At 38.5% G+C, this 144,179-nt stretch overlaps 1 protein-coding gene and 1 long non-coding RNA gene across 3 annotated transcripts; one reads left to right on the forward strand and one right to left on the reverse strand.

Annotated features, from left to right (window-relative positions):
- Nucleotides 1-24,982: 24,982 nt before the first annotated feature.
- On the reverse strand, nucleotides 24,983-74,728 carry LOC149805476 (uncharacterized). Its single transcript, XM_089950066.1, has 2 exons — nucleotides 74,471-74,728; nucleotides 24,983-34,547 (listed from the first exon to the last, which is right to left on the reverse strand). The coding sequence occupies exon 2, from the start codon at nucleotides 34,223-34,225 to the stop codon at nucleotides 33,086-33,088; it is 1,140 nt and encodes a 379-aa protein (XP_089806192.1). The 5' UTR covers nucleotides 34,226-34,547; nucleotides 74,471-74,728; the 3' UTR covers nucleotides 24,983-33,085.
- Nucleotides 74,729-90,909: 16,181 nt separating this feature from the next.
- LOC149805477 (uncharacterized) lies at nucleotides 90,910-111,822 on the forward strand. 2 transcript variants are annotated; one of them, XR_016419674.1, is made up of 6 exons: nucleotides 90,910-91,034; nucleotides 97,616-97,657; nucleotides 98,649-98,784; nucleotides 100,030-100,155; nucleotides 108,241-108,309; nucleotides 110,001-111,822. It is a non-coding gene; the product is annotated as an uncharacterized LOC149805477 (long non-coding RNA). The 2 variants fall into 2 exon arrangements; XR_016419675.1 differs by lacking the exon at nucleotides 97,616-97,657.
- The last annotated feature ends 32,357 nt before the right edge of the window (nucleotides 111,823-144,179 follow it).

Consider the following 144,179-nt stretch of genomic DNA (forward strand, 5'->3'; position numbering starts at 1 on the left):
GACAACCACAGATCCTTGTATATGTCTGTTCTGGGGATCTTACCCAGTACCACAGATGTGCAAGTTGGGTGCTTTCCAACATAGTTTTAATATTAATCTCTGTTCAGGCTATGATAACAGTTATTTTGTTGTTGCAGTTTTGATTCTGTTTGAAGCACTTAATTTCCCTTGTTATTTTTCAGGGCATTAATATATATAATTTTTCTTTAGTAAATTAAATTGTGCCAGAAAGATCCTAAAATGATAATATGATCATATTATGCATTTAAAATGGCCAAAAAGTGTAAGCCAAAAGATCCGATATTTTAATGATGTTATTTCTTGCAATAATGGTTATAGATTTCATGTCATGATTTGATTGATGATGATGCATTCTGATCCCGGTCTTGAGAGGATCTTTTGACAGTTATATTAAAGTTAATAAACTGTAATTGGTTATATTGGCTCAGCATGATTTATTCTGACTTAGTAGTTGTTGTTGTTGTAGAGTTTAACGCCATTTTCAGCACAAGATAGGATATACATGTAACCCGACAATTACTGTTACAAGATAGCTGCTATCACCTAACCGGCTTGAAGCAGCTGTTCTGTTTTTAGTGCCGTTTTTCATGATATATGTGCTTGTTGCCTGTCTTCATCTACATTATTGGGGCCCCGAGTGGCCGAGTGGTCTAAAGTGCTCTCCGTTACGGATCACTGCCATCTCAGAGTCTCGGATTCGGCTAATGTGGATATGTGAGAAAGCTTGCCGGTAGCTTCTCGTGGGTTGGTGGTTCTTTCCGGGGTTTTCCGGGTTCTTCCTCCACCATTAATACTGGCCGCCATGTATAGCCTATCATGTGCTGAAAAATGGCGTTAAACCCTATAACAACAACAACAATAACAACATCATCTACGTTATTGTATTCGTGCATTGGCTGTTCAGTTCCTATGTGTTTCTTCATCTCCTTGGTTTGGAAATGAAAACAATTAGACTTTTTCTCAGCTGTCTTGCTCCACTGCTGCAACTTCCTTTGTTGTTGAACAAACCGCCATCATGTGATACTTGCCAGTCAACCTGTTTATGCTATGATGAACCCTCATTAATTGCTTTAAATGACCACTCCTTGGCTCTCCACACTACATTGTGCTCTAGACTAAATGAACTGGGACTACATTCATCATTACTTAAATGTCAACAGAAGCGAAAAAAGAAACGTCGTTTACAAGATGGCCAGCATAGAACAGGACGAAGAATTCCAGTTATCTCCTTTATGCCCTTTCCGGTTCAACAATTTAAAAATTCAACTGTTAATTTAGATCACCTAATTCAAATCCCTATTAAATCATCAACTTTTGTGTCAACTATCCAAGAGATACCTCTGCGTATTGTATTATTAAATGCCCAATCAGTAGGACCACCTGAAAAGTGCACAGAAATAGTCAATTTTATCAATAATCAGAGAACCGCTTTGGTGGCATAGTGGTTAGAGCATCCGCCTCAGATGCGGGAGGTTGTGGGTTCGATCCCCGGCCGAGTCATACCAAAGACTTACAAAAATGGTACTAACAGCTGCCTTGCTTGGTGCTCAGCATTAAGAGGTTAGTGTTAGGACTGGTCAACCTGGTGTCAGGATAATGTGACTGGGTGGGACATCATACTACATGTCTGCAGCATGACGTCCCAGTGCTAGACATCACTTTAAACTGCCACACTGCAGACATCGTAGCGATATGACTGAAAAATTGTTACAGCTACATTAAAAATCCAAATCACACACACACAACAATCAGAATATCAATGTCTTTTCCTGACAGAAACATGGCTAAAAGCATCAGACGATGAGCCCAAGTGCGCGGATCCAACATCCGCCAGTTATTCCATCAAGTCATTCCCCCCGCCACTCTCATGGAGATGGAATTGCTGTCATCACAAAGAACTCCATGATCAAACATCTTAACCACACCACAACTTTCAGTTTCTACCACACATCATTTGAACTACAGTATTACCCCTCTTGAACGGCCCCCCTGACCAGCAGCCACCCACTCCTTATGGTCAGAATATGTTGGTACCGACGAGTTTGTGTTCAAAAGTACCCCTCACGAAAGGCCACCCAGCTAATGCGGCCAGCATTTTAGTGCAATAATATAAAATTTACCCCTCACAAGCAGCCGCATTTTATTTGAATATGTATCCAGAACCAGTATTTTATTCATAACGTGTGTTAAGTAATCCGATTTCTGTTTTCCGATATCAGGTTTTCGTGACTGAAAGAAGTGTTGAGTAAAGTACATGTAACACTAAGGTTAATATTATATCATTTATGCCTCACGAGAAGCCAGATTTATTCCATAAAAACTGAGAAAGACTAATTCTAATCCATACAAAAGGGTAAGTACATGTAATCCAATTAGCCTTACTGCTGTGTTATCAATAGATGTCCGGTTTAGTCACTCTGATAATTGTTAAGATTACAATTATTGAACAGTAGTAACAGCTGAGAAGTGGCAGTATCGATGTACAATACACAAGTCAGCAGGAAAATGGTTTGATAGCCTTTATGGCTTCCCTTAGTAAAATGTTGAGCTTGTTCACTTTGATAATTAGTGGCTATTACTACTGACAATAATTGTCAAAATTACGAATCCTAACAGCCACGAGGTCAAATCTGCATGATGTTAATTGTACATATCGAAGCCGTTTAGGCTTCTCTTACTTGGTGTAAAGAAATGTATAAAAACAATAGGGTACCAGACTGCGACTAACGAATCCCATGACAAGATCACTTCCTTTAAAAACACACGGCAATTTGGTTAGATACATACAAAATTGTTTTAACAGTATTTTAGTTGGCAACATGAATAACTTACTGCAAAAAGATCAACATGTCATCGAGGAAAAGAAAAATTCTCAGTTTAGAAGAGAAAGTGAAAGTAATTCAACTGACGGGGGAGGGGCGGAGGATCCTTGCAGAAAACTAATGTCGGGAAGACTCAGATAAACAATATCGTGAAAGATAATGAAACAATTCTGTAGAAGTGCGAAGGTGAAATGGATGGAGAAAGGAAGATTGTTTGAGCCAGGAGACATTTGTATCCTGATTTGAATGACAAGAAAAAGCAACAATTTTGTCAGTTGAATTGGGATATGATGACTTTACTGCAAGTAACAGATGGTTGCACAGATTTCAAGTGCAACGCAATATTAAGCGTTCTGTCCTTAGTGGAGAATCAGCTGATGTTAATAATGAAGTTGTCGAAGATTGGAACAAAAGACTAAACGATATATGCAGGGGATATGACAGCAAGGGTATTTTTAATTGTGACAAGACTGGTTTGTATTTTAGACTGTTACCAACAAAGTGACAGATGATGTGATCTGTAACATAATTATAAAGACAGTTTTAAAACTATGTCAATGATTATTCATAACATTCTTTTTAAAATGATGAAACAGTTTGTTTTTCATTTATTTCACAACATGCATGTGATTTTTTGATGAAAATATTAAATGTTTTAGAATTAAATGTACATGTGACTTTTTCATATGTATTTACTATTCATATTTGTCTTCCCCCTCTGGGGCCCCGAGTGGCCGAGTGGTCTAAAGCGCTCTCCGTTACGGATCACTGCCATCTCACCTCTGTCTACGTGGGTTCGAGTCTCGGATTCGGACAGTGTGGATATGTGAGAAAGCTTGCCAGTAGCTTCTCGAGGGTCGGTGGTTCTTTTTGGGGTTTTCCCGGGTTCTTCTTCCACCATTAATACTGGCCGCCATGTATAGCCTATCATGTGCTGAAAAATGGCATTAAACCCTACAACAACAACAACAACAACAACAACAACATCCCCCTCTAGATAGGCCATCCTCATTATAAGGCCACTTTCCTGCTGCATTAGGGGTGGCCTTATAAGAGGGGGACTACTGTAGTCCAAACCACACTTACACTGGAACAAAGGTCAGTCCATTTTCTCTGCCTATACTGCCCTCGTCCTAGTAGAAAAAACAAGCTGACTGAATCTCTCTTTTTGGAGCAGTTTCCGAATCTCCTTGGAGTATGGAAATTTGATAGGTGGCAACCTGATTATTCTTGGAGATGTTAACTTTCACTTGGTCTGTCCCAGAAACCCAAACACATCAAAACTCCTAGATTCCATTAATGTTTTCAACCTCAAACAATCAGTTAATCAACCCAATCATAAACATGGTCACATTTTAGACTGGATTCTACATAGACCTGAAGATAATATTCTACGTTCCTCCCTGGTATCCCAGGAACTTGCATCAGATCACCTCTGCATAATATGCCATCTTGACGTATCAGTCCCTAACCCTCCATCTTTATTTGCTACTAAGAGAAACCTCCATATGATAAATAGAACCAAACTAATGCATGACATCCAAGCAAACCTAACAACTTGCCTACCTCTTACAGCAGAACAACTCGATAACTGCCCACATTCATTGCACGACAAACATGCCCCAGCCACCAAGTGCAGAGTATCAATTCAAAAGTTTTGTCCATGCTATAGCTGTGTTAGGGACCAGCTTTGCACTGCTAAAAGAGGCCGCCATAAAGCTGAGGTTTTGGCTTTACAGCAGACTCACTATTCATAAGCAAATCTATGAAGCCGCTAAGAAGAACGTCACAGACATAGTCCATGCAGTGAAATCAGCCCACTACAGTACTAAGATCATGGAAAGTTCCAGTCATGATGAAGAGTGCACCAAAGTCATGTAAACTTGATCAAGTTCTAACATCACTGCAGCTTGAGTGCTTAGATCCAGTATTGCCTTCACTAACTGACTGATGTTATTAATACCTCTCTCACATCCGGGGAATTCCGATCATTTTTCAAAACTGCCATTGTTAAGCTTCTGCTGAAGAAACCAACACTCTACCACAAAGATTTAAAGAACTACTGCCCAGTTTCTAATCTCCCATTCATATCAAAAATCTTAGAAAAGGTTGTTCTATCCCAGCTTGTATCTCATCTGAATTCAAAGTCTTTTTAGCCATGTACAATCTGCATATTCCCCTTGCCACAGTACTGAAACTACTCTTCTAAAAGTAGTTAATGACATTCTCTCTGCATTGGATAGCGGAAAGATTACAGTCCTCACCCTCCTTGATTTTCCTGCAGCATCTGACACAATAGACCATGATATATTACTTCACTGTCTCCAGCATGTATTTGGCACTCATGATACAGCCTTACTGTGGTTCAAGTCCTACTTGGTCAACAGGACAAAAATTGTGTCTGCAAATGGAATACACAGTTAATCTATGTTGTGGTGTTCCACATCTTGGACCTGTTCTCTTCATTCTGTGCACTTAGCTGCTCTCAAGTGTCATAGATCATCAGCCATTGTCTCACCAATTGTACACTGACGACACCCAAATATACAAATTTAGCCACCCAACTGAAGTTGATGCTACCATCCAAGGTGTAGAGAGGTGCAATTCTGATGTGAAATCATGGATGACATGTAACAAGCTGCAGATGAATGATGATAAAACTGAGGCCATTCTGATCACAACACAAAGACTTTCTCAGTCACATCCTTTACCTCAAACAACAAATATCAGTAACACCAACATTAAATTTACACAATCAGTACGAAACCTAGGTGTCACTCTGGACAGTACTCTCATGTTGCACCAACATGTCATGAACATATGCAAGGCTGCATATCTTGAGCTGAGATGCATCAGCTCCATTCACAAATATCTTTCAGTTGATGCCACTAAAACACTTGTATATTCATTAGTACTTTCAAGACTGGACTATTGTAACTCAGTTCTGTCTGGTTCATCTCAATATCTACTTCAAAAAGTTCAAAACACAGCTGCTCGGATCATACTTAGAGTACCACAACAGAGCAGACCTCCCCGCCTACTATTCGATCCAGAATCAAACACAAAATTTATTCTCTGTGCTACCTTTTACTGATGGACTCCAGTCCAACATACATATCCAACCTTGCCCATGTGTACACACCAGCAAGATACTTACACTCCTCTTCTGACAATCGTGTACTCATTATTCCCACTATGAAAACAAAGTCATATGGACAACATTCTTTTGCATACATGGAATGAATTGCCCACTGAACTTATACACAAAGACAGTGATCCCATTCAAGAGTGCTCTTATTTCGACTGCAGGAACATACATACATACATACATACATACATACATACATACATACATACGTACATATATATATACATACATACATACATACATACGTCTACAGTTAAACTCTTAAAATGCATGTACTATGCACCAAATAGCATTAGCCATTAGCATTATTTGAGGTAGCAATATCACTAAAATTATTTTGCATGTATTATTATTAGCAATAGTAGTATGCTATAAAGATTCATGTACATGTATATAAAGTAGCTATTTAGCCACACAGAAAAAGAGCAAAATAATAAAACAAAAAGTTCCACACTGGATTACTGTATCATCACACTAATCCATGTACTATCACTATCACTGATTTGCCAATCATTGTCACATGTGTCAAAGTTTTGATAAATTTTTAGCAGTTCCTTTAATTTGAATCCAAACTTTAACTATGGGAGACACAGGACTGACATTTTGTTAGGCCAGCTGGAGTAATTAGGCATGAAAACAGGTGTTCACACTTCAAAGAATTCATGGAATAATCAGCTGCTCAAGCTCACCAAGATCAAGTAACAGTTGGCTATTATGAGAGACCTTTAAAGATCAGGGAATGAAAAGAAGCTTCCTTTGGCTATCATTCATGTAATATACCTCTTATATACCATGCCTTGGTCATGAAATAAAAAAAAGTTTAATTTCCATAATTAGAGCGGTCACTGCTTATGCACCCCAGTGACCGCAGAAAGCGGGGAAAGCCATTGCTTGGTTAAGAAACACTTGGCCCTGGCTGCAGAAGGCAGGATAAAATCATTGCTTGGTTAAGAAACACTTGGCCACTGGCTGCAGAAGGCAGGATAAAACCATTGCTTGGTTAAGAAACACTTGGCCTTGGCTGCAGAAGGCAGGATAAAACCATTGCTTGGTTAAAAAACACTTGGCCCTGGCTGCAGAAGGCAGGATAAAACCATTGCTTGGTTAAGAAGCACTTGGCCACTGGCTGCAGAAGGCAGGATAAAACCATTGCTTGGTTAAGAAACACTTGGCCACTGGCTGCAGAAGGCAGGATAAAACCACTGTTTGGTTAAGAAGCACAAGGCTGCTGACCTTGGAAGATAGATGACTGCTGATTTACATGACATTTATATAGGAAATTTGCCAGGGTGAAATTAGAATGGCTGTTGTGACCAGGTGACTGCTGAACTAAAATTACCATCTGACAGGTTTGTGTGTATGTGTGTATATGTAAGAGAGAGAGAGAGAGAGATCCTTCAATACATGTATTTTTTTCAAAGCATGTTTGTTTCATCAAAGATGCACATACTCTGAGGAAATGAACATCAGTTATAGGAGATCGGAAATATTTTTATATCAACTTGTCTTGACTTGTTTATCCATTATATTGTCAAAGGATGCCTTAACAAAGTAAGATTTCGTGGTAACTAGGTCTAGTTTACAGCCTGTTTCTTTCTCAGACAATCATTACAGATGTTGAGGCCTAAGCTTAATTGAAACTAAACTTCATGGCTATTTTGCTGGCCAATCAATAGATGTATTGCAGACTAATGTTTTCAGTCATTTTGTTTTCCCAATTGTCAAACCAATCTATGGTCACAGAATACATGGCAAAAGAGGCTTGAAAGCTTATTTCATGGACTTGTAAAATCTCTGTAACTGAATGATTGCCTTGGGGTCTGTACTACCGACATATGTTATGCAAAACCATTATAATTTCAGGTCATATGTATCGTACAATGATATGCCCACTAATGGAAAGTGTCACACATGTTGAAACTTATTTAATCCATCTGAGATCAGAAAATAAAAGATAATACATTTTTATGGTATTTTATAGTCTAATTAATCATCCCCTAAAATGATAATGGTATTGATTGGTAACCAGACTTAGTGCTTTAAAATGATAATGGTTTTAATGTGTTGCTATTGTTGTTGTAGGTTTAACACCATTTTTAGCACAAGATAGACTATACATTGTGGCCAGTATAAATCCGAGCACACCTGCTAACTGTTACGATTTTGCCATAATTCTTATCAAAATTACCCGTAAAATATAGACTTATGGCATACTAGCAAAAACTACGAAATTATTGTCACCACAAAATCCAGATAATTGGTTCATCCGTGTTTTATTTGGATCGGGTTTCATCTTAGAATTAGTAAAAATAAGTCAAGGAACCAGACTAACTTTACAGCAGCACCCCAGACGCTTTAAACCGAACCTATTTGTTCATGCGAAGCATCTGCATGATAAAAATGTTGATTATAGAAGTTTTAAAAATGGTGTCCAGTAAGTAATGCATGTTTAAGATGAAAGGGAAAATAAGCTTCTAGAAAAGTGCCAATAATCAACACAGAAGAATGAAAAGGAGTATTTAGATTCTTGTGAATAAAAGCTGAAAGGACACAATTATGTTTATTGGACATCATGTGCCAGTTTGGATATGTCTTGTGGTAGGAGATATGATTGCCATCGCCATGTGGAATGGAAAAGAATTTCCAAGAATTATGTCAAGTTGAAAGATAGCAGCAAGCCATTGAGCTGCATAAATAGTGGTAAATAAAGTCTACATGTACTTTACAAACGTTTCTGTTGAACATAATGTTTATCGTCAATGCGTCAAACTTTTAATTACATTAAACAGCTTTAGCAGTTATTGATATTTTGTTACACCCTACTGAAAACTGGTCAATCTTACGGAAAAAAGTCAACTGCCTTACTGAGATGGACTCGTCAGGGTTGGCAGGTCTGTTTTAAATCATGGACGAAGAACCTGTGAAAACCCCAGAAAAAACCACCAACCCATTCATACAGATTTGTAATCTCTCTCTCTCTCTCTCTCTCTCTCTCTCTCTCTCTCTCTCTCTCTCACACACACACACAGAGCGGCAGTTGATTAAAAAAATAGCAGTCTTATGTCTCGTGTTTAGGCTAGAATAAACAGTAACACAAGAAAGAGTGAAAACAACAAGCTTTGAAAAAATGCAATAATTTATTTCCCAGGAAAAATTCTGTAAAATGAAAAAAATATTAACTTAGGTTTTAAGAATGAAATCCAAAAATAATCCAAGAATAAAATATTAATTATCCTAATAACAAAATTTTCCACTGATTTCAAGTTCAAATCCCGACGAAGAATCCAGGATGGAAGATGATGACGTATGGTGCAATCTGTAGTGTTGAAGTCTACAGTTCCTTGTAGAAACAAGTATTATCAATCCAGTTTTGGAAATCAAAATAAATTTCTTATAAGAACTGTCTTTGATTAAGAATCTCACATGATCACATGTATTTTCCAGAAAAATAACAGAATTAATCCTTTTGAATCCAAGTAATTTGAAATAACTCCAAACAGTTCAACTTACAACTTCCAGTTTAACAGCCCAGCTTCTACTGAGAATAATTCTCTCAAACATAGGTTATATGTCCTCTAAACGTAAACAAGGGGGTCATGTGATAATGTTCTTGAAGCTCATAGAAACTAAGTACTTGTTAAAGATCACATCTACTCAGTGTGACCCTGACAAAAACCAATCAATTTACTCTAAAAATTTTTTAAAAATTTACATCTTAAGCACGAGGTTCCATCGTGACCATGACAACAACCAATAATTTTAAAATAAAATAGAACTTGTTTACGTGGTTGCCAATAATTTTCAATCAAGGTCAGGATCTAGATCAACGCCTGGTGTTTATAAAACAATCATGGTCAAGCTATTTTCTGAAAAAAGTATCTAGTGAATAAATTTACATTACAGTAGCATGTAATAAAATATATATAAAAAATTAAAACTGACAAAACAATTAAATTGAAATAAGTATATATTAGTTCAGATATAATTAAATCAAATAAAAATCACACTTACCCCCATAAAGACAGAAAGATTTATACCTAAAGCTTTCTTTTTACCACAGACTAATTATACATGAGGTTAAAAAGAACTTGTATAAATTACACAGTGTGTACATGAAATAATACATTATTATACACGGGAAAGTGCATCTGCGATTAAATTATCTTTTCCCTTGATGTGCCTGATGTCAGGATTATATTCCTGTAATAACAAACTCTACCTTAATAGTCTTTGATTTTTATTTTTCATCTTCTTGAATCAAAACTGTCCCAACCCCGACATCACTTGCATCAACATAAAGTTTAAATGATCGGCTGAAATTTGGAGCTATGAGAACTTGCGCACTTTTCAGTATGGCTTTTAACTTGTCAAAAGGGTCCTGACATTTTTCAGTCCAAAGGAACTTGTTTTTCTTACTCAATAAATTTGTCAGGGGTTCAGCAATTATAGAAAAATTGGAACAAAATTTCTGATAGTATCCGGCCATACCCCAAAACTGCATCAGTTGCATTTTATTTACAGGCACAGGGAATTCAGAAATAGCTTTGACCTTAGCATCTATAGGTTTAACTTGTACATGTCCCATGATATGTCCTACAAAAGTTATGCTAGCACGGCAGAACTCACTTTGAATACATTATCAAACTTGCATCTGTGAGTCTGTCAAAGAATTTCCGAATTGTTGCTAAATGTTCTTTCCAGGTGTCGTTGTAAATGATGACATCATCAATGTAAGCATCACAATTGTCTAGACCAGACGTAATCATATTCATGAGAAGTTGAAAAGTACTTGCCGACCCTTTCATCACAAACGACATTACTTTATATCGGTAAAGTCCATCTGGAGCCACAGATGCCGAAATTTCCTTTGCTCTTTCCGTTAGTGGAATTTGCCAAAATCCTTTCAGAATGTAAAATTTGATGACATACATGGCATTCCCAATCTTATCAATATTCTTCGATTCTTGGTAATGGGAATGAATCTGTTTTTGTCACAATATTCACCTTCTTATAATCAGTATACATACGAAAAGTTTTATATGGTTTTGGAACAAGTGTACATGGTGATTTCCAGTCACTTTTTCTGGGTTCTGTAAAATCATTCTCCAGCAAAAACCGTTTGAGAGGGTTCATCCTGTACGGTGTTGTTTTACAGGTTTGGAATTTACAATTTCAACGTCATGGAAAATTGTATTCCTTCTTGTAGGAACATCTGGAAATAAGTGCTCATATCCAACTAATAACTGTTTAAGTTCATTTCTTTCTTGCTCTTGTAAACGTGAAAGTTACTGGTCCAGATCTTTCATAATTTCTGAATTCCGAAGATTTGTCACTCCAATATCAGTGGAATCCGAGGATATTCCTTCACTTAAATCTTCAATGAGTGGAACAGGTACAACTAACTTAATTGCATGTTTAACCTGGATATGACTTCCAATATACTTTTTAAGCATGTTTTAAGCATGTTTATGTGGCAGAGTTGTTTTTGTTTTCGCCTCACAGGAGTATTTATGATGTAATTTAAATCCTTTATTTTCATGTCAACTGTGTAGGTACCATTATACTTGGCCTGGAGGGGATATTGTGGTTTGGGCAAGAGAGCCAGAACTCTATCATCAGGATGAAAACTCCTTTCCTTCGAGTTTTTATCATATCTTGAGTTCATGTTTGATTAAGTAGAATGCAGATTTGCTCTTGCAACATCACATGCCTTTGACAACTTATACTTAAAATTGGAAACATAATCAAGATTGATTTCAGTATCTTCATTAGAAAGAAGTTTCACTTTTAATAACTTAAATGGTCCAAACACAGTGTGTCCAAAAACCAGTTCGAAGGGACTAAAGCCTAGAGATTCTTGAACTGATTCCCTAACAGCCAACAAGAGTAAATGAATGCTTTCATCCCAATCTTTACCAGTATCAAAACTATATGATCGAATCATCAGGGTGATAGGAAGAATATTTTAATTGTTGGATGCCTAATTCGTACATAACTTGCTGGAAAATTCCAGTCATGAAATTTGAGCCTTGATCAGACTGGACAGATTTGGGAATGCCAAACTGAGTAAATAAAAAACTTTATCAAAGCTTTTACTACGGTTTTAGATTTTATATTCCTCAAAGGAACTGACTCTGGAATCCTTGTTGACGCACACATAATGGTCAACAGGTATTGGTTTCCTGACTTGGTCTTAGGTAAGGGACCAACACAATCTACCATAATTTTACTAAATGGTTCGTCAAAGGCAGGAATAGGTGGAAGATGAGCCTTAGGTATCTTCTTATTGGGTTTTCCTACGATTTGACAAGTATGACAAGATCTACAGTATTTACCAACATCACTTTTGATTTTTGGCCAATAGAAGTGAGTCAAGATCTTATGATAAGTCTTATTAATCCCTAAATGACCACCCAAAGGAGTTTCATGGGCCAGACTAAGTATTTCCTGTCTGTAAGGTTTTGGAACTACAATTTGATAGTTCACTGACCACTCATCACCAGCAGGTACCTCAGGAGGTCTCCATTTTCTCATAAGAATTCCATTTTTAATGAAATAACACAGGAATTTCGGTGGCTTCAGTTTCTCTAATGGCCTTTTGAAAGAAACAGAAGATCTCAGGACATTTTTCCTGTTCGACGACAAGTCATTGTCGTTTGTCACCTGATTAGAATAAAGAGAATGTGTAGTTAAAAGAGGATCACTGTGATCTATACCCTTTGTTTGATCCAAATAAGGAGTAAAAGTGACCTCAACAAAAGCCTGACCAATACACGTGTCAGCTAAACGAATACTTTCCTTACCAACATCATTCTCAAGAGCTTTCTTTGCCATAGCTCTGTTAACTGCACAAGCTGGGAATAAATCAGGGAATTATGTTTCAATTGGATCTACTTTCTGATCCAAGCAAGGCTTATCAGTTACAAGTGGATGAACCACAGCCTTGTCTCCAGCTAGGTCGTTGCCTAGTACTAAACGAATGCCCTCAATGGGTAAAACACACACTGTGCCGACTGTCACGGGTCCTGAGACTAAGTCTGATGACCAATTTACACACTGGAGATGATCATTAACAAAGTCGCACTCTACACCCTGCATAAGAATACTCTCATTAGAAGAAGACTTCTCAGAAAAAAGGCAAAGTACCTGACAATAAAAGACTCTGCGAAACTCCTGTGTCCCTTAAAATTTTGATAGGAATAGGATTGATATAGAACCCTTCGATATGAATGTTTTATAATTCTCTTTAATAAAATCAGACTGGGGTTTATTAGACCCAACAAATGTATTACTTTCAATATATGACCGTGACACTGACCTCTTAGAAATAAAAGCATTTGGAATAACTCTGTCTTGATTCTGATGCTTATTTTTCAATTTGTAGCAATCAGAAGTAACGTGTCTTTTTTTCTTCCAATATGTACACGTAGGAAGAAACAAGGATCTTGAATCAAGCTTATCAGAAGCTTAATTTTTAGAAGCTGTGCCAGTTTGAGTTTTAGAAGGGCTTGTATTAGGCTGAACTACTTTTCTGCCAGAATACTGTTGAATAGAAGTCTTATTTACAAAAGGAACCTTATGAGTTAAAGAATACTCATCAGCAGCTCGAGGAGCATTTTCAAAGGTTTCAATCTGATGCTCGTCAAGACAAGTCTTAATGTCACTATGGACACAGTTTTTGAACTCTTCAAGTAATACAAGTTGTTTGAAACTTTCATAATCTTGTTCAACTTTCTTGGCTAAGCACCATCTATCAAATAACTGCTCTCTTTCGATAGCAAATTCGATATGAGTCTGTCCAACTTCTTTTCTATAGTTTCTGAATTTTTGCCGATAAGCTTCAGGGATTAACTCATAAACCTTAAGATGCATTCCTTAACCGTATCATAGTCACCACTTTGTGAACTGACAGTGAACGGTAAATATCACTAGCTTTACCAGTCAGTACACATTGTAATAATTGAGCCCAATGCTCCCTTGGTTATTTCAAATTTTCAGCAACTATTTCAAAATAAGGAAAATATTTGTCTACATCTTTTTCTCTAAAAGGGAGCACTAACCTAATATTCTTTGCAACATCATAATTTAAATTTGTATTTGAAGTGGAAATATGCTTTTCACTTGCCAGCTCCATTTCTTTTATTCTACATTGATATTCCCTCTCTTCCTTCTCTCTTTGCATTTGCATATTTCTCTCTTTCTTCCTTATCTATTTGTTTTCCTTGTAATTTCATTTGCATCTGTTGTTATTGTAACTGCATTTTTTTGTAAATGCATTTGTCTTTCTTTCTCTCCTCTTTCCAATTGTAAATGCATTTATTTGTTTCTCTTCTTTATCTTTCTGAGGGGCCCCAAGTGGCCGAGTGGTCTAAAGCGCTCACCGTTCCGGATCACTGCCATCTCACTTCTGTCTGCGTGTGTTCGAGTCCAAGGCTCGGCTAGCGTGGGTACGTGGGAAAGCCTGCCAGTAGCTTCTCGTGGGTCGGTGGTTCTTCCCTGGGTTTTCCAGGGTTCTTCCTCCACCAGTTATACTGGCCGCCATGTATAGCCTATCTTGTGCTGAAAAATGGCGTTAAACCCTAGAACAACAACAATAACAATTATCTTTCTGAAGTTCCAGCTTCCTCAACCCCAATTCCATCTTGTATTTTAATCTAATTCTTTTACTTTTATGTCAGAGTCTGATGCAGATTTACTGATCGAAACCAAGACACGTTTATCCAAAACATTCTTTTCTACCAAGTAATGGACCACAATATTATTTATTTATTGCTTCGTTAAGGAAGCCTTTACTTCAGAAAGATTGTATTTTCTGGCAAGTTGAATCAATTTTTTTTTAAAAGATCTGATTCTTCCTGGGTATTATTTGAAAGAAAGATTTCCACTTTTGATGATATTTGAGAAAAACCTTGCCGATTTCACTAAAGATTTCAAAAACATGGGAAATTCAAATTTCAAAAAACAAAATTTTCTGAAATATTCTGTCCAAAATTCAAAATTTCCGACGAGCAACCCAAGTCTTATTTTACGTGTTTAGGCTAGAAGAAACAGTAAGCCAAGAAAGAGTGAAAACAACAAGCTTTGAAAAATTTAAGAAATAATTTATTTCCCCGGAAAAACTCTGCAAAAAATAAAATAGGAACTTACGGTTTTAAGAATCAAATCCAAAAATAATCCAAGAATAGTCCACGAATACAATTTTAGAAGTCCTAATAATGAAATGTTCTAATGAATTCACGTTCCAGTGCCGACGAAGAATTCGAGATGGAAGACGATGACGGCTGATGTATCCTGTACAGTGTGGTTGTCTACAGTTACTTGTATAAACACAAGAAATAAATTACGGTGTTGGAAATCCGAATAAAATTTTTAAGAAATGTCCTTGTTCAAGAATTCTATATGAGCACATATATATGTATTTCCAGGAAAAAAAGAATGAATCCTTTTGAATCCAAATAATTTGAATAAACATTAAAATAACTCTAAACTGACACAGCAAAAGAACACATTGACATCAAGTGTTTTAAGCCCAGACTGACATTATTTATCTAAAACAATAGTATAAACAGATGCCCAGATGAGGGTCACGCGATCATGTTTACATCACGTACTCTCAACGTGGCCCTGAGAAAAAGGAATCATTTTCCGCTAAAAATAAAATTAAAAAAAAACGTTGTTTACTCCACTAAAAACTATTTAGTCGAGGTTCACGTATCGAATACAGCCTCGATCTCACCCTTATTATTCCCACAATAAAAATAAATAAACAAAGAACTTGTTCACGTGACTGTTACTAATTTTTAATTTAGGTCGGGAACTATGTCATCTTTAGGTGTTTACAAATGAACAGTCAAGGTCAAACTATTTTCTGGAAAAGTATCGAGTTCCTAGTAAACACAACTACATTATTTTGACATATAATAAAATTAAAAATAACAAGATTTTAAAACTTACAAACAATTCAATCAGATATAAATTAAATCAAATATACATAACAGTTATATATTCGCTGTTGTTGTTTGATTTTTGAACAACTACGTCAGGCACAGCAAAAGACAACAATGGCTTCTTTTTTTAAAAAAAGTAGTTCCTATGGCATGGACACATTGATTAAGACGACCTGTCTGAAACAACCTGACCGAGAAAAGAAAAGTAAGGTTAGCAAAACAGCTAGATTTCTCTGTCGCATCGGTGAGAAATTAATATCACATCACCAGTCACGTTAGACCGACCTGTCCTAACACTTATCTCTCAATGCTGAGCGACAAGCGAGGCTGCTATTAGTACCATTTTACTTTTTACAAACCTTTGAAATGACTCGACCGTGTTTCGAACCCTCGACTTTCCGCATTCGAAGCGGACACTCTAACCGCTTAGGCTGAAGTAAAATAATACAGGTTTTATTTCTTGCTATTTCAATACTTCAGTAGTGTAACAATAGTTTAATTTTTGTAAAAACAAAACAAACCAAGGAAAACGTAAGGCAAAAAATATTTCTGATTACATGTACCTTTTATTTCATTTTACAACATCTGATCCGAATAAAGCGAACCATACAAGTTCACTAACTGAAAGACATTTGAACATTTTTTAAATCCATATGCCGAAAAACACAGAGCGTATACTGTATTTATTGTGTATTCTATATTTCTAAAGTCGAAGAGAGCAGACATAAACGATCCCTTTTTAAAGTTTAGCCCTTTTCGAGTGACACGTTACTGCTTAGTTCTAAATCTTCAGAATTTACCACTGCGTAATGCGTCGGCTGATCAAGCCTTACCATATTCAAAGAAATAAGAAGTATCAAGAACAGGAGAGATTTTGATCTTTTCCCGCCGTTTGCAGTAGAGGGCATTGTGTACATTTTCAAAAGACTCCTTATGAAGTTGATCATATATAGCCTTAATGCTGTCCCTTGACTAGCCATAAAATTCAAATTTCCCCAAAATTTTAATGCCAAGACAATTATGGCCCGACTCATTATTTAAAGTTATACTTTTATATAATTTTTAATTCTTTTCAAAGGCATTTACACTTTTTGTCTTTATTTTAACACATTACAAACAAATAACTTTTGAGTTGTGCCAGTTTCTCAGTGGCATGACCAGCATAAGAACAACATGTGACTGGTTGCCACTGCACAAATTAACTCAGAGCAATAACACGAGAATTTATATTATTATACCAGGCAATCCTTGTTCGGCATGTATTTATATCATATGGAGAATCAACTGAATAATGTATAGAGAACCAGCTGAATAACGCGTGGAGAAATAAACTGAATAACGTGTAGAGAAATCAACTGAATAACGCGTGGAGAATCAGCTGAATAATGTGTGGAGAATCAACTAAAAAACGTGTAGAGAATCACCTAATAATGTGTAGAGTATCAGCTGAATCACTTATGGAGCAGCAGCTGAATAAGTTGTGGAGAAGCAGCTGAACGTCCATACTGAATTGACGCTAGCATTAAACACAGTTTTAAATCTGAATTTTAAAATTGGAAAACGTACAGGCCACAATATGTTCATATAACTGAATTTACGGTAGATACTTTTTAAAACGGGCATGTGCTTTTCACAAGTGTTCAATTCTATGTGCAGTCAAGGGTTGTAAAAACTGACTATGCCGATACTAGCCGACATGTGGAATGCATCAATATTACGTATGCGAAAATGTCCCTCGCTGGCCCAGTAGGTAAGGCGCTCGTCTGCATATCACCGACATCTCACCTTTGTGTCAGTACGAGTCTCAGGGGCTGCATGGATATGTAAGACAGCTTGCCAGTTGCTTCCCATTGGGTCGTAGTCTGATATTCCTCTGACCCTTGCCATCCCATTTTTTTATATTTGGACATTTATGTTGGGGTGTAGGGTCAGAGTCCATTTCCTGTCGAAGAGCTGGAATTCGCCGACACCATCTGGTGTCGGCATGGGATAGCCGCTTACTAGCCGGCCCAGCAAACTTGAACGACCTTTCATCGAGATATACCTGTATGAAATCGATAGGAATATTATTTATTTTCTCAGAAATTGCGATCATAGCGTTCGTTATGTCTTTAATCGGCTGATAGACGAGACTAAAGTACATCGTTGCTGAAATTTGACCTGAATCTTGCCATTTGCATTCCTAGTCGTGACTACCTAATTCTCGAAACCTACTTGTCAATGACATCAGAGGTCATACAATCACGTGCTATCAAGACCAAACCATTTCTAGCGCTGCTGTAGGAAAACAGATCGAACATATAAATGAAATGTTACGTAATTTTTATATAAAAATCAAAAAACAAAAACTTTTCAAAGTATTTATTGTGAAAACAGACCGAAAATCTGTAAAATGTTGCAGCAATTTGAAGAAAAACATATTCACTACGCCGAAAGCACATGTCAATGTGCTAGTCACGTGACACCAACAAAAACGTAGCTGACACGTGCTCGGTAATTCTTTAAAATGGTTTTATCCGCCCTGTTACCGACAGGAGTAGTGAAGTGGGACACTATAGCGACAAGGGGACTTTAATGTTTAAAAGGGGTATATCCACTATAGCGACAAGGGAAATTTAACATGGGGATATATCGTGGGCCTTGATAGAGACGAGAAATTTAACATGGGAATATATCGTGGGCCTCTATAACGACAAGGGAAATTTAACATGGGAATATATCGCGGGTCTCTATAGCGACAAGGGAAATTTAACATGGGAGATGGATATAACACAGACAACAGACAACAGACAAAACACTGATACAACAAATTAAAAATTTTTTGTTGAAGGATTAGGCATGAAAGTCAAATTCTTTTCGAGATATAGAAGGGGCCCTGAAAAGGGCCTTTGGGTTCTTCTTCTTCTTTTATTTTCTCCAGTTCTTCATCCAGTTCCTCACTTTTCCTAATAATCCTTTCTTCTTCTTCTTCTCGTCATTTTCCGGCATCCAATCAGGAAGGCCCAACGCTCTGAACTTGGCCTGTATCTGCATCCAGTTGTTGTTTATCCTTTCAAACTCTTCTTTATTCTTTATTTTTTTCTCTTTCTTTTCTCTCTTCAGTCCAAGTGTCTTTGATCTTCTTGAATTGTTCTCTCATCACTTTCCTCATCATTTCCTCTGCTTTCATCAGTTGGTTTAAACCCCATTTCACATAGGACCACTCAGTCCACTCCAAAATATCTGTTAAAAAAAAAACACCTGACTTCAATAGCATAATCAAGGGCCTCTTTCAATTTACCCACTTTCACATAGTCAAGTTGTATCAAGCCTCTTATCTTTTTAACCTCCTTTTCAAGCATACCCTCAATCAGATCCCTGGCATGTTTTAGACTCGTCACTTGACTTTTGACAAAGTCCTTCGTAACTTTATACATCCACTCCTTCTCTAGCCTTTCCAACACATAGGCTGCATCTGTCATCCAGTACCAACTCTCCTTTAGCTCATTAAATAGTTCGATACTCATTTTCTTGGGTTCTTCCGTAGACTGAAGCTAACGACGATCGCTTTGAGTTTTATCTGGAAAGCACGGACGTGAAGGAAAACATTCCCTACTTTTCTCTTCTCATATTATCAACTATTCACACAAACCTAATGAGACAGTAAAAACATAACCCAAATATACTATCAACACACAGGAATCAGCAAAACAAACTCTTACTTTACTATCCACAAACCCAAATATACCATCCACACACGGGAAGCAGCAAAACAAACCATTACTTTACTATCCACAAACCCAATTATATACTATCCACACATGGGAAGCATGAAAAAATAACCAAAATATACTATCCACGCGATAAGCAACAAAACAAATTACCACAATATACTATCCACACACGCGAAGAAACAAAACAAACTCTCACTTTACTATCCACAAACCCCATTATATACTATCCACACACGCGAAGGAGCCAAAACGAAACACTCATCTATTATCCACACAAGCGGGGAAGCCAAATCAAACCCAAACTATACTATCCACACATGGGAAGCAGTAAAATCAAACCCAAATTATTCTATTCACACACGGGAAGAAGCAAACTTAAACCCAAACTCTACTATCCACACACGCGAAGAAACCAAAACATAACCACCAATATACTATCCACACACGCGAAGAAGCAATACAAACTCTTACTTTACTATCCACAAACCCCATTATGTACTATCCACACACGCGAAGGAGCCAAAACTAAACACTCATCTACTATCCACACATGCGGGGAAGCCAAATCAAACCCAAACTATACTATCCACACACGGGAAGCAGCAAAATCAAACCCAAACTATATTATCCAAACATGGGAAGCAGCAAAGTCAAACCCAAGCTATACTATCCACGCACGCGACAAGGCCAAAACATAACCACCAATATACTATCCACACACGCGAAGAAGCAATACAAATTTACTTTACTATCCACAAACCCCATTATATACTATCCACACACGAGAAGGAGCCAAAACTAAACACTCATCTACTATTCACACACGCGGGGATACCAAATCAGACCCAAACTATACTATCAACACACGGGAAGCAGCAAAATCAAACCCAAACTATACTATCCACACACGGGAAGAAGCAAACTTAAACCAAAACACTACTATCCACACACGGGAACAAGCAAAAAATTAAACACTAATCTACTATCCACAGACGGGAAGAAGCATAAACATAACCACCAATATTCTATCCACACACGTGAAGAAGCAAAACAAACTCTTAGTTTACTATCCACAAACCCCATTATATACTATCCACACACGCGAAGGTGCCAAAACTAAACACTCATCTACTATCCACACACGCGGGGAGGCTAAATCGAACCCATACTTTACTATCTACACACGGGAAAAAGCACAAAAAAAACCAACTAAACATCAATCTACTATTCACACACGCGAAGAAGCCAAAACATAACCACCAATATACTATCCACACACGGGAAGGAGAAAAACAAACTCTTACTTTACTATGCACAAACCCCATTATATACTATCCACACACGCGAAGCCAAATCAAACCCAAACTATACTATCCATAAACTGGAAGCAGAAAAATCAAACCCAAACTATATTGTCCACACGCGCCAAGAAGCTAAATCAAACCCAAAATCAACCTTCCACACAGAAGTTAAGGTTAAATAACTACATACTCTACTATACATACATATGTATGTGAGCGCTTACAAAACCCAATAATCTTCTATCTACACACGCGGAGAAGCCAAATCCTAACCATAATATACTATCCATACGCGCGAAGAAGCCAAACCAAACCCAAAATCTACCATTCACACAGAAGGGAAGATTAAATAACCGCACACTCTACTATCCACACAAACGTACGTGAGCGCTTACAAAACCCAATAATCTACTATTTACACACGCGGAGAAGCCAAATCATAACCATACTATACTATCCACACGCGCGAAGAAGCCAAATCAAACCCAAAATCTACCATTCACACAGAAGGGAAGGTTAAATAACCACACACTATACTATCCACACAAACGTACGTGAGCGCTTACAAAACCCAATAATCTACTATCTACTGTCTCTATTGTTTATTTCCTAAGGTAGTGTGGCAAAATAATGCCAACGCAAGAGCGAAGTTAGCATTGCAGTGCAGACAGCTTCATCGCGCGTGTGGATAGTATAGTTTGGGTTTGATTTTGCTGCTTCCCGTGTGTGGATAGTAAAGTTTGGGTTTGATTTGGCTTCCCCGCGTGTGTGGATAGTAGATGAGTGTTTAGTTTTGGCTCCTTCGCGTGTGTGCATAGTATATAATGCGGTTTGTGGATAGTAAAGTAAGAGTTTGTTTTGCTTCTTCGCGTGTGTGGATAGTATATTGGTGGTTATGTTTTGGTTTCATCGCGTGTGTAGATAGTAGATGAGTGTTTAGTTTTGGCTCCTTCGTGTGTGTGGATAGTATATAATTGGGTTTGAGGATAGTATAATAAGGGTTTCTTTTTCTCCATCCCGTGTGTGGATAGTATATTAGTGGTTATGTTTTTACTATTTCGCGTGTGTGAATAGTAGATTGGTGTTTAGTTTTTTTTGCTTCTTCCCGTCTGTGGATAGTAGTGTTTGGGTTTAAGTTTGCTTCTTCCCGTGTGTGGATAGTATAGTTTGGGTTTGATTTGGGTTCCCCGCGTGTGTGGATATTAGAAGAGTGTTTAGTTTTGGCTGCTTCGGGTGTGTGGACAGTGTATAATGGGGTTTGTGGATAGTAAAGTAAGAGTTTGTTTTGCTTCTTCGCGTGTGTGTATATTATATTGGTGGTTATGTTTTGGCTTTTTCGCGTGTGTGGATATCGGTGAGTGTTTAGTTTTGGCTCCTTCGCGTGTGTGGATAGTATATAATGGGGTTTATGGGTAGTAAAGTAAGAGTTTGTTTTGCTTCTTCGCGTGTGTGGATATTATATTGGTGGTTACGTTTTGGCTTCTTTGCGTGTGTGGATAGTAGATAATGTTTAGTTTTGGCTCCTTCGCGTGTGTGGATAGTATATAATTGGGTTTGTGGATAGTATAATAAGGGCTTGTTTTTCTCCTTCCGTTGTGTGGTTAGTATATTAGTGGTTATGTTTGACTTATTCGCGTGTGTGAATAGTAGATTGTTGTTTAGTTTTTTGCTTTTTCCCGTGTGCGGATATTAGATCTTGGGTTTGATTTGGCTTCCCCGAGTGTGTGAATAGTAGATGAGTGTTTAGTTTGGCTCCTTCACGTGTGTGGATAGTATATAATGGGGTTTGTGGATAGTAAAGTAAGATTTTGTTTTCTTTCTTCGCGTGTGTGGATAGTATATTGGTGGTTATGTTTTGGCTTCTTCGCGTGTGTGGATAATAGATTATAGTAATGTTTTTGCTGCTTCGCGTGTGTGAATAATAGATAATGGTTATGTTTTTTGTTGTTTACCGTGTGTGGATAGTATATTTTAGTTATGTTTTTGCTGCTTCCCATGTGTGGATAGTATATAATTGGGTTTGTGGATAGTAAAGTAAGAGTGGGTTTTTTTGCTGCTTCCCGTGTGTGGGTAGTATATTTGGGTTTGTGGATAGTAAAGTAAGAGTTTGTTTTGCTGATTTCTGTGTGTGGATAGTATATTTGGGTTATGATTTTACTGTCTCATTACGTTTGTGTGAATAGTAGATAATATGAGAAGAGAAAAGTAGGGGATGTTTTCCTTCATGTCCGTGCTTTCCAGATAAAAACTCAAAGCGTTCGTCGTTAGCGCCATTCTACAGAAGAAAAGAAAATGAGTATCGAACTATTTAATGAGCTAAAGGAGAGTTGGTACTGGATGACAGATGCAGCCTATGTGGTGGAAAGGCTAGAGAAGGAGTGGATGTATAAATGTACAAAGGACTTTGTCAAAAGTCAAGTGACGAATCTAAAATTTGCCAAGGATCTGATTGAGTGTATGCTTGAAGAGGAGGTTAAAAAGTTAAGAGGCATGATACAACTTGACTATGTGAAAGTGGGTAAATTGAAAGAGGCCCTTGATTATGCTATTGAAGTCAGGTGTTTTTTAACAGATATTTTGGAGTGGACTGAGTGGTCCTATGTGAAATGGGGTTTAAACCAACTGATGAAAGCAGAGGAAATGATGAGGAAAGTGATGAGAGAACAAGTCGAGAAGATCTAAGACACTTGGACTGAAGAGAGTAAAGAAAGAGAAAAAAGAAAAAAGAAAAGAGTTTGAAAGGATAAACAACAACTGGATGAAGATACAGGCCAAGTTCAGAGCGTTGGGCCATCCTGACTGGATGCCGGAAAATGAGAAGAAGAAGAAGAAGAAGAAGAAGAAGAAGAAGAAAGGATTATTAGGAAAAGTCAGGAACTGGATGAAGAACTGGAGAAAATAAAAGAAGAAGAAGAACCCAAAGGCCCTTTTTAGGGCCCCTCCTATATCTCGAAAAGAAATTGACTTTCATGCCTAACCCCTTCAACAAAATTGTTTTAATTTGTTTTATCAGTGTTTGGTCTGTTGTCTGTGTTATATCCATCTCCCATGTTCAATTTCCCTTGACGCTATACAGTTCCACGATATATTCCCATGTTAAATTTCTCTTGTCGCTATACAGGCCCACAATATATTCCCATGTTAAATTTCCCTTGTAGCTATAGTGGATATCCTGTGCTCCCATGTTAAACTTACATAGTCGCTATAGTGGATATACGCCTTTTTAACATTAAAGTCCCTTTGTCGCTATAATGTCCCACTTCACTACTGACAGGGTTCTGGTCTTTGTTCTCAGAATAAATATGTTGAGAATTAAGTGTGCATTATATTTATTTACAAACATTAAGTGACGTATATAAATTTCCAAATAAATCTACAACAACTTTGGAAATTTGTTTATGGTCGATATCACGTGACTATGACTTCTGCTGTCACTGACATGTAGGTGGCGAGATTTGTATAGTCATGTGACTCGGAATGCAAATGGCCAGATCCAGGTCAAATTTCAGCAACGATGTCCTTTCGCCCCGTCTGTGAGCGGATTAAAGACATAACGAACGCTATGATCGCAATTTCTGAGAAAATAAATTATATTCTTATAGATTTCATGCAGGTATATCTCGATGAAATGTTGTTCACCAACTTTTCTATAGGGAATGGTCTCTTACTCTACAACCCAACATTAATGTCGAAATATCAAAAATGGGGTGACATGGGTCAGAGGAAATTCGGACTAATTAGGTCGGCGGTTCTTCCCGGGATTTTTTCAGGGTTCTTTCTGCACAAAGTATTCTGGCAGCCATGTAGAGCTTTTCTTGTTCTGAAAACTGCATTAAGCCTCAAACAACAACCAAAGGGAAATAGTTAAAGATCTAAAATTGATCTGACCTCTAATGACAATAAGCTACTACGTCCAAGACAGTTGTGACTGTATCGTAAACCACATGCGAATCATTACGTAATCTAAAAAAAAAACTTGTTTCGCTCACAATTTAAAAAAGAAACTGACAGAAGAAACCAGACACTTAGGTGTTATTTACATTTGCCATTTTTAATCCCAAAAATGTGAAAAATAATTGTCCAGTTCATTAAGGCTCTTTTAAAGGCATCGAATAAAATAAATTCTTTAATAAGACAACATTCGTAAAGACTTCAATGTGACATTAATTACAAATTCAGCCGACAACTCAGTTTGTGACCTTAAGAAATTTCAAAATAGAAACACATGAATCATACGTGTGCAAGTGCATCGCTTTAAGAATTGTATGTTTTGTTTGTTTTTTGCTTTTGAAAGATAAGATCATCGATTTCCTCGATGCGCTATCCATCCATTTATGACCAAAACGACAGAAATAAACATATAAAACAGTCTCACTTAACGATAACGATCGGGCAGGTACGTTCAGGTGCAAAGTAACGAACCTGGCAAGGTATTCTCAAATGGATCGCACGTTTTTAAAAAAATGTATCTATCAGGGTTGTCAGAATATTCACCAGGAATTTTCAGCAATTAAAAAAATGTACCAATCAAAATCGAAATGAAAACTCTTATTGTAAGCTGTAGTTTTTACTCTTTGACATAAGTGTACTCTTAAAACGACAAACTCTAGTATTGAATGCAAATGATGTTGGTAAAATTCAATCTTCAAACCCATTTCGGAGTGAAAACGAAAACGTGAACAATTTCTGCCGAAACGGTACGAAATATATGCTTGTGTGCTCGTACGTATTAAAATCATCGTTTATCTATTTTGTACCTTTAAATCCTTGCCAGCCAGGGCACATTCCTATTGCATTCGACTAACCTTTTTATGAACCATATCAAGATGACTTATAGGCGGTAAGTTCTTTTTAAAATTCTAACTCGAACCCGAAACAACAGAGATGGAAAGCAAGAACCTTCACCACAGCACTGTTCTTAATATAAATAAACACTGCACATTCAATATAACAAGGAACAGACAGCTGCTAGGAATATATAACTGCTGTCCCAGCATACTTTGTCTGGTCTACTGCCCAACCCATAAAAATCCGTTTAATGTCACACGACATAGTGAAAACAGGTTTGACAAAAAACATTGATTAAAAAACGTGTAGATGAATGAATATAACAAGTACTAGTTTCGTTAATATACGAGAAAACCGGTAATGCTGGTATGGCCGGATTGTAAAGCACGGTTTTGTCTGAAACAAAACACTACGTGCAAATAATTTAAGTGCAATACAGATTACGGCAACAAGACTATGGTGGAGAAAAGAAAATGAAATGCCCATTAATGATTCTTCAGATCAATGTATATAATTTTATCGTCATTAATGCCTGAGATACTGAGACAGACGTAGAAACTACACGTACATTAATTATCGATCATACTCGGATCTATATAACATGAACGAATAATTCAAATATGCATATACATATCGATATCAGTTTTACTTGGAGTCATCTATCGGAAAAAGTCGGATAGTGAAAACCCTATGTTCATACAACCGTCCATGCTGGAGGAGTAGCAATAACAAGATTTGAACGAGGGGCACTGTGGCGGTTTTATTGAACCTCAGATCGGTACTGTTTTCATTTAGGGCCAACTAGAAGCCATGACAAGTCTTTTACTAAACACCACGTTGATAGTAACAGCAAGATTTAAAAGAATGCCGGTGTGGCGGACACATTGGAAGTCTGAGCAGTACCATTTTCATTTAGGACCAACTAGACATCATATGAAGTGTTCCAGTAAGAAACTCCATGTTGATATGATCATCCATGTGGGAGTTGTAGCAATAAAAAGATTTTCAAAATGGCAGCTATGATGGACATCAAATGGGCACTATAATCATTAAGGACCAACTATACATCGTCAGAAGCTTTCTAATGAAAATAATATGTTGATATGCCCATCAACTCAGGAGCAGAAGCGATAACATGATTTTCAATGGGGTCAAGGTAGCCGCCATGTTCGACGTCACATCGGCACCATTCTCATTTAGGGCCAACTAGCCATATTCGACGTCACATCGGCACCATTCTCATTTACAGCCAACTAGCCATATTCGACGTTACATCGGCACCATTCTCATTTACAGCCAACTAGCCATATTCGACGTCACATCGGCACCATTCTCATTTAGAGCCAACTAGCCATATTCGACGTCACATCGGCACCATTCTCATTTAGGGCCAACTAGACATGATATGAAGCCTTCTAGCTAAACTCCCATTTGATACTGTCATCCGTTCAGAAGGAATAGCGATAACAACAACAGCAGCAGTGCCATTGTCATTTAGGGCCATCTAGACCATGGGTTGAATATGCGTAAACATTTTCATAGCTATCCTCGAAATAGTTTAGGTGAAGTAGCGATAACAAACTTGTGCCAACAGACGGACGGACAACAGACGAAATACCATCCTGTATACTCTTCTGGTTTATGACCAGTAGAGTTAAAAGTCTATAGACAGTTAAATCAATGAATACTTATTTTACCCATACAACAAAAACATCGATCAAAATATACTTTATTTGACATTACTAACGCTCTATAAAAAAAAAATCTCATTGGCTCCTCAGGTTAGTAATTTTATTAAAATAGGCCGCTTGAGATAATAAATAGATTCTACGTAAAATTACCCATAATTCCTTATACTTGGTAGATATAGAAAGCTGTCACATGATAAGAAAACCACAACGATAATTTGTTAATATCACAAATGACTAGCGCGCTTTGAGGTAAGTATATATGTACATGTTCAATAAAATTTTATGGACTAGGATAACAGACGTTGAAGCTGTGTGTGTGTGTGTGTGTGTGTGTGTGTGTGTGAAATCATACAGCAAAGAAAGTCAACATTTTCAGCAACGATATTATTCAGAAAAGCATACATAGGGCTAAAAATATGTTTCCGGTCGGCTAACCGTCCCTGTTTTTCGTTGCCAACCTTAGCACTTTTTCCCCCAGAGGTAAACAAGCATTCCAAAAAATCAACAAAACAACAATTTAAAAAAATCCCAAAACTGATTTATGCATCTGAGTTGCTTTAGCCCAGTACTTTCAAGTGCTTAGTACATTATATATACTAACCATTATATATATATATTAAAAATTAAAAAAAGCCTACCTAACAACCCTAATTTTAAAAACTGCAATAGGAAACACATTTAAAATCATATCCATTCGTAAATTGCACCTGTTACACCCAAGAGTGTGTATTTGCATATATATATATATATATATATATATATATATATATATATATATATATATATATATATATCCCCCACACCCAAGCAAATGTATTTTTGTCACTAACCACTACATGGATGGATATAAATAATTATTGAGAGGTGGTAGTAGATATATGTGGAACTCGTTAATGCGTTAACTGTTGACTGGAAGTGGTAGAAACGCTGAGACTGAATATCATGGCAGGTTAAACCAACGGAAAGACAGCACTAATTTTCTAAAAGTTACCGGAAACGCACACTATCTAATCAAGAAGGTCACGCGCCAAAGGGTGAACTTTTGACATGGCAAATACTAAATAAACGGACAAAGGCAGGTGCTCTCATTCCCGGTTTACTGGAGCGTAAGGAAAAATGGCGTATTTATGAGTCCCTCTTATCCTCTCAATATGCGTTAATAATTACTATTTCCATCACGGGTTTCTGTGATGTAGAACAGGCCCAACAGTGGCTCGGTGGTTAACGTGCGAGACTCGTGACCGAACGATTGCGGTAATTATCCTATCACCGTTTCACCTCGTTTCGACTGCGGTGGTGCGTCTTTGGGCAAGGTGCTTGACGCCAATCGCCTCAACCTATGTCTGTAGGTGCCGTAAAATCACAAACAAATTTTATTCGGTCATGCCTACAAGAATTTTGTACGAGATCACTGAGTAAAGGTTTACTACATGGCCGCTGACTGATGCAGAAATTGCTTAAAAAGGCGTTTTTTATACCCTTCTAATATGGTATCACAATACGGCGAACGGCGATTTACTGAGAAACAATAATGTTTGACGTAAGCATATCAACACTAGCAGGCGACGACATGGGTCTGTTCGAAATGTTCTCATGACTGACTACATAAAGTGATCCCTTTAACTTGCATTTCTACAGATTCTGAAAAACAGAAATGATATTAAAATAAAACTTACAAGCATTATTACTTACTGTGATCTTTGCAGATATGTATTTAGGTCATACATCCGAAGGAATCAACGAAAAAGGACCTCGTTTTCACCTCGTTTTGCACGTATGTAAAAACTATCAAACTGAGTATTATATACTGGGTGTTGCACCAAGATGCACTCGAAAAGTATGGGTAGGTTTGATTGGTCCGCACTCAAAATACACCTGTGTCATGTGAATAATGAATATATTTTTAAGACCATAATGCTATTCCTCCTCGTATTATAAGTGCATTGTTCCTGTATCCTGTATACTCTCGGCCATTTTTTGTTTTGTGTGTGTCTGTTGTTTTATATTGTTACGAAAAGTCTCGACAATCGCCTTTCCTTTTAGATTTAATTTAAGCCCTACCACAAGAAGGTAGATGAAAACATTTGTAGTAATGTTCTTATTTCCATAACTTCTGGCAGCTCGCAAATTTTGCTAATGGACACCCCATGGCAACATTACTTTTTATTCAGGAGAAGCGACAGAAAAGATTTTCAAGATGGCCACTGTGGCGGTTATGCTGAACATCAGATTGACACCAACAAATTTACAATCAACTAGACATCAAAGAATGTCTTCTGCTAAAACCACAAGGCACTATTACTTTTCGTTCAAGATGTGTAGTCCATAAAGAGTTTCATGATGGCCAATGTCACAGATCGGCACCAGTTTCATACAGGATCAACTAGACATCATATTAAAATCCTTCAGTGAAAACTCCATCCATTCAGGAGTAGCGAGAACAAGATTTTTAAAATGGCTGCTGTGGCGGGCATCCAATCAGCACCGTTTTCATGCATGACCAACTAGACATTTGTCTTCTGGTGCAAACCCAATGTCAATATGAGTTTTCATTCAGGAAGAGTAGCGATATAAAAAAGACTTTCAAGACGGTTGTCGTGGCGGCCGTATTGGACATTAGAAAACCAATTTTTATTAATGATCAATAAATATGGAATAAGAAATCTTTGACTGGAAAGAGTATGTTTACATGACCAATCATTCGGGATCATAGGAATAGCAAGATTTTCGAGCTGCACATTGCGGCGGCCATACCGGAGGTCCGATGGACGCCATTTTCATTTAGGACCAACTAGACCATGGCATGAATGTATGTATAAAGTTTCATGGCAATCCTCTATATTGTTTGGGAAGAGTGGCAAAACCAAACATGTGATAACAAAAGGGGACGACGGATGACATACCTTTCCAGAATTATATTACCTATTGAGCTAAAACCACTCAAGAGGTAAAGTTGACACTAATATATAATAATAATAAACAAATAATGTTTTCTTATGATAAAGAAATGACGGTCAATGGTCTGCTTCTGTCCATCAATACAGCATCTGCCTAAGTCACGCCATATTTATAGGACGATACTTTTCCTTATTTCATTTAATAACATTTGGTATTCAACAGCACATATGCATGACTGTGAATACTAGTATACTAGTAGACTACTAGACTAATTCCTTTGACAAATCGTACCTGGAAATTCAGATCTACACTATTTGACAGCTTCCTTTAACAAATCATAAAGCAACAACTGCATATAATTATGAAGAAAATTGACTTTTTTTTAGCTGATGCGAGTTGAAGAATAAGTCAGAAATCTGGAATATACATTTAGAATTGTCCAATGTCGAAATAATTCTTTTTTATAGATTCCTTTTCTTCGTTGTTTTCGTTGCAACTATCTTAAGTTGTTATCCCTATAGAAGGGGCTACATATAATCGGAATTATACACTTTAAGTAATATCGGAAGTTACCGTGATATACCAGGGTGCCCACAGGTTGTCAGAGTTGAACTGCACCATCTTTTTCTGACCACATCGACTGTGTTCGGATCATACATTTTCTGGCTGAAGTGAACGTATACGGGTGGCCGTATTACTCTTAAAATTAACTGCGATACTTTGAACATGAAAGCTTGTGTCCAAATACTCACATAGCAAACTCGAACTAACTTTCATTCAAAATAAAACAATTTCTCTCTCTCTGTGCAAACCAAGTGCCTAGTGGTTATTGACAGTTTCTATAAAAAAAATTGATGATATTCACAAAGTATGAGATGTACGAGTAAAATACATAAGACGGTCAAATAAATAGTTTGTCTTAACAATGCTAAGCAATATATATATATATATATATATATATATATATATATATATATATATATATATATATATATATATATATATATATATATATATATGTATGTATATATATATATATAATACACAAGCTTACATTAATCTCAAATACTAAAATGTAGTACAGACATAATGCAAGTGTCCTTCCTGAAGAAGAAAAAATTCCCTGACTTCAAATTTAAATTTTCCAGACTTTTCCTTCGACTTTAATGAAGGTCAGATTTCCCCGAATTTCAAATTCTCTTACTTTCCCGACTTCTTCAAACTGTTGTTATTTCCCGACTTTTCTGACTGGTGGAATCAGTGCTTTGCTATTGGAGAAGATATTATATATGTGCGTCAAATATTTATACATAAAATATACATTGTCCGTCGAAGAAGGATTTAATGTTCACAAACTCGAAGTATACAAGTGCCGAGTACCAGTCTGATGTACACGGCTGAGTGGAGCATTACATTCTTGACATGACAACGCTACTGCACGAAGATGTAAATTAAAACACATAAAAGATCGATTGCAATTCCCGTCACATGAGGATGCATTATTGATGCTATCGTGGTAACAGGTCATTTCTCTGTTGCATAAATTTCATTCAAGAGTTTTGGGGGGAATAAACATCTCTAAAATGATTCACTCGAGTTAGAGGCCATACATAGACATGCGCTAAAACAGTTGAAACAAAAGTAACCCTATTGCATAAAAAAACAACCCCAAACCATTCTGTTATTCCAAGGACTGAGCAAGTCCAGTACATGACTAGATGATCGATGCAGTTATATCAGTAAATGATGGATTTTTAATCGTTTGCGAAAGTTGCTGAAAACTCTTTTATGAAGCATGATGTCACAATATGCGTATCAGTAAATTTAAAATATGGTGGTGGGCGTACAGGGAACCAAACCATCATAAGTTACACACCATAAACCTTTAATGTCGCCGCTGGAACTTGGTTTCAGATAGTCCTAAAACTATTATGACATTACATTTTGTCAGATTCTTTATTACTCCGACGTCAAAGACAATGCTAGAGTCTCCATCATTCTTCCTTTATGGTAGGATACGCCAAAGATGTTCAATCACATTAAAGTTTCCAATTTGCTCAATTAGACCAAATTAGTGTGCTTTAACTTCAAAAGTGTACAGCAGGTAGGTTTGAGTTCAGAGCCATACGGAATCCCCAGCTATCATTCATCAAGAGGATACGGGGTTTGATGGTTGTTCATTTTGTTTTCTACCTAACAGGTTATGCGAATGGGAATGAAACAGTATTGTACATATCTCTTATTTCCCAACATATTCCAATGAATACTGTATGTCAATCTCGCGTACTAGAGATGAGCTGTTGTAGTACTTAATTCAGCGTAAAACTGTCATATTAATGGTAGTAAAATGCCTATCTAAAGAATCGATTACCTTACGTATGCACCGATAATCAATTTTATCACACATACCAAACTATTAAACGATTATTAGATTAATCGCTCCAGCCCAAGTTAGTTCTCATACTAGGTACTCGTGTTGCTTTCTATATAATGACATCCTGAGACACTTTGATCTTATGATTGACTCCTAACATTACGCTTGATTTGTACACATTATCTTCACTGAAGAAAAAAAAAAAAAAAAAAAAACAGGCAAAGGAAAATGAAGGAAAAAAAAGACCTTTGCTGGCAACCAGCCCAAGAACATTGCATCATTCTTTTCATTTACGCACATAAACATCATTCAAAACATGAGAGCTATATATCCCTTATGAAAAATAGTGTACACTTGAAAGACGTCTGTAGAAAGAATAAAATTACACACAAGTACAGTCTGCCGGCCACGAATCTCTTTTCATAATGACTGTTCTGCCACAAAAATTCCTCAGTGAAGCCATCTGAGCGCAAGATGTAAATCCGTTTTCAAATTTGACCTTTATTTTTAGCTTCTGCAATAAAGCATAATTATGTTTGGACTTTGGGTGCTTGAAACCTTCCCAGTTTCCACCTTCAGGTGTCGTTTGGTGAACAGCCAACAAGGAATCTGTAGTATCCACGATGTCAATATTGAGCTTACAGCGCGTGTGTGCTATCAACCAGTTATCGTAAGCCAGACGACCTACAACCACATCGATTATCCCACTCCACGGGAATACTTTATTTGTGAAGAACAAATCCTCAGCGTTTGTGGCGAAGAGCTCGCCTGTAGATCTAGCAGCGGCACGCAAAGTATCGAAAGATGCAGCTACTTCCTGCGTTATGTTCGGAACATTAGTACGTCTTCCTGTCACCAACACTGGGGTGGAATCATTGTAATATGTTACCACCGCTTCAAGGGTGGAAACAAGGTCCTCGGTGAAGAGAATATCCGAATTAGCATAACCGTATAAAACGCTTCCACTGTACTTTTCTATGACTGTTTTAAACATGGTCTTCAGAACCGGAGCTCCACTCCCTTCGTGCATAATTGGCAGTGTATGCCAGCCATATTCTTTTGCCAGCGCCACTTCTTTGCTATCATTCGTGAATAAAATGGGTTGTACCTTTGGTTTTAAGCTCGCCCAATTTCTGAGCGTATTTTTGTGAATATCTTCCTTAACGGAAACGTTTGTAGAAGCCCATGTTGAGAACAATGCAACTATTGGATAAGTAATAAACACTTTTGGTGTCCTCCTCTCTTTTTCGCATTCCTGGATAATATTTTTGATGGCTGCATCTAAGTTTTCCTTTATCCTCACGTCAATTGGCGGCTTCCGGCAAATATCTGGCAAACTGTCTTCTAAGTTACTTTTGCCATTTTTCTGAATGTAGTCTACAACACTATGGTAAACGTCGTCCGCAGAGCAAACTGGAACCTCATTTCTCCTGTGCATTAACACTCCAAAAAACAAAATATCCAACACTGTAAGCAAGGACAGAATCGCGATACCTTTGAAAATAAGACTAGAACGAGACATAATACTACTGGATATTTCCTTTTCTCGATCAATATTTCGTCATCCAAAACAGCCTTTGGCATAACTTTGCCATATCAAGAGCATAACATGAAATGCATATCGCAGTGGAGGCTACACGAATCATATAATTACCATGTATGAGATATTTTTTCAATAGAAGAATCGTATTGCAAGGATCATATGTCTGGAGCAAGAGTTCTCAAATGTTGATTTTGCAGAATAAGTATCTGTTGATTAATATATACAGACGGAATAAAAGTGTCCCTTCGTCTCGACTGTCAGTTTTCTTTTTTTAACGTTTTCTTCAGTTCAGCTTACTCACCTGAAACAATAGAAAAATATATTGACGCAAGATCGAAATATACTTAAAGGTAAAATATTGGGGTTTCTTTTCACAAAACTATTTTCAAACTATTACCCTCCCAGGGTCGGAAGTGATAACAGATAGCTTAAAGATGAAAATAAAAAGGTAAAAGATAAAAAAAAAAAAAACAAATTGGGACGAACAAGTTAAAAAGAAAGTCTGAACATAAAAATACAACAACAAAAAATGGGATGCCGTCGCTAGTTAGAACCCGAGACCTCTTGTTTGGAAACCATGACACACAGAAAGATAAATCCTCCATACCTAAAAATCCCCTTTTATTCTTTTTCATTAAAAATTTCTTAAGAATCGTTTAAGAATGTCTGTATTAAAGTGATTGTTTTGTACACATAGTAATATGGTACTTAATGAGAGGATGGAGATAACAAATATAACAGAGACTACTCAAGTTGTCCACAAAGCCATTTTAAACCGTCAGAGAATGAAAAATGTCAAAAGAAATATAGGTCAAAGGGGTAAAATATACTTATCCCCAAGTCTATGTATGTATGTATGTACGTATGTATGTATGTATGTATGTATGTATGTATGTATGTATGTATGTATGTATGTATGTATGTATGTACGTACGTACGTACGTACGTACGTACGTACGTACGTATGTATGTATGTATGTATGTATGTATGTATGTATGTATGTATGTATGAAAACCGCAAAATGATGCAAAAGTTTAACACAAACCGCATTCCTTATTTTTGTTCAGTTTGGTTAAGACATTGACTGAAAAATTACGGCAATGTGGCGTAAGCTGATATCCCACTGTAATGAACTATTTTACGTTAGGTAATTACTAACAATACTTGTTAACTGACATTCTAAAAATTCACAGAAATGTTAAAAAAGGTTATCTGAATTAACTTTGTACAACTGATCTTAACATGATTCATGATTACATAGCACACACGAGCAAATGTCCATATAGTTTCGAATAAATGGAATGGGAAATTCACCATCAGGTCACAATATAGGATCTCACTAAACCTATAGCTTATCTGTATCTGACCGTATTTACCTAAACTATCCCAAAATGTTATTTCTTTTTCGTCATGAATATGCTTATGTATGATACTAATGTATTTTAATTCAGCACTTTGACAGAATGCGGTATTTTGTAGCATTAGCTCATATCACATTCACAATTCAACTTAATTGTTGACCGACGCTATTAAAAAAGTAGAAATGTTCAAACAGATCATTTGAATTATGTTTGCACTGTAGATCTTGATAAGTACATGGCAAATGTCCCATATATGCAAATATCCATCCCGTTCTGCAAATTTGGGGATCTGACTTTCACATGTAGTTAATGATGTAGAATTTAGTCTAGGTACATATAGTTGATACGTGAAGAGCACATATCTTGGTATCCACTTGCAATGTCCAATACTGATCTTTCCATCAGGAATAAGTCTTTTTATAATAACATCTTTTAACTGTGTACACTGACATCTAATTTAGGGGCCCCGAGTAGTTGAGTGGTCTAAAGCGCTCTCCGTTACGGATCACTGCCATCTCACCTCTGTCTGCGTGGGTTCGAGTCTCGGATTCAGCCAATGTGGGTATGTGAGAAAGCTTGCCAGTAGCTACTTGTGGGTCGGTGGTTCTTTCCGGGGTTTTCCCGGGTTCTTCCTCCACCATTAATAATGGCCGCCATGTATAGCCTATCGTGTGCTGAAAAATGGCGTTAAACCCCATAACAACAACAACAACAACGACCTCACTATACTGCCTTAAAATTTATGACAGCTAGTGTACCTAACTGGTTATTTAGCTTGTAAATCTCTGAACGTAATCTGATAAGCATACTACTTGAAATCTCATAAATTGTTGGGATGAATATTCATTTCAATATATGGCCATAGCTTCAAATTTCTGAGGGTCGCTATGTTAAAGAGCCTTTTTCCTGTGCTTGCACACTTAATGTCATTTTGAAAACTTAACATCCAGCAAATTTTAAATTTTTGATCTATAGATTAAGTGAAATATGCTATATCTTTCCAGGTCTAGCTTTGTATCTGAAAAAAAGGTAGAAGAGAAGGGTTACTTTAGAAGCTCTCCGGTCGTCAGTTGCTAATAGCAAGGTTTCATTAAGACTTATAATAATGAAACTGCCATTAAGTGCGCTGGATTAGTTCGTATTACCAAACTGATATATAGCATCTACGAGACATGGCTTCGGTCTTCATGAGAGATATCAGCCCCATTGTTCAGTGAAGTAAAGCCTCTTTTGACATTTATTGACATTGAAACGCAATGCATTTGTTTGCCATAAAACATAGTACCGGTTCCATCGAATTGGGAAATTTTAGTGCACGTGTGTGTGTGTGTGTGTGTGTGTGTGTGTGTAATTTGGATTTTTAGCGTAGTTTTCAAAAAAAAGTCAGTCAAATCGCTACGAGGTCTGCGGTGTGGCAGTTGATAGTGATGTCTAGCATTGGAACATCATACCGCAAACATGTAGCATCATGTCCCACCCAGTCACATTATCCTGACACCAGTCCGACTTGTCCTAACACTAACTGCCTAACTCATTAACCCCTGGAGGTGATTGTCGTTTTCGCCTGAAATGCGACCAGGAAACAAATTTTGTGGGCTATTTTTATCCTGATACATCGACTTCCAACTGATTTCCCATTAAAAACAGTGCCTAGTTGTGTTAGAAACATCGTTTTTCATTGGCAGTTGTTAGCACCTTTTTTATAAGTCTTTGGTATGAAAAATATATTTTTAAAAAGCTACGTTCACAACTGAAAGGTTATCGTCTAAACTATAAAATTTGTTCACTCAAGCTCGAATCATACTGATGAATCTCGTCCAACTATTGATCGATTTACCATGTGAAAAATTTCTTACATTTTCTGAACTTGACGCCAACAAATTACAAACAGACGAAAGCGTGATGTACGTGAAACAAGATTCTGGTCATATGACACGTTTTACTTTTCCCGATACAGTTCTGTATTACCTCAAATGTCCTGTGCAACTTACGAGTGTTCTAGTTGTAGCGCTACACAAAAGTCATATTAAAAGTTGTTTGACCTTCGCGTCCTGGATATGAATAATTCACTAGATGGCAGGCAGTTTTCATTAATATATTCAAATGCTAATTATAAACCCGTGCAGCTCCCAATTACATGGAGAGGGATTTCTCTGTCGTGCTATTTATTTTCTGAAATCATCATTTCGCTATTGCTGTATGAATGTTTTGTGAAGGTCAAGACAGCCAACTCGGTACAAATGTCACTTTGTGATTAACGAACCGTACAAGGTCGTTGCTTCTGAGGGCAGTGACGAGGGTCAATTGAGTAAATATATCACCCTTTGCAGCTGTGGTATGGGGAAACTCAATAATTAAGCATAAATATGTCCCTTTTGTGGGGCTTCTAGGTGGGTAGGGAACATAGGTGGAGAACTAATAATCTGACTTATGGGAAAACCAACCAAAACGTCAAACATTATTATGAGACCTGGTCTCAACAGGACAAGGAACATTTTAACCAGGGAAACGGATGAGGAAAACACTCCTGAGTCAGGGAAAGTGGCAAGAAGTTTCATTGTAGAATGTAATGTTAAACCCCAAAACTAACCAAACTACGACATTTTGTTATAGCCAATACTCTTGAAGGCTTGAGTGAAGAACCAAGAAGTGTAAGTGTAATATATATATATATATATATATATATATATATATATATATATATATATATATATATATATATATATATATATATATATATATATATATCGGGCCAGCTATATGTAAGGTGAAGTTGCAAAGCGCACTTTGACAAAATGTGCTTCGCTCAAAATGATTTGTGAAGAATATAAGGTACTTCAACACAAATCTTTGAGCTAGTCATGATCGATCTGGAAATCTGGATGGCTGCAGTGAGGCTGAGATTATCGTAGATCTCAGCTCTTTGAACGTCTTACAAGTGAAACGAATGAATATTTGCCATAATGGCAAGTTGGTTCCCACACACGTATATACTAACGTTTAAATGCGCTACTTTGCCCACATTGATCGAAGCCGGGCTTTTAAATATCGCTGTCTACCATTTCATTCATAATATTTTACAGTGTTTTAACTGCCAAAAATATGGCCACCGAATAGAGGACTGCACTAAAAAATCAGTCGGATAGACTGATACATATGCGGGCAGCTGGATCACGATGGATCGTCCTGTTCTAAAAAAATCTCCTGTGCGAATTGCCAGGCAAACCATTTCTCTTGCCCAAGAGATTTTTCAAAGTGGAAGCCAGAGGAGATCCAACAAGTGAAACAGGAAAGGTATCCGCTTTCCAAAGGCGAGAAAATGTGTTGAAGCCACAACTCTACCTAAAGTAGCTGGAAAATCATACGCCAGGCAACTACAGTAGAGTGAACCTTCCAAAAATGCTGTCTATACGCACAGACATTGCTTGGCCAACAGTCAAACCAAATTCACAGTCTTCACGCTATCAAAACATCGACTAGAATCTACAATTAAAAAAAGATACTATAAAAACTGCGAAACAGAAAATAAAATAATCTGTCACAATCTAGCAATTAGGAAACGAAACACGACCAGTTACATCTAGTGCAACAAACGGAACAGCACCAATTAGGACATCTAATGCTACGAACGAAACACCACAAATTAGGACATATAACGCTACGAACGAAACACCACCAATTGGGACATCTAATGCTACAAACGAAACACCACCAATATGAACATCTAATACAGCAAAGGAAACAACACCAGTTATGACATCTAATGCTGCAAACGAAACACAACCAATAAGGACATCTAATGCTACAAACGAAACACCACCAATCTGGATATATAATGCAGCAAAGGAAACACCACCAATTAGGACATCTAATGCCGCAAACGAAACACCAACAACAAGGACATCAAATGCTACAAACGAAACACCACCGATTTGGACATATAATGCTTGAAACGAAACACCACCAATAAGGACATCTAATACTACAAACGAAACACCATCAGTTTGGACATATAATGCTACAAACGGAACACCACCAATTAAGACATATAATGCAGAAAACGAAACACCTTCAATTTGGACATCTAATTCTACAAACGAAACACCACCAATAAGGACATCTAATGCAACAAAAGAAACACCTCCAATTAGGACATCTAATGCTACAAACGAAACATCACCAATAAGGATATATAATGCTACAAACGAAACACCACATGTAAGGACATCTAATGTAACAAAAGAAACGCCTTCAATTAGTACATCTAACGCTGCAAACGAAACACCACCAATCAGGACATATAATGCTACAAACGAAACACATCCAATCAGGGCATCTAACGCTACAAGCGAAACACTACCAATTAGGACATATAATGCTACAAACGAAACACCACCAAATCCAGCCCAAGGAAAAGATCAGCAAACCACAAGCACCAGTGGATGCAGAATCAGTGTACCACAGGAAAGAATCTACTCTACTTTCCAAAGGATCTGATGATGCTAATTTTAATCTTTAATAAAATCGGAAGTCAAAAGAGTATGGACAATAGAGAGACGCTGATATCGCACTGGAAGAACTTCTGAAATTTCGTACGTCCACCACACTGATAAACATGGACACAATAATACACAGGAACTGCCACTGAATAAAAGCATATTATTATGAAATTACTTTACTACCTAAACAACACGATTCGACGGCATTGTGTCTTCAGGATACCGTTTTGGAAGAAAACGACAGTCAATCTTAAAAAGTTAACCACGTAAAACAGCTCGCCACGAAAGCGGACAAGGTCGCTTGAGGAGTGTCGATCATCATAAATAATAAAACTGATCGTTACATAAAACTATTTTACTTTCTTAAATATGTTTCCCTCCAAGCACTTAACCATATAACTGAACAGTTGCCCGCGCCTTTAGTTTTACTTGGCGACTTTAACTGACATCATATAGTATGACATACTTTGAACTGTAAAGATGTCAATGAAAAAGAGAAGATAGAAGAACGGGGAAAATGTCCTGGAACATTGGCCAATCTAACAACTCAAAATCTGAACAAATACCATATATACCGAACTAAAGCTTGTCGTACAATTAGAGCAAGAGGAATACACGGAGAGCTCTATGATGGACTCTAGCTGCTCCATTAAACCGGTATGGAATATGGCATAACAAAACTCATTGGCAAGGGAAACACAGTTGTATCAGGCTTTTTAAGAAATCTGCAGAATCTTGAATCTGACAACCTGTACATAGCCCAGGAATTGCAGAAATAAGATGTTCTCATACAATCTGGGACAAGTTTTCTGTACTGTCGGCTACTAACTGTATTGGCATAAAAGTGTAACAATTGGCAGTTAAATCAGCCAAAGCTGCCCTGCAGACTCCCGTTGATTGACTTTAAATAATGTAAAAAGCAGCGTGTTCGTCACACATGGCAAAATACTTTGAATGAAAACTCCACAAAATTTTTAGAAAATCAAATTCACTATTGGAGACTGGTATTCCTTGTATAGAACAAATTGACGACGAGGTGGTACTGTACCGGTCGAGAAGCGGACACACTCTCGATTCGTGCATACGTCCTGAAGGGTGAACCATGGCTTGATTGTGTACCATGAGAGTAGAAACATTCTTTTCGATTGTTTCCATTTCCACCTCTGTGACATAAGCATTTTGACAAGAACTGCTGGAAGAAACCGTTGCAGCGGGTGCCACCCGATAAAATTGTGAACTTTCTAAGGGAAAACAACAAATTTTATTAATGTTTCAAGGTTTTTCCTGTGATAACTTGTTATTTTATATTCATCTTACACCATTTTAACACCTTTATGTTTTATAATTTATCTCGTTGTTCTTAAAATATTTTTGGATGGGTGCCACTCCCTAAGATTTTGTGCAATTAATGTTTTACCTTTTTGTTTTCTTATCCTCTCTGTTGGCACAGCATAAACACTTTTCTGAAGAGGTATCGTAAAACACTGCCACCTATGTACACATGTCGCTTCTCCCGCGCCGAATAATTCATCAAGTTGTTAAAAAAACTAAATAAAATTTGTAGAACTGAAACAACGAGAATATGAGTAATATATTACCTTAAACGGTTTGGATTACATTTTAAGGTCTGCGCTATAAATTAAACAACAGCAAATAATGGCATCATCATCTTCGTCCAACAATTTTGCATTTTCATTAAAATCGTTAAGTACATCGCAACGTCTCTGATCAACTGACGGATCTACTAAATACAACTTATCCCACTTGAGCCATCTCATTATCAAATTAAGCAATAATTGTGTTTTACCCAATCAGGATGGACCTATTATTATCATTCTGATGGAATTCGGTAAGGCTGAAATATGTTTTACTGGCTCTTGTTTTCGTGTCGCTGAGAAATCAATGACATCCATGTTGTACAAATATAATAAATAATATGGATTTATACTGTGTTCGATGTAGACCATCCACCCCCACAAATTGATTAACGTTTTCTATCACTTCATCATTGTTAATTCTTTGCAACTAATAAAATGGATATAATACGTTTTTGGTCCACAAATCACACCTACAATTTTTAAGCTATATGAGGGCTGGACATATTTAATGGGGGGGGGGGGGAGAATATTGCAGCCCCCACCCCGTTTCTGAAAATTTTAATGAGCAGTCCCTGAGTTTAATGCAACAAGGAGAAAAATTATTTGAACCCAGCTGAATATGCAAATAAGTCTTAAAAAAATTAATTACTTTTATTTTGCTACTTCCATACATGATCTGTTTCATTAACCCAATAAAATTCACTTAATTTCTTGAAAATAGCAAACAGTTGACATGTTCCAACATTTCCTTCTTTACTTTAATGTTAATAAGCTGGCGGTATATGCATCCGTCCTGAATGTCCATTCTGAAGTCCTATACAGCTTCGTTTATTAACATCAAACTTTTATTATTGCTGAAATTGAATGTATTTTTACAATATAGATAAAACAGACAGAGGGCTAATACTTTTATTGTTTTACGAGGGAGAGAGAGAGAGAGAGAGACAGACAGACAGACAGACAGACAGAGACACAGACAGACAGATGGTTCCCATGCTTTTCTAAATATACATTTCCAGGTCTTTTCTAGGATGAAATTAACAAAATTCAAGGTTAACACATGGCCATTAGTGAATGGAATTATAAAGAACATTTTGTATTAAAAAAACATGCCTTTTCCAAATCTAAAGATGTTTCTCTTTCAAGACTCTCCAAAACATATGTCGGAAAAGATGATCGTGTACAAAACCAAAAAATGAGTCACACAAAATAAATCTGACTATATTTCTATATATTGGCATTTAAAGCCATTTCAATGAACAGAACACAAATTCTAACCTTACTTTGCTGACCTACATTATGTTACTGCATGGAAACAACATAATGAGCATAAATTATTTTTTTCCTTTCAAACTTTTAATTATAAAGAATTCAAGAGCAATATATGTGCATGTTATACAAAGTAAACATTTCCTATCACAGTATGGAAAAAACCAATAAATGCAAAGCATTAGAATCTTGTAACGAGAAAAGTATAACCCTGAATTTATGTGTCAAAAAAATCTCAAACAAGATATTTCAACCAAAATAAACTCCTTAAGACGATTTGGTTAAATAATTCCATCATTTAAAGACATTTACCAAAGCACTGATTTAAATTTTGACAAAAGACAATCAAAATTGTATATTATTGTATAAACAAGGACTGAATTTACTGTAAAATCAAACTGTGTTCTTATAGTTCAATAAACCAGTCCCAAAACCTGTACTGATACATGGTCTCTTATCGCTTCTTCATATATAATAAAAGGGACATTTTCCCATTTCTCCTGCGTTTCTATTTAAGATCTGAAACCAATGCTTCAAGCTACATGTCACTGTGTAATAGTTTCACAACAAAGTTCATGTTTATGATTCGAAATTTTCTAATCTGGGGTTTCTCAGAATCTTCCAACCCCATTTTTCACATATGGGCACTTAGGATGGAGTGTGGGTTCAGAGCAATTATATATATAAAAAATGTGGAATCTGCCGCCACCGTAAGAGGGCTTACCAGCGGGCCTAGCATATTTAAACTATGTTATATCGACTTATAGCTGCATGAAATCGATAGGAAAATTATTTATTTTCTCCAAAAATGTGAAGTATTATAATCGTTATGTCTTTAATCCGCTGAAAGACTAGACGAAACTCGGCATAGATGAAACCTGAACCGGTACTCGCCATTTGCGTTAATAGTCACATGACTTCACAACTCTCACACAACGACATCGGAAGTCTAACAGTCACATGATATCAACAACAAACTCCTTTTTAATGTCGTTGTACAAAATTTCAATTATATTAAATGTAAATATGGTACCTTTTGTAAAAACCAGAAAGAATATATAATTCTCAACATATTTATTTCGAGAACAACTACAAGAAACTTGGCCAGTCTGATTTATCAAACAGAGTAGTCTGGTGCCTTGCTTCGTATGCTCCCTGCGTGAGAGAGCACATGTCATCTTGGTAGTCACGTGATACAACAAAACTCCGAAAGTCGGTCTCTGAATAAATATAGAGAATTTTGTGCTCTTTCGTTGTTGTATTTTTATTACAACCAGTATACGACTTTCATTTAAATTTTTTTTACAATATTTGAAAATGACGGTGTGAGATTACGTGCGCTCGTGCGACTAGTAATCGAAATCGCTAGTACCAGCTAAAATTTCACCATCGCATTAGTTTTATTGTCTTTCAGCAGATTAAAGACATAACGATTTTATGCTCGCAATTTCTGAGAAAATAAATAATTTTCATATCGCTTTCATGCAGATATAACTCGATTTAACAACGTTTAAGTTTGCTAGACCATCCGCAAAGCGGCTTTGCTTTAAAGCCACATTGTTGGCCTCTTGTGATTCTAGACTGGTTTTCATACCTTCCACATAAAAAAATTATACTCATATCGAACTGTTTGTGAAACAAAAGTCTACCAGACGAATCTAATTCACTTAGCATTTGCATTGTCTCAACAAATATATTTATGGCAAGCATCCAAATGATCGATACTACAGCCTCCTAATATTCTCGTTAGAACTCGATAAATTTAACTCACGATCAGTTCAGTTACCACTCAATTGCGGAATTGTTTCGGACGTCAAGTTGTGAAGGAAAATTCCCGTGTTTTTCCCGACATTTGTCAATATTTGCAAAATTCAAAGACTTTTCACGGTCCGGAAAAAAATATCATTTCTCCCGACTTTTTCCCGATTTCCCGTGAGCGTGTGAATGAGAGAGAGAGAGAGAGAGAGAGAGAGAGAGAGAGGGAAAACGAGAGAGAGAGATGTGATAACGTGAACGTTATATAGTAAATACTTTGAGATGACCCCACGATCCCTATTACAAAAGAAATCACTTGCTTTATCCACACTTCCAAATCGGCGTATAAAACTAAAGTCGGGATACATTACTCTGTATACTGTTATTTAATCCCGTGGGTGATAGCACTAGAAGATATTATTTTATCTTCACATAAAGTAATGGTTAAGTTTATAAATGATCATTCATGCTGCTTTTAGAATAACATTTTAAGTTGTCAGGTGACGACATTACACGTTGACAAGCTCTAATTTTAGACTAGGAAAGCCCTAAGGACGTCGAAGTTTGGACTCTCTTTAAGCGCAATATTTAGCCTTCGATCGAGCACAAGCTTAATTTCAACATTTTCGACACTTTCAATACAAAAGAAGAAAGAAAGAAAAAAAAAACGAAAGCAAATTAAACATTTTGAAAATTTATGCTGCAGTGTTCTACACGATTCACGTCGGAAACTATAATCCATATCGTGTCGACTGAGTTGCGTGGCACTTGACACTGCCGCGAGCAATCAGTTCTAATACTACAATAAAGAACGCATTATGTATCACTGCCTGTTTTTATTATTTATGGGCGGCAACCTAATACGTAATAGAAATCGTTGGCAACATGTGTGCTGCCGCTTTTTATCGAAAACAAAAATGCTGAAATAGGGCGAGTGACGATTTCACCATTGTGATATAAAGATAATTAAATTAATTTACCCACAGGTGGCAGGATCCAGTTTTGTAAGTTGCCCCCGGCACATTTTTTAACTTAAGGCTATGGTGTGACTTTCTCAGCTATTATTGTTTACTATATGTATTTAAAGATATGGATATATTTGTGAACTAGGTGTTTCGGGCTCGTGTTGTTCGTGAAATTGATGTCTGGCATGTACACCTTCCATAGTTAATCTGCAGTATGTTGATAGTGAAATACGAATAGTCGGCTAGGAAGAAGAGCTAGCCTCCCATAGCAGTAAACACATGTGATTGGGGAAAGTAAAATATCTCAAAAACGGCTTGGATGACAACTATTTTAAGTTGCACCAGTCTGTTTAGTACACACTGTTTTGCAGAATTGTAATCTAGGAAAAGTGCTTGTGTTTGCACTGCGTGCATCACATGTTGTCAAAAATGACCTTCGGACATGAAAATTGCAGGTAGAAAACTGGGATTGGGGTGCATAAACTTCTTCTGCTATGAACTGCCATTGACTTCTTTGGTCAACTAGATAATATTCTTACGCATTGTTTTAATATAGGTATCCAAAAATATGGGCCTTTCGACCTCACTTGTGTATTTGATTTTTTATGATTTTTTTTATACTAGGTCACCGATTGCCGCATTAAATTGTACATAAAAACTGGCCCCTGTCCCCTTAAGGAAAATTGATAATTTTTTTATGGTGCAGTCAGCAACATCTATTATACCTTTTTGTTTCTTTGTGTATATTTAAATAATTTTTATGCATTAGCTTCATTATATTTCCTTCCTTTTTCCATATATCACTTAGTTTTTATGTAATGCTCTTTGGAGAGAGAGATAATTGTTTTGTACCCCAGTGTGAGAACCGTTTACATCATGACAAAGTAGCATATTTTGGACTTAACTTACTAGATATGGGAACAAAACGGTGACCATAACCCACTGTCTTGCTCTTTCTGTAGTTGTCAAGGTTTGCACCCCTATTTTTATGAACATAATTTACTTTTCAATACAGACACACAGAAACAATTGCATAACATGTCACCATGCATTCTTAAAAGTAATTTAACTCCACAGGAGCACAGAGACTTCAGAGGAATCATACATAAACACACTGTTCTGAATGTTGAATGTCACCAGTGGAACGGTCTTAGAAATAGTGATGCATTTGGCATATTGCTTACTATATTTTAGTGAAAAGAATGAAAGTTTTAGCACACCGACATAATTTCTACCGTCATGACTCCACTGTGAAGTTGACATAAGAGATTCATATCTCACACTTGGGTGATAATAGGAAATGTTTCAGTGTTATGTATATATCTTGAAATTTATAGGTTCAGTTAACAAAGGGGGAAAAGCTCAAAATTAAGTGGCAGTTTCATGCATTTGACAATACACATACAGTTTCTCCTGTGAAATTCTTACGTTTTCACTGAATGTTAAAAGTACATCAATATCACTTGTTTCTTTTCTCTTTCCAGGTCTCAGTTTGCATGGTAAAAGATTAGGATTAATAGCTTCAATCTCATCCAGATACTCATTCTGATCAAAGTGCATAAGAGAGTGACTTTGATGGACAGATTTAGCTTCCGCAGGAGTTGTTTTATGGTACGTGCTTATTAAAGGCAAGCAGGTGAAATGCTTTTTACCCTGAACTGAATTTTCCACTGTAAATATTTTTTCTATGCCTTATCTTATTATTTACTATGATGTTGTAAACTCCAGATATCATTAAAGTCAACTGTAACTGAAATGGTGTCTGAGAAAAAATTTCTTTGTTAATTGTATTGAGTAATTGTATATGTGTGGTCGATTTCAGTGGCTGTATATCAATGAATTTGTTTTATATGTCACTTTATAAGTTTAACAGGGTCCCACGCATCAGTATTTCAATATTCCAGCATGGTCTAATGCTAATTGATTAAAATTTTGATCTCTCCAGATTAGCTAGACTGTTGTTGTGATTACCCCCGCTCCAAACAAACACCCACACAACATAATTGCTGCTATTAGTATCTCCAGAATGATAATGAAATGTTAGGAACTGCGAGTTTTAAGCACATGATTTACTTAAATGTGTGATTTCTTTAAGTTTGCTAGAAGAGTTTATAGAAACTTTTCACTTCTGTCACTGAAAACTAACATAACATTTCTGTCATTCCCTCTTAAAATTTCTAACCTCCAAATCTCTTCTTGACGTTCATGAAACATTGTAAAGGAATTTTGATCCTGTCCTGATGCTATGAGTAGTGAAAGGGGTCACTTTACGGACAATGGGAATTAGCATTACAGGGACCCCTGGGTCACTTTACGGACAATGGAAATTTAACATGGCGAAAAATCGTGGGTCACTTTACGGACAAGGGGAATTTAACATGGGAATAAATCGTGGGTCACTCTACGGACAAGGGGAATTTAACATGGGGAATAGAGTTTGGGCTTGTTTAGGGACAAGGGGAATTTAACATGGGATTTTTTTAAATTTAAAAATTTTTAAAAAAGGGGTAGGCAATTCAAAGGCTATCTCTTTTCGAGAAATATGGGGCCCTGAAAAGGGCCTTTGGGTTTTCTTCTTCTTCTAATTTCTTCTTTTCCTCCACCAAGTTCTTATTTTATCTCCTACACTCTTCTTCTCTTTCTTTTTTTTCTTCTCCTCCTCTTCTTTCTTCTCTTCCTCCTCTTCTTTCTTCCTCTTTTCATTTTCTTCTTCTTTTTCAATTTTTTCGTTCCAATTGCGTATTCTTATTCTTTCCTCTTCATCCTCCTTCTCCTCCTTGATCTCTTTCATTACACCACTAATCTTGTCCTTTGCTTTCCTTAAATTATTAATTTCCATCTTCACACGATGGGGACTACAGGAATAATGGTCTTCAACCAGTCTTAATAGCATCTGTTCCATTATTCCTAAGTTGTCTAAAACGTCTTGCAAGGTTTGTATTTTGTCCATTTGGTTTGACGCCATCTTCTTTTTATTCTTTGCAGAATGGTTTGAACGACGAATACTGTGGGTTATTATAGTGAAAGCGCGGACGTGATGGAAAACATCCCCTAAAAACATAAAATTCATCTTACCTAGATCATGACCCATCAACGCGCGTACGTGAAGGAAAACATCCCCCTACTTTTTCATTTCATATAATATAACCCTAACTATACTCTTCAGACACGCTAAGAAACCCATAATCTACTATTCACACAAACATACCTTAGCTCTTACAAACACAAACACACAAACTCATACCCTCACATTTGTTAAAAAGAGTTAGTGTTTATATACACACTACTCTACCTACACACATTGGCAAATTGATCGTTATTTCTTTTCTAGAGTATTGGGTAGCCCTGAAAAGGGCTGTTTTTTGAACTCCTGATGCACCTATCTAATGGTTGCACCGTCCTGGCCTTGCGCCACACACGCATCTTCTTCCCCAGTCTTCTTTCACCTTTCTTCTGGGGAGCGCAGAGGGAGGATGATTCGCTTCAACACCCCAATCCTCTGTCTCGGGAATATTGAACGACATCCTCTCTTCTCTTTTCTTTTCCTCTTCTTCCCTCTCTCTTCTCTCCTCCTCTTCCTTCTTTACTCTTGCTTCTTCTACTATAGCCTCCGCTGATAGTTCGTTTACTATGCGCCTGGCATATTCCAGGTGCATCTGGAGTTCTAACAGTTTCACTATTCTGCTAGTCATTCTTCTGGCTGTGATGATCAATCAACAAGGGTAGCTGGACTGCCGAACGAGTTTCAATTTATACTGAAAGCGCGGACGTGATGGAAAACATCCCCCTAATAACATAAAATTCATCTTACCTAGATCATGACCAAAAAAAAAACAACAACGCGCGGACCTAAAAGAAACACTCACTCACTTTTTATGCTACCCATCACTATTGTAAAATTTTTATAAATCACTTCAATAGACTATCCACATACTCAAAGCAATTCAATCTAACTCCAAATATACACCTCAAACACCAAAAAAACATCATTTTAATCTACTATCCACACCAACTTACTTGAGCTCTTACAAGCACAAACACACCAACACATACCCTCACATTTTAAAAGGAAGAGTTAGTGTTTATTTTCACACTACTCTACCTACACGCATTGGCAAATGGATGGTTATTTCTTTTCTAGAGTATTGGGTAGCCCTGAAAAGGGCTGTTTTTTTGTTTTGCTATGGCATTCTTTTTTAGTTTCTAAGAATGCGATGTCCTCTGAGGATAGACTTTCTGGCGATAGGTCTGCTTCTTCGGAAAGAGAAGAAGAACTCTTTGGTGTCGATACGACAATCGACAAAGCCTCTGTCAGGTTCAGGTTGCTGCTGCTGCTGTTGTTGTTGTTGTTGCTGCTGTTGCTGCTGTCTCTGAAGTCTGTACTTCTCTGTCCATTCTTCTTTTTCCCTGTTCATTTCTTCTCTGAAGAGCTCTTCTATCAGGTCTTCAGTGACTTTTAACATTCTCACATTCTCTATTTCTTCTGGCTTCGGTATCAGACTGTGTCTGACCCTATGCAAATTCACGTAGGCTTCGTTGAGCTTAGCTAGTTTGGAGCACATCTTCTTAGGAGGATGAGTCGACAATGGATGGTTAGACTGGGAACAAACCGGTTCTTAAAGTTAAAGCGCGGACGTGAAGGAAAACATCCCCCACACGGTTTTTTCGAGCCGCAACGTTCATGAGAGGGATAGTAAGAAATCAAAGAGCATAAATCCAACATTCTTATAGCTAAACAAACCTCAAAAGCATTTTTTCAAAACACAACATTTTTTATTAAAAAATCACTTAACACTAAACAATAACATTTCTAACATTTTTTAACAATAATCCAACACTATAACATCAAACAATTTTTTTTCAAAGCACAAACATTTTTTTCTCAATAGACAATCTACTTTGAACAGGGCTGACAACGTTGTGAATGAAATTGTGATTTCCACTGTTGGAAATCATTAGGCCATTGATGGACACTACGTTTCCTAGCTTGAGACAAAAGATAAGCATAATGGTCACAAAACCATCGATCTACTTTCACATCGTTTCTAGCAGAAGAACGAGGATCGAAATGAGTCACTAAATGTTCTAAGGAATAGCCCAGGCTGCGATGATGCAGAAAATACACACAGTATTGTCCACACACCAAGGAATCTGTGCCTTGTAATTTCACGTTATTGAATCGGGTGGTTTGAGCATTTCTTCTCATAAAGTCGATGATATCGTCTTCCAAAGGGGGCAATCCGTACGAATCGAAATATTCCACACATCCTTCTTGAGGAAAGTAGACGGCTACCCAGTGGGTTCCTGGGAGATGACTGTCGTCCGTGTTGATCACGTAAGCTTGATGGTCTTTAGGTTTGCGATGAGGGAGTTCATCTTTAGCACAGACGACAGGATTCCAAGAAGCCGTATACGAACTGTGGTTCAAAAGGTAATAAAGTTCCCAGGTATCCATTGTTTTGTGTGTTTTTTTTCTTCTTCACAGGTAATAATACGTCGTCAATTCGATCCTGACTTTTTGCTTGAAAATGTCTGACGAATAAATGGTTATTCGTTCTGTTTCCTCACTCTGATTCAGGAGAGCTTCGATACGATGGATCTCTTGAGTGGTTAATGGTGGACAAGAATGTTCACGCAAGTCTTTATACCACTGGTGCAACACGTCTTTGTTCGAGATGAGACTCCAAGCTTCGTCCAGATACTCGTCCAATTTTTCTTCTTGACTTAACATCAGGCATTTCTCGTGTTGAATTTGACTGGGATGATCGTTTTGACATCCATAGCAATTTTTCTTGATCAATTCCGTCATTTTGTCGACCAAGTGTTTGGCAAAACAGGAGACTAAATGGGCTTCTTGTTCTGGCCATCTCGATTTCATCATGATATCTTCTTCGTCTTTGTCTTGAGATTCTTCTCCTTCCACGGTCTCTTCACATTCCATCTCCAAAGTTTCTCCACTAGGTAAAGAGGGATAACAGTCTTCCATAGCTTCTAATAATCTAGAATGACTTCTCTCAAACTGTTGATTTCTATGGTATTATCGAATTCTGCATACAGGATGACGTTCACTGTCTGTTTCAGTTCTTCTGCAAACTGAAGTTCCACACGAATCTGGCCAGATTTTATAGGGTGGAAATGTCCTTCGTCGCTGCCTTGGTCTGGAGTGAAATCGAAAGCCCACAAAGCATAGCCTCCGTCATAATCGTCGTACTCAATGCCGTGACTGGTGTTGGTTCCTAACTGGCCGGTGGCTTCGTACAGGGACAAGTACGATCTCAAGTAATTCTTCTCTTTAAAGTCAGGTTCGAAAGGTCGGGTACACAAGGTCTTGCCATCCCGACTGACTTCGATTTTCTTCACAAAAAAGTGTTGAAAGTTGAAAGGATTTTCTTTGATGGCTCCGTTGAAGGCTGAATTCGAGACCATACCAAGGATTAAACGTTTGGGTAACTGTCCTTGGAACAGATGATCTTCGGTTATGGATTGCAGTCCAGAAGAAATGGTGAACGTTTTCACTTCCACACGTCGTATGGGATACTTGGCGGTCGTTCTGCTCAACGTTTGACTGATTTCGTTACCTACTTTGGGTAACACTTCTACGCGTCGTACGTAGAGTTTGGCTTCTAGGATTTTGCTTTTAGGAGCCTTAGTAGGATCAGCAGCCAGCAAATGGAAAGCGGCACTGCTGCGATTCAGTCTCAAGCGGACATTCACCCCGTTCAGCAAATATTTCTCTTGCAACCACATGTCCAAATGCAAACGATCCATCAGTTCTAAACTTTTCTTGTTTAAGATTTTCTCTTCTCTTGCCTCAAAGCTGGGATTGGTTCCATCTGTTTTGTCGAACTTGTCCGCTTCGTCAGCTACCCACAGCACGCAGGCATTGAGATGACTATCCTTGGCATCTATTCCGTACGTCAAGAGATTTTCCAAGTAGGCACGGTAAGGGTATGTATCCATGCTGCTGCTGACTAGTTTGTTATTCAAGTACAAATCCACTGAGCTGAACAAGGAATGCATGAAATTGTTGACGGGAGCTATATTATCATCTTTTTCTACTGGATCATCATTTTTTTCTAGAACTTGGACTTTCAGGTACAAGTAACTGCTATTCAGATCGATGTAATCTTCGGGCTGTCCTTTGATTTCAAACTCAATGGGAGCAGAATCGGTCAGTGAGGAGATGGGATTAAATTCCACCCATTGGGATTCTTGCATGGTCATCATGGTGGGGGGCATGGCAAACAGATCCAGTTCCGTCTTGGAACAGGCGCAAGACTCTCGGTGCATCATTTTGTTCTGTGTTTCAATAATCGAAAACGTCTAAGTCTCGAACGGTTCTTCTTTTCTTGGCCTTTCTAGCTTGAAGTCTGGTGAAAGGGTGTTTTCTTCGTCGTCTCTTTCTGCCTTGTCCTTGCTGAATGCTTGACTCGGTAGCGTGCAGGGCATTTATAGGTGTGTCTCGTCGGCCTAAAATGTCTTTGCCCGTTTGCAGCAAGACATTTTTGCCAGCCCTCATGAAGGCTTCTTTAGGGTTTTGTTTGTCGATGATCACATTTTGGAGAAATTCTTTGCCTTGCGTCAGTGCCGCATCTTTCAAGGCGTGCAATCCGCGTGTCACCATCGGTTTCAACACCGGGGCCACCGAACGAAAGGCCGATTTTAACATGTCTCCTAAACCGTGTCCTCGCTGTCGAGCAACCCCTCGGTACACTGGATACATGACTTACTTACTTACGAGTCGTGAGAGAACCGTTTTCGAAAATGGAGTTTCACCGTGACTTTTCCTTTGGTGAATGGAATATTTTGTCCCAGATCTCCTTTTATAGCAATGTTGACCGTGTCCAAATAAGACTTGTTGACAGGCAAATAGTGAGGATGGACAAATTCGCGGTGGATGTGGTAAGTGTTTCCACCTTCCTCGTCAGTGACCGTGGCAGAATTTACTTTGAAAGGAATGACACGTAGTAACGGTACGGAGGTGTGTCCCACCACGTTATACTCCACCACATCGGAGTACACGAAGATCAAATTCAGTCCTTGGTTCAGTTCTACCGGGTAACGAAAATACCTTGCAAAATGCCCGTCGTTGTCAATCTCTGCCCTTTTAATCTTTTTGGTGTCCTTATCCGTGACCATTTTGAGGTCTCCACCCAAAATGTCATACAATTCAGGGCAAAATTTAATACGTATACTTCTTTCCTCACTTTCAAATTTGATGAGTAGACGGTGAGACAGTTTGTGGTACTCGATGGTGACACGTTTTTTTTTGTCCGGTCAGAACTTTGTCAAAGGTTGCATAGAATTTGTCAGCGATGGCTTCCACGAGATGTTGACCACTAAAATAATGGCCTGGGTTAATTTTAAAGTGATAAACGAAAAGAGGAGGAGAAGAGTCACTGCTGCGGGGTAATAGCTCCTTTGCAGAATGTAAGTTATGTTGAGGACTGCCCGTCATCTTTTGCTGCAGTGCTGTGTCCAAAATTTCGACGTCAAAAGTGTTTTGACCTTCAATGATGTTTTGGATTTGTGTTGGGTGAATCATTTCTACCAAAGCCATTTCCCAATGGGCTTCGTGATCTAAGGGGATGGCCTGAGGTAATTTGACCGTGTAACAGCACAACGTGTTGTGGGGAAACACCTCCATGGAACTGTCACTGGGTAAAGTTAAGTAAAATTGGTTTTGGTGACTCATAATTCCAGAGTTCTGTGGCTGTCCGAGGGGATATTACTGGACGTCAGAGGCGTGTCTCCACCCAAAATGGGGTTCTGGTTGTGGTTGTTGGAGTGGTGACTGGCACTGGCACTGGACACAAGGTTCCCGTTCGAGGAGAATTTCAGGGAGGGATTAGGAAGCAGGTAACCGATGCAACTGCTCAATAAAATGGTCCACAATTGTTTGTCTCCTTGTTGCAAACTCAAATTGGCAATGGCTGCCCCGATGACACAATACACCACGAAGATTTGGCAGAAAAAGACGATTTGCGTTTTAGGCACACGTTCTCCACACCACACCCACAAGGGTTGTTTTTGTAAATCTTGCACAGAAGAACTAGGTGAAGAAGGAGTGGTCGACGTAGCTGCGTCTGATGTGTGAAAGGGCATGATGGTCACTTCTTCTTTTTATAGTCGATGACTTGCGAAGCGTCGATCCAAGAATCGAAACTGGGTGGATATCCTTTCCAACGTACTCTGACTTCTTTGACACGTCGTTTGCCCACTTTACGGGTTCTGCGTTCGAGAATGCTTTCGATGTCGTACACGTCGTCTTCTTTTTTGGTGACACGTTGTAACTCGGGCAAATAAAACGTTCCTTTGAGTACTTCTCCGTTCATGTCTTCCAATTTATAGACGGCAGGATGACGGCCATGCACTCGTCCAGTGACGCGAAACAATTCGGTCGTCCAGTTAGGTAAGTAACCTTTGTCGAAAGTGCGTTTGGTTTTGCCAATGCGCACCCAATCTCCTACGGTCAACTCTCCACTTTTCTTGGGGACAGCCCTCGTCGGGGACGTACCGAACAGGCGCTCGAACACCAGCACTTCGTTGTCGGGAGTCACGTCTTGCGGGGCACGTCCGATGCTTCGATGGTAAGATTGGTTGTACGCTTGCACCAGGTGCGGTAAGATGTCGATGTACTTCAGAGTGTGGTGATGCGTAAAATATTTCCACATGCGTTCTTTCAAAGTACGTTGAAAACGTTCCACGATGCTGGCTTTGGTTTCGGGATTCTCGGTGGTAAAAAAATGAATGTCACGTTTCTTTAATTCTTTTTGGAAAGCTTGGTTCAGAAATTCGGTGCCTTTGTCCGTTTGCCATCGAAGAGGGCGACGACCACTTTGTTTCAACACCCGTTGCAGGGCTCGCACTAACTCGCTGCTCGATTTGGAAGTCAAGGGCACGACCCAGGCAAATTTGGAAAAGACGTCGATGACACAAAACAAATATTTGTAGCCACGATTGTAGCTGGCCAAATGAGAGACATCGGCTAAATCGGCTTGCCATTGATGATCGATGCCTTCCACTCGGGTGCGACTTCTGGCAAACTTGCGTCGAATGGGTTTGTGTAAAGTGTAGGTAGCTTGTTCTTGTAACCATCGTTGCACTTGAGGTAAACGGAGACTTTTCAGTCGAGTTTTGGCAGCACGATACAATTTTTGAACTCCTGCGTAACCTGCAGGATGGGAGGGATCGTAGTAAATGCTGGCTAAGACTTTTTCCATTTTTTTTGTGTTGGTTGGTGTGTTAATAAGTCACCCACTCTTTGGTGATGCTACTTTGGGTGGGTCGAAAGGGTGGTTTGGAAACGGATTTACGTGTCCGATGGGCTATGGGAGTAGAAGTCGAAGGTAGTGGTGGTGGAGGTGGCAATGGAATGGCTTTGGTTTTCTTTTCTTTTTTCGCTTCTGGTTTCTCTTCTTTCTTTTTCACTTCTGTCGAAGGAGGTGTGGACATCATCTTTTTAACCCAAGCTTTCATTTCTTCTCGTTGGGGTGTGGGGGACGGGGTCAACAAGGATGCTGCAATCTTACTAGAAATGGGAGCTGCTGACGGTGTTTGAAACACTTCGCGCGTCTCTTCTTCCTCAGGTCTTTGTGGGGTAGCATCTCTGGTGACGGTTGGGGATGACAGTAGTGGTGGTGGTGGTGGTAATGATGATGATGGTGCTGGACTTTTCATCAAGGTCTTAAAATCCTTCAGAGTGGGTAAAGCTGTTTCGTCTAAAGCTTTCTGGTGAAAGAGTTGCAGTCTTTGCAAGAGTTGACCGTACTTTTGCGATTTTTCTGTTTCGGACAAATCTTGGCGATCCATCAAGGATTGCAATTCGTGTTGTAACTGGGACATCTCGCTCAAATTGGGATTGGGAGGTAAATGCGGGGTGCGTTGTTCTTGCCACCGATGGTATTCCATCCATCGTTTGTAAGGCACTAAAGCTAGTTTTCGTCCTTCCATGGGGTTGTCAGGGGTCGATTCTGAGATCTTGGGACTTCCGAGGGCCTTTTTATCTTGCTCCCACCAGTCCTCCCAACATGGTTCCCAAGACTCCTTTCAGTATGGGGCCTAACAAGAGAGGTAAAATGCCTCCACGTTGGACCAACATCTTCTTTTTTTGACGAATGGGAATTTTCTTTTGAACCATTTTCCGAAGAACGTGACGATGTTTGCCTAAGCATTGTTTCTGGTGTTTGGACAAAGGGATCGTGCCTTTCAAGACGTTCAAACAACATTCGCACACGGTATCGATGACCTCTTTGGAGGCCGTTTGAATGAGTTTTATTCGTAGGGGTGGAGAAGCTTTGGACAGGACAGATAACATGTCCCCATGTTTGGCTAAACGTGGTGGCAGTCCTTTCCTTTTCTTTCCTTGGGGTTTTCTGGAGGGTGACATCTTTGAGTCTTCAGGAGCACCAAAAAACACTGATATCCTACTCGGTCACAGGCCTTTTTTATACTGGAACGCGTCGCCATTGATTGTCTTTACGTCGTATCAGTTTGAGGACAGGCATGACACGTCGTGCAGGGGTACGTAACGGACTAAATCGAGCCAGTTCTTGCTTGGACAAATCCAGTAAACTTTGTAACATGCCCGATCTTTCATGGACTTTGATTTTGGGAGAAGGTACTTTGTGAGCAGCAGCCACTGCCGCTAAATGGGAAGGTCCTGCCACTGGGGAAGTTCTTTTGGGGGTCATCAACGGAGAAGTTCTTGGTGTAATCAACGTCTCCAAGTACTCTTCAGTTCCTGGTGACATCAACGGAGAAGTGGACAAACGTGAGGCTGTCGGAGACGCTGTGGCAGGTCGTGGTTTGCGAGTGTAAGGCTGCGTCCTGGCCGCAGTGCCTCTCTTGCGACTAGTTTTCTTCTGTGGACTTTTCTTTTTCTGAGGACTTTTTCTCTGTTTCTTTTTCTGGGGGCTTCTTTTCTTTTTTCGGGGTGGTGTCTGGTAAGAGGAGGGTCCCGCCACTGGAGAAGTTCTTCTCTTTGGGGACCTGGTCTTTTTCTTCTTGGGGCTTCGTTGAACTTTTGTCTTAGGGATAACTTTGGGGGCATTAGGATCCCATCTTAAGAGTGAGCGAATGATGACCCCTCCTAGAGTACCGCTCCCTCCAGGTTTCAAAATGATTTGTTTTTTGGTTTGAGTGTCGATGCGGGGATCGGCCAGTTGGACCAAAGCGACTTTGTTTCGATCGAAAAAGCGTTGGGTTTGATGAGGAATCTGAATGATTCCTTGGAGTAATTGACGTGCCGTCACCGTGAACCATCGTAAGACTTCTTTGAGGCTAGCTTCTAAGACACGAGCTCGTGTTTGTGGATCTTTTTCTCGACTGATGCCATACAAGGCACGAATCAATTTGACGGGAAGATGCGACTGAAGGGACGTCATGTTCGCACTGAGTGTGAGACAGACGAAAAAGGGTCTGAGGTTTTTATAGATTTTTTTCATGGGGAGTGAAATGAAGTCGAGGACGGAGACGTGTACAGGACAGGCCCTCCGTCTTGGCACCAGTGGTGAAACAAGTGGGTACGAAATCGCAAATCCTCGGGAGTCGTAGGTTTCAAATCGACGAGTAAATAGGCGTGTGGCGTTTGAGTGGCATCGTCGTACGCCTGAGTCAGTCAAGGCGTTCCTAACTGTTTGGCTAAGACTTGCACTTGCGATTTATCTCGAGGGCTTTTAAACAAGACCACGTAATGCGCATTGAGACTGATGGTGCGATGGGCTTTACTTTGTTGAAACAAATTTTGGGTGATGTAAACGACACTGGCATTACGGTGATGCCCTTTGCGCGTGAACCAAAGTTTAATTTCTTCTTCGTCTTCTCCTAACATGTCGTCGAAAATGACCAAATGGGTTAGACGGGAGTCAGAGACGATGCCGTCGTCTTCTTTAGGAATGCCTTCCACAAACACGATGGAATCGCCTTGACTTTCTCGCAAAAGGCTGTACGCCGATTGCCACTCTTTGTAACACCACACGATCCATTGAGGGGGTCGATCGATCAAATGATGTTTATGCTCGATCAAACGTTTGACGAATTCGGTTTTGCCTGAACCGCTAGGTCCAGCAATGAGCATGTTAAAGGGATGGCGAAGATACAAAGCCTCCCAACTGGCACGATCTAAGTGTTCGTCGATGACTTTGACAGTAGAGGAAGAGGGAGCAGAGACAGCAGAGGTAGCCATGGTGTGAGAAATGTCACTTGTGACACGAAAAACAAACAAGACAAGAGTTTATATACTTTTTTCAGAACACGTTTATTGAATGTTTCAAATATGAACACGAAAGACAAAAATACATACAACCCAAATAGTGATGTACAGGAATATAAAACACAGCAAAGCGATCAAAGTGGAATATAAACAAGTGTCTGTACAACATGTTTTGGTTAACCAAGATGTCCTAGGGACAGTGTGTAATGTTCTTACAGTCTCTACATGAGGTATTGTCACACAAGTGTCCTCCCGGAATGACCTTTCAGGAATGTCCATGACAGTCCTGTCCTGAAGCGAGTGGTTGTTCTCGGTGACGGGTTCTTCTGGCACCGTCACTAACACAGGTTGAAAAGTAACTTTTTTCCTTGAACAACTCTTGTGCATACTGGGCCACTTCTTGGGTCCAAACCTCAAAACCCCCCTTTTTCCAGTCACGAACATCTGTCCAATGAGGGTGTAAGTCACAAGCTACACACACATCGTCATACACGTCTTGGGTAGCTAAAAGTTGACGAATCTTTTTTTCCTGTTGAGGTCGAGAAGTATCCAGATGAAACCGCAAGGCTTTGAGCAAAAGGAGTTTTTCGTGACCATTTAAGGCCATGGAGGTGGTAAGTACTGATCGTAAAGAGTCCACAAAGAATCGGCTGGTAAACGAAATCCCAGAAAACAAGTCACTAAGACACACACCACTTGTCGTCCCAAATTGAATGGATACAGTTCTTGCAATAATCGATGGTAATGATCCACGGTTTGAATATGGTCATTGAGTTCCTTCCACGGAATCTGTTGGATTACATACGACATAAGTCGTGGCATAGCTGCCTGTTTTTATAGTCTCTTTGTTTCGAAAAGAATACACGTACTTTCTAGCCAGTGATGTTCGTTTTCCAGTGGGTAATGTGAATCTTGCATACTGTAACCGAAACGTCAGAGTTCGATTAGAAGTTTCCTCTTCCGCTAAGTAGATTCCACGTAAAATATGTTGGTAATCCTTTACCTCGTCTTCCTCAATGGGTTGCTCAAGGTGAATCTCGAAGTAACCAAAATGATCAACACGTGAATCATCGGGGGCCTGGAAGTATTGAACAAGGTCTGACCACTGAAACAATTTCTGACGAATCAGTTCTCTTATACCCTTCAGGTACCAGTGGTTAAAGATCTGGTGACGTAACGGATGCAATTGTTCTTTACGTTTCACTTGTATTTTGACCAGCTCTCGGTAAATGCGTTCTCTCAACTCCACAGGCAAAGCACGAATGTTCTCTTGTAAAGTATCCATGAATAGGTCATACTAAATCCTCTTTGGTCTGACACAAGAAATGTACTCTTTGCACAAACATGGTTTCACTTCAGTGTCGAATTTAAATCGTTGAGTCACTAATCTACACATTACAATTCGTTCAGAAGTTTCCTCTTTCACTAAGTTGACATTGTGTTCAAGATGTTGGTAATTCGTTAACTCTTCCTCTGGAATTCGATGCAGTACGTTTACAATGATGTAACTACAATCGTCCATACCAAACCAATCCTTTTGAAAACTAGAGGATCGTTGATCAATGTCTGTCCGATGGAACACTTTCAATTGAATCAATCCTTGTATAGCTTTCAGGTACCAGTGGTTCAAACACCGGTGACGTAACGGATGCAATTGTTCTTTGCGTTTCACTTGTATTTTGACCAGTTCTCGATAAATGCGTTCTCTCAACTCCACAGGCAAAGCACAAATGTTCTCTTGTAAAGTATCCATGAACAGATTATTATGGTAAGAAGTTACTTCAATGTCTCGGTCCCACTAAGGGTAAGTAATGACAATTCGGTGACCATCGAGCATGTTCTACGTAGGCCGAATCTTGCGGTTCCCAGTGGTGAAGTGACACACCGCAACTGAAGCACTTGACTTTATCTCCTTCGCCCAAGTAGAAAAATCCGGCTCTGGCTAATTCTTCGGGGGTCGGTCCTCCCAGATACTTAGGCCATTTTCCTTTGAACGATTGAAGACGATTTTCAAAGTCGCAGTATTCCGACAAACGCACAGGGAACGAATATTCGTCTTTCACAGGTTCGTTTCGATGAGGGTTGAGTGACATGGGTAGGAGTTTGCTCAGGGCTGGATGACATCCGTAGGGGGGTAGACGTGAAAGTGAACATTCCCCTTTAAAACGAAACCCAGTAAAATGTCCAAGAGGACGAGCGGCATCACTTTCGCATCCCACAGGTTTGACACGCACAGCATCACTTTCCATGATAGGGGTAGGGGCACTAAAGTTCCCATGATGCTTTACGGCATCGCTCAGGTCACAAGGTACAGCATCGTACCCATCGCAAGGCTCACAATCGCATTCCACTTCCGAAGCCTCACACTTGAATTGTGCCCTTCTAAACAACTTGTTCTGTGTTTCTCTGAAAGTATTCATCTTGTTCGCTCGGTCTTGGTAGTCCCAATGAACTATCGATCTTGCCTAGGGTTCCTTTTTTATATACAGACCAATACCGACGTGACCGTACGGTAAGGTGAAATGATTGGGAAGTCGAACTCGCTTCTGGTATACAATTTGATAGACTTTTTCCAAGGGTCGACTGACGATGTGGTGAGTGGGTAAACGTACAATCTTGTTCGGTTGATAGGTGGTCACTTTAAAGTTTCCATCCTCTCCCGATTGCAAGGCTTCTTTCAATACCCCAAAGTTGACCACTCGACTGGTACGATAATTCAGAGTCAGTCCTTTCACTTTGCACGTCGTGTGCACTTCTCCTTGTTTGTCCCGGTATTCGTAGCCGTAATTTTTGGGACCGCCACTGACGAAACTTAGAATCTTGTCGTCGGGATGCTCGTCTGTCCAGGCTCCTAAACGGTCTCCTTCGATGTTAGGGTGATGTTGAATCGGGTGATGGATGTAAATGCAGCTGTCCGTGTCAAAGTACAGGACGCGTTCCCCTAACAGTTCTAAAGCTTCGTACAATTTTAAGCGAGCATGAGCTGTCACGTAAGCCGCAATGATGACATTTCCAAAAGGGTCGTCTTGTACAAAGTCCAGATCTTCTTCGTAATTGACCAAGATCAAATTCTCTCGAACGACGTCCACGTGTTTCATGTATTTGGTTTTGTCGTGAATCATCTGGAAGTAGCGGGAAGGTTCTGTCAAATATTCCGTCTTGGGTAAACACGGTCGTTGTGCCATTTTACCCCACAAGCAATTTAACATCACTTTGGCAAACGATCGCCTGCCTTCGTTTTTCTCGATGTGGTCTAAAGTGATGCCTTCTTGTTCGTAGTATTTCTCTTTGAATTTTATTTGGTCTTCGGGAGTGTGACACCAGGAAGGATAGCCGCTGGCTTCTTGCTTCAGTTTCAAAAAGGCATCCACGTAGTCGGCGAAAATGCCTTTCTGACTGGGGTCACCCTTGCGGTATTGTTGTGTCTTGGGAAAGTGGCAAATTTCGTACACTTCTAACAGTTGGTATCCCATGTCCAGAGCTTTGAACAATTCTACGCTGACCCACGTTCCCGTCAAGGCCCGTTCTTCTTGGGTGTGCTGACAAGGCTGATCTTGGTTGCACGTTTCGGCACAAGTACGGCACAAGGGAAACATTAGTTTGCCTTGACAATGGTGAGGTAAGACGGGATGGTATAGGTTCGTGGGAGGCAAAACTTTACACTTGATCAAGCCTTCGTATTGTCGAATGTTTTTCAGGTCGATGTGTTCAGTTAACAATTGCGGGTGCCCTACAGGAAAGCGACAATATTTGCACACGTAGGGATACAGCGAACACACGTCCAAGTATTTGATTTCTTCTCCTTTCTCTTCGTCGGCTTGGTACAGCAAACAGGTGGCATTGGTCCTTCCTCCGTACAAACTATCCCTCGGGTTCAGCGGGTCCATGAACTGGTAACTTTCCACGAGGCGTTTAAACTCGGGATCGGTTTTCATACGGTGATCGTACTCGTGTTCCCACATTTCCACCACTTGGTATCCTTGCTGTTCTAACTTTAGGCGTCGCTGACAAGTGTCCTGGTACAAGTCTTCCATGGTTCGTTGTAAAAACTGATTTTTAGTGCCACGGTCAGGGTAACAGACAGGACATCCGTGAAATAAGCAACCGTTAAACTCGTACACGATCTTGGGGTTTTCTAAGTCCCAGCCATCGACCGAATACGTTCCGATGGTCTTTTGGCCCCCCCCCCCCCCCCGTTGCGGGCATGCTGAATCCACTTGTCTTCCTTGTCGCACAAGTAATGTAACCAACGTAGGGCTTTGACCGAGTATTGACGCTTGACAAAGTGGGTCGTTTGAGGGCTGATGACAGCCACGGTGTTTTCAGGCATGAATCGTTGTCGATACACTAGGGAACACGCTTTGGCAATGGTGCAAGCTTCTTTCAAAGGATCCACCCCTCCGTGTTCCATGAACAGTTCTCGAAATTTTCCACAGCAACGCCGTAAAATGTCCACGTCGGAACGACAATACTTTAGCATTTCTTCCTGAAAGTCGAAAGGGTCCGAGGCGTGAATCTGGTACCAAGCGTAGAAAGCTTCTCGTTGTTCGGTACGCATGTTGTCGGGGTCGTAATAGTGAGCCTCAGGCAAATGGGGTAGAACGGCGTGTTGATTGGCTTCCGTATTGAAAAAGTGTGGAAAGTACCCTTTAGCCATTTCTGTCATTCCAAACGTTTTAGGCATTCGGCTCAAAGGCATGGCCAAGTAGCTCATCGAATCTTTAAACTGCACTTGTCCCACTTGCATGAAAATGATTTTGGCTCCGTTTAAAGTCACTTTAGGACGCTCGGTACCTTGTTCCGTATAGTATCTGAGAAGAAACTGTCCATCGTATCCGGAGAAATTGTGAGCCATCACTGTGGCATGGCGATGACAATCTCCGTAACGTTCGATGTCCTCTTGGCTCCACGTCTTGTCGACGGGGTCTAAGACCCATTGGGCAAAATCGGCTAACGTGTTTGGTCCCCGAAAGATTTTTTCACGCCCTCCGGGAATCTTGCTACAGTGAGGGCAATGACTGAAGATAGGTTCTTGAATGCACTTCTCGCACGCTCGATGAGCCACGCAAAAATTAGGAATGTGAATGCCAGTCTCTTGCATGCATTCGAAATCGAAAAAGATGAAATTGCCTTTCTTCTTGTGACCGTCCTCTTTCTCTGGTGGGGATTGGTATTTTTGCACGTAACATTCGTGTTCCAAGTCCACGATGTGGTGACAAATGTGACATTTTTTCTTCCCTGAACATACGTGTGCCTTGGTATTATTGGTACGTATGCCTTGTCCACACGTAGGGCACAATCTCAGGAGTTGACAAGCGCATTTCTTCTGTGAACCTTGCGTCTTCAAATGTTGTTGGTAACAGGTAGGGCTGACAAACGTGCGCAGACAAGTGGAACAAGGCACTGGTTCTTCGCTCAGACAGGGTGGAGAGGCCAAACATCCTGAGCATTTCCATCCACAATGTTTGTGTTGCTCTCGATTATTATAACCATAGTCACATTTCTCACAATAATAAACATATCTCAGGAATCCAGTGATACTGGTAATCGTATCGAAATGGTCATCGTGATGATAAAGGTGAATGTATTTTCCGTCCTTAAAGTTTTGGCCTCGAAACAACAGAGGTCCGCGCACTTCTTGAGGGTGCACTTTCAAGGTGTATCGTGGAGCTAGGGCATCTTGCAATTTTTGCATCTCAGGAATGCCACAGGGTGTGTCTTTGGACAGTCCGGCTTGTTGTAACAGGAGTTCTGCTTCATTTCGTTGTTTGGCTCGGTCGGAACGTTGAATAGTGTCCCAGGTTCTTTTCCATTCTACCGTGTCGTTCTTGTTGGCATAGGTTCGTCCCACCACGATGGCACGGGCTAAACACATCTGGTCATGAGGGTTGTTAATTCGGACGAGACTCTTTTTGGTGTTGCGAAGGTCGTCCACCAATAACATCTTTTTGCGTCCTGTCCCTTGAGGAGGAGAGACGTGGGTCATGTCCAGTGTGGCTTTACCATCGGTGATGTCAAACTGATCATTAGATTGTTGTACGTGTTGAATCTTGTCCATGACTTTGGAAGCAGTCAATTCTGCAGGGGTGCTAAACTCGATCCAAACAGGGGATTTCAAACCGTCGTGTTGTATGGAAAGTCTCAAGCGATCGTCTTCTTTGGGTTGACATTGTCGCTTGAGTGCAGTGAGCAAAGAATCCCACACCTCGGTGATGAACACTTCTGCTTTCTCTAACGGCACTTCAGCCTTGAAATCTTTAAACTTCACCGTGTATTTGTAAGCCGTAGTTCTAAATTTTCTAGAGGAGCGCTTTTCCGTCTCTCGAATGGAATAGTACTTTTCAGGGTTGACTAAGGGTGGTGAATTTGGTTTAGAGGTTTCAAATTCTGGTTCACTCATGTCCTCTTCAAAATCACTAGCATGAATTTGTGCCAAGATTTCAGCCCTGGTACGAGGCGATAGATCACGTTTCTGCCTCTTACTTTCTTCTCGAATGAATGGGATCGTTTCATCTTGAAAGCAAAAAGTCAAATGACTCAAGTTCAAACACCATAAACTACTTTATAGTCATAGCAGACCAGCGTATATAAAAGGGTGTGTGTCTTGTCCTTTCACTATTCATTTCACTCTCAAGCCGAGCACAACGATGGAAGAGACTAACCAGATGGAACGTTTCGTCAGAGCTTTGCGAGGGGTCATTAGAAAATTCTCTTCAGACCAGCCTACGGACTACTCTCCTTCCTTTAGAGATAAAAGTCAAGATACTTGCTATATCTGTCAGAAGAAAGGGCATTGGTCTTCAGAGTGTCCAGACCGTCAAAAAAGAAAAAAAACAGGGGATAAAAAAGACAAAAGTCAAGATACCTGTTATTATTGTCAAGAAAAAGGACATTGGTCTCCAGATTGCCCAAAAAAGAAACAAGAGGAGTCAGAAGAAAAGAGGAATTCTTCAGAAGAAGAGAGGGATTCTTCAGAGGAAGAGAGGGATTCTTCTGAGGAAGAAAGAAGACAGGTGAAGAAAAAGAAACAGGAGAAAAAAAGAAGAAGAGAAGAAAGCGAGGAGGAAGAAGAGGAAAAGAGTGTGAAGGTGAAGAAATTCAAAAAACAGAGAGACTAAACAAGGAGAAAAGAAGAAATCAATGAACTTTTGATTAAAGTGTTGTGTTGTGAATTGTGAATTGGATTGTAAAAAATGGAGAAAAGAATAAATGAATGATATAAGGTAAGAGTCTTTGAGTTTTGATTTTAAAATAAGAAGCTACACTCACGCACTCATACACAGACACGTACTATAAGGGTAAAATGGGTGAGTTATTTTTTTTTTTTGAGTTATTGGCAAATTGAAATTGTATTTCTTTTCGAGAAATGTGGGTGGCCCTGAAAAGGGCCTTTTTTCTTTATGGTGCAGGGGTGAGTTTAAGCAATCAATTTTAACTGCCTTAAGCCTTTCCCACGGCCAAGGCCTACTTCTGGACTGCGTAATGATTGGGTTGAAATCACTAAGGGTGGTACGGTAGGCTTAGTCACAGGGTTGACGTGTTTAGCTCGGGAAGGTCGTATTCTCTTCGGTCGTGATAAAGAAGTCTGATACATTTGTTTCAGACTTCTTAACTCCGCTAAAATGTCCAACAGTACCGTGACCGTTTGATTTTCACCCTCTTGTTTCTTTGCTGCTACTTCTTCTTGCTGTTGCTGCTGTTGTTTTTTTCTTACCTCTTCTTCTTGTTGCTGTTGCTGTAGGAGAAAAGCCTGTTCCGCTTCCTTTTGTCGTTGTATAAATTTCTCCAATTCTTCTTTCTGTCTCTGTCTAAAATTTTCCACTTGCGGTAATGAAGAAGGTAACGAAGGTTCCGGAACAAATTCTTGCGAGGAGAGAAAATCCACAAAATCCCAATTCACCTCTTCTGAAAGTAAGTCCGGGTTTCCTTGGGCGGTCTCCCCTGTTGGTGCACCCCATTGGATCGTTTTCTGAGTTTCCGTCATGTTGAATCACTGTCGCATAGATTGACTGCACACAAGCGCTAGCGAATCTATATAGACTACGTGACGTCACAGACTGCTCTCTTCAGATTGGATGCGGGCTGACTGAATTCTGTAACGCGTGTTCGGATTGGTGAATGAACTCAATCCGTTTCAATCCTTTCTGTCCCTATAAATAAGCGCAGTTCACTGCATTGATTCACCTATTCTCGGAGCCTCAACATGTGGACCGACGTTGAATCTTCAACCCTTGTGTCAACAATGATGTTCAGGACGGACATGCTCATGTATGTCCGATCCAAGTGGACCGTTGTCTACAGGACCAGCAGCAGCCTGTGGATAAGAAGAGTCTATATAGAGAGACAAGGTTGCCTCAAGAGAACTCTGATGTATGGCCCTGCTGTAAGACGAAGTTTGAGGACAAGAAGATGTCGCAAATGCCCTTTATGTTAAGGGCATATTAACATAAACCAAAGGCCCTTTTCAGGGCCAGCCATATTTCTCGAAAAGAGATAGCCTTTGAATTGCCTACCCCTTTTTTAAAAATTTTTAAATTTAAAAAAATCCCATGTTAAATTTCCCTTGTCCCTAAACAAGCCCAAACTCTATTCCCCATGTTAAATTCCCCTTGTCCGTAGAGTGACCCACGATTTATTCCCATGTTAAATTCCCCTTGTCCGTAAAGTGACCCACGATTTTTCGCCATGTTAAATTTCCATTGTCCGTAAAGTGACCCAGGGGTCCCTGTAATGCTAATTCCCATTGTCCGTAAAGTGACCCCTTTCACTACTGCTATGGTTGTAAACGAAGATCAAAAGCACTGTAGGTTGCAAACAATTTGAAATCTTTCAAGAAATGCAGTCAGTCATAGCTCACAATGTAAATAATGCATTGCTTTTTGCCGCAATGTAGTCACTTTTCTAAAAGAGTGATACCATTTTTAGTTTTGTGCACAAAAAGTTTTCCTTTATACCATTTTAATAGATAATGTCAAAATATGTGACGTGTACACAACTTTTGGCATAAACCATTTTCAGCCAAATTCTAAAGGTGGCAGGTTCCAGTTTCGTAAATTGGCCCCTGGCAAATTTCTTAACTTAAGGCTATAGTGTGACTTTTTCAGCTATTATTGTTTACTATTTAAAGATATGGATATATTTGTGAACTAGGTGTTTCGGGCTTGTGTTGTTCTTGAAATTGATGTCAGGCATGTACACCTTCCATAGCTACTCTGCAGTTTGTTGATAGTGAAATACCAATAGTCGGTTAGGAAGAAGAGCTAGCCTCCCATAGCAGTAAACAATTGAGTTTGCGGTAAGTACATTCATTTGTTGTTGTTGTTGTTGTTGTTGTTGTAGGATTTAACGCCATTTTTGAGCACACGATAGGCTGTACACGGCGGCCAGTATTAATGGTGGAGGAAGAACCCGGGAAAACCCCGGAAAGAACCGCCGACCCACGAGAAGCTACTGGCAAGCTTTCTCACATACCCACATTGGCTGAATCCGAGACTCGAACCCACGCAGACATAGATGAGATGGCAATGATCTGTAACGGAGGGCGCTTTAAACCACTCGGCCACTCGGGGCCCCTACATTCATTTGTTGTTTGGTCGTTCGTTTGTTCATTCTTGCATTCATTTTATTCTTACGTCTAGTCTTGTACTTATATGCATCTACTCTGGTTGGTCCGTTTCATTATGAATAGTCAATTTAATTATACGACTAATTATTGAAATCGAAGATTATATGAATTAGATTGTTAATGATGGTCTCAATAATAATTATCTGCAATACAAAATCATGCAAAAAATATTAAGACTCACTGAGGTTCCATATAATAATAATAATGTTAAGCACAAGGGGTCTTTCTACCAAGCGAAACAATCACTTGCGTGAATTTGGCTGGAAGTCCCTTGTTTTTCTTTATTTCCAAGAACTTCAAGACAACAGTCGTTGTCAACTGAAAGTTTCCTTAACACGCAGACACCAAACAATTTCCCTCTAATCAAGCAATGACCACAAATACGCAACAAATAACTTCACAACTGCATGGCTTTTCTTGTTTCAAATACGCATGGCTTCCGCCCGTATCTCATTTGCATGACTTCTCCTCTAAGCGAAAGGCCAAAGATTTATACTTCCTGTTCCATCTCAGCTCAAAAACAGCATTATTCAAACAACCTACATTTACCATTCCGGCACCTGCTTTCACAATCACAATGAAAGTCATCTAAAAAAAAAAGAACCTCTCTCTCTCTCATGGTAGAAATATCGGTCCCTGTCATGAATATTTCACACCGAAAGGTACAACCGAACAACATCTCTTAATTAAGGTCGGAATTAATTAGCACCATGCCCACCGGAAACATTTTATCATGTTCTAACCCCACGTCATGCCGTTAAACGTGCATAGCATTTTAGGAAACTAATCCATTCTAGCATACCGTCTCGTGAATACTGTACATTATGACATATGTTAGTCGAAACTGGCTAATTCAGTGTGTGTGTGTGTGTGTGTGTGTGTGTGTGTGTGTGTGTAACAGTATCAGACAATAACTAACAAGTCTCTATTGCAAATATTCACAGATGTACAGTAGAAATCAACCGCTCCGGTGGCCTAGTGGTTAGAACGTCCGCCTCGGATCTGTCTATCCTTTTCCACTCATTATTCCTTTTCTAGTATGTCTGCAGACCAAGATAGGCATTCATGCAGAGTTAAAGCTGTTTTTTGACGTAAGTGTTTATGTCAACAAACGGTCACAAAACCCTTATCATTCATTAAAAGTGGCGAGTAATTACCCCTTTATCAGATGGTATGGATATGGACACTGATGGGGGGGGGGGGGGGGCTGGGTTTTCTTAATGCTTAAAATCTAGTAATCACTGCATGGCCCACACATTAATTTATGTCTTCATTCAGAAAACTATCAACAAGGACTGGGTCCTCCCCATAGCACAACGGTATTTTTCTGGAATGAATATCACTGACAATACTGTTAATACAAATTAAAAATAACCGTTAGAGCACTGAAATGATGCTGATCTGCCCTGGCATCATGATGATCTCTCATAAAATGATGCTGATCTGTCCTGGCATGATGTTGATCTGAACTGACATGATGCTGATCTCTCATGACATGATGCTAATCTCTCATGACAGGATGCTGATCAGCCCTTGCATAATGTCGATCTGCCCTGGCATGGCGTTTATTACCATGACATGATGCTGATCTGCTCTGACTTGATGCTGATCTGCTCTGACATGATGCTGACCTGAAGTGCAGCTTCTAAACCAAACCAGAGTCCAGTTAGAAAGACCTGTTAACTAATCCAATAATATACCGCCAATTCCATATTGCTTAGTCTATATATCAGGCCCTTTTACTAGACTTTACTGAATGCCATATTTATGTCACTAAATATTACTCTAATTACTATGACTTCATCGACTCTCTCTCTCTCTCTCTTTTAATGCAAAGCTTTACTTGTTTTCTATTTAGAAAAAGAAGTAGAGCAAAGCATTAAAATGAAACCAAGACAGTTTTACTATCTTAAAACTACCCCCCTCCCTTTCGTATTTTCCGAATTCCGAAAATTTCGTAGCTTTGGGAGTTGCATCATTTTGAATTCATGTAATTAGAGTTAAACTGCTTGCTCTTTTTTATTTTGCTCAATTCTTTTTAGAAATACTAAAACTAGACATTGTAGTCACTTTAGCTTCTAAGACTATAAATGTTTATCACACAAACCTCATTCCTTCACTGAAAATGTAAGCTTTCAAGTCAGCACATCTCAAGAGATACTAAGATGCGAACTCACCTAGTAGTTACATACTAGTATTGGTACCTGTTGCGTATATTCACAGATACAGATGTACTTTTCCAGGAACCGGAAAAGGACGGTGAGGAGGCTGGTTGCTTACAAAGAAAATTCCCGTTCGGAATTGAACGCGAAGATGAGTGTTCGTGGTCATAAATTTTAAATGACTTAATAAAATTACTAAGTTGTGTGCATTTGTTTTTATATCCTTGGTGCTTTTCGCATTTAAAACTGCAAGAGCGTATAACAGTTCGAAATGGTGGAGGGAATACCAATTCTATTGGCATTCATAAAAATAATTGGACAGGCTTACTTTATTTCATGTTTACACTGGAATAATTCACTACCATCGCACACAGTGGTGTTGTGTTGACAATAGCTGTAATATTTGTAGTACTAGTTAGCAGTAAGTGTCGCCGTGGTTCAGTTGATGGCGGCATTATATGGTTATAATTTTCTAAAAACCTGAAAATCACGGGTATAACAATGGACATAAGTTAGTCGTGTCATTCATCAAGTTATAATTTTTAAACTTATCGAGGCCATGGAGTCTCCAACACTGTCATCTTATTCGCGTCTTGAATTCAAAGCAAAAGGGATTTTGTTTACAAACACTGCCACCATATTTGCATGAGCAAGTCGATTTATTTCTCAGACAAGCTTGATGTAGTACATTGTCGTCGATAAGATCCGAATAATTAGGTAAATTTCCGTGGCTTTGGGAGTTGCATCTCTTGAATCCCTTTTTCAGGGAAATTAAATAATCAATTCCAATCACTGCCCATGTTGAACATAATGAAAAATTAACTAAGCCATATGTGATATTGGTAAGGGATACAAAATAAAAGCTACTTTCCAAACAACTAAAATATACACCTGCTGTTTTGAAGAATGTGTGTGTGTGTGTGTGTGTGTGTGTGTGTGTGTGTGTGTGTGCGTGTGTGTGTTTGGATTTTTAACGTAGCTTTAACAGTTTTCCTGTCATATCGCTACGATGTCTGCATTGTGGCAGTTGATAGCTATGCCTAGCAATGGAGCATCATGCCGCAAACATGTAGCATCATGTTCCACCCAGTCACATTATCCTGACACCAGGCTGACCAGTCGTAACACTACCCTCTTAATACTGATCGCCAAGCGAGGCAGCTACTAATACCATTTGTATAAGTCTTTAGTATGACGCGGCCGGGGTTCGAACCCGCGACCTCCCGCATCAGAGGCGGACGATCTAACCACTTAGGCCACATGAGAGGTTTGCGAACAATGTAAGTTAGTCTGTTTTCATTTTTACATCTCAAGTCACCATTATTATTACCATCAAATATCGTGCCCAATAATACTGGCTTTCACTGTTGACCTAAACTGCGTCACAACCTTGCTACCGATTCGGCATAAAATGTTAACTATCAAACTGTGATAAAATAGTATTAAATATTATTTCATTCCATGACAGAATCGGAAAATTCCATTGGTTTTATAAAATAAATTAAGCAAAAATAACTCAATTCCATATTGTGTATATGTATTAGAGCCACCATGGATCGGATCCGAAAGACGAGTCATGTGACCATGATTTGTCGTGCATAAAAGCGCTAATCATGCCTGACCACATTTATGGAATATTTTCGCATAACTCACTCCTCTGGCCAATAATGTAGGACCTACGTATTACGATGACATCGAACTGAAGGAATTCTGAGACTTCCAATTTCCACTTCAGACCTATTACCATAGCAAGTGAGCATTTATTAGAACCGGTTGGGGTCTTGCAAACGAACTGATACAGATGCCATCTTTCCTTGCATGAAAAAACACGTTTAAATTTCACCCCGTTTTGAAATTTCCCATTGTTCAAGTGAGATTTTGGATAATGTTGGCCGACTTCCTTGTGAGAATGTTATTTTTTTTTGTTGTTTTTTTGTAGTAACACTAATAGGGACTACCGAGGAATAACAGCCTTTTCTGGTTTTCGGTGGTGGATCTCCGAATATGGGCGGGGCTGGGGCTGGGAGGGGCAACAAGTAGGCAAGGGGCCTGGCTGCAGGAAATATTTTCGTAAAGTGGCCCATCAAATCTGGTAACTTAAGGCTTTGATATGAATTGCAGCTATTACTCTTTAATAATTATATACTATTTGTATATCGAATTGTGATCCGCCTATGGCGCAATAATACGCATATTCTTGAAACTGTACGGCTGACTCTAGATCAATGATGAAATCCCACACATTAATCAGAAATGACGCTGAAAACTATAAAATGTATTAATAACCCCCGTTTTCTAAATGAATTCAATATGGTACACGATTTCATCGCAATCCTTTCTGCTTTCCGTCCCCCCCACCTGTTATGGTCGGTAGTAATGTTAATTAAAGCAGAATAATGACTTTGATCAACTGTAAATATTTTAATTACATTTGTTGGTTCATCATTTCTGTGGCGGAAGTTCCTACATTTTAAGCATTTCTATGACATAGATTTGATAATTTATCTGTAAAGAAAACTTTGTGTAGGAGACATTCCATTAGTTTCGCACTGTATACCTCCCCCCCCCCATATACCCCTGCTTTTAATGATGAAAAATAAGTCACTTTCAGTTTGTCTGCAAAGGTTTACGAACACAATATATATATATATATATATATATATATATATATATATATATATATATATATATATATATATATATATATAAAACTATGAAGGGATAGATAAACTAGATCGATAGATTGGTATAATTCATGGATTGAATCAATGAAATGGTCATGGAATTTTTCATCTGTGCAAGCTTGTTTGTACTCGGCATTAACGTTTGTATTAGACTGCATAATTAATTATAGATCTATAGATTTATAAAGAAATACATCTGGGGTACTGTTCGATATTACTATTCTCAGTAACCATGTCTGGAAATACATTTATTATTAATTAAATTATTAATATTATCATTATTGTCTTTAAATCGAGATTTTGTCGCTTAGGGTGTATTCGTCTGAAATAAAGATAAACTTTGTCCACCACTTTTAATGCTGCTCTTTATCTATAAACAAAAAATAGACATACACACAGAGATGGCATGGGCGCCCGCACATAGGGGTAAGGGCAATTGTATCCACCCAATCCCGATTTCACCTCTAAACATGTTTTGGCCTACATCCGTAAAACTTAATAGCTGATCACTACATATTTGCCTCGCCCCTGAAAATAATTCTGCGGTAGCCCATGTGAGATAAATACATTTGAACGTTTGCTGACATCAGAATTCTTTCCTCCTTTTACCGTCCATTCTTATGACTACCTCAGTCCGTTCCAGGCCCTTCCGGAACAAGTATTGGGTAAGCAGTCAATGAAAAATGAATTAAGCAACTAGAATGATGAATTAACCAGACTTTTGCCAAACGTTCCAGCGACTACCTCCAGTCCGGTGATTTATCCACCGCTAATTAATATACATGAATTTCAATGCGGACAGGGCCTAGCACACGTAAGAAGACCCTGACAATGAGTAAGTATACCAACAAGATGTTCTCAACAAGCCCCCTCCCTCCCGACATGGCACAAAAAAGGGCGGAGAACAACTTGTCGGTCAATACAAAGAGAAGATCGTACATTTTATCGCTGATAATATCAGTGCACGGAATGATAATAAAATTCAAATCTACACTAACAGCTTTTTTAACCTTCAAATGATCCAAAGACCGTAAGATACAGGTAATAGTAAAGTCGAATCACTTAACAAAGACAAATCACGTGAAGACTTACCTCTACAGCCGTACGGAATGTACATGATTTAGTTTCCTGTTGAAAAAGCTAGTCATTGGCTTCTTTTCTAATACAGACCCAGTTCCAACCATAATGAAGGACGAAATCGAAAGGCGGACAACATACTCTGTAATTTACGAAGTAAACAAAAGGTTAAGAAATCCATCTATCTGAATATTCCGCTGAGTAAAGCAACTTCCACATTACGATCCCTACTTGACTGATCCACGAGATGAAAATCGACGGGGGTCGTCTCAAAACGTGTTATTGAAACTATCAATAGAATAGCGGCAACAACTCTTGAGTGAAAATAGGCTGATACATGCACAAGTTTGTCATTCCTTAATCCACTCTAACGGCCGTTTGAAGCAGACATCTGCCCTGTATGTGTCTCCATTCACTTTTTGTGGTTTAGAGATAAGAGCATTTGCAGGGTTGTAGTTTCATTTACCACTATAGCCAGCCATTCAAGGATTAAACTTAATACAGATATACAAGTATCATGATTAGAAATGTTTGTATGTGCGTAAATATATATATATATATCCTTAAGTGTGAACTTTAGAGACTTGTTGTTGAAATAGTTTTCGTATTCTCTCTCTCTCTCTCTCTCTCTCTCTCTCTGTGTGTGTGATGGGTATGCCTGAGAAAAATAGAGAATTAACATTACGTTATAGGTTAACACGGGAGGGGCACTCTGCACAAGAAAAAAAATCCCATGTTAAAATTGCTCTTTAAAAAGTTTCTAGGTACGATGGAAATTTTACCATGAGATGGCGGTGCAGTATGGGGACAAGATTGTTCATTGTCCCCAGACCGACCTAAAAATTTAGGGTCAGACGTGTTAGTCTGGGGACAAGGAAAAGTGTGATGCTATTTTTTTTAATTACAGTCTAACACGCACTCCCGTGATTCTAAAACACGTGCATAGTATGTGGGAGAAGGGGGATTATATATATATATATATATATATATATATATATATATATATATATATATATATATATATATATATATATATATATATCACTTTTTAACTTAATTTACCTACATCTTACTCTTCTTTAACGTTAAGTGAAAAATGTTATATGTTTTCAGGTCTAGTATGGTATCTATGGTATCTGGAACAAGGTGGAAGGGTTGTATTAGTCTGGAAGCTCTCCAGTAGTCAGGTGGTGATAGCAAAGTTTCTTAAAGACATATGCAATGTACCTGCCATAAGTGACCAATATTAGATCACATTACCACACCGATATATAGCACCTCAAAGACACAGGTCTTCATGAGGGAGATCAGCACCATTGTTCAGCAAGGTGGAGCCTCCCTGGAGCTGTATTTTCCTATTACATTTTCGCCTTTATCGACATCAAAATGAAATGCATTTTTACTATAAAACATGATACTGGTCCCATCAAAATTGTAAATCTGAGTGTGCTATTATTTATACTAACAAATGGTTGAGTATCTGACACAAAACAATGTGGAAATAACACCTGTCATTGTTTATTTTGTGTGCCTATCCATTTGATTCATTTTAAAATTTCTGAAAGCTGCATTTCCATTGGCGAACTTAAAGGTCACCAGAACATGACCCCTAAGCGGTCGCTGTAAGATCTTCAACCAGGACAGTATATATCTGATTTTAATCAGATTGTTAGTTCACTAAGAACTGTTTGGATGGATTTGGTAATGATAATAGAAGATGGTTCAATTTAGAGACAGATAAGCTTTTAATCACAGTTATCCATCCAAATGGGGTTAAAATCTTCTTGCTGCGCTGAATTAACAGGTTCTTAGTTTCACATATTTGTGGTGGATAAATCAAACTGTTAATATTTTCCAAGTTAGTTGAAAACTTTATACTTAACACAACAAATTCGGTACAATCCCAGTTGTTTTTATTGTTGAGTTTAATTATATTAGCGTTCGCACAATTGTGCATGTGCCACATTTTTCCGACTGCACCGCAGCCTGCTAGTTGTTCCTGGGGAAGGGGATGGTGCCACCTCCCCCAGGCTTTTATGGATTCAAGGAACCCTGATAGTTTGGCCTCAATCTGTGGGTCCATAAAGGTCCCTACAGTTGAATGGTTGGCTGTCATTAGTGGGAAGGAGAGCTCGGCAACGGTCCTGCTTGCTTTACATCGCTGGTTTCTTGTCGCATTTGCCTGTTGTTGCCTGCTTATGTATATGGTGTGTTCGATGGAATGATCACTGTACATTTTGTTTTGGGGGTTATGTTGTTGTTTTATTTCCTGTTTTGAGTTAACCTTGCAAGTGGGCTTTTTTGGTTTGTTTTGGGGTTTAAGCGGGCCCTTGCCATTACCTAGGTATGTGTTTTGGTTTGTTTGGGGTCTTTGGTTTGCCATATTAGTGATGCTGCTGGGTTGTTTTGTAGTGTCTAATTCATTGGATTTGTTCCCATAGGTTGGTGGTTCCCTTGCTGTTATTATCCCAGATGGTCCAGGAGTTTGGTTTGAGTGTCTAGTTTCTTTCCTAATGTTTTGATTTATTGTTGTTTGCTTGATTTCCTGTTGTTGGTTTGTTTGCATGCTTCTAGAATTGGTTATTTCATTTTTGGTGAATTTTGGTGTGCTGGTTATGGTTATGTGGTCTAATTGTGGTGAGTTTAAGGTATATAGGTTACTGTCAAATTCATTTGTTAGGTTTGGAATAGTGGTGTCTATATCTTCATTTGTGTTTGGTTTTTCCGCTTCCTTGAAGAGGATTGGCGATAGTATTGGCATTGTATTTATATTGTTCCCTCGAGTGTAGTTTTGTATTTCTAGTAGTTTTTGTTGGTGGTGTGGGTGTGTGTTAATTATGTCTGCTGGTTTGTGGTTTGTTTGGTCTGTGTTTGAGACCAGAATTTGGGGTCCCAATGTGATGTTGGTTGAATTCGAGTTTGCTGTGGTTGGTACTACTTGCGTTAATCTTGCTTGTTTTACATGCTTTATTGGTGCTGTTTGGAGTTGTGATACATCCAATATTTTTACTGATTTATTGATAGGATTGTTTGGTGGTTTGTGTGTTTGCGTGTTTGGATTGAATAGAGTCATTTGTTTGGACCTAGTTTGCATTCTTCTACTTAAATTGCGTATATCATTGAATGATGACTTACCTTTTGTTTTTGTCCTAACCCAGTCTGCTCCTCCGCTAGAAGTCTCTCCTTTGTTTTCTGTTACGTGTTAATATCGTTCCTTTGTTTGATAGTTCCTTTGTTCTGTTCAGTTCCTTTGTTCGCGGCTTGGCGGTTTGCTAATCGTTTCCTCTTCTTGGTATTATTTCTTGGCTCTTGTTTTCCTGTTCCTTTATTCTATTTTAATATGTGATGGTGGTGGCCGCACTCAGTAGAACTTTTAAAATTATACACCAAGCCGGTTTTACACAGTAAACAAATCAAGTAAATTGAGAGATAGTTTTCAAACTTGACGTTGATAAGTTAAATCCCAGTTAAACTGACATTCTCAATAGTATTGCTACCTGTTCTATTCAAATTACCGGTGGATTTTTTCTGTGTTATTTTGTGTCAATAGTTATAGTATGACAGACAATTAGGACTATTTATATAAAATATGTTAAGCAGACATTAGAGATTTCTCTAAGTCAGTCAAGAGAAAGTGATATATTGTCAACACAAAGAGAAAGATCAAAGGGTATGTTACTTGGGTTATTCCCCTGATGTTGCCATTTATTCTTTTCATCTGTGTTAAAATCTCCGCACACAGGATACACCTATTTGGGGAGAGTGGATCCCTCTGTCTAGATCCACGTTGGATACCAAAACAATCGAAGACTTGACCGTTAATAATTACATCGAAATCGACAGGTTCAACTTCACGCAAATTATATCAATTCATATAATGCGCCAGCAGATCTTGGACTGTACAATTTGTTAGGAGTAATCAATAGAACAAACACCACAGACCCTGATCTGCAGGCAAATTATGTGGAGGCAGATCAGAATCATTGCTGTTCGCAGTATGAATAAACTTATAAGCGAGTGTAGACGTACCGTATCGAGGCAACTTGCAATAAAATTCAATAAAATGAACAAAACAAGTTATATGGATAATGTCCTCATTTCATATGTGAACCGACAGCATGCGTCCCCATTCAATGAGCAGGTTGTGCAAATATTTGACAAGTACTCCAAAGGACTTACACTGCCACTAATATGTGAGACAGGTGATACAACCACGAAGAGAAAAGGAGGACATCGATGGCAAAGCTCAATACACTTTGTAGTGGACCTTTCAGTGTTACAACTTGAGCCGATTCATGTAAAATCGATAATTGCGGATCGTAAGAGAACGCAAGAGAAGTCACATCTAATCATCGGTGTCTTTGAGAACGTTGGACCTGTGTAATTCGACAAATTCGGGATTATTTTTGTGTTTACCAGGAGACTTGATTAACGCTAAGTTTATTTTATCAAAAATCAGTAAAGTGTGGTTTTAGCACTGTGATGTAATTAGTGTATATACATTAAGCGTAATTAGTACTGTCTTGTTATTAGTGCATAACGCATAGTTACTACTTGTTCAAAGAGCTATATGTTCTGTATTTTACAGCGTTGATGAACATTGGGATTCAAAATGCGTGGATAAAATGGATAAAAGGAGATGTGCTTTTGGGAGAATTTTAATTTTATTAAGAACCTTCCTACCTGATATTAGTAGTAACAATGTTTGCATTTATCTTTAATTTATGTAGATTATTCATTAAAATGTATCACAACCGTGATACAATCTTCAATCACAGAAAACTGAAGAAAAATACACATCAGTTTTTTCATTAAATTTTGTTTTCCACAGTAGCATCACCAAAGTAATGGAACGACGTATATCAGAATTAAATTTTATTTTCCCAATTCATTTCATTTTTTGTTCTCTCAGTTGTTAAAATAGGGAAGATAAAATTTCACAGACTAGACAATACCTACTTACGAAAGTGCAATGAATGAATTACCAAATATATAAAATGTTAAAAATGTTATTGGCTCTTTTTTATACAATTTACCTCTGAAGTTCAGGAAGTGAAAATGACCAAGCGGAGCTAGCAGATGAACTTAGTTTTAGATGATCAATGGGTTTTAAATAACCTTATGTCGGTGATATATTTTGCAGTCGTATTATCTGTGAGGTGAATGAAGTGAAGAAGGAGATGGTTTTTATTCCATGAAGTTGTAGAAGTCCCGCCTCGTGACATATAATTTTGTTATTCTCAAAACAATGCAAATACATGAATGTTACGATCAACTTTGTAAGACCGACAAGGTTGGTAAGAGAGACATGGGTTCCAGTGCTCTGGAATGGTTTCATCGAGCCATTGATGGAAACTACGTTTCTCAGCTAAAGAAAAGAGACAGCCATAATGATCATGGGACTATTTTTACTACTTTTTTTTCATCATTTCTATGGCAGTGGAATACGAAACCAGTCAGTAAATGTTCCGGAGTAATCCAAGACTTCGCGGACGAAGAAGAAAATATTGTCAATTCACCATCGAATCTGATCCTTGAAATCTCATATTATATAACTGGGCAGATACAACAATTTTTTTCACGAAGTCTGTAAAATCGTCGTAGTTTAAACATATTATATTTCATACATTTGTAATTGTAGATCACATGAGCTAAGTAGTAGTAGGGAGCAACATAGGGTCACATGGACTACAATATTTGAAAAAAAACTGGTCCGGCACTATGGGGCAAAATTTATAGGGTCACGTAGACTTCTGTGTTAAAAAAGAGGCGCGGCACTATGGGGTCAAAATGTATAGGGCCTGTATGTGGTCAAATGAAAATATATAGGACCTGTATATGGTCCTCATTTCTTTTTTTCCCACCAACTCCTCATCTTCTACATTACATTTTTCTTCTTCCTCTTTTTCCCTTCTTCTTTCTCCTCCTATTTTTTCTTCTTCTCATTTTCTTTCTACTTCATCTCCTTATTCATCTTCTTTTCCTCTTTTCCGCCTTTTCCTCTTTTTCCTCTTCCATTACATTTTTCAAAATCCCTTTTGCTCTCCTTAAGTTATTCATTTCCATATTTACTCTCCTAGGACTGTGCTAGCCTGCCCCCACATTTTCTTACAAATCTTCTACCATGGCTAGAGCATTTATTACCTCTTGCAGTTTTTCAAGCTTGTTGAAGTTACTGGTGGCCATAATTCTCTGATAGATGATGAATGGCACGATTGACGAATGCACCGCTTTATATTTATCAAACTCGGACGTGAAGGAAAACATTCCCTCAGGTCAACTAGACAAATCACATACCAAATAGCACAAACAGATAGCAGCGCGGACCAGAATGAAACTGTTTCTTTTATTTATTTTTTAACATGTTTTTACAAACTAACACTAATACCAATAAAAAATATACTCCCTACCATCACGTAGTAGAGAAGGAAAATAATTTCTTTTCCAAAACACACCCAAACCGTAACCTACAATCACCAACCATACCAAGCACACACTATCACACAAGAAAAGGGAGTTAGTGTTTATAGACACACTACTCAAATTTCACACAAAAAAAACCACGCATTACAGAAAGGGGTGAGTTCTTTTGTTAGGGGAAAAAGACACACATACAAATACACACAAACACAAACACACACGAGGTGAAGTGTAAGCTCAGATCCATGTGAACGATTTCGAAGACGACATAATTGTGCCCGAATCAATGTTCATTTCTGTCAACAAACCCACAAGAGAGTCATGATTCAGGCCTAAAGAAGTTGGTTCGGTCTCAGATATTATTACCATAAGTAGTTTGTAACAATTTAGTCAAATTAAATTTTGTAATCAAGACGGAACGATTACTTTTCAAAGTAGAAAACAGATACCAAGCGACAATAGCGATCTTTGTCACACACTACTTTTCAAAATGTTTTGGTAGACGTTTGTTCTAGCGATCTTGAAGATAATATAATTATATCATATTCAAAACCATTTGCATCCACTACAGGATGAGATCGAGAGGTTGAGAGAACAACGGTGGTAAATCCAGTAGGATGACAGAACAAACAAGACACAAGACCAGTAAAGAAATAAATTCGTTTGGTACCTCATGAAGATTATTTTTTACCATCTAGTAGCTCCAAATGTGACTTGCAGAAAAATTTAGAACGATGAAAAAATTTGTTTATGTCAAAGGTTGTTATGTCTTTGTATGTAATGATCATTTTTTTTTAAACGCACGTTTCGATTTAGGAATTCAGAGTTAACTATAGGCAGGGTTATACAATACAATGTCACTCGCGTCATTCGTGTAAAAGCCATGTGTTTGTTTCCTTTCTGAAAAACCGTAGAGCTAATGTAAAAAAAAAAAATTACGTGGCAGAGTGCATTGCCAAAATGGGATAAAGCTAAGATACATGAACTATACAAGATTTTATTTCATCCAACGATTTACTGATGGATGAAAAAATAATCCTTCTACAATTCTTAGGGTGTAAGGGAAAAAAACCCCACTCTACTATATCACATTCTCCCAGGTAGATAAATCCAGCTCTAACTAATTCTTCGGCGGTAGGTCCTACCAGATATTTGGACAACGTTCCTTTGAACGTTTGGAATCAACTTTCAAAGTCCCAGTATCCAGACAAGCGCACATGGAACGAATATTTTTCTCGGACAGGTTCATTTCGATGAGGTAACGGTGGAACCCGAAGTAGTTTGCTCAGGCATAGATGACATCAGTAGGGTGGTAGCAGCACGGTAGCATCTAGTTGACGATGAAAAACAGTAATGAATCCACGATAAGGAGTGGCACTGATTCCGCATCCGTGGGCTTTTACACGCACAGCATCACTTTCTATGGTAGATGTAGAAGTCATAGCGAAGTTCCCATGATGTTATGCTGAATCGCAGATGTCACAGCCTACGGCATCGCCACAATCGCAAGGCACAGCATCGCACTCGACTTGATCATCATTGAACTTGAACCACTTGTTGACGTGTATCTGTGAAAAGATTCATCTTTCTAGCTTGGCATTTGTAGTCGCAATGAACTATCGGTCTTGGAAGTTTTCCCCTTTTTATAGTATTCGTAATGAAGTATCGATCTTTTTACTCTTTCCTTTTTTATGCATAGTTTTTTTAATTTTCCTTTTTTCTTTCTGGACAACGGTACAACCTTCTGTAAGGGACCGTCATAAATGTACCGCAGCGTGATGGGTGGAAAGGCCATAGCAAGTTAAGGACAGTGCAGAGACCATCTAGCATGTTCCAAAGTTGCTGAATCTTTATATATATATTGTGCGGTTCGTAGGTGGTAACTTTGCAATTCGAGTGCATATATTTGTATTCGTAGCGGTAATTTTAGGACCGCCGCTAGCAAGACTTAGAATTTTGTCTTCGTAGTGCTCGTTCGTCCAGGCTACTAAACGGTCTGCTTCGATTTTAGAGTAACGGTGATGATTAGGGCGCTGAATGTAGATGCATCTGTCTGCGTCAAAGTACAGGACGTGATCTCCTAATCTGTGTAAGACTTCGTACAATTAGCATAGGCTGTCACGTAGGCTGCAGTGACGACATTTCCAAATTCGTCGGCCTGTACAAACTCAAGTTCTTCTTCGAAATTGACCAGCCTTCACGAACGATGTCCACGTGCTTCATGTAATTGGTTTTGTTGTGAATCACCTGGAAGTAACGTGAAGGTTCAGTCAAATGCTCCGTCTTGGGTAAACACAGTCGTTGTGCCATTCCCCCCTCGCAAACAATTCAAAATCACTTTAGCAAACGATCACCTTCCGTTGTTTTTCTCCTGGTCAAAGTATTCCTCTTTGAATTTCTCTTGGTCTTCGGGAGGCTGGCACCAGGTCTTAACACTGATTCTACAGCTACAAAGGTGATCTGTAGTGAGACCAAAGTACAAGACAGAGAAGAAGGTGCGTTGTGAAGTTTACTGGATTTATCTAACCAACAACTATCACACCCCTATATTCTACTTCTGTTAGTGATAATAGTTTGTGATACTTCACAATTTGTAAAGTCGAAAAGCCTAGAAACCATATAAAGTTATGTGACATAGGTTATTTTATACTTGCACAGACTCAGCACATTACAAGTGTCAAGAGCAAAGTTTCTATTCAATTTATTCGAAGTTCAATAACACGAACACATGTGAGGGGGCAACTTTCTGTCGATCTATGAAGAACACATTAGTTTGAGACCAGAGAACAATTAATTAGGTTTATGGAGACAGGCGCTTGTTAAATCGCTATATTGCAAGAATTTCTAAATGTCTGGTCGGGGACGGTAGTGAGGCTAATTACACTTGTTGATATAGAATCCAGACGGACTATTAGAGACACGGTTAAAATTTCCATAAACCGTTAGTCGCAACGTAGAAGGTCAAACTGACCCCAGATTTGGCGCCTAGTTATTAAAGGCGGTAACTACATTTAATCCTGATTGGTTACGCTAAATAAGGGGCGTGTTTCCCCACACTAAATTTCCTAGTTTTAAATATCTAAGTAGTCTAAGCTTTGCTGCAAGAGTAAACGTACGTGGACTCGTAAAAGACTTATCCAAGGAACCGGAGGTCTGAAGGTTCAACGTTCACAATTTTGGGGTAAGAAGGAGAAAGCACAGGTATGTGCCTCAAACTTTCATGAAATTCGTTTATGCCAATATAATGTTTTGCTTCAATTATTTGATAATATGTGCATGAATTTAGTTGTTTAAATTCGTGAATCAATTCTCTTGATATGAGTATAACGGTGTTGAGTTTATATATATATATATATATATATATATATATATATATATATATATATATATATATATGAATTCGTACAATAATCTTCTTTATAAAAGATTGTCGAATTGTTCGAATTTGTCGTCTTGTTTGTATAGGAACTGGGTTTTCTAAGAATTTATGTATAACCTTTATATAAGTTGACGAATTGTTTGAATTTGTCGTCTTGTTTGTATAGGAATTGGGTATTCTAAGAATTTATGTATAACCTTTATATAAGTTGACGAATTGTTTGAATTTGTCGTCTTGTTTGTATAGGAATTGGGTATTCTAAGAATTTATGTATAACCTTTATATAAGTTGATGAATTGTTCGAATTTGTCGTCTTGTTTGTATAGGAATTGGGTATTCTAAGAATTCATTTATACCCTTTATTGATATGAGTTACGGGAATCCGTTTGAATTCACCGATCTTAAATGGCTTCACGTATGATAAAGACTTGAATGTGTGTATTCGCTGAAATAACGTAATTACGACATGTAATGAATTTCATTCATTCATTTGTGCAATTGAAACGAGAGTGGAACCGTTATAGCCATTAGGAAGTACATTACTTTTTATGAAACTAGGATTGTTTGGTCTGCCATGCTTGGCCCGACTAAATAGCCTTTGGTATCTGTTTGAATGCCGATAGTAAGATCTGATAACGAGAAGGAGAGGAATGATATATTCCCAGTAAGATAGCCGACGGAAAATTTAGGTCGCTTTTTGTTTATTTTAAAAGGGGAAAATAGCTCTTCCGACGTATCACCAGATGTACCTACGCACTGACGCAATCAATTAGCTGTGTAGCTACATGCTTACATATTCACCTACTCACACAAAGAAAGAGGACCGAAGGGAGGCGAAGCAGTAGAAAGGTTGGAGAGGAGAAAGAAAAAGGAAGGAAAGAAGGGGCGAAAGGACAGATAACAGCTACAGTGAAATTAGAGGGAACCAGATCTACGCAGGTGATGCAATTGTACAAGGCAACGACTTCGATTGTTCACTCAATCGTATGCTGATTAATTCTATCAGTAAAACAGATCGGCTATTTTTTATAAATATATATATATATATATATATATATATATATATATATATATATATATATATATATATATATATATATATATATATATATATATATATATATATATATATATATATATATATATATATATATATATATATATATATATATATATATATATATATATATATATATATATATATATATATATATATATATATATATTAAAATTCGGTTGAAAGATTAATTCCAAAGAAATGTATCTTCCTAATGTATTGTATTATCTCCAGTGTTTATGTAATTGATTAAATTTTGATTCTTTTCGTACGGGGGCTCGTGTCATTCTGTTCTAAATACCTGCTCAGATCTCTGTTTATTCCACCTAAAAGTTTACTCGACAAGGGCAATAATACCGAGGGCGATCATCTCCTAGATAACGAGAACCGAATAAAGCAGACATCTCGAAAGAAGGTATAATCCTCCAATCAACCCACACCATTGCAAGCGAGGGGCGTACCATTACAACACACTTGCAGCTTTAATAGAAATATGTACTTGTTTTGTTTATGGATATCCCACAGACCCGTCCCAGCATGTAGAGCTGGTTAGAAACTGCAGGAATATCCCCTCATTTTTTTAAATAGAAATGTCAAGACGTTTATTCTGTATTTCCCATGTAAAACCATTTCTTTTATGTTTAGGTAAGTGCCCCCAAATAAAAAAATTTAAAAAAAAGATTTTTGGAAAAAGAATTTTGAATTGTAGTTCCTCTCTGCTTATTAACTTTTTTTCAAGTTGTTGGTACATGGCAGATTACATCCGCATAATTTCTCAAAGTGAGAGGCATTTCTACACATGTCATTGCTTTTGTTAAATTTGGTTTTGTTGGTTAGTCATCGTTAATTTTTAATTTTATTTTTTTGATGAATTTCTTTTTATAGAAGATCTAAGGCTTTTTATTGCTGCAACGGTATTTATGTTGTTTAGTCCATTGCTGCGGAAGAAAATATATTTAGCAAACTGCTTAAGTTTGTTCAGTTTTCTTATTTCAAGCTCTACAAAAGGATGCCAAGTTTGCCCTGAAAGAGGATTGAACCTCTAAGATATGCGGACGTGAAGGAAAACATACCTTTGTTAGTACAGTTTGCTGTCTTTGCGCTCATTCCAATCATGCTTGCCGTATATCTTTGTTTTCGAGGTTCCTTTAAATGTGCACGAGAGACTCATTCTGTTACAAGCTTTGCGCTCTCATCTAGATATTTCTCAACCTGTACGAGAAGGAAAGATTCGTAAACTTTTAGCGACTTGGGATGCTGATGAAGATGTATGTAGCTTGTGACCTACACCCTCACTGAAAAGATGTAATTTCCGGAAACATCAACGCCGGGACACAAGTTGTAGCTGGCCAAACCAAAAACATTGTGTGTATCGGACAAAGGAGAAATGTAAACTTTGTGCAATTTTAGCGTTTGTTTCTAGTTTGTTTTATCTTTTTCTTAAACACAGACATTGATTATAGCAAGAAAGAGTCGGCATTCTTTTCTGAAATGTAAATACGTTCTATATGAAGTGTTTTTTCCCCTAGGCATGAACGTTAATTTTTAAAAGTACTTTTCTAGCACCAAGAACTGAGTTTAAAGCAAATATGGGATATATATCAGTGTAGGTTTTAGGCTTCTTTTGGGTCATTGCCTGGTTAGCTTCTGGAATTAATATGGACTGGATTGGAGTGAAAGTTCCATTACGTGATAGGAATGTAACTAGGGATATCAAACGATTACCATTGGGATTACAAGATCATACCAACAAGTTTCATTACAAGTCAAGGGGAGAGGAGAAGTCCAAGCTAGTGAACAGATATAATCTTGGCCAAGAGTTGCATAGGAGAAAGGTAGATCAAGTGAACAAGAATAAACGATTCATATTTGTTAGAACTCCTGTTGGAGACTGTACTTGTCAAGAACAGATTTGACAACTCAACAACAACATGATATACTCTCCAGGTATCCTCTTAAATTTACTGGAGAAGTTTCTTGATAAAATTTGTTCTTTGAAAAATTTTGTTAACGTGTGCGGAATGAAAAGAAGCAGAAGGACGTTGACCATTTGTTTTGTGCAAAAGATGAGGAAGTAGAAGTTTGAATTTGCGGTTAATCCAGTAACTAAGTATTATAATTTAACAGTAGAGTTGCTTATGTGAAGCTGAGTTAATCTAATAGGTTTTTAATTGAAAGCGTATTCAGTCCAGTGAAGAAGCATAGAGAGAAAGGATCTACAGACTTTTTGTAGTAAAGACAATGTTTGGTGGTAGATTTCGTGTCAAAGACATCCGAATGAAGAAAGTACTGTTAGACCTTTCATAATGGAAGCTTCTTTATCAGAGAAGATAATGGAACTGGATGATAAGAAGGAGAAGTACACGAAGCATGTTCAAAAAAGTAAAAGGACAAGGTCAATATAGGAGTTCTTGTGGAAGGAAAATAGTGACTCCGCAAACAAGAGTGATGATGTTTTGATAAGAATCAAAAAGCTTCCACTTGAACTGAAAGAATATATTTACGAAATTTACGTTCAAGTGAATTTTGCCAGACTAGACAATACCAGCTTCTGAAAGTGCAATGAATAAATTACCAAATACATAAAATGTAAAAAAGTTATCGGCTCTTTTTTATACAATTTACCTCTGAAGTTCAGAAAGTGAAAATTACCAAGTGGAGCTAGCACTTTTTTGAAGGGTGCACATCTGGAGTAAGGCCAAGCCGTATACTCTGTAACCCGCATTACACTCATCAATCATACACAAAAATAAAAGGAATTAATGGTTCTTTGAAATCTACCTAAGATATACGAGGTCTTTTGTAAATAGCCAGTATAACCAGTGAGGAAAGCCGGGGAAATTATTTTTCTTTACAATTCTAACCCTATGTAAAATGTGAAACTGTAGAGCGCCACCTTATAGAGAATTTATTCAGTCTGGGCTTAAAACACTTGATGTCAAGTTGTTTTCTTCTGTTGTTGCCAGTTTTGGAGTTATATGTTAATTTTTTTTCAGATTATTTAGATTCTAAAAGATTAATTCGTTTCTCTTGAAAGAGTTTGAGTGCTCATACATAATTCTTGAACAAAGACATTTCTTAAAATTTTTATTCGGATTTCCAACATTGGAGTGTTATTTCTGATATTTCTACAAGGAACTGTAGACAACAGCACTGTACAGGTTACATCATAAATCATCACCTTCCACCTTGGATTCTTTGTCGGGACTCGAACTTGGATACATTACATATATGCAATGCCCGACAATACTTTAGTTGGCATATTTTGAAGAATAACATTTCTGCACGGAAAACATATCTAGTTATATATCTAGTTATATCTAGAACTATTTGAATTTAAATATTATATTCATACATTTTTCATTATATATGTAATTCGAGTGTTTTTTCGGACGAAAACGTATGGTTTTGTTTAAAACATTGATCACCTACACACATGTAAAAAAAAGTAAGCTGGCTAATGCTCTGTGGTTAATTAACTAGCTCATGAACATGGACATGTATTATTCAGATTACATCATCACAACATAATATATACATATAGACTGGAACATATTGATCACTCCGGTGGCCTAGTGGTTAGAGGTCCGCCTCGGATGCGGGAGGTCGATGGTTCGAACCCCGGATGAATTATACCAAAGACTTTTAAAAATGGTACTAACAGTTGCGTCGCAAGGCGCTCAGCATTAAGAGGTTAGTAATATGACTGGTCGGTCTGGTGTCGCGATTATGCGACTGGGTAGGACATGATGCTACATGTATGCTGCACGATGCTCAAGTGCTAGACATCACTATAAACTGCCACACTGCAGACATCGTAGCGATATGACTAAACAGTGTCAAAGTTACTGTAAAAATCCAAATCACACACACACTCACACACACACACATATCACCTTTATCCACAGAACATTTACATTTCTGTGCAATACGAAGGGGTGGAGATTTTTTGTTGTTAATTAAATTACAGTGCCACCTGACGTGAAATAACATTACTTTGGAAGACCACTGTTTCGAAGACCACCTATCGTAATAGAGCAGTTTTGGGAGATCACTTTTAATGAAAGACCACTGCTTTTGAAAGGCTACCTGTCATAAAAGATCACTATTTCTAAATATCACATGTTATGAAATACCATTGTTCCGGAAGATCATCTGTCATAAAAGACCACTGATTTGAAGACAACCATTATGAAAGACCACTGATTTGGAAGACAGCCTGTCATGAAAGGCCACTGATTTGGAAGACCACATGTCACGAAAGGACACTGATTTGGAAAACCACGTGTCATGAAAGTCAGTTGATTTGGAAGACCACCTGTCATGAAAGACCTCTGATTTGGAAGACCATCTTTCATGAAAGACCACTGATGACTGATTTTGAAGACCATCTCTCAAGAAGGGCCACTTATTTGAAAGAACGCCTGTCATGAAAGGTCGCTGATTTTGAAAACCACTTGTCATGAAAGACCACTGATTTGGAAGACCACCTGTCATGAAAGGCAACTGATTTAGAAGACCACATGTCATGATAGACCACTGATTTGAAAGTACTTCACATTAGACACCCACTCTATATTTAATAGTCCAAACTGAAATTTTCTGTAGAAATCACTTTTCTTCTTTATGTCATGGTGACCATGATCAATCAAAATCGTTAAGCTCCATCTGTACCCCAAGTGGAAGTCATTCACTAAATTTGGTCAAGGTCTGGGACGTAGAACTTCTGGTATTGCTTGCAAACAAGTTTTCATCTTTGTACAATCACAATAACCTTGATCTTTGTCCTTTTGACAATGAAAATCGACAAGTTCAATTTTTGATAATCGTAGCTGATGGAGAATTAGAATTCTTGTTTGGACACCGTTTTTCATCCATCCTTCAGGCGCAGTTACCCTGACCTTGGATCTTTTGAATCCGAGTAATTCCGAACCAAACTTGAAAGCCAACCATTGTTTTTTTTCTTTTTTTTTTCTTTCTTTATGAAAGTCGATGTTGGAGAACTCAAGTTGTAAAACTGCTTACAGAGAGGCGGACAGACAGACAAACAAACAACATAACAACATCATAACACACTGATGGTTGGCGGGTACAATTGAAAAACGGAAGATGAAAAGATGGAAACTGTTGAAAATCTATTTCGGAAGCAGTTTCTCACACAACCGCCTTCTTTTAGACAAAAATAACTTTATCTTGACCTTTTCAAAATTCGGTTTCTTTTTTACGGTACCTCGTGGATGCTTTTGGGCAGACTTTTGCTAGTAGGAAGCAAATATAACTACTTCTCTTTGTACATCACGTAAATATATGGTAAATTGTTTTAGACTTCAGCATGCGGATGTAATCATATGTATGTTGTGACTTGGAATACATTATATGACTTTATTTCAGGAGATAATATTTACACAATAATAGCCTTATAATTAACATTTAACTTAGGCCAAAATAAAAAAACAGATATGAATCTGCTCGCACGCAAGCGTCCCATTATGTTACTTTTTTTTAATGGGTTGTTGTTGTTTTAGGGTTTAACGTCATTCTTCAACACAAGATAGGCTATACATGGCGGCCAGTATAACTAGTGGATTAAGAACCCTGGAAAACTCCGGGAAGAACCACCAACCCACGAGAAGCTACTGGCAAGCTTTCTCGCGTACCCACGTTAGTCGAGCTTGAGACTCAAACCCACGCAGACAGAGGTGGTATGACAGTGAGCTGAAAAGGTAAGCGCTTTAGACCACTCGGCCATGGGATTTTGGAATATAAGGGTTAACCATTATAACCTTAGAATGAAATGTAATTACATTTCCTTTTGTATTCAACTAAATATCTACATGTTAGGACAAAAATATCAATAGCAAGTTATTTTTTAAACGACCATGTAAGATAATTAGGATTCTATTTCATCAACATGTGTTTCGAATGTGGGTTAAACGATATATATCTCGCTCTTGAAGACGGAACCGTGACTGTTACGGCCCTTATGCCATATTTAGTTTTTATGAGATTCCATTTTAGCGTTATGCTTTGCACAACTTAAATGATAAAAATACTCCCCGCTTCATAGCAATGTGGGAGAGCTAGGAAATATAATCGTCATATAATGACTAGCCATTTCTTTTGCAACAGTTATGTTATTCATAAATGAAAAATAGTTTTGTTTCGCTAGACATGTCATTATTTAAGTTAAAAAGACAACTGCACGCCGACGTCAGATCTATTCGCAGTGAACTCACAGACAGTCATGTTATAAAGCTGTTTGGTATATCGTTTCTGTTCGGGGTGGGCTTTTAGTCAAAGCATTGTGCACATATGTCGTTAATATTAATGTTTAATTAAAATAGATTTTATTTTTATATTAAATATAATACAAAGGTTTCATGTCAGTGGGAACTGAACAATTCGTGTCACGGCACCTGTCATGTTGTTTTCCCTTCCACTTCTTACGCCCAATTTATGTACTACAGCTGCTATATATTATAAATAATAAATCAATTATAGTTCATTATTCATCGAGCAAACTGATACCTCCAAGTGCGTCAGACTGACTTATTTCTGTAACATAATTTCTCAACTGTACGTTAGCGGCGAAAGATCTATAGAGAAATAAAACGGAATGTGATGTTTTAGATAAAAACACTAAAGTTTTACTTTAAATTCATGTCGAAACTGAGCAGACGTCATCAAGGATTGATAATACAGTGTTATAGCTATAAATATAGTTCACCAAATTTTCTGCCACGTTTTGATACAATGGACTTTTCATATATCCTAAAATTCGTGTTTCCTAAGTAAAGTCGACTTTTAATGAAATTATTTCTTTTTTTATAATCTCTTTTTCTCATCTTTTCGCAGTCAGGTTTTGAAATTCTTCCTGATTCCGGAAGCTATTTCTCACATAATCGCTTTCATTTATATAAAATTGTTGTTTTCTTGACTTTGCAACATTTGGTTTTTATTGTTGCACCTTGCTTCAGTGCTGATTTTATCATTCAAAATCATGCGTAGCTTCAGGCAAATATGTCCCAAACTGTGACACATGATATTATGTTTCTCACAAATGTTTAAAATGCATATTGCTTGTGTTATTTACGTCTGTCTGTCAGATGAGAATTAATGTCTTCAAGACACCACAAAAGCTGTTCGACCTATGTTACCTGGTTAGATGTTTTACATTATATTGTCTACGGGGTTCTATTTTAATATATTGTAACAAACTTTCATGCTACAATCTACAGTCATGTTTTTTGTAGAAATATATGTATACAGGTTACAATGGCCTTATTAGATTTTAAACCAAAGTGGACATTTTTCAGAATTTTTTTTAAAAAGAAAAACGTTTGAACATTCTGAACAATTTGTTAAGATGATTTGTTTCTCTTGGCAAAATACCACAAAAAGTTCGTTGTTATATTTTTATTCATATCTAGATTACTATATTTTTAGGTAGTATGTTTTATTCTTCTTTTGAATATAAAGTTTTTAACATTTTGGGTTTACACTTTTAGCTAAAATTACTCAGTAAAGAAACTTGAAATTTGCAAGCCATATTTGCACGAATATATAGATGAAGTGATTATATCTGAAGGAAATTATACAAAAAGTCGATTTCTTTTTTCTTCTTTTGAGTTTTTCAAACTTTGTTGGAGTTGACTTTTGTCCAGTGGAGATATATATAAAGGAAGAAAAAGGGTGCTAAACGGAGGTGTACTTCAAACTGCCCTTTAAATTGTACTTTAATTACGACTTAACACAAACAATATGAAAGATCACCAAAATAGGCAAGAATTCTGAAAAAGGACTGGAAAATCAAAGATACTTGGTTGTGGTGTAAAGTGATCTTCAAAAAAAAAAAAAAAGATGAATGAATTGGTCACTCGAATTACAACTTAAACAGCAATGCTGACATTGATGGACAACTTCAGGCATGCACTACGCATTAGCACGCAATCTACAGAAAACACCCTTGCTGACACAATCACCGGATTCTCAAATCCCTTGCTTCTTAATCTGACGAAGAACAATCCTTAACGACGTTCTAAAATAAAATGCTGCATATTATAGATGTATGTTGTGAACACATCCAGACTTGATAACAGATAAAAGCATAAAAGTAGCAATACGCCAATTACGTAATTCACTTACTCCATTGCTCGACCATGTCTGATATAGACATGATTCTGTAATATCACTTATAATGATTTGTAGTCCATGAGAAAATATCGGCCATGATGACTTCACAGTCACAGGGCGGGATTCTTTTTACGTCATATTTTCTGTTCTCTGTCTTGGAGGTTTATCAACGACACTGTTACGCAATGTTTGTTCATGTTTACGGCATAATTAATTCAAGTTCATGCATCCAAATACCTGCAACAAGCGTGTTGTGATTTACATGTGTGTTTCTACTGAAAAATAACACGCAACTATTTTCGTCTGGGCAAAATTTCGTTAGAATGACAAAAGATTTAAATAATTTATTTAACACAATATTTTGAATCAAAGCGATTTAGTCCTTACTCTTCATTTAGCTTTGTATACTTATATGTATTTATATTTTTCCTTTATAAATGCTTGTACTCTTGTACTAGTATTACGGTTTTATGATCTTATACCTTTTATGTCAATGCTGAGAAGACGTGTTCTAACAAGCTCTTGCTTTCCACAGAATTAGACAAAAGGTTCCAGTTGTCATATATTTGTATGATATAAAAAAGTGATAATATTATACTGCCCAGAAAAATACATAAAAGACATCTATGATGTACTGTCAAAGTAACCGAAAGTTGCAAAACTCATGTTACCGTTATTTTTGTATAACTGAAGGTGACTTGAGAAATCAATGAAAAGATGGCTCCAGTGTCCGTCTTTTGATCTTGTGCCTTTCATCGAAAATAGTAATAACTTCTACCGTTCTTTTATCTTTAAGTTTTCATAATTAAAAAAAAAAAACAGAAAGCTATAACGTATGTTGGTTCTTTCACCGCGCTTGTAGCCAAAACTGGCGTGTACAGATATCGTCAAAAGTTAATTCTTTAGAAATGGCGTTTCGTTAGAAATAACAAACGACTTTTTCGTGCGGGGGAAATCGATAAACTTGTATTATGACACATGATATATCGGAGTGTTTTGCAATTATCGCCACATGTTGTATTCCATTCCACAGCTGGAGCCCGTCTCGTTAAACATCTCAAATATTACAAGTAAACAATCAATATTGGCTTATTATTTTATATGTAAACCGACATGTCCAAATATCTATTGTTAAGTTGGGCCGAATTGTCTTTCGAGTTGGGCCGAATTGTCTTTCGAGTTGGGCCGAATTGTCTTTCGAGTTGGACCGAATTGTCTTTCGAGTTGGGCCGAATTGTCTTTCGAGTTGGGCCGAATTGTCTTTCGAGTTGGGCCGAATTGTCTTTCGAGTTGGACCGAATTGTCTTTCGAGTTGGACCGAATTGTCTTTCGAGTTGGGCCGAATTGTCTTTCGAGTTGGGCCGAATTGTCTTTCGAGTTGGACCGAATTGTCTTTCGAGTTGGACCGAATTGTCTTTCGAGTTGGGCCGAATTGTCTTTCGAGTTGGACCGAATTGTCTTTCGAGTTGGACCGAATTGTCTTTCGAGTTGGGCCGAATTGTCATGGGGCCAAATTGACTATGATGATAAGGTCAAACATTTGTCAGTAACATGTATAGATTTAATATTAATTGTAAGTAAATAGTTGCATATAGTTTCAAATATTTATAAGAGTTTTTCCCTGATATAAATATTAAGCAGATGCCAAATCATGTTTATAGCCGTGAGAAAAATTAAGTATAGAGAATATGAATTATTTGTAAGCATTTGTAAATTTGACATTTATGATTTAATAAGCATTTAATGAATACTAAGATTCGAAATTAAAACTGTATATTACTTGCCGTAAGCGTCAAGCATAGATGTCTTGTAAACTTTTGCATTTGTTGGTTTAAAGATCTATAAATGGTTTAGTGAATATTAAACTTTATGTTCAATGAAATCTTAAGTAGTGAGTTTAATAAATCTTACTTTGGGAATAAATTGTAAAAACCATTGTTAATGCATAAAGTTTCCCTCTTCACAGCACAAATATGTGCTCATGTAAATAATTATTGCTTATGGCTGTGATAAAATCGTTCTAAAGAGAAGAATAATAAATCTGCATTCTTTGGAACGTGTGAAGTTTTATTTAGGTTCTCCCCCTGGCAAAGAAAGAATATTCATTTGGAATGTCTCTAAAGTCACGTAAACATCTGTATGATAGTGTTGAGCTGAATCAGTTATACGCTAGATTGATTGTTCTATGCACATTTGGTTTATTTTCCATATTAACTGCCGTAATCTTATTTAAAATAAGTTTTTGTTTTGTGTACCAAAGAGAATATGTCTGCAATTTCAACTTGCATCGAAAGATTCTAAAGTGGATTAAAGCAGCTTATGATATACTGCTTTCACTTGGAGAATATGAAAGTTTTCCAACACGTCATCATAAACATTAACTGGAGTTGTTCAGATTACATTTATATAGTTATTCATTTGCCACGAACTTCAGCTAACTTAATGCATCTCCATTAAAAATTTGCATAAAATTTTGAAAGTTAAAATATACTCATTCAAAGTCTCGTAAACAGCGAATACATAATACATAACATTACTTTAAAATGTACTTTTTAATTAAGTACCAGCTTTATTTTTTCAGTATATGAAACAGTAGGATCTAAATAAGCTTAAAACATTAGGCTAGGAAAATGTTATCTTCACTGCCGACTTGACCTGTACTTAACCGTTAGTTTTGCATAACACCACTGCTTCAGCTACAGCAGATGGCTGTGTTGCTATGGTGATGTGAGTTGAAAGTCTGTAATAGAATACTTTGATTGGAGGTTTGCAATCTGGTTCTTGAAGTTCCTTCGTTTTCTCCCAGTTCAAGAAAAATTCACTTTAATTAAACTATTCCTTACAACATATAATACTTAATAATCGTAATATTTATCTCCGAACGATGTAGATAATAATTCTGTAGATTTTCACTGAAATGTCTCCATGAAATGGATTCTGTTGATTTAGAATACACTGTCCAGGAACTCTTTAGCTTTACTGCCTATATCGTTCGGTTAAAAATATATTCTATGCTAAAAAAAATTCTGTCACTTTTACTTTTAAAAAAAGTGCCCTTACTTCACTGATACCTAATTGTTTAGATTTGAGAACAATGAGTTAGATATCGTGTTGAAAATTAGTAACAGTTGTAAGAGTATTAGTAGTGGTAAAAATGATAGTGGCAGTAGTAATATTAGTAGTTGTTATCGAGGCTGTCTTTTGATAATACAACAATAACAACAAATAATAATAATAATAATAATAATAATAATAATAATAATAATAATAATATTATTATTATTATTATTATTATTATTATTATTATTATTATTATTATTATTATTTTAGTAAGGGAGACTGCACCATGAATCTTTGACCACATACATTAAATTTGTCCAAAAAAAATAAAGCATAAAAAATAAACGTTTATCCATGGAACGACGGCTTTTTGTTCGCATTAGTATCAGAATATACACTATCATTATATTGTGATATGGCATTCGGACCAACATGCTATTACTTACTTAAGGGCCTGACGATTGCATATTTTTACTTCTCAAAGACCATTTTAACGAGACTGTAATTGTTGTTGTTGTTGTAAGGTTTAACGCCAATTTTCAGCACAGCATTTTTACATGGCGACCCACGAGAAGCTACTGGCAAGGTTTCTCAAGTACCCACGTTAGCCGAGCCTGAGATTCGAACCAACGCAAACAGGTGAGACGGCAATAATCCGGAACAATGAGCTCTTTAGACCATTCGGCCACTCGGGGCCCCAGACTGTCTCGTGCATATCTGATTTCTGTGCCATACTAACCATTAAATAACTTTTTTTTTTTTTTAAAAATGCACTTAATGTACTACACAGTACACTTTTAATCAACTTATAATATACAGTCTTGAGACACATTTTGGCATGATGTGGCCCTGTGACACACGAATTACATGCCTACTTTCTTATTCTAAAGAAAATCCTAAATCAGTTTCCTACCGGATATCCGCAGCGTTATTATCTTTTGGATGGTAAGCATATTTAATTTTGGCTCTTTTGTGCATTTGTTAAAATATTCTCTAAAGACTGGGTTGAGGATTTTAGTTGATTGAACCCGATTTGCTCAACCATTTTATGTCGATGTTCCGCTTTTCGAAGACTTTTAAGTTTTCCTCGCGTTTGACGTTGACGTTACAGGTGGCGATACTCCCTGGCCCAGGCTCCTATTCCCAAATTAAGGTAAGTTTACTTTGATTTCTGGCAGTACATATTGCCTCTAATAATTTAGTAGTTAAGAACCTGATTCATTGTTCGTATTTGTGGACCCAGGAGCAAAGGAAGTGGCGGCGGGGGACTGGCTTATATAATTCAATGTTGTCAAAACGTTGTAAATTTGCAAAACAATATAACAATGACTTGGCTTATATCAGGTAGGTAACATTTCTATGACGTATTGCAACTGGATTGCTCTTACATTTGCCATGCCTTCTACGCATGCAAGTAAATTGTGAATCGTTTTAAATGTTAACATATTTGAGCATAGCTGATCTCCTAATTGAATCTTTTGGTTTCCTAAACCTGCATCCACCTTTCCTAACCAGTACTTAATTTCGTATATATATATATATATATATATATATATATATATATATATATATATATATATATATATATATATATAATTGACTTTGGTAAATTTGTTGTTGTTGAGTTTAATTATAGTGGCGTGCGCACAATTGTGCATGGGCCACTTTTATGACTGCACCGCAGTCTGCTAGTTGTTCCTGGGGAAGGAATGGTGCCACCTCCCCCAGGCTTTCATGGGTTCAAGGAACCCTGATAGTTTGGCCTCAATCTGTGGGTCCATAAAGGTCCCTTACAGTTGAATGGTTGGCTGTCATTAGTGTGAAGGAGAGCTGGTGTCTTGTTGCATTTGCCTGGTGTTTCTTGCGTTTTATTTATTTATTTTTAATTTTTTTTCTTTAAAATATTCTAAAAAAAGTGTGTGTGTGTGTGTGTGTGTGTGTGTGTGTGTTCTATGCTGTTCATAGAGGTTGTTAGTAGAAATCATGTATGAAGAGAGATTTTCAAGATTTTTATTGTATTACTAGTCGAGGTGTTTAGGGTATACTTTCTATGTTATGTTATTTATAAGTTTTTAGATATTGCTCTTTAAGTTATTCATTTATTAATGTTTTTAGAGATCGAATGTTATTTATACTTTATTTAGCAAGAGACCGGAGTCCTAGCCGACTACACGGTTCGTTAAGGACATCTAGGACCGGAGTCCAAGCTGATTACTCGGTTCGTTAAGGACATATAGGACATCTGATTTTGCGGTTTCCTTAGTTTTTGATAGGTGCTTCGTAAGTGAATTATTTATTAATATTTTTATAAAATTGAATGATATGTTATGGGTTTTTATGTGGGGGCTTCTAAATTTATTTAGCTAGTTACTGGGTCTTTTGGTTTTGTGGGGATAGTAATTATATTTTGTTCCTAAGTCCTGCTGAGTCTATGAATTTATTTATATTATTAAATGCTGATTGTTTATTTTGATTAGAGTCCATAAGTAACTCTGGGTATGTGTGTGGTGATCCAATCTCTTTTTGGTTTTGATAAATATTTTCCTAGCGGGTTGATATTTTGGGCATATATTGAATACGTGGTGTAGATCTTCGGTGGTGTGGCAGTTAAAGCAGTTAATGCTTGCTGGTTTGGGTCCTATAAACCTTCCAAAACTGCTTGCTAGTTTAGTTTTTCCAGTTATTATCCTGTTTATGGTCTTCTGTTCTAAATAGGTACCCTTAGGTAGCTGTACGTTCCTATCTACGGTTTTTTGGGGTTCATGGTGCTTTTTACCTTTTGTGGAGGAGTTCCACAAATCTTGCCATTTTTGGTCTATACATGTTTGTGCGAAGCTTTTGGTAGATGCTAACGAATAATTACATTGTACTAATTATATAGTTTCAAGGGACGCAACACAAACATAGTGAGTAGAATATTAATAATATCTTTTACAAACAAATTTTCTCCTAGTGCCATCACACGACGAGTTGATGAGATCTTTAACTAATAATGTTCATAAATTTCACAAATAATGAAAATAGTATGGCATTATCACTTAATTAATTTCAGTACAAATTTAATTAATATCCTAAACAAATAAAATACCAAGTTTAATAGTGTCATAATATAATTATACTTTCTCTGCCGAGTCAACATTATTTCCTTGTGTATCTGCCAACACTTATGCTTACAAATGACCAGTGACATGACCGCATTCCAGAAGCAGTACACTGCATGGTATACTGTTTGAGCATTTTAGGTATCACTGAATTGAGTATGTTTCTTATATATTCCCTTCTTTTGTCCACAAATTTGATGAAATCTCAATGAAAAATTTGAGTAAAAGTACTAGTTACTTTCTTAGGGACTACGACAGAATGCAACATCAGCTCAAATAGTGCTGTGAAACCTTGACTTTACTTATTTACAGTACGTGTCAGTTTCCACAACTTTCATGAAGACTTACTTACAACTATTTTCAAGTTTATTAAAAATAATGGCAAGAACTAGTATTTACAAAATGTATAACACTTCCTTTTCAGGCTCACGAACCACCTATGAAACGAAAGAAAAAAAAAGAGTATCCCCTCAAGAATTTGCCAAAGTTCTTATCAGGAAGCGAATGCAACCCGATTCCTTGAAAATAAAAATAATTAATGACGAAATCGGTGAGTAGTACTTTCATAATAAAAATTAAGAGAGGATTGAAATACAGGAAAGGGTGATAAAGGAAGCACGCCACGCTCACTGTACAGTTATTTAAACATGTTGTATTCATATATGTTTTCAGTCCATATTACAACTACAGCAAAGAGAATACAGACGTTTAAAATAAATACTTCCCCGTATCTTTCAAAATCTGACCAAGAAGGTAGATGCCAAAGAATAATTGACCTAATGGCAACAAATAGCGTCGTAATCAAGTGTTTCTATATTTATATTAAGAAGACCCCCCACATGCTATTTCAGGAGCCACAAATTAGTTTCGTTAGTATATAGATAATATTTTGTCTTCGTTTATATAAATCCAGCGTGGTATTTTTTAAATTCACGAACGTTTAAGAAATAATAATTCCAAAAAGGTATAATAACACTACCTGTGCTCTTTACCATGCTGTTATAATAGTAGACATAACATTAAGTTATTTACAATCCAATTGAGCTGGCTACTAAGAAATCTAAAATGTTGACAAATCATTGTTTTCTCCATAATTTCATTTATAGCCTCTACATATAAATAAAAGTAACATTTGACACGGTGTTTTAGAAACTACCACCTCACCTCGAATCAGAATAATGGACATACAATCCTATCACTAGGAAAAAAGGTAATTCATCTTCTAAGTTAGATGCGAAAGCTCTAATCTGTATTTACATCGAGACTAAAATAATGATCTAAAATTTTAAGTTTTGTCATTTATTAGTAGCTTTTGTTCTAAATTCGGTTTGAATGGTTTCTAATACTTTTTCCCCTCGGGATAATAAGATAAATAAACATTGTTGGGAGCGCCATCTGTTAAAATAAGTTTCTACTGACACCTAATTGCTTATACAGAAAAGTAGTTTATTAATGCACATGGTGTGATTGTAATAAAGCTTTCATTTATAAACTTAAAAGAATAAAAAAACAAATATGAGACCTAGTGAAGGAGGCAGGTATATCCGACTTGTTATCATATACAGGACACTTGACCTGTATTGACATTGCGAGGTCTTACATATTTATATAGTCGCAATCTCCGTTGGAAGTGACAGTTCGTAGTATTGTTAGAACGTCCATCATGACTGCAGTGAAACCTTAAATTATTGAATCGCTACACATATCCGATATTTTATCATACACATTAAACTTGAATTTAACACACACACACAGTACCCTTGATCTATATTTTAACTGAGTGGTCTTACACACTCATATTGCTGCAGTCTCTGGAAGCGACTTTTTGCTGTATAGTTCGAACGTCTATCATGACTATAGTCCAGTTATTGAAGTAATACACATCCGACCCGCAATATGGTACCACTTAAACGTATAGTTCTGCAAATGTTGCTATAACGAATTACACCAACAAATACTATAATTTGTTTGAAAAATCACAAAAAGCCTTTCAAAAGCACTTAAAATGAAGTATTAAAAATGCGAGTTAAAAGGTAAAGATGAAATAATTATGTAAAGCGTTTATTTAAAAAAGTAGTCCTTAAAATAATTTTGTATATAAACCACTTTCCCTCAAAGTCCAAGATGTCTGGTGGTACATGATCATAAAGTTTCTTTATCGAGTCCGTGTATAAACTTTTTAAAAATAATTCTGTCTCACACCGACGAGGTAGACATACTCCGTAGGAATGTACTCCACTATCAGTGGATGGATACTAACAGATTATGCAATATGGTCGAACTTAACTGTTCAGAATGCATGCACGAGTCAGGTATGTGTGTCCTATATGCGATCGGTATAATACCACCTCATCTCTATGGCTTGAATGTCACTCTCCGTTGATAAATTGAATGTTCTGACACTTGTTTGTGGAGTTTCCATTCTCTATTTAGCCAGGAATGAAGAATAATTATATAATATTTGAAATCAGAATATGGAAAGTTCCATTCAGAAATGGGTGGTTGCACGGCAACTTTTCTTTATCTGCCGTATCATTATTTTTAATACTTATGAGAATAGACAACCAATAGTACAGACTATTTTTGTCCAGATTGAATCATGTTTCTGTAAGATTTTGGATATTACAGGCATGCCAAAGTTTAGCTTTTGCAAGGTTTTCTGATTGTAAAGATATACCGAATAGAGGATATTTTTCTCAAAAGATTTCACTGTACATTAAAGATCTAGTATGGCTGGAAAATTAAGGCTTTACACAGTAACACACGCGAGATTCTGCCTGGGGTTTTTGCACTTGTTTCCGGCTTTCGAACTGTCTGTATATAGGGGCACATAGTCACGATTGGATGCTTTGATTTAATTGAACTTATTCTGAAGAACGAGAGGACTGTTGCAAAATATTTGATAAAATCAAATTAAGGAGGCTTTTATAACCACAATGAAAGAAATCAAATTTTCAGTTTTACAAAACTTGTTGGTTTTCACTCTTATGTTTGTTTGTCTTTAAAACCATAGAGTCGTAAAAATTACATTACATGTTTCCACACCTGAATCGTTTCTCGGGGTTGTTGTTGTTGTTGTTGTTGTAGGGTTTAACGCCATTTTTCAGCACACGATAGGCTATACATGGCGGCCAGTATTAATGGTGGAGGAAGAACCCGGGAAAACCCCGGAAAGAACCACCGACCCTCGAGAAGCTACTGGCAAGCTTTCTCACATACCCACATTGGCCGAATCCGAGACTCGAACCTACGAAGACAGAGGTGAGGTGGCAGTGATCCGTAACGGAGAGCGCTTTAGACCACTCGGCCACTCGGGGCCCCTCGGGGGGGGGGGGCTTGCTTGTAATATCTGCACATGACAAGTAGTAGCGTTATTGCAGAAGTACAGTATTGTATCAGAAACAGCATCAGAAGGCCGCTAAGAACAGAACAGACGCAACAGAATTCACCAGCAAAAATTATTCTTTTTTAAACAGGTTAGAACAGAAATAATGGTGACAGGCATGATATTCAGCTGATACAAGCTAAGAGAAAAATAAAATGGTACTCATCTCGGCGTGTATTGATAATAAGAGATCACGCGAACTTATATTGGACAGTGAACCTAGTCTGTAAATATCACTATGTCTGCATTCCAAGACAGGCATGTTTTGGCACAATCGCTATAAAGTCTAGCGTTTGATTTAGCAGTGGTAACTTATTCTTTTGTCCAGGTATATTCTAGCTCTGTTTATTGCTCCAACCGTTGTTTAAATTTTCACTGCATTTCTTATGGGAAGGGGAGTATTTACGACACGGTCGTATAGAAATTGAGATTATCTGTGAGAATGCGAAGAACATGTTACTGAAGAGTGTTAGCGAAAGATGATACTTACATCAACAAATTCAAATACAACAACGTTCACAATATGTGGTGTACATTTCATTGTTATATTTATACCGGTTGTTTTGTATATCCAATATCTGTTGTTATGTATGTCCATACTTTTGGTAACGTTTGTAGCACGACTTTATCTATTTTCCATGTTTCAACTTTTGCACACTGATAGCATAGGGTCTACAAATAGAAGTACGAAGCTATTTATAGCTGTCTAGTTAAAGTCACACTGTTGTGTACCTGAGTAAACATTGTAAAATATTACATTGAGTAGTGGGGTATATTGCGAAATATAGTCGTAATAGACACTTGGAGATGAATATATGGAGATGAATGAGCAATTAATTAATTCCTGATTCAAATTCATTCCTATATCTGATTCTTATTTCATATATTCTTGGATTAATATCAGTCTGCAGATGTGTTTAATGTCGTTTTTAGATATAGTTCGAGAGGAGACATTTGTTGGATTATTCATTGGAATTCACAATGCTCATTGGACTAAATATTATTCTGGGACTATTGTGAATTTATTTAAAGGAGTTCTGGACAATGTCATGGTGACTGTTAGCAGATTAGTACATTCGAGGATCTGGAATTCACTCAGAATATTCGAATTTTAGGACCTGTGATAGAACGTTTGGAATTATTTTGGATTTAATTCATAATACTGTACTTTCCTCTTCATGTTTTATTTTATAGCTTTCAAAATTAAATTATTTGTTCAGGTTTACAAAACTTGTTTGTTTCGCTTTTTTCTGTTACTTAGTTTATGACCATATAGTCGTAACAGTAATTGGGGGCTCCTTCTGGATATGAATTTCAAATAAGTTACATTCTATTTCTGAAATTTAACTTTTTCGTTTCTGAATTTCTTTTCCACTGGTGTTATGATTTCACAGAGTGAAACCAACCAGATTTCACAATGTCGTCTAAGGTGGTGAGTTTTGTACCTGCTGGTGGCTATGACGAGTGGTCAGCACTCTATGTTCCGTATATTTAATTTGTATTCTTTATTAGTTTTCTTAATGATTATATCGTATATACATTTGTATAAGGTACCTGTCGAATATCAAATCCATGTTGTACCTGCCCAGTAACATTTATTTTGCAAACACCATAATACATAGCTAATATTTTTCTATGATTGAGGATTAATTACTCAGATAAATATTAATTAAGCATGTTTTTTCCCTCTGGGTCAATGAAAGTGGAATTTCCCCATTAAAACCTATTCTACCTGATGCTTCCCATGTTCTTTATTATAATTTAGTAATAGGCCTTATCTTGTTGACAACTTAAAAATCTTCTAGAATTGAACTTTTGACCCTCATCCTGGTTCTGTTATGCGTCTTAGATTTTAATATAATCTTGTTTACTTGAGAAATTACTATTTCTTACATTCAACATCTGATGCAGAATAAGTATTGTTGTTATGTTCAGTATTTAATTTGGGCAGAATTATTCATTCAAATTATTATTCACCAGAATTACAAAGTGCTCATCAATAACATTCTTGGACTGGAACAATTATTTGGAATTTTAGGGAATTCAGACAAGAAAACTTTTGGAATATATTATTGTGATACATTAAAACACTGTTAGCACATCGTCACACTACACACCACATGTATATTAGCATTTTTTAGAGTACACGCACAATAACGCATTCAATATTGGAAATTATTTGGAATACCACTGCAATTCAGTTGGAACAGCTGTAAGGTGTGTTTTCTGGTGGGTGTCCCGCTTAATTTGGTTTTCGTTATCTAGAGGTTGACCGCCCTTGATGTTATTGCCCGGTTCGAGTAAATATAAATATAAGTGGTGAAACTTATAGGTGAAATAGATAGAGATCTGAGCAGATATATAGAACAAACCAACACGAGCACCCGTACATGTAAACAAACAATTTAACCAATTACATAAAACAACTGTGAGAATTCATTACATTAGGAATATACTCTGCTTTTAGAAATTAAACTTTCACCGAATTACAAAGAGGCACAAATAGATTTAAATAAAATAGCCGATCTGTTTACTGATAGATTTAGTTCATCATAGGATCGAGTGAACAATCTAAGTCAGCGTCTTGTACGATTGCATAACCTACTCGTCCCCAGTTTGCTCTGCTTCCACTGTAGCTGTTCAGACCCTTAGTTCTCAGGATGATACTTTCCACCATCCGTCTCAGGATACTCTCAGAATACGTTTCAGAAATTAATACGTCGCAGGATTACGTCACAGGATTGTACGTCCCACTGCACTTCTCTCTATACTTCTCAGTATACGTCTCAGGATAACGTCACAGTATACGTCTCAGGATAACGTCACAATATACGTGTTAGGAGCTATTTTCTCCCTTTTAAATAAATATAAATATAGACAACCTAAATTTCCTGTTATGTATGACACAGGGGATTTTGCATTATTCTCCCTTTTTATCAGATTTTACTATCAGTGCTAGACAGATGCTAAGGCTATCAATCGACTCCACATGTCCTATAATGACCATAGTTAGTCAAATGGCTAATTCTTTATGTATTAACATCACACATTAACACACCACACGAGGCCTGGGGTTCTGAGCCAGCCTCAATTTACTCAGCGAATAAATGGGATACATTACATCAATTACTACATCATTTCAGTCAATGCACACTTACCCTTAATCATACGTGAAATCTTCTAAATTCGGTGAATTCACACGGATTCTCGTAATCATATTAACTAATGTAATGCACTAAATTCTTAGAACCTAGTTCTTATGCAAACAAGACGACAAAATTCAAACAATTCGTCAAACTTATCTAAAGAAGTATAATGTACGACTTCCTATGCATAAACTCAACACAGTTATACTTCATAAGACAAATTATTATACGAATGTAGAAAAAAGATTCATGCAAATACAAGTAAATAAATTTAGCAAAACATTATATATGGCATCAACAAATTACATGGAACTGTCACAACCTTTGCTTTCAAGTTCTTCCCTCTAATCGCCAAATTAGTTCGTCGGTTTCTTTCGACAGCAGACTCCTAAGGACAACAGTTCTTTTACAAGGAAATTTCTTGCAAATCCTCTAAGCCTGCTCTTGAGTTTCCTCTTGCAGGAAAAGCTTAGAATGATTAAAATTTTCGATGTGGCGATATTAAAACCTAGGAAATTTTGTGTGGGAAACACGCCCCTTATTTAACGTAACCAATCAGAATCAATTATCTCTGCCGCCTTATCCAGAGGCGATAAAGTTGGGGTCAGCTTGACCTGGTAGTTTGAGTAACAGAGTTTCTGCGATTTTTCAATTGTGACAACTTTACCATGAAAATAAAGTTTACCCTGTCCCTAATATTCCGTCTGGCGGCTGTATAAACAAATGCTTAATTAAGAATAAAATTCTCCCTCTAAAGGACATTACCGAACACGGTAGTATGGCGATTTGATACGCGCCTGTCTCCATAAATCTAATTAATGGTTCTCTGGTCTCAACTAATGTATTCTTCTTAGATCGCCAGAAATTCGCCCCTTTACAATATCATACATTTGAACTTGTGATAACGCTATTAGGACTATTTGGGATTTGATGCGCATTACCATAAGTTACTGCAATCAGACGTTTGTGACTTTGGAGTAACCAGTCTTCGGAATTCCGATATTTGAAATAATCTGGGCCAGACACTTTCGCATCTACATATACAAGAAAAGTATGGATTAAAACAGAACAGAAAAAGAAAGATGCCTCAGTAATGACAAAAAATATATAAGACAAAGCATTATAGTACAAATCTACGTGAAAGTGAAAATTTAAAATTTTTTTATTACACATTCACTTTCATGTAGATTTGTACTATAATGCTTTGTTTTATATATTTTTTGTCATTACTGAGGCATCTTTCTTTTTCGTTATGAGAGGAGGTGTTCTGTATATATACGTTTCTTTTAATAACTTTTGGTGCATGACTGTATCTATTTTTTTTTTTGTCTAAATTCTGTCACGTAGATTGCATATGATCTGTAAATAGTTGTTGTCAAGTTTCTAATAATCAACATATTTACAAGTTTGGAGCTATTTATGGTTGGATAGTTAAAGTCAAGTGGTTGTGTGCATGAGAAAGCATTGTGAATTATTAGATGGAATAGTAAGGTCAGTCAAGTAGGGTATATTGAGAAATATAGTCGTCATAGGTTCATGGAGATGTAAATAAGGACAGAACTGAAACATTAATTCATTCTTTATTCAGATTCATTAATTAAAACAAATTATAAAACGTCAAAGAAGTGAAGTTTAAACTGAAGAAAATGTGAATGGGTAAGTTCAAAATCACAGTAGACCAAATGTGCTTGAAATATTATCTATGCAAGAATACCTCTTTTATATCAGTTTTCATATGCACGACTATCGAGATGTTTATTCTCATGAAATACATTTTTATATCTTAAATATGGTTGTCTTCAAAATAATATTGATTACATAATCGATACTGATAGTGAAATTGCTTTGACTCATTTAATGGAAGAGGATAACAGATTATAAACATTACCTACATTAGGAGGACAACCCCATATTTACACACCAACATTAAAAGGACCTCTGACATTAGGAGGATATCCTCCTAATGTTTCCTCCTAATGTATGTGGAGTAACATGTGAAAATATTTAGATGTTAGAATTTATATAAACTTTTCATCTTTCAAGTAAATCAAAATTTTGACCAAACAGGATTCTTTTTTGTCACTTGCTAATGAAACTTTTTCAGCAAAGGCACTCCAAATGCAATATGCCAGCGTCAGCACAAGTAATGATAGAGACCGGGCACAAACAGCCGGTAAGATCAATCTTTATTTCAGTGAGGTCGAATGAAATTGTTTCAAGATTGTACACATGATACTAATCTGCCATCGAATAAGGCTGCTATTACTAAAAATAGGGAAACTTTAAATGTCATAAAGGATCATTCTGACATAATTTGCCCTGCGAATCACCCCGGCATTTGGCTTTTTTTTTAAAATATAGTTTTTCAGTCAGACAAGACCTCACAGGCCCACCTGGGACTATTGTTAAATAACTGACTTGATCTTGTTTGTAAGGGAGTGGAACATAATGCATGCGCAATGCCTTTTACTGATTTGTAATATGCCGTATATGTGAAATTTCAATTTTACGGAAATAAAAAAAAATAAAAATGCATGTGATATATTCATTTTCATTTGCTGTGCATACAATCGATAGGTACATCATCTGATCTTTCTGAAACCAAATCTGTAATTAAATGTGAATAAAATTTATCTACATTATCAGAGAATTGAAGGCTTAATTTTATTTTAACAAAAGAGTCCAATGAGTTTTCATGAACTCAACAGAAGCTGTCTCCAATGAATGTTTAAACCGAGATATTTCACTGTACCTCGTAGATTTTGAAGCTAATATTCATTTTATTTCTAAAATCAGTTTTACTACCACTATGTATACAACCGTAACATATGTAGCTTATACGTGAATTTATAAGTATTACTGGGCAGGTTAGAATCCTGCCATTATATCAGTACGGGATGGCTGCCATAATGTATCCTCGGGTAACTCCAGTTGCCTTGGTACAAAATAGTCTATTTGTATTGCTGTGATGTAAACCATCAAACCAAAGCAAACGATGCACGTTTGGAGCAAGTCTGTCGAGGAGGAGTTTATTAAGAGATCCAAACCCATGGCAATAAACAAGCAGCATCACGATTCTTATAATAATAATAATAATAATAATAATAATAACAGTAATAATAATAAAGTTGTTAAGTTTTGAATATCAGTCAAGTTCCTCCAACAGTGTATTTTACAACTTCATTATTGACCTAACCACAGATAACATTTGTAAACCATATAAGAAAAAAAATGCCAGGTATAATGTTCTGAAAGGAATTAATATATCATGGAGATGGAATATGCTAAAGGGAAGAAAACAATACTGAGGCCAGTATACGCTATGACGTTAGGACTAAAACGTCTGATTCACAGTTATGGGGAATATGGCACTTGTACTATCGAGTAGCCCTTTATTTAATGACGTTATGAACTCTCATAATGGAGTCTTTATTATCCCCATTAAATTATAATTTAGTTATTGTCATATATATATATATATATATATATATATATATATATATCACCTCTATTTACACCGCTCTGGTTAGAGCGTCCGCCTCGGATGCGGGAGGTCGTGGGTTCGATCCCTGGCCGAGTCATACCAAAGACTTACAAAAATGGTACTAACAGCTGCTTCGCTTGGCGCTCAGCATTAAGAGGTTAGTGTTAGGACTGGTCGGCCCGGTGTCAGGATAATGTGACTGGGTGGGACATCATGCTACATGTCTGCGACATGATGCCCCAGTGCTAGACATCACTATAAACTGCCACATTGCAGACATCGTAGCGATATGACTGAAAAATTGTTAAAGCTACGTTAAAAATCAAAATCACATCACATCACATCACATCACATCACCTCTATTTACTTTCTCTCTCCAGAGGAAAAGAAACCAAGAAAAAATGGACAAAAGAAGAAAAGATGCATCCTTGACAGCATTTGAAATGTTTCCTGGCAGAAGAGTGCCACGAAAGAAAGAGTGTCAGGATGCCATGACTAAATTTGCTATATCGGCAGGCAGAAGCTGGTGATGTCTTATTATTTGTTTCACGTGAAGAACGTGCTTGCAACAAAGGAGCTAAAAAAGAAAGCATTTCTCACAACAATGAATCGAATCTGACAATGAATCCAATGTCATATTGTTTACAGATGATCTCTTTTTAGCACTACATCTAATCCTTTAGATTTGAGCTCATAAAAAAGCATGAACCCACTGCAGACCAAAGGAATATATATCCAATCCATTCATATGTATCCACATTTTAATACAATTTTCATATCATTACATCACAATCTAATCAAGCCATCTTCAAATGACCACAAATAGTAATATTAAAATTCAAAATTTCACTACCTCCAGTAACTATTGCTCAAAAATGCTAAAGTTGTTTATTTGAGGAAGGTCTAAGTCGAAACCGTTCAAGAATGTGTACAACAAAAGGTAAAATTGCTGTATCAGCCTAAAAATATAATCAATTCGTCTACATCTGCATGATAATACACCTGGAAAATGTTATGTCTAACTTGCTTTTTCAACTGTACTAAAAGTTTCTACCAAATAAATGTCTAACCTTTCCTATTCCACTCCACAAATAATAAATATTTGAAAAGAAAATAATGCAAAGAGATGAAAATCTTAGCAGGTCATGAAGATTTACATACATATATGCCTTCAAAATTTCATGTCATCCTTAGCGGGTTTTAGTCCAAAAATGTAAAACCAAAATTTTAAAAATGTGTAATTATACGTTGCTGTAATTGTCTGAAAATGGAAAATGTCATCTATTTATGACTTACAGGTAATAAAGTTGTTGATTTCATGGTTCGCATCAAAACAATATGCTCTCCTTATGATATTTTGGAAGGGGCATAATAACACGATATATTAGTCTATATCCAGGAACTCAAGAATATTTTTTTTTCTTGGTGTGGTGAAAATGCTGTTTATTCAAGAAATGCGAGTAAATATAAAACACTGAGTTTTACAAAACCTTTTATATAATATCAAGGTCATTTCTGACATGATGAAGAATAACTTAAAATATATAGATGCTTCCAAATTCAATACCTTAAAATAATACACCCGATACTAAAATTGGGTAAAATGTGATCTGCACAATTTCTTTTGTAAAACTTACCTATAGTGAAAAATTGCAGTGAGAAATAGTTTTCAGCTAATACATGAGATATTTCCGCAATATGATTTAGGTACTTTTTACTTAATAAGCCGACATATGCCAGGTAAATGTTTGCTTGGCCTTCATTGGCTTCACTGAAAATGGCAATCTGCTTAATTTACATGTAGTCTATACTTTGTTTCTACTGTATAAAATATATCGGTTTGTTTCCATATTGGTATTGATTGTGTATTCCATCGAAATAGATTAATACTGTAGAACCCCTCTTAAACAACCACCTCTGGTAAGTTAAACAAGTAGTCTATGGAAACAATTGTTCGTCTTAAAGAGGTTAATTTCTTCTACATGTTTGATACAAAACTCTTAAACATGTAACTATTGAAGAAAGGTACTTGCATAATGGTAGTGACCTTTAAGGTAGATTCTAGTAATGTTAGGTCTCATTTACAGCACATGTACAATTTCTCACCACGAATGTAGTTGCATATGATTGTATGAACTCCATGTACCTTAAAGTAACTCGTTCATTTATCCTTTTGATACAAAATAAATGCCCATAACCTTGCCAAGGAAATGAAAATGTTTTTATAAAGAGAATGTTTCAGCACTAGGCTTTAAGTGTTTATTTTTACATCTACTTAAAGTGACGTGTAGGCCACTGACGACTGGTGCTACTTTAACATTTAAATGAATTGTGTGTGCGTGTCACTATTATCACAATGATATGTACTTGCTTCTTTTAATACTACTGTCATCGAAACTATCATAAAGCCTAAAACACAAATAATGTGCTTGTTGCTTACATTTAAAAACGAAATTCATGGCAAGATTACATGCTGTTTGGTCAAGCATCGGCTCAAAATATGAACGTATATACAAAAGGACGACATACAATATCATTGCTATTGGCATGAAAGAATATATTTTATCTATGGTTCTAATAAAAACAGATTGCAATTTTGCAGTGAAATACATTCTTCTACGTAATCAGGTTTACTCTGGATATCTGCGAAGACATGCCTGAGTATAATTCTACAAAGTAATGTAATTGCAATAAAAATGAGTAAGAAGGCAGTTATGGTGCATTTAATTGTCCTTAAACAGTCTGTCAGTTTGCATCGGTTTGCGTAGCGGTTTGGTCAGCGTATTGAAGAACGGTTTTCTTTGAAATTCTGTTATTTTGTCAATAATTGTACTGCCACTCTCATTCTAGAAGAAAGTATCCATGCTGTCTGTTAAAAATAACACACACTTACAATGGTTATTTTGTACTTGGTCAGCAAATTTTATTCGTCATCAAAACGCTGAGATTAGCAGGCTGGTCGGCCTATTATCACGAACTCTAATCATATTTAAGGTTAGAGCAGTCCACCTTGCGCAGGTCCATAAGCATTCGAAAAATTTATAAAGACTTTCGAAACATTTTATACACCACCTGCATATCTATGAGCCTGCGAACTCAATCTTGTAACTTGTAACTTTACACTTTATTAAAGGTAGATGACACCCACAGATATTACATACCTGTTGGATTATTAGCACGAATCTTAGAAAATTAATAAATACATATTTATTTGCTGTTTGGGATATCTTTAGTAAGTCTTTCCAGTGACAACTGGTACACATTTCCATCAGGTCATCCCAAGATATGTCAGATAACATAGGGACATATTGTTTTACACACTTTCTTTACCTATTATCATACCCATACAAGATTTCGGCCCAACCAATATGACCAATATTTATTACGATCTAACTTCAAAAATCACACGAATTCCAATATTTAAAAATTTTTCACATGTTACTCCACATACATTAGGAGGAAGCATTAGGAGGATATCCTCCTTAATGTCACACGCTTCCTCCTAATGTCAGACGTCCTCCTAATGTTGGTGTGTAAACATGGGGTTTTCCTCCTCATGTAGGCAATGTGTACACACACACACACACACACACACACACACACACGAGTACATAACTAGCAATATGATGAGATATGTCACTGAGCATCACTAGGGTGACAAAATGACAGACAATATATTGTCAAACTGTAACAAAGTTTTGCATTTAAATATATGAAAATAAAGACGGACAAGACTACCACGGCATCACTTTTTAAACACTTTTCTAGGTCTATAAGAGATGTCATTATGCCACAGGTTGTAGACGAGACTTTGAAAAGCAATCGAATTGCGGAGACAAGTCGGGAAAAATAGGGATCCTTCGTTGTAGTAATTTAACCTGTTCAGATAGAGCATGATCTTTTAAAGTGGTTAAATACAGGCCAAAAAACAGACTGAATAAACTGACAAGCCATGGTATTCATGTGACCCCGTACAGTATAGTTATCCTTGGGTAGTAATTGTATCTGACAAAAATGTCTCCCCTATTTAGAGATCATTTTTCTGAATATTCAACTAGTCTATTATCCTACGTGTAACATGTCTTTTAAATGCTATTATTTTCTAAATAGCATAACACAGTTTCAACAAAAGTAAACTTGGCAAACACATTATGGTGGTACTGTGTAATGTTAGTGGCGAACCTTTACTTGTATTCGTCGTAGATTGAACTCGTAAAGATATAGTTTCAAAACATGATTAAAAATGCTCCTGTTACGTACCGAGCTCTACTTCAGCACAAGGCCAGCTTTGGATGTCCACTTGGGATTTTAACAACAAGAAAGGAGAACTATTTAAGTTGAAACAATTTAATAAACGATCATAATCATCAAAATTAACTGTAAAATGTGCACGAGTGAATCAAGAATAAAATTGTAACATTCCAGTACAATCTCTAATGTTATGAAATAGATCCAAATGAATTGATGTTCTAAATATTCTTTCCCTTTTAAATCACTCAAAGAATTTTTCTTTGTTTACATAAATGTAGATAACATGTGTGGTTCAATATATAGTTAAGAACGCACATAAGAAAATAATCACTGAAAATACGATTAATGTATTTCTTAGGAAAGAATACAAGCAGAAAGAAACTGAATTATAAAACACATGGAAAATGATGACATTAGGATGGTTTTCCCAACGAATATAGTACTGTTATATTCCAGGTCGATTCTAGATAGGAAACAGACACAGAATTTAATGAAATAATAACCAGGATTGAAATATTTGGAGTTTCAGACCCTGCTAAGGTTAACACAGTGTTGCAAAATGTGTCCATTAAACAAGTGATTTCCTTTATAAATAAGCATGTAGAACGCGATTTAATTAAGGCAGCAGGCGCGAGAGAATGTGATATGAATACCAAGGTTACGAGAAAAGCTGACATACTTGTTATGTTAAAACTCTCTCCAGATCAGCCACGGCTAAATATAGGGCATCTTCGTGAATTCAAAATGCAGTAAAATATAAATATTTATATAAGGGCCAAGCAGGCTAAAATGGCACAAGTAGTTGCTGTTAAACAAGAGCGTCGTCACTGTATTTCACATACCATTGATAGTGAGACTGCTGAAGAGCACGACAATTGCAAGTACCTGAATTTAAGTTACAATGACACCGTGGGTATTTACAAGAGTAATTATCCTGGGTGAGCCAGGTACATATGCGGTAAAACATCTTTCAGATATGTTGTCCTGGAATCCTATCAACATTACAACGCACAGACAACTCTGCGGTTCAGTTGGAAATTATTCTCCATGCGTGTTTGTTAATGCAACTTAAGGATGCATCTAACATCATAAATCATTGGATTCATACTGGTGCTCGTGTAATCCTGAATCTTAAAGTCGCTGAGATCTTTAATGATGACATAAACAACGCTCTTGCAAGGCTCATTGAGACGCTGGAAAAAATTCACTAACATAGGATCGGGATGGACTGTATACGGATGCGCCAAATCTCAGCTGCATATTTCCCGTTAAGTCCGATTTGTGCGTCGAATCACATTTTGACGCCATCATATAGTAAATGTAAAAAAATGATGACAGTAGATATTATGAATGGGTTCTTTAGTCTGCATTGTATCCGGCGAGCGATGCGAAAGATCAGCTTCGGGTATATAAGTAACATCTATGTGAGCTTAAGTATGGTAGCCTCAATTCCCCATACAAAGTACTGGTAGCTTACGTTTGAATGACTTTAATCCTGGCATAGCTATTAATACGTTTGGAATAAAGGTCTGCAGATTATTCGGCAATCTATTTATGCATGCAGGCCGTTTAATATTGATTTTGTCGCTACACTATTAAGCATTTGTGGATCGGAAGTTTTCAACCAATAGTGCGCAGGCATATTAAGTATGAGAGTAAGAAATTTCTAAGCAGACGCTGCATGCATCTATGTACTATCCAATGGAAACGATTTATACTGCCATGTAATCAACGCAGGTTCATGCCAAAACCTGGTAAAACGTTCTGAAATTTACAGCAGTGAAACAAAAGTGAAAGTACTAAATATCATCTATGCGGCCACAGAATGCTTTAACATTCCCAATTGATCACCTGTCGTTTAATCAAATACCACTCAAGTAGCTGAAAAAGTCCCATGCTGGTTTTATTACACTGTTGTCAGAAGCGACGGGCAAACTGAGTCACCACTACTGTATCGTGACCAGGACTCAGCTGATGTGTTTCTGAAATCGCTCGAATTTAAAGCAAATTTATCAGATTGCTAAATCTGCTATCACGCTTTGATCTCCACTGATATGAAAGTGTTTACCATTGTCACAATACTGTTACGTAAGAGGGGCAGCACCCAATTCATGTAATATACCATTTCGAACGTATCCAAACAAAATTAAATGCCTTTGATGCTTCATGACATGCGTGGGTATGATGGCAACCTAACAATACAAGGCGTCGCAACAGCATCAAAGACGCCAATAAATGCAGTTCCCAAAACATGGAAATAACATGGACAAATACTAACCTGGTACCAAAAATGAGATGTTTCGTGATACAGTCATACGTGCATATAAGCGTGATATCGTGCACTACTTTTTGTTACCGGGAATGACTTGCTATGGGCTGCAGTCAAAGACAAGAGCCGAGTTAGGGTTTCACACCGTCATAGATTAGCAACCCAAACGTGGACGGATATAACCTTGCTGTTAGAAAGAGTTATCGCATGTATCTCTACACCAAAATATATAAAGATATACCATGATTCAACCCATGCCTATTGGCAGATTTCGGCGGCTCATTCAAGAGAGCGTAAACATTCACATGTACGACAGTGACAGTGATATCGAACAATTTTATGATGTTGACCTGGGGTATACAGACGAGCTTCACAGAAGCCACAATGACTACCCGCTAGCATCGTAAGCGCTGTCAGTACTCTTATCAGTGTGAGATTATAAAACTTTAATGGACACAAGCGTGCAGACTGTACTAACTTGGTACCAAACCTGAGAATAAAAATACAACTATGGTTCACATACGCAATTAGCAATTTTCTCAACCATACGACAGAGAAATCTACCTCTTTTGCTAACCATGTTTTTCTCTTTCTGGTTTTCTTAGCCTGTATATATATATATATATATATATATATATATATATATATATATATATATATATATATATATATGAAATTAATTCATAAAGCAATTTAAGATGTCTCCAACTTTTATAACAAAACATTTTCACACACACACACACACACACACACACACACAGCGAAACTATTTTAATTGCTACTGAAAAACTTGCCAAAAACCAGAAATGTGTTATGTCAAACTAGTTTCTTCTAGTTTTGTCAAGCAACCACAATCCGCTCCAGCTGAATCAAATGTAATAATGCGATTGCAAGTATAAACTCCAGCTTTTGCCAACCAGAGTGGTTTATTCATCCGTCCACATGCTGTTCGACTGCAAGAACAAACTTAAAGACCTGATAATGTTTATTGCCTTTTATTTTTTTATCATGTTTTTTATGTTTTCTAATTCCATGGTGTTTTTTTTGTAGTCGTATCATTATATATGTTTTTTATGTTATAGGTGTTGTCTAATGTTGTAAAGCGCTTAGAGCTTCTAAAGATTAGGCGCTATACAAAGTCCTCATTATTATTATTATTATTATTATTATTATTATTATTATTTATTCCACAAAAAGAACTCCTTGTATTATTCCATTGCACTAGCGATAGCAACACTTGCCATATTTCCAGGACAGAAAATAAAAAATTCCAAGAAAATCGTGTATTTGAAATTTATTTATTGTCGATTTCATATGAAATCCATCGATTAAATGTGATAATACAGTAATACTATCAAATGGGTTTATGTTTCCATTATCTCATGATCAGATCTTGTGTACTTAGGGTCGATAGGTCACTCCATTGCCCTCATTAACATATTTGTCATAATGCGCAGTATTTGGAAACACAAAAGTACGTGGCTCGAGACGCTCAGTGAGCAATACTTCTAACACATGACAATTATAACTTCTTTCATGATTTTTTTTATTATTTTCTAAGAGCGGCATATATAGCAATATTCTACTTAGATAATTATTCAGGTTTTCATACAAGAGTACAAAACCTGATGATCTTTATATGGAGTGAGAAATAATACTATTACCTGATGAATACTGTGTTTTGAATCTGCAAACTAAATTGCAAAGGTGCAAGGGTATTTTAATTTAGTTGGAAAACAAATTGGGTACGAAATTAAACTATAATTGTATCAAGACAAGGAAATCTCAGTTGCGGAGTTATATTATTTGTCGACTTGTCTCGGCCCAAACCCCAACGTAGATTCTATTAGTATTTGCGACTGGGTATGCATGTGTCGTAGATCTAACAGGGTTTAAGTATCGCCACAACACGTGTATGGACCCAAACATTCAAATGATAACGGATCTGCACACAATACCACGAACGAGTTTGAGAAGATCACTTCAAAACTCATGAACAATGCCATATTAGGCAAGACTATAGAGAATCTTTGGAATCGTGTTCGCGTCGACCTTGTCCGTGATAATGAGCAAGACAGGCTTCGAAAGCTTTTTGCCTACCTGATATTCTGGTATAGAAGGATCTCCAATAGCGGACAGCCGTACAGTCGTACACGGTGAAAACAACTGAAACACAATCTGAAAAATTTAATATACTGTCAGTGTTGGACTTATCAAACTGCCTATGTATGAGTTTCATTACAACAAGATGAAACCGAGGTATGGTGACCATGTACAAATATTGAACACGGATATCGATTTGTTGTTTATGCATTTAACCACCAACGATGTGTGCGCAGACATGGGCGAGACATCGCTGGTAAAAGAGCTTGACACCAGCAACTATCCTAAAGATCTTCCAGCTTTTGGTTGGCCAGTACATATATGAGTGCTCGGGCAAGATTTTTGAGGAAAACGTGGAACTGCTCCCAAAAATGTAGGCAAGTAATCAAGGTTGGATCCGGCAAAAACATCAACAAAGCGAAAGATGTCTCACGAGTGATTGTATAAGAGGATCTTCGGCACAATATTTGTGTGGAATTACTTCTCAAGGGACGCGAATTCGCACACACTGAAAATCTAATTACGTCTAAGAATCATTGGATGGATCTGCAGGGGCAGCCGTGAGCAACGTTCGCGTGGTAATATGAACGTGACATGAGGGGTAGATCAGCAAAATATATAAAACAGTTATATTGGATACTACTCATGTTGCAATACCCCCCCCCCCGCAATGTTAATCGTATCAATCCGCGCAAGAAATAAGTTCACGAAAAAAATCTCTACATTTTACAAGAAAACATTCACAGCGTTGACAATGCATATAATTTTAAACTTTATATGTGCAATTTAAATTTGCTATTGTCCAAAAATTTTTGTTGTCCAATAATTATTGTAACATTTTCGAACGTCTTTTAATCGATGTCTTAATGCAGCTGTTAATCACTTTGACACATAATGGAGTGCAAATCCTTTCAAATCGAAAGGTTTTGCCTTAAAATATACAATACAACGATTGTCTGCATTTTATGAGGATACAAGAAATATTTCGCGAGTAAAATGGAAAAATTATATGGCTGTAAGTAGCCACGTTAGTAGTAATAGGGGACGATATACGGACAATGGGAAAATAAATTACAAGACCCTCCTGGAACAATATACGGACAATGGGAATTTAACATTGGAAATACTGGGACTGTATACGGACAAGGGAAAGTGGGGGTTGTTGTAAAGGGACAATAGGAATGGAACAGGTGAGGTGACGTCACGGTACTGAAGATTGGTAACAATGTTGCAAGGGGCTGACCTCAATCGGGACCAAAGAGCGGAAGAAACACAGAACGCTTGGCGGGACATAGACATATATAATACACTCAACATACAGACATAGATTGGCGAGCATTAATCTATCACACAAACAACTATACAACCGACTAAAAAAATTTTAGGCAAATAAGCAAATTTTTTCGAGGCATATGAGTGACCCTGAAAAGGGCCTTTTTTAACATCATTCCGTTATCATAGAGGGCATTACGTAGGTCTTCTTCTCTTCCTAAAACTTCTTCTAACTTCTGGACCGTAGATGAGGGCTATCTTCAAACAGCCTTGTCTCTCCACATACATTCTTCGTTTCCAAACGCTCGTATCGGTAATCCTGATGATTGTCCATGATGATCTGACATACGTGGGTAAGTCCGTACGGAAAAGCATCGAAGATACCAGAGTGATGACTGTCACGGAATGGTGTAAATGTTGTTAATTAAATACATGTACTCGGGTTTCGTTTCTTTTCGCTGTACAACGATACCCGAGGGTGATTATATTAGGGTCTATTGTATTTCGAAATCGTGAGTACGATTCGTCCTAAGCCACACGTGCAAGGTGCCTTCGATAAGGCAAAACGAAAATTCTAAAGGTATAAATACGTTACTGCATGTAAAGGACCTTTACAATACTAATGGTTTTGTCAGCAAGCGGCCTGCTAAAAGGATTCGCACAACTCCAGCTGTAGGGCTGTTTTTGATGGTAGGAATATCCGGGGTGTCCGGTGTTGTCTGAGAGTAGGAATATCCGGGGTGTCCGGTGTTGTCCGAGTGTAGAAACGTCCGTGTGTCCGGAGCGTTTAAGGTGCCGGAGTGTCTAATGTCTAGCGTCCGGAGTGTCCAGAGTGACTAAGGTGACCCAGCTGTAGAGCAGTCAAAGGACCAGGGGGTCCGGAGGGTCTAATATTTCAAGTGTCCGGAGGGTCTAATGTTCAAGTGATCATAGTATTCCGAGGGTCCGGAGTCTATAGCAGTTGTAAAATTGATTCGAAGGAGCTGTGGAGCGGATATGGTGCACGGGTAACGGAGTGCATGTCCACACATGTATTTTATTAGCTGTATGCTAATTTTGGGTTAGTAAGACCCAGTGTATTATTCAGGACTGGAAGGATAGATTGTATATCCGTCCTTGTGTTTAGTGACATAATTTCGCTACCTGAGCGAATACATTTTTTTACTATGTGTAAAGACTTACATCGTTTACTATTTGAGTGAACACTATATTCATCTTTCCATTATTGAATCATTTGTGAAATCATTTATCCTGTGTTTTAGGGTTACTGAACTAATTTATTTGTATATTTTTTCCATCTTTGAAACTGTGCGTTTTTATGTTAAATAGATCCAATATTTGGATTATAAATACGCACACATCTTCATAATCCACCACATTAAACCATATATATCTGTGTCGTCAAAACGTGTTTTGTTAATCCGAAATATCCCATCCGGTTATCTTGTTACAAATGGTGTCAAAAGTGGGATCATTTCGGATATAACAGAGCACTGAAATTGTTTTATTATATTTGTATGCTTTTTGTGTGTTTCAGATGCGCTTGACAAAGCACCAAGGTTAGGTAGATACCTAATATTACTTTATTTTTTGTATTTAATATTTTTGTTGCATTTCGTGAAAGAAAATACGGTTTGTGGTAATTACGTGTTTTGTATAAAACTGCACTTTAAGGTTGGTCACCACCAAACTTTTGAAATGTCTTCTATGAAAGAACTGGTAGAACTGGGGAAACAGTTTGGTTATGAGGGGGAGTCCCTTAGAAATTTCGTTCGTGAAGAACAAGCCCGGGAGAGGGACCAAAGATTAAAGGAGAGGGAATTAGAAAGGGAAAAATTTGAAATGGAACAACAAATAGAAAGGGAAAAATTTGAAAGGGAACAACAAATAGAAAGGGAAAAATTTGAAAGGGGACAACAAATAGAAAGGGAAAAAAGGGAAACCAAAAGGGAAATGATAGAATTAGAGAAGGGTAAGATTGAACTAGAGAAACAGGCTGAGAGGGAAAGGGTAGAATGGGAAAGGGAAGCAGAGAGGGAGAAGTTAGAGGGGGAAGATAGAAATCGGCAGAGGGAACATCTAAGAAATTCTGAGCTATTGCAAGCTAAAAAAGGGGGGGGGGGAACATGATGTTAAACTGAGAGGACCAAAATTGCCCCCATTTGAAGACGATAAAGATAATATGGATAGTTATCTAAATAGGTTTGAGAGGTATGCTACGGTACAAAAATGGGAGAAAGACGATTGGCCGCTCCATCTTAGCGCGTTATTGAAAGGTAAAGCGTTAGACGTGTATTCGCGTTTATCCACGGCCGATTCGCTCAATTACCTCGTGTTGAAAGAGGCACTTCTCAAGAAATATGAACTAACCGAGCAAGGGTTTCGCAAGAAGTTTAAGTATAGTAAACCAGAAAGAGGCGAAACATTCACCCAGTTCGTCAGTAGGACTTGCAATTATTTGCAGCGATGGGTGGAATGTGGTAAAGTCATCAAGACATTTGAGGGTCTTATCGATTTCTTGCTTCGTGACCAATTGTTAACAACTTGTGGCAAGGAGTTATATTTATTCTTGAAGGAAAGGTCCTTCACAAATGTGCATGAAATGGCCACACAGGCGGATTTGTTCGCCGAAGCTCGAGGAGGTTCGCAGAATGTCATCACGCGAGATGTCAAAGGTGGGAATCAGGTCAACGACAGAAAACCCAGGGAACCTGAAAAATCTGGTAGGAGTAACCAGGGGAAGCGGAGTGACATGCAATGTTTCATTTGCAAGGAAGTGGGTCATATCTCCCACTATTGTCCTAAGCGGAAAGGACCAGTCCAGAAAGTAGCGGTAGCCATTAGAGGCAGAAGGTCGGTAAATGGAAAACTTAATGTTTTGCAGCAAGTTAAGCGGAAAGCGGTGCGTGAACCGGTGGTGCGTTCAGAGACCAGTCGCGATGTGATCCAATCAATCGGCACGTGTATTTTTCCAGAGGCACGAGTGCCGACCACAAACGGCACCGTCAACGGACAAGAAGTCACCGTTCTACGAGACACGGGATGCACTATTGTAGTCGTGAAACGGAGCTTAGTCCGCGATAGTAGTTAAGTGGGCCACTTTACCGTCAATGGGAATTAGCATTACAAGACCCCTTGGGCAACTCTAGCGTCAAGGGAAATTTAACATGGAGAAAAATCGTGGGCAACTCTAGGGACAATGGGAATTTAACATAGAGTTTGGGTCTGTCTAGGGACAAGGGAAATTAACATGGGGAATAGAGTTTGGGCTTTTGGGATTTTTTTATTATTTTTTTAAAAAAAGATTTTTTTAAATTTAAATTTAAATTTAAATTTTAAAAAAGGGGTAGGCAATGGAAAGGCTATCTCTTTTCGAGAAATATGGCTGGCCCTGAAAAGGGCCTTTGGGTTTATGTTAATATTAATATTAACATAGATGGCATCTGTCACATCTTCTTCTTCTTCTTAAACTCCTTCTAACTGCCGGTCCATACACAAGTACCCTCTTGAGACATCCTTGTCTTTCTATGTAAACTCTCCTCATCCATTGACTAGTATCTGTCCTATCAACAACAGTCCACTTGGACCTGACATACATGAGCATGTCCGTCCTAAACATCATGGAAGACACAAGGGTGGATGACTCAACTGTGGTCCACATCTTGAAGCGACGAGAATAGGTGAATCAATGCAGTGAACTGCGCTTATTTATAGGTACAGGAAGGATTGAAACGGATTGAATTCATTCACCAATCCGAACACGCGTTACAAAATTCAGTCAACTCGCATTCAATCCGAAGAGAGCAGTCTGTGACGTCACGTGGTCTATATAGATTCGTTAGCGCTTGTGTGCAGTCAGTCTATGCGACAGTGATTCAACATGACGGAAACTCAGAAAACGATCCATTGGGGTGCACCAGCAGGGGAGACTGCCCAAGGGAACCCGGACTTACTTTCAGAAGAGGTACATTGGGATTTTGTGGATTTTCTTACCTCGCAAGAATTTGTTCCGGAACCTTCGTTACCTTCTTCATTACCGCAAGTGGAGAATTTTAGACAGAGACAGAAAGAAGAATTGGAGAAATTTATGCAACGACAAAAGGAAGCGGAACAAGCTTTTCTCCTACAGCAACAGCAACAGCAACAAGAAGAGGTAAGAAAAAAACAACAGCAACAACAGCAAGAAGAAGTAGCAGCAAAGAAACAAGAGGGTGAAAATCAAACGGCTACGGTACTGTTGGACATTTTAGCGGAGTTAAGAAGTCTGAAACAAATGTATCAGACTTCTTTATCACGACCGAAGAGAATACGACCTTCCCGAGCTAAACACGCCAACCCTGTGACTAAGCCTGTCGTACCACCCTTAGTGATTTCAACCCAATCATCAGAAGTAGTCCTTGGCCGTGGCAAAGGCTTAAGGCAGTTAAAGTTGATTGGTTAAACTCACTCCTACACCATAAAGAAAAAGGCCCTTTTCAGGGCCAGCCACATTTCTCGAAAAGAAATACAATTTCAATTTGCCAATAACTCAAAAATAAACCCACCCATTTTACCCTTATAGTACGTGTCTGTGTATGAGTGCGTGAGTGTAGCTTCTTGTTTTAAAATCAAAACTCAAAGACACTTACCTTATATCATTCATGTATTCTTTTATCCATTTTTTACAATCCAATTCACAATTCACCACAGAACACTTTAAAAAGTTCGTACACTTCTTCCTTTTCATTATTTAGTCTCTCTGTTTTTTGAATTTCTTCACCGTTTTTTCCTCATTTTCTTCCCTTCTTCTTTTCTTCTCCTGTTTCTTTGCCTCTTTTAAATAGAATTGTCTTCTTTCTTCCTCTTCTTCCTCTGAAGAATCCCTCTCTTCTTCCGAAGAAACCCTCTCTTCTTCTGAAGAATCCTTCTTTTCTTCTGACTCCTCTTGTTTCATTTTTGGGCAATCTGGAGACCAATGTCCTTTTTCTTTACAATAATAACAGGTATCTTGACTTTTGTCTTTTTTAGCCCCTGTTTTTGTTCTGAACACCAATGCCCTTTCTTCTGACAGATATAGCAAGTATCTTGACTTTTATCTCGAAAGGAAGGAGAGTAGTCTGTCGGCTGGTCTGAAGAGAATTTTCTAATGACCCCTCGCAAAGCTCTGACGAAACGTTCCATCTGGGTAGTCTCTTCCATCGTTGTGCTCAGCTTGAGAGTGAAATGAATAGTGAAAGGACAAGACACACACCCTTTTTATATACGCTGGTTTGCCAAGACTATAAATTAGTCTATGGTGTTTAAACTTGAGTCATTTGACGTTTTGCACTCAAGATGAAACGATCCCATTCATTCGAGAAGAAAGAAGAAGAAGAAAGTAAGAGGCAGAAATGTGATCTATCGCCTCGTACCAGGGCTGAAATCTTGGCACAAATTCATGCCAGTGATTTTGAAGAGGACATGAGTGAACCAGAATCCGAACCCTCTAAACCAAGTTCACCACCCTTAGTCAACCCTGAAAAGTACTATTCCATTCGAGAGACGGAAAAGCGCTCCTCTAGAAAATTTAGAACCACGGCTTACACCTACACGGTGAAGTTTAAAGATTTCAAGTCCGACGTACCCTTGGAGAAAGCAGAAGGGTTTATCACCGAGATGTGGGCTTCTTTGCTCACCGCACTCAAGCGACAATGTCAAGCCAAAGAAGACGATCGCTTGACACTATCCATAGATCACGACGGTTTGAAATCCCCTGTTTGGATCGAGTTTAGCAGACCCGCAGAACTGACCCCTTCCAAAGTCATGGACAAGATACAACACGTACAACAATCTAATGACCAGTTTGACATTACCGATGGTAAATCCACACTGAAAATGGCCCACGTCTCTCCTCCTCACGGGACTGGACGCAAAAAGATGTTATTGGTGGACGACCTTCGCAACACCAAAAAGAGTCTCGTCCGAATTAACAACCCTCAAGACCAGATGTGTTTAGCCAGGGCCATCGTGGTGGGACGAACCTATGCCAACAAGAACGACACGGTAGAATGGAAAAGATCCTGGAACACTATTCAACAATCCAACCGAGCCAAACAACGAAATGAAGCAGAACTCCTGTTGCAACAAGCTGGCCTGTCCAAAGACACACCCTGTGGCATTCCTGAGATACAAAAATTGCAAGATGCCCTAGCTCCACGCTACACCTTGAAAGTGCACCCTCAAGAAATGCGCGGGTCTCTGTTGTTTCGAGGCCAAGACTTTAAGGACGGAAAATACATTCATGTTTATCATCACGATGACCATTTCGATACCATTACCAGTATCACCGGATTCCTGGGATACAGATATTACTGTGAGAAATGTGACTATGGTTATAATAATCGAGAGCAACACAAGCATTGTGGATGGAAATGCCCAGGATGTTTGGCCTCTCCACCCTGTCTGAGCGAGGAACCAGTGCCTTGTTCCACTTGTCTGCGAACGTTTGTCAGCCCTACCTGTTACCAACAACATTTGAAAACACAAGGTTCACAGAAGAAATGTGCTTGTCAACTCCTGAGATTGTGCCCTACGTGTAGACAAGGCATACGTACCAACAATGCCAAGGCACACGTATGTCGAGGAAAGAAAAAATGTCACATTTGTCACCACATCGTGGACTTGGAACACCAATGCTACGTGCAAAAATACCAACCCCCACCAGAGAAAGAGGACGGTCACAAGAAGAAAGGCAATTTCATCTTTTTCGATTTCGAATGCATGCAAGAGACTGGCATTCACATTCCTAATTTCTGCGTGGCTCATCGAGCGTGCGAGAAGTGCATTCAAGAACCTATCTTCAGTCATTGCCCTCACTGCAGCAAGGTTCCCGGAGGGCGTGAAAAAATCTTTCGGGGACCAAACACGTTAGCCGATTTTGCCCAACGGGTCTTAGACCCCATCGACAAGACGTGGAGCCAAGAGGACATCGAACGTTACGGAGATTGTCATCGTCATGCCACGGTGATGGCTCACAATTTCTCCGGATACGATGGACAGTTTCTTTTGAGGTACTATACGGAACATGGCACCGAACGTCCTAAAGTGATTTTGAACGGAGCCAAAATCATTTTCATGCAAGTGGGACAAGTACAGTTTAAAGATTCGATGAGTTACTTGGCCATGCCTTTGAGCCGAATGCCTAAAACGTTTGGAATGACAGAAATGGCTAAAGGGTACTTTCCACACTTTTTCAATACGGAAGCCAATCAACATGCCGTTCTACCCCATTTACCTGAGGCTCACTATTACGACCCCGACAACATGCGTACCGAACAACGAGAAGCTTTCTACGCTTGGCACCAAGCTCACGCCTCGGACCCTTTCGACTTTCAGGAAGAAATGTTAAAGTATTGTCGTTCCGACGTGGACATTTTACGGCGTTGTTGTGGAAAATTTCGAGAACTGTTCATGGAACACGGAGGGGTCGATCCTTTGAAAGAAGCTTGCACCATTGCCAAAGCGTGTTCCTTAGTGTACCGCCAACGATTCATGCCTGAAAACACCGTGGCTGTCATCAGTTCTCAAACGACCCACTATGTCAAGCGTCAATACTCGGTCAAAGCCCTACGTTTGTTACATTACTTGTGCGACAAGGAAGACAAATGGATTCAGCATGCCCGCAACGGAGGAGGCGAAAAGACCATCGGAACGTATTCGGTCGATGGCTGGGACTTAGAAAACCCCAAGATCGTGTACGAGTTTAACGGTTGCTTATTTCACGGATGTCCCGTCTGTTACCCTGACCGTGACACTAAAAATCAGTTTTTGCAACGAACCATGGAAGACTTGTACCAGGACACTTGTCGGCGACGCCTAAAGTTAGAACAGCAAGGATACCAAGTGGTGGAAATGTGGGAACACGAGTACGATCACCGTTTGAAAACCGATCCCGAGTTTAAACGCCTCGTGGAAAGTTACCAGTTCATGGACCCGCTGAACCCGAGGGATAGTTTGTACGGAGGAAGGACCAATGCCACCTGTTTGGTGTACCAAGCCGACGAAGAGAAAGGAGAAGAAATCAAATACTTGGACGTGTGTTCGCTGTATCCCTACGTGTGCAAATGTTGTCGGTTTCCTGTAGGGCACCCGCAATTGTTCACGGAACACATCGACCTGAAAAACATTCGACAATACGAAGGCTTGATCAAGTGTAAAGTTTTGCCTCCCACGAACCTATACCATCCCGTCTTACCTCACCATTGTCAAGGTAAACTGATGTTTCCATTGTGCCGTACTTGTGCCGAAACGTGCAACCAGGACCAACCTTGCCATCACAGCCAGGAAGAACGTGCCTTGACGGGAACCTGGGTCAGCGTGGAATTGTTCAAAGCTCTGGACATGGGATACCAACTGTTAGAAGTGTACGAAATTTGCCACTTTCCCAAGACACAACAGTACCACAAGGGTGACCCTACTCAGAAAGGCATTTTCGCCGACTACGTGGATGACTTTTTGAAACTGAAACAAGAAGCCAGCGGCTATCCGTCCTGGTGTCACACTCCAGAAGACCAAATACAATTCAAAGAGAAATACTACGCACAAGAAGGCATCTCTTTAGACCACATCGAAAAAAACGAAGGCAGGCGATCGTTTGCCAAAGTGATGTTAAATTGCTTGTGGGGTAAAATGGCACAACGACCGTGTTTACCCAAGACGGAATATTTGACAGAACCTTCCCGCTACTTCCAGATGATTCACGACAAAACCAAATACATGAAACACGTGGACGTCGTTCGAGAGGATTTGATCTTGGTCAATTACGAAGAAGATCTGGACTTTGTACAAGACGACCCTTTTGGAAATGTCATCATTGCGGCTTACGTGACAGCTCATGCTCGCTTAAAATTGTACGAAGCTTTAGAACTGTTAGAAGAACGCGTCCTGTACTTTGACACGGACAGTTGCATTTACATCCATCACCCGATTCAACAGCACCCTGACATCGAAGGAGACCGTTTAGGAGCCTGGACAGACGAGCATCCCGACGACAAGATTCTAAGTTTCGTCAGTGGTGGTCCCAAAAATTACGGCTACGAATACCGGGACAAACAAGGAGAAGTGCACACGACGTGCAAAGTGAAAGGACTGACTCTGAATCATCGTACCAGTCGAGTGGTCAACTTTGGGGTATTGAAAGAAGCCTTGCAATCGGGAGAGGATGGAAACTTTAAAGTGACCACCTATCAACCGAACAAGATTGTACGTTTACCCACTCACCACATCGTCAGTCGACCCTTGGAAAAAGTCTATCAAATTGTATACCAGAAGCGAGTGCGACTTACCAATCACTTCACCTTACCGTACGGTCACGTCGGTATTGGTCTGTATATGAAATGGGACCCTAGGCAAGATCGATAGTTCATTGTTCATTGAAGTAACTTACCATGTCGTTGACGAAGAAGAAACCAGATTGGTTAGGAGTCAAATGTTGGACATCACCGAGACCAGGGTTTTGAGGCTTGGACACAAGAGGTGGCCCAGTATGCACGAGAGTTATTCAAGGAAAAAAGTTACTTTTCAACCTGTGTTAATGACGGTGCCAGAAGAACCCGTCACCCAGGACAGGACTGTCGTGGACAGGCCTGAAAGACCCTTTCGGGAGGACACTTGTGTGACCTTACCCCTACTATAGAACTGGTTAGAACTTTACCCAAAACATGTTGTACAGACACTTGTGTTTATTCCACGTTCATGGTTATCATGTGCCTTTTATTCTTCTACTTAAGCCTTTGGCTTTTATGCATTTTTGTCTTTCGTATTCATGTTTGAAACATTCAATAAACGTGTTCTGAAAAAGTATATAAACTCTTGTCTTGTTTGTTTTTTCGTGTCACAAGTGACATTTCTCACACCATGGCTACCTCTGCTGTCTCTGCTCCCTCTTCCTCTACTGTCAAAGTCATCGACGAACACTTAGATCGTGCCAGTTGGGAGGCTTTGTATCTTCGCCATCCCTTTAACATGCTCATTGCTGGACCTAGCGGTTCAGGCAAAACCGAATTCGTCAAACGTTTGATCGAACATAAACATCATTTGATCGATCGACCCCCTCAACGAATCGTGTGGTGTTACAAAGAGTGGCAATCGGCGTACAGCCTCTTGCGAGAAAGTCAAGGCGATTCCATCGTGTTTGTGGAAGGCATTCCTAAAGAAGACGACGGCATCGTCTCTGACTCCCGTCTAACCCATTTGGTCATTTTCGACGACATGTTAGGAGAAGACGAAGAAGAAATTAAACTTTGGTTCACGCGCAAAGGGCATCATCGTAATGCCAGTGTCGTTTACATCACCCAAAATTTGTTTCAACAAAGTAAAGCCCATCGCACCATCAGTCTCAATGCGCATTACGTGGTCTTGTTTAAAAGCCCTCGAGATAAATCGCAAGTGCAAGTCTTAGCCAAACAGTTAGGAACGCCTTGGCTGACTCAGGCGTACGACGATGCCACTCAAACACCACACGCCTATTTACTCGTCGATTTGAAACCTATGACTCCCGAGGATTTGCGATTTCGTACCCACTTGTTTCACCACTGGTGCCAAGACGGAGGGCCTTTCCTGTACACGTCTCCGTCCTCGACTTCATTTCACTCCCCATAAAAAAATCTATAAAAACCTCAGACCCTTTTTCGTCTGTCTCACTCTCAGTGCGAACATGACGTCCCTTCAGTCGCATCTTCCCGTCAAATTGATTCGTGCCTTGTATGGCATCAGTCGAGAAAAAGATCCACAAACACGAGCTCGTGTCTTAGAAGCTAGTCTCAAAGAAGTCTTACGATGGTTCACGGTGACGGCACGTCAATTACTCCAAGGAATCATTCAGATTCCTCATCAAACCAAACGCTTTTTCGATCGAAACAAAGTCGCTTTGGTCCAACTGGCCGATCCCCGCATCGACACTCAAACCAAAAAACAAATCATTTTGAAACCTGGAGGGAGCGGTACTCTAGGAGGGGTCATCATTCGCTCACTCTTAAGATGGGATCCTAATGCCCCCAAAGTTATACCCAAGACAAAAGTCCAACGAAGTCCCAAGAAGAAAAAGACCAGGTCCCCAAGGAGAACTTCTCCAGAGGCAGGACCCTCCTCTGACCAGACACCACCCCGGAAAAAGAAAAGAAGCCCCCAGAAAAAGAAAAGTCCACAGAAAACTAGTCGCAAGAGAGGCACTTCGGCCAGGACGCAACCTTACACTCGCAAACCACGACCTGCCACAGCGGTGACTGCGTCTCCGGCAGCTTCACGTTTGTCCACTTCTCCGTTAATGACACCCAGAACTGAAGAGTACTTGGAGACGTTGATCACACCAAGAACTTCTCCGTTGATGACCCCCAAAAGAACTTCCCCAGTGGCAGGACCTTCCAATTTAGTGGCAGTGGCTGCTGCTCACAAAGTACCTTCTCCCAAAATCAAAGTTCAAGAAAGATCGGGCATGTTACAAAGTTTACTGGATTTGTCCAAGCAAGAACTGGCTCGATTTAGTCCGTTACGTACCCCTGCACGATGTGTCATGCCTGTCCTCAAACTAATACGACGTAAAGACAATCAGTGGCGACGCGTTCCAGTATAAAAAAGGCCTGTGACCAAGTCGGGTATCAGTGTTTTTTGGTGCTCCTGAAGACTCAAAGATGTCACCCTCCAGAAAACCCCAAGGAAAGAAAAGGAAAGGACTGCCACCACGTTTAGCCAAACATGGGGACATGTTATCTGTCCTGTCCAAAGCTTCTCCAGCCCTACGAAAAAAACTCATTGAAACAGCCTCCAAAGAGGTCATCGATACCGTGTGCGAATGTTGTTTGAACGTTTTGAAAGGCACGATCCCTTTGTCCAAACACCAGAAACAATGCTTAGGCAAACATCGTCACGTTCTTCGCCAAATGGTTCAAAAGAAAATTCCCATTCGTCAAAAAAAGATGTTAGTGCAACGTGGAGGTATTTTACCTCTCTTGTTAGGCCCCATACTGAAAGGAGTCTTGGGAACCATGTTGGGAGGACTGGTGGGAGCAAGATAAAAAGGCCTTCGAAAGTTCCAAGATCTCAGAATCGACCCCTGACAACCCCATGGAAGGACGAAAACTAGCTTTAGTGCCTTACAAACGATGGATGGAATACCATCGGTGGCAAGAACAACACACCCCGCATTTACCTCCCAATCCCCATTTGAGCGAGATGTCCCAGTTACAACACGAATTGCAGTCCTTGATGGATCGCCAAGATTTGTCCGAAACAGAAAAATCGCAAAAGTACGGTCAACTCTTGCAACGACTGCAACTCTTTCACCAGAAAGCTTTAGACGAAACAGCTCTACCCACTCTGAAAGATTTTAAGACCTTGATGAAAAGTCCAGCACCATCACCAGTACCAGTACCAGTACCAGTACCAGTACCACCAGTACCCGTGACCAAGACAGAAAAAGGAGAAGAAGAGGAAGGGTTTCAAACTCCACCAGAAAAAGTACGCAAGTTAACAACACCACCTACCTCCAGAATTGGATGGATTAAAAAGATGATGGCCACCCCTTCTTCCTCACAAGAGAAAAAGAAAGTGAAGACAGAAGTGAAGACAGGAGTGAAACAAGAACCGATATCCCCCGCTCAGACATCCTTCTCCTCTTCGACACCTATTGCTGACCGCACACGCAAAGCATTGCAATCCAAGAAAATACCCCAAGAGAAAAAGAGTAGCATCCTCCAAGAGTGGGTGTCTTATTAACACACCAACCAACACAAAAAATGGAAAAAGTCTTAGCCAGCATTTACTACGATCCCTCCCATCCTGCAGGTTACGCAGGAGTTCAAAAATTGTATCGTGCTGCCAAAACGCGACTGAAAAGTCTCCGTTTACCTCAAGTGCAACGATGGTTACAAGAACAAGCTACCTACACTTTACACAAACCCATTCGACGCAAGTTTGCCAGAAGTCGCACCCGAGTGGAAGGCATCGATCATCAATGGCAAGCCGATTTAGCCGATGTCTCTCATTTGGCCAGCTACAATCGTGGCTACAAATATTTGTTTTGTGTCATCGACGTCTTTTCCAAATTTGCCTGGGTCGTGCCCTTGACTTCCAAATCGAGCAGCGAGTTAGTGCGAGCCCTGCAACGGGTGTTGAAACAAAGCGGTCGTCACCCTCTTCGATGGCAAACGGACAAAGGCACCGAATTTCTGAACCAAGCTTTCCATAAAGAATTAAAGAAACGTGACATTCATTTTTTTACCACCGAGAATCCCGAAACCAAAGCCAGCATCGTGGAACGTTTTCAACGCACTTTGAAAGAACGCATGTGGAAATATTTTACGCATCACCACACTCTGAAGTACATCGACATCTTACCGCACCTGGTGCAAGCGTACAACAAATCTTACCATCGAAGCATCGGACGTGCCCCGCAAGACGTGACTCCCGACAACGAAGTGTTGGTGTTTGAGCGTCTGTTTGGTACGTCCCCGACGAGGGCTGTCCCCGAGAAAAGTGGAATGTTGGCCGTAGGAGATTGGGTGCGCATTGGCAAAACCAAACGCACTTTCGACAAAGGTTACTTACCTAACTTGACGACCGAATTGTTTCGCGTCACTGGACGAGTGCATGGCCGTCATCCTGCCGTCTATAAATTGGAAGACATGAACGGAGAAGTGCTCAAAGGAACGTTTTATTTGCCCGAGTTACAACGTGTCACCAAAAAAGAAGACGACGTGTACGACATCGAAAGCATTCTCGAACGCAGAACCCGTAAAGTGGGCAAACGACGTGTCAAAGAAGTCAAAGTACGTTGGAAAGGATATGCACCCAGTTTTGATTCTTGGATCGACGCTTCGCAAGTCATCGACTATAAAAAGAAGTGACCATCATGCCTTTTCACACAGACGCAGCTACGTCGACCACTCCTCCTTCACCCAGTTCTTCTGTGCAAGATTTACAAAAACAACCCTTGTGGGTGTGGTGTGGAGAACGTGTGCCTAAAACGCAAATCGTCTTTTTCTGCCAAATCTTCGTGGTGTATTGTGTCATCGGGGCAGCCATCGCCAATTTGAGTTTGCAACAAGGAGACAAACAATTGTGGACCATTTTATTGAGCAGTTGCATCGGTTACCTGCTTCCTAATCCCTCCCTGAAATTCACCTCCAACGGGAACCACGGGAACCTTGTGTCCAGTGCCAGTGCCAGTCACCACTCCAACCACAACCAGAACCCCATTTTGGGAGGAGACACGCCTCTGACGTCCACTAACCCCTCGGACAGCCACAGAACTCTGGAATTATGAGTCACCAAAACCAATTTTACTTAACCTTACCCAGTGACAGTTCCATGGAGGTGTTTCCCAAGAACACGTTGTGCTGTTACACGGCCAAATTACCTCAAGCCATCCCCTTAGATCACGAAGCCCATTGGGAAGTGGCTTTAGTAGAAATGATTCACCCGACCCAAGTCCTCAATGTCCTTCCCAATCAAAATTTTTTTGATGTGGAAGTTCATGACGAACAATTGCAACAGTGGATGGATAGCAATGTCAAATATGACAAGAAAACCCGAACACAAAAGTACACCACCTATCACTTGTTCATTTCCCCAGGCTATTATTTTAGTGGTCAACATTTGGTCAGCACCATAGCCTCCAGGTTTAATGCCGTGTTTCTGAAAGCTTTGGAGCATGTTAACAAAAGTGTCACCATGGAGTACCACAAAACAGCTCGTCGCTTCTTGATGAAATTTGAACGGAGTAAAATCCTGTCCATTTTATTTTGTCCTGAATTGTATGACATGTTGGGCGGAGACATGAACCTGAGAATGAGCATGATGAAGAAAAGCGAATTACCCATCGTTTACGACAACGAGTCTTTTAGCAAGTTATTTCGTGCCCCGGTAGAACTGAACCAAGGACTGAATTTGATGTTTGTGTACTCCGATGTGGTGGAGTATAACGTGGTGGGACACACCTCCGTACCGTTACTGCGTGTCATTCCTTTCAAAGTGGATTCTGCCACGAACACTGACGAGGAAGGTGGAAACACTTACCACGTCCACCGCGAATTTGTACATCCTCACTATTTGCCTGTCAGTAAGTCGTATTTGGACACGGTCAACATTGCTATAAAAGGAGATCTGGGACAAAATATTCCATTCACCAAAGGAAAAGTCACGGTGAAACTCCATTTTCGAAAACGGTTCTCTCACGACTCGTAAGTAAGTCATGTATCCAGTGTACCGAGGGGTTGCTCGACAGCGAGGACACGGTTTAGGAGACATGTTAAAATCGGCCTTTCGTTCGGTGGCCCCAGTGTTGAAACCGATGGTGACACGCGGATTGCACGCCTTGAAAGATGCGGCACTGACGCATGGCAAAGAATTTCTCCAAAATGTCATCATCGACAAACAAAACCCTAAAGAAGCCTTCATGAGGGCAGGCAAAAATGTCTTGCTGCAAACGGGCAAAGACATTTTAGGCCAACGAGAAACACCTATAAATGCCCTGCACGCTACCGAGTCAGGCATTCAGCAAGGACAAGGCAGAAAGAGACGACGAAGAAAACACCCTTTCACCAGACAACAAGCGAGAAAGGCCAAGAAAAGAAGAACCGTTCGAGACTTAGACGTTTTCGATTATTGAGAAAAAAGAGACAAAAAATGATGCACCGAGAATCTTGCGCTTGTTCCAAGACGGAACTGGATCTGTTTGCCATGCCCCCCACGATGATGACGATGCAAGAATCCCAGTGGGTGGAATTTCACCCCGTCTCCTCACTGACCGATTCCGCTCCCATCGAGTTTGAAATCAAAGGACAGCCCGAAGATTACATCGATCTGAATAGCAGTTACTTGTACCTGAAAGTCAAAATTCTAGATAAGACTGGATGTGCTATAGACGATGAAGCAGTAGCTCCCGTCAACAATTTCATGCATTCCTTGTTCAGTGGAGTGGACTTGTACTTGAATAACAAACTGGTCAGTAGCAGCATGGATACTTACCCTTATCGTGCCTACCTGGAAAATCTCTTGACGTACTGAATAGATGCCAAGAACACTCATCTCAATGCCTGTGTTGTATGGGAAGCTGACGAACCTACCAAGTTTGAAATATTGGAAACTGATGAAACGAAAGACAACAATGATGGATTTGTAGAACGAAGAAAGAGAATCACGGGAGCCGACACAAGTTTAGAACTGATGGATCGTTTGCATTTGGACATGTGGTTGCAAGAAAAGTATTTGCTGAACGGGGTGGATGTCCGCCTGAGACTGAATCGTAGCAGTGCCGCTTTCCATTTGATGGCTGATAGTGACGGTTACAAAACCAAAATCCTAGAAGCCAGACTCTACGTACGCCGTGTGGAAGTGTTACCTAAAGTGGGAAACGACATCAGTCAGACGTTGAGTAGAACGACCGCCAAGTATCCCATACGACGCGTGGAAGTGAAAACCTTCACCATTCCCAAGGGACAGCGATCCATGATCGAAGATCATCTGTTCCAAGGACAGTTACCCAAACGTTTGATCGTTGGTATCGTCGAGAATACAGCCTTCAACGGAGCTGCCGAAAAAAATCCTTTCTACTTTCAACACTTTGGCGTGTCCAAAATCGAAGTCAGTCGCGATGGCAAGACCTTGTGTACCCGACCTTTCGAACCTGACTTTACCAAGAAGAATTACTTGAGATCGTACTTGTCCCTGTACGAAGCCACCGGACAGTTAGGAACGAATACCAGTCACGGTATTACGTACGAGGATTATGCAGGAGGCTACGCTTTGTGGGCTTTCGATTTCACTCCAGACCAAGGGAGCGACGAGGGACATTTCCCCCCTATAAAATCCGGCCAGATTCGTGTGGAAATTCAGTTTAAAGACCGAGACCCTGATGAAACGGTGAACGTCATCCTGTATGCAGAATTCGATAATACCATAGAAATCAACAGTTTGAGAGAAGTCATCCTAGATTACTAGAAACCATGGAAGACTGTTATCCCTCTTTACCTAGTGGAGAAACTTTTAGTGTTGGATTATTGTTAAAAAATGTTAGAGTTCTTGTTGTTTAGTGTTAAGTGATTTTTGAATAAAAAATGTTGTGTTTTGAAAAAAATGCCTTTGTCTTTTGTTTAGCTAAAAGAATGTTGGATTGATGCTCTTTCATTTCTTACTATCCCTCTCATGACACTCACTAAACGTTGCGACTCAAAAACCGTGTGGGGGATGTTTTCCTTCACGTCCGCGCTTTGACTTTAAGAACCGGGTTGTTTCCAGTCTAACCATCCATTGTCGACTCATCCTCCTAAGAAGATGTGCTCCAAACTAGCTAAACTCAACGAAGCCTACGTGAATTTGCATAGGGTCAGACACAGTCTGATACCGAAGCCAGAAGAAATAGAGAATGTGAGAATGTTAATCATTGAAGACCTGATAGAAGAGCTCTTCAGAGAAGAAATGAACAGGGAAAAAGAAGAATGGACAGAGAAGTACAGACTTCAGAGACAGCAGCAACAACAACAACAACAAGAGCAGCAGCAGCAGCAACCTGAACCTTTCAGAGGCTTTGTCGATTGCCGTATCGACACCAAAGAGTTCTTCTTTTCTTTCCGAAGAAGCAGACCTATCGCCAGAAAGTCTATCCTCAGAGGACATCGCATTCTTAGAAACTAAAAAAGAATGCCATAGCAAACAAAAAAACAGCCCTTTTCAGGGCTACCCCAATACTCTAGAAAAGAAATAACGATCGATTTGCCAATGTGTGTAGGTAGAGTAGTGTGAAAATAAACACTAACTCTTTTTTAAAAAATGTGAGGGTATGTGTTTGTGTGTTAGTAAGTGCTTAAGTAAGTTGGTATGAATAGTAGATTAAAATCATGTTTTTTTTGGTGTTTGAGGTGTATATTTGGAGTTAGATTGGATTGCTTTGCGTATGTGGATAGTCTAATGAAGTGATTTATAAAAAATTTTAAAATAGTGATGGGTAGCATAAAAAAGTGAGTGAGTGTTTCTTTTAGGTCCGCGCGTTGTTGTTTTTGGTCATGATGTAGGTAACATCAATTTTATGTTTTTTAGGGGGATGTTTTCCTTCACGTCTGCGCTTTCACTATAAATTGAAACTCGCTGGTCAGTCTAGCTACCCTTGTTGATTGATCAACACCAAAAATGAACACGAGACTGTCTAAACTGTTGGAACTTCATGTGCATCTGGAATATGCCAGGCGCCTGTTGAATGAACTGGCCGCGGAAGCCATTGTGGAGGAGGGAAGGATAAGAGAGGAGGAGGAAAGAAGAAAAAAAGAAGAGGAGGAGAGAAGATATAAAGAAGAAGAAGAAGAGGAAAGAAGATACAAAGAGGAGGAGAGAAGAAACAAAGAAGAGGAGGAGGAGAAGGAAAAGAAGAGAAGAAGAATAAATTTCAGAATCCCAGAGAGCGCAAATTGGGATTCTGAAGCGACATATCCTGCCTCTGCTCTCTCCCCCAAAAAAATAAAAAGTAACTGGGGGATAAGATGTGTATGTGGCGCCAGGCCTGGAAGGTGCCACCATTAACCAGGTGTCCATGAAGTTCCAAAAAAACAGCCCTTTTCAGGGCTACCCAATACTCTAGAAAAGAAATAACCATCAATTTGCCAATGTGTAGGTAGAGTAGTGTGAATATAAACACTAACTCTTTTCTAAGATAGTGTGAGGGTATGTGTTTGTGTGTTGGTGCTTGTAAGAGCTAAGGTATGTTTGTGGGAATAGTAGATTATGGGTTTCTTTATTGTTTCTTAGCGTAGGTGAAGAGTATAGTTAGGGTTCTGTAACCGCTCACGTACGATTGTGTGGATAGTAGATTATGGATTTTGTTTATTGTTTCTTAGCGTATGTGGAGAGTATAGTTTGGGTTTTGTAACCGCTCACGTACGATTGTGTGGATAGTAGATTATGGATTTGTTTATTGTTTCTTAGCGTATGTGTTTGTGTGTTTGTGTTTGTGTGTTTGTGTTTGTACCCGCTCACGTACGATTGTGTGGATAGTAGATTATGGATTTGTTTATTGTTTCTTAGCGTATGTGAAGAGTATAGTTTGGGTTTTGTAAGCGCTCACGTACGATTGTGAGGATAGTAGATTATGGATTTTGTTTATTGTTTCTTAGCGTATGTGTTTGTGTGTTTGTGTTTGTGTGTTTGTGTTTGTACCCGCTCACGTACGATTGTGTGGATAGTAGATTATGGATTTGTTTATTGTTTTTTAGCGTATGTGGAGAGTATAGTTTGGGTTTTGTAAGCGCTCACGTACGATTGTGAGGATAGTAGATTATGGATTTTGTTTATTGTTTCTTAGCGTATGTATTTGTGTGTTTGTGTTTGTGTGTTTGTGTTTGTACCCGCTCACGTACGATTGTGTGGATAGTAGATTATGGATTTGTTTATTGTTTCTTAGCGTATGTGGAGAGTATAGTTTGGGTTTTATTATATGAAATGAAAAAGTAGGGGATGTTTTCCTTCACGTCCGCGCGTTGTTTGGCCATGATCTAGGTAAGATCAATTTTACGTTTTAGGGGGATGTTTTTCCTTCACGTACGCGCTTTAAGTATAAGAACCCACAGTATTCGTCGTTCAAACCATTCTGCAAAGAATAAAAAAGAAGATGGCTTCTAACCAAATGGACAAAATACAAACATTACAAGACGTTTTAGACAACTTAGGAATGATGGAGCAGATGTTGATCAGACTGGTTGAAGACCATTATTCCTATAGTCCCCATCGTGTAAAGATGGAAATTAATAACTTAAAAAAGGTAAAGGACAAGATTAGTGGTGTCATGAAAGAGATAAAGGAGGAGAAGGAGGATGAAGAGGAAAGAATAAGAATAAGCAAATGGAACGAAAAGATCGAAAAAGATGAAGAAAATGAGAAGAGGAAGAAAGAAGAGGAGGAAGAGAAGAAGAAAGAAGAGCAGGAGAAAAAAAGAAAGAGAAGAAGAGAAAGAGTGTTGGAGATAAAATAAGAACTTGGTGGAGAAAAAGAAGAAACTAGAAGCAGAAGAAAACCCAAAGGCCCTTTTCAGGGCCAGCCATATTTCTCGAAAAGAGATAGCCTTTCCATTGCCTACCCCTTTTTTTAAATTTAAATTTAAATTTAAATTGAAAAAAACTTTTTTTTTAAAAAAAAAAAAAAAAATCCCAAAAGCCCAAACTCTATTTCCCATGTTAATTTCCCTTGTCCCTAGACAGACCCAAACTCTATGTTAAATTCCCATTATCCCTAGAGTTGCCCACGATTTTTCTCCATGTTAAATTTCCCTTGACGCTAGAGTTGCCCAAGGGGTCTTGTAATGCTAATTCCCATTGACGGTAAAGTGGCCCACTTAACTACTCGCGATGATCAATTGCTTGGGTTTAAATCACCTTGCATGTTGCTTGACCAGACAATCGACCACGTTCCAGTTGCAAGGATAATGATAGGTACACCTTTTTTGACCGGGACTGTGGACACTTTATGCGTAGCCAACCCGATCTATGAACTGACGATTGGCAACGTACCGGGTTCTAGACTCCCAACCATAGCAGATTTCCGATTCCCTATCATCCAAGCAGTGCAAACTAGGGCTCAGGTAAAGGAGGAAAATAAACCTTTGCGTAAGTTAAAAGTACCGGAAGCCATTACTGATATATCCCGCGAAGAATTTCAAAATGAGCAAAAACGTGACGCGTCTTTACGTGCAACCTCTGAGAAAGCATTAACGGGTACCGTGAGAAAATGTAAGAACGGGGGTTCCTCTAAATTCCTTGTTCGAAAGGGTTTAATGTACAGGGAATACTCTACATCGGATAGGAAGTTCTTGCAACTAGTGGTTCCCCAGAAATTTAGGGCACATGTACTAAAGGTCGCGCACGAGTCGAGTATGGCAGGTCATTTAGGCGTAAAGAAAACAACGGATAGGGTATTAAGAGAATTTTATTGGCCTGGTGTCAATAGCGACATAGCGCGGTTCTGTCGCTCGTGCGACGTTTGCCAGAAGACGATCTCTAAGGGCAGGGTAACTAGAGTACCGTTAGGTCAGATGCCCTTGATAGATACTCCGTTCAAACGAGTAGCCATCGACATTGTAGGACCAATATTTCCGCATACAGATCTGAAAAACCGATACACCTTGACACTGGTAGATTACGCTACCAGATATCCTGAAGCCATAGCTTTGCCATCAATTGAAACCGAACGTGTAGCCGAAGCGCTTGTAGACATGTTCAGCAGGGTCGGAGTGCCCGAAGAGGTTCTTACGGATTGTGGAGCGCAATTCACCTCAGATCTCATGGCAGAAATTAGTAGGTTGTTGTCCCTTAAACAGTTACGCACAACACCTTACCATCCTATGTGCAATGGATTGGTCGAGAAATTCAACGGGACATTGAAGCAAATGTTGCGTAGGATGTGTGCGGAAAGACCGAAGGATTGGGATATATATCTGAACGCCCTTCTGTTCGCATATCGTGAGGTTCCTCATGAAAGCTTGGGTTTCTCCCCGTTTGAACTATTGTACGGTAGGACAGTTCGTGGTCCTATGCGCATACTTCGTGAACTGTGGTCAGACGAGGTCGCGGACGAAGAAATTAAGACCACATACCATTACGTAGTTGATTTGCGCGAAAGATTAGAAAGTACTTGTAGAATGGCGCAAGACGAACTCGCGAAATCTAGTCGTAGGTACTCCAAGTACTACAACCAAGGAACTCGGAGTAAAAAGTTTGACGTAGGCGATCAAGTGTTGGTGCTTCTCCCAACGAATAGCAACAAGCTGCTAGTCCAATGGAAAGGGCCATATGAAGTCAGACAGGTGAAAGGCGAAATGGATTATATCATTGATATGGAGGGGAAGTCCAAGAATTTTCATGCCAATATGCTTAAACTCTACGTAGCGAGACCTGGACAATCGACTGATAAAGGGATTTTGAATGTAGTATGCGTAGCGGTGATAGAGGATAGGTCTGGTGACGAAGCGGAATTCGACTCCAGCACAGAAATGCCCCTTGAATACCTCATGGACGTAGGTAAAGAGAGTATTGACCAGATAAATGTATGCCCTGATTTATCAGAGGGTCAACGTACACAGATTATGGAGGTTTTGTCCAAATATCTAGATATATTCACGGACAGACCAGGCCGTACGGGTCTAATTCGATACGAGATCAAATTGAATACCACTGAGCCTATCAGGATTAAAGGATATCCGATACCCTTTAATGCACGGGAGACAATCAGCGAAGAAGTGATGAAAATGTTAGACCAGGGAGTGATCGAACCTTCAAATTCCCCATACTCGTCCCCCGTGGTGTTAGTCAGAAAGAAAGACGGGACCAACCGGTTTTGCATCGACTTTCGGCAATTAAATAAGATCACCGTATTTGACGCAGAACCAATGCCAGATATGGAAAGTGTATTTTCAAAATTGGCAGGTCATAAATACATTTCTAAATTAGATCTAAGCAAGGGATATTGGCAGATACCCGTCACCGATAATGTCCGCGAGTTAACGGCATTCGCGACTCCCAAAGGACTTTTTCAATTTAAAGTTATGCCTTTCGGTTTAGTCAACGCCGGTGCGTCGTGCGTTCGTCTCATGCGCAAACTGTTAAACGGAACGGAAAACGTTCACCAATCCTAACACGCGTTACAAAATTCAGTGAGATTGTGGAGTCTGTTTTCAAACCCGAAGAGAGTTTCCTGTGACGTCATATTCCCTATATAGATGCGCTAGCGTCTGCGCGCAGTGAATCAATGCGACAGACTTTTCAAACATGACGGAAACTAAGAAGACGATAAATTGGGGTTCACCGGCTATGGGGACGAGATGGTATAGTAGCGGCTACCAAAGTCAACACAGTCCTACTTCCAAAAGAGGTCGATTTTAATTAGGATTTTGTCACTTTTCTCTCTTCTTCGAAAGAATTTGTTCCGATACCAGTACCTTCGCCACCTTCTCCTTCCTTATAGCGTGTCGAGGATTTTAAACAGAGACACTAAGAAGAATGGGAGAAAGTTTTACAGCAGCAGAAAGAAGCAAAACAATCTTTTCTCCTTCAACAGAAACAACGAGAAGAAGAAGAGGGAAGAAGGAAACGAAAGGAACAAAAACAAAAAGCAGCAGAGAAGAAACACGGTCTAGGAGAGAAGGAGGACAGTGAAAGTCAAACGGTGACGGTACTCTTAGATACTTTAGCAGAGTAAAGAAGTCTGAAACAAATGTATCAGACTTTTTTTAATACGACCAAAGAGAAAAAGACCCTCTCCAACCAAACAACCCAGCCCTGTTACCACGCCTGCGATACCACCCTTAGTGAGTTCTACCAAGTCGTCGACAGGAGCAAGTCCAGACGCAGGCCTTGGCCGTGGCAAAGGCTTAAGGCAGTAAAACTGATTACGTCCCGTTCCAGAGTTATATATATCGAAATATCATGTTTTGCTCATAATGTACGTGTGTGTTTGTGTCTGCGTGTGTGTGTGTCTGTGCGTGTATGTGTGTGTGAATGCGTGAGTGTGAGTTCCTTTCATGATTATAAAAATCAAAACCAAGAGACACTTACAGTTTCTGTCAGGTTTATTCTGAAACTAATTTTACAATCCGATTCACAACACAACACTTTAACAAAGTTCATAGACTTCTTCTGTGACTTTGTTTACTCTGTCCTGTTTTTTTTTTTAATTTTCTTCACTTTCACAGGTTTTCCCTCCCTTTCTTCCTCACTTTCTCCTCGTCTTCTTTTCTTCTTTCTTTCTCTTTCTGTACGTGTCTGAGTTTTCCTTTGGGGAGGGTACCTCTTCTTCATGTTCGGAACTCCTCTCTTTCTCTTGCTCCTGTTGTTTCTTAGGGCATTCTGAAGGCCAATGTCCTGTCTCTTGACAAATGATAACAGATATATTGACTTTTGTCTCTTCTGATACCTGTCTTGCTTTTTTGACGGTCTGGACATTATGTAGCTCAATGTCCTTTCTTCTGACAGATATAGCAAGTATCTTGACTTTTATCTCTAAAGGAGGGGGAGTAGTCCGTCGCCTTCTTTGAAGAAAACTTTCGTATGACACCTCACAAAACTCTGATCAGAAGTTCGAGATGTGTTGGCTTTTCCATCGTTCTGGTAGGTTTGAGAGTGAAACGAATACTAGAAGGGAAGACACTGACCCAAAATATAGGGAAGACGCTGGTCTGATATTGATATTGGGACCCAAAGCGTTTAAAATCAAGTCGTCTGACTTTTTGCAGTCAAGATGAAACGATTGCATCATTTCTTAGAGAAAGGAGAAGAAAGTAAGAGGCAGAAACGTGATTTATCGCCTCGCACAGTAGCTGAGGTCTTAGCTCAGATTTATGCCAGCGATTTTGAAGATGACATAAGTGGGCCAGAACCCAGACCCAGAGAGTCTACACCCAACCAAAGTTTACATACACGGTGAAGTTTAAAGACTTCAAGTCCGACGTACCGCTGCAGAAAGCAGAGAGGTTCATCACCGAGAGGTGTGATTCTTTGTTAACCACACCGAAACGACAACGTGAAGCCAGTGTGATGTCCCCCGTTTATATCTAGTTTATCAGCCCTGTCACCTTCCAAAGTCATTGACAAGACTCAACACATAAAACAATCCAACAACAAATTTCACCGATGAAGAAACAACACTGTTTATGACCCACGTTTGTCTTCCCAAAGGG

This window comes from Sinohyriopsis cumingii, chromosome 2 (genome assembly GCF_028554795.1).
Source record: "Sinohyriopsis cumingii isolate HCF-2022 chromosome 2, ASM2855479v2, whole genome shotgun sequence".
NCBI classification, from domain to species: domain Eukaryota; kingdom Metazoa; phylum Mollusca; class Bivalvia; order Unionida; family Unionidae; genus Sinohyriopsis; species Sinohyriopsis cumingii.

Bases quoted from the DNA above. Each gene is read 5' to 3' on its own strand.
- LOC149805476 (XM_089950066.1), bottom strand. From the start codon at position 34,225: ATGTCTCGTTCTAGTCTTATTTTCAAAGGTATCGCGATTCTGTCCTTG.